Below are 144,179 nucleotides of genomic sequence, written 5' to 3' on the forward strand. Positions count from 1 at the left end.
TCGGTTTCGCGAATTACTATCGCAAATTCATTCGAAATTTCTCTCATGTCATCGCACCCATCACGAGACTTACTCGCCAGTCCTCTCATTTCGCATGGTCACCTGACGCTCAGAAGGCGTTTGACATCTTGAAACGGTATTTTACCACGGCTCCTATTCTCATCCAACCCAACGTTGCTGAACCCTTTTATGTGGAGGTTGACGCTTCGGATGTAGCCGTAGGGGCAATCTTATCTCAGAGACATGGAGAAAAACAGAGTCTACACCCAGTAGCCTATTACTCTCGCAAACTCACCCCTTCAGAAATGAACTACAGTGTGGGGGATAGAGAATTGTTGGCCATCAAGCAGGCACTAGAAGCTTGGCGTCATCTTCTTGAAGGTACCATACACCCCGTGACGGTTTATACCGACCATCGGAACCTCGAGTATCTTCGTTCTGCACGTAGGTTGTGCCCGAGACAGCCCACCTTGCCTCTCTTCTTCACAAGATTTAATTTACATATCACCTACCGCCCTGGATCCCGAAATATTAAAGCAGATGCCTTGTCCCGAATACCAGTTACTTCACATCACCCTAAGAGTCAGTCCGATACCATTCTCCCATCCAATTTGTTTCTCACTCACCAACCACCCCTTATAGACTACATCCGTACTTCATCCCGTGGCGTGCCAATACCAAGAACACATCCTCCTATCCGTTGTACCAGGAACCTTCTCTATTACCGTAACATGATATTTGTACCACGACCGGCCCGTCTAAGGGTATTACAAACCTGTCATGACTCCCTCCTTTCTGGACATGGGGGCATTAAGAAGACCCTAGATCTCGTCCGACGTCATTTTTGGTGGCCTTCACTGGATCGAGACGTTACCTCGTTTGTCCGCTCATGTACCACCTGTGCCCGAACCAAGACCACACGCAAGAAACCAGTAGGCCTCCTCCGCCCATTACCTATCCCATCGGTCCCCTGGTCGAAAATTTCTATGGACTTTATTGTGGATCTACCACCCTCAAAGAAACACGACACAATAATGGTGGTGGTAGACAGATTTACTAAGATGGCACATTTTATTCCCACCATTGGTATTCCCTCAGCAGCGACCACGGCCACCTTGTTCCTGAATACAGTTTTTCGGCTCCATGGACTACCACAGACCATCACTTCTGACCGGGGGGTACAATTCACATCACGCTTCTGGAAGATCTTCTGTCGAAATCTGCACATTCGTCCCACGCTGTCCACGGCCTTTCATCCTCAAACCAACGGTCAAACAGAACGTTTAAACCAAATATTGGAACAATATTTGAGATGTTACACCACTCACCTCCAGAATGATTGGCTCCAGTTCCTCCCCCCGGCGGAATTTACCTACAACAACCAAAAACAACGTTCCATACAAATGTCACCATTTTTCGCAAACTACGGCTACCATCCTACCATGATTCCGGGCCTACCCACCGGACCTACGGTTCCTGGAATTACGGACCGAGTCACCGCTCTCGCCAGACAATTTCGAACCCTGAAAGAGAACCTGATCAAGGCTCGTAAAACATACAAATTATATGCAGATCCTCATAGATCCAGCCCACCAACCTACCGTTGCGGTGACAAAGTCTGGTTGTCCACAAGTAACCTGCGCCTGCAGGTGCCATCGAAAAAATTAGGACCCAAGTTTATGTCATCACCAGGATCATCAATCCAGTAACAGTGCAGCTGAAACTGCCCGCTACATGTCGGATCCATCCCGTGTTCCACGTATCTCTAGTCAAGCCATGGGTAGCTAACCCTTTTCCTGGTCGTGTACCTCTTCCGCCTGCTCCTGTTGTTATCGATGGGGTGGAGGAGTATGTGGTACAAAAAATTGTTGACTCCAGGATCCATCGTGGACACTTGGAATACCTGATACACTGGAAGGGGTATAGCCCAGAAGAAAGAACCTGGGAACCGGCAGATCAGGTGCATGCCCCCGTCTGTGTTCGCAGATTCCACAAGCTGCATCCTCTCAAGCCGGGTTCTCCACGCCCCCAGAGGTCGCGTCTTGCGGGGGGATCCTGTAAGGCACTTACCTGGCAGACGCGGGGAAGTTCCTCTCCGTCCTCCCGGCAGAAACGCCGGCATCATTCCGCGCGGCTACTTCATGAATATTTATGCGGCTGACCGCCGCCTGGATTCCGCTGCGTCGCTATGGCGACGGTGGACGCGGTTACGTCAGGGACGCCGGGGAACGCCTCCCCGGGCTATTTAAACTTCCCAAACCTATCCACCGGTGCTCAGTTGTACTGGTGCTTCCGTACCTATTGAGCCCCTCGTATTTTTACCTGTATCTTGTTCTATTGCTGGTATCCTGACCCTGGTCTGCTCAACGGCTATCGTGAACTTCTGGAATCCTGACCCTGGCTATTCTTACGACTTTGGGTATCTCTGGCATCCTGACCCCGGTCCGCTAAACGGTTATTGTGTATCTCTGGCATCCTGACCTCGGCTTTCCATTTCGGCTCCTGTGTATTTCCGGTATCCTGACCCTGGCTTTCCTAACGACTCTGAGAACCTCCGGTATCCTGACCCTGGTCTGCTTAACGGTGCTGTCCTGATCACCCGTGCTTACAGTAACACCGCCAAGTGCCCTGTTATCCACCTCAGGCCCCTTGTGCGTGTCCTGTACTTAGCAAGCGTGTTCCTTTCCTGCATCCCGGATTCCTTCTGGTAAGACGATCCTTACACACACACACACACACACACACACACACACACACACACACGGTTTCTTACCTTGAGCTGGCTCCAGCTTACGCTGCGCTCCATGTAGATGGACTCTACAAAAAGGAGAGGCTTCTGAATTCTCAGCCAATCGGTAGAGTTTCTCCTGATTGGCTGAGACCTGCTTCACCCCAGGGAGGGCTCCTCCAGCCCCCTTTAATTAGTGGTCCAATGCATGAGTTGTTGTTTTTCATGTTTTGCACACAGCTAATCTGCCTCTTAGAGAGTTGGAAGTTGAAACATCTGTGTCAAAAATATTGATAACTATGTGTTGGCTAACACAGGGAAACATGGAAATAGATACAAATAGTTATATATCATATTAAAGTCCTACTTCATTTGTGTTGTTACATCGTGAACCAAAATGATCCCACAGCATTATGGGAAGGATCTAAAGAGTCATCTTGCAATGCTTCAATTGTAATATATTAAGTGGTGTCGTAACCAACAATGACACCTTGTGTTTATTAATTCCGAAATTCAGTTGCCATTTGTCTACTCGGTTTAACTTTTTTTTTCTTTGAGCATAAAATACAGGGCAGGATACAGTAATGCACATAAGCTAGGAAGAAAACAGTGAGTCAGGCTGGGTAATTAAGACTGAGCCATTCTGTGGTTTCCACCAAGGCAGTATGATAAGACTTTATATGCGTTTGAGGATAACGCATATAAATGAGTAACATGGGCTGCTTGAAAATGAGAAACTAGAGGTTTTTAAAAAAAATGAAAACATTGCAAGGCTTATTTTTCATCTGATAATAAAAAATTGTGGAAGGTCCCCTTTACTATATTTTTGTTATGCTTGTGTATAGCACTCTTAAATAAATAAGCATATATGCTCAGATTGAGCTTCTTAGTTATTCTGGTTTCATTTCTAAAAGTCCTATACTATTTATCTTTTCTGAAAGATCATTATACACCACAGTGATGGCTGATTCCTTAGCGGGAAGCAGAATAGGACCATGGCCTTGCCATGTATTAAGTATATATATTTTTTTTATTTCATTTATCTGGAAATATTTATCTCAACTCCTAGTCATATAACAAGCAAGTTCAGGTACTATTACAGTTGCCGTATTGGCTATTTGTTTCAGGACATAAATACATTTCACTTGTTGCTAACTGGAACATATATGCAGCGTGTGTGATGCATACTCAAAAAAAAAACAACAACAAAAAAAGCCCGTAAAAACCAATATGGTTCCATTTTTGGCAAGTTTGATTAAAGTATTTGAAGACCAATCGGCTTAGCCTCGCCTTTCACTATACCGTATCTCCCAAGTGTCCTTGTTTTTATTGGACAATAAACATTTTTGTGTACTGTTTCTGATCCCCCTGACAGTCCCAATGAGCTGTAAAATCAGTGAAGGTCTGTGCCGTTTTAGCACAGTCCTCCATTGTGCTGGTATAGTCCCTATGTTCCTTTAGTATAGGCAAACAAAACCTTTCATGTCTCCTCTTCCAAAGGTAATGTATTTTAAGCCTTAGTCTGTTCTGTCTAGGTATTTAAGACTCTTTACCAGCACCAAACATCTTATTTATCTGCAGAGCCCCATTGATCATAGCTTGATACAGTTGTACGGTCTTTAATACTCATTCCGTTACAGCAGTGCCAACCCTCATCGGTCCTTAAAGGGTTAAGGCATCTATGAAATAATGTTCAAAACTCTCTTTTTTTCCATTCCCTACAGTGACAGCTTCTTTTTGAACAGAGACAGCAGTAAAGTGGTTTTCAAATCCTGTAATACTTGGCTTTTCTTGTTAACCTAAACAATCGTTTGAAGAGCATATGTGGCTGCTGTCTGGGTAACAGCAGAAGAAACCTTTTTCTCTTATTACTCCCATTTTCCTGCCTTTATATTACTAAGAGCTTAGAACAAAAGAACAGCTAGACTTGTTCTGATCTGATGGGAAGGTTTAATCAAAGTATAGTGCGCTCCAATCTCTTGACATGTAGTGATTTCACAGAATCCATCAGCAACAGTATAGCATTTTGCCTGTAAAAACACATTGCATTTGCATTGACAGCTGCAGAGATTGGAAAATGTGCCTTGGAATTAGAAATAAATTGACGAAAAGGTGCACCACGTTGTAATCTAGCCAACTCATTGGAGTAAAAATGACGCAGTGGCTGGCTTGCAAACACTATGCCACAAAGGGCAATTACCGGTAATGCATAAGCATGATTAGGTATATTAGATATTTGTTGGACATTGTTGGTTATCCAGTAATATAATTATTTGGAAAATGCCCTAAGCCCTACCAGGTTTCTCTTTGTAAACCAGAGGGACTCATCTATGGTGCTCTATTGATGGGTGTAAACATCTAGTTCTATGTCCATCCCAGATCTCAATATTTTGTTCACCCGTGCGGCTATTGTTATCTCCTGAAAATAAAACCCTCGTTTATCCACATCTATTGATACATTATATGTACTGGGACACCTCACCATGACACCAACAGGGACTTTTATGACATCGCATTCTAAATACATAGACAATAATATGTAGTTGCTCCCATCCTTTGTAGCTATAACAGCTTCTACTCTTCTGGGAAGGGTTTCCACAAGAGTTTGGAGTGCCTCTGTGGGAGTTTTTGCCTATTCACCCCGTACAGCATTTGTGAGATCAGACACTGATGTTGGACACGAAGGTCTGGCTCGCAATCTCCGTTCCAGTTAATTCCAAAGGTGTCCGGAAGGGTTGAGGTCAGGGCTTTGTGCAGGCCGGTCAAGTTCTTCCAAACCAAATTCATCCAGCCATGTGTTTATGGACACTGCTTTGTGCACTGGGGTAAAGTTGTCATGGCTGCTAAGTAAGAACCAACTTCATATTAACCCCTTCAGTACCGGGACGTACCTGGTACTTCCTGGTTAACAGTCACCGGTAGACCGGGACGTACCAAGTACGTCTCCTCCAAAAAACGCCCCCACATCACCACAATCGCGGTGATCGTGGGGGCGCTGCTGCTGCTGTCTGCCCAGGAGTCCTGGGCAGACAGCACAGCCTGTCTAAGCCCGCCCCCAAGCCCACGATCACTCCCACGGAGTGATTCTCTAGGCAGAAACTGCGATTGCAGAAAAATCTGCAATCGCGGTTTCAGCTGCCACAGGCAGCTTCAGGGAAGGGTGGGGGGGTATTGAATGGGTCCCCACACAAGTGTGGGGACCTGATCCAACACCCCCCTGCTGCCTGATCGCTCCATGAGAGCGTCAGTGCAGCCTTAACCCCTTCGATCGCGGCATTGAAGGGGTTAATTCCCGTTTTTTAGGGGGTTCTGCTGCTGGTGGTCTGCCTGGAAGCCCAGGCAGACCAGCAACAGCAAAAACGAGCCCCCAGAAGTCCTCTGATCAGTCCTGTAGGACTGATCAGAGAGACTCCTCCCCTACAATCTCCAGTCTATTGGAGATTGTGTCCCAGCTGCCAGAGGCAGCTTCAGGGACAGGGAGACAGGGTTCTTTGGTCTCCACATGAGTGAACCAGGGGGGTGTTGGTGAACAAAATGTGGTGTTTTTTTCCACTGTTGCACATATGCTGTGCAAGAAAAAATTTTTAACATTGAAATGTATTTGTTAAAAACGCAATAAAATAAATTTTCCGTGAACTTTGGCAGACATCAGTGAAGAAAAGGCTAGCTGAAAACTGTCAAAACTACCCTAGTTGAACACCTTGACTTGTCTACTGTTCATAAATATATACTTTTATGGGGTAATTTACAGCAGGGGCTTCCAAAATGTCCCAAATGGGATATGGGCCCAGGAAACCAATTTCTGAAAATTCCAAATGTGAAAACGAAAATGCGCATGTTCCAGTTTTGCCCTCATAGCTTCCTCAAAAAAATGCATGAACCATGCATGTGAGGCCTTGTTGGAACCGGGGGATGTTGGTGAACACAATTTGGTGTTTTGTTCTGCAGTTGCACATATTCTATACAAAATATAATATAAAATCTAAAGCAACATTGCAACATATGCAAAAAAAACCCCAAAAATATAAAAATACCTCAAAATTTGGCAGCAATTGGCGATAAAATCCCTGTTTGAAAAGTGTCAAAATGACCCTAGTTGTACACCTTGACTTATCTACTGTTCATAAACATATAATTTTGGGGGGGGTAATCAGTATCTGTGACAACTATTGCAGTTATTAGACTACCATGCCAAATTTGAAAAAAATTACATTTCAAAAACGTGATGCATGCCTTGCAATATTTGCCCTATACTGGTCAAAATAGATAAAAATCCTGGCCATGTTGGGTGGTTTCCAAATCAGGACAACTTAATGAATATATTTGGGATAATTTTTTCCCATTGGTTTAATGTGTGTACAATTTGTATGTATACAAAACTTTTTCCAGTTTTTTTCAAACAAAACAATGTACTACCCAGCTTACTATGGTTTCAAATGAAAGCCCTACTTGTGCTGAAAAAAACAATATATGATTTGTGTGGGTGCACCAATTGATAAGAGAGAAATTACAGTTGAAGAAAGACATGGCAAAAACACAAAAACGGCTCCGGTCCTTTAGCGACACGTTAGTATCAAAATCCCGGTCCTGAAGGGGTTAATGTCTATGCACTTATAATGCAATGTCATCAAAGTCCCTGTTGGTGTAATGGTCAGCTGTCCCCAATTCTGCTGTGTGCACCTGAGAAATATCTCACAAATGCTTCCTTTCCTCACACAAGACTCTAATAAACTAAAGTTTGGTGTTAGAGGGACATTATAGTGTCCGTGACACCCCTACTATAGTACTCTGTGAAAAAATGCATATTAAAGAATAAATAAAGCACTTAACTGAAAGAGAAGTTGCAGCCATTCTGCAAAGGCTGCCCTCTTTCTCCATGATCTGTCATTTCTTGCCACTGATTAGCTGTTTGATTTAGATTGATGACCCCTTCAATGGGAGGAAATTTACACATGCGAAATGGAGTATGAACAGACTCACTGGAGGCGAGTACGTCACATGCAGGGAGATGTGTTCGGCAGGGCATTTAATTGGGTGCAGAAAGGGGCAAATGCATTTGCAAAACAAACTACACAAATTTAAAGGGATACCACCACTATCATGTGCATTAAGATGCATATGATGGTTCGAGTGCCCTTTTAATTATAGATTAGGGTGAAGGAGCGGCAATGTGCAGCCATAATCCATATGCACCAGGGATTCTGGCCAGTATCTCAAAAAAGAATCTCAGATTTGCAGTCCAAAGGGGGGGAAACATGGCCACTTAAGGACTTAAGCCATGTTTAAAGGGATGTCCTATGCAACCTCATCAATGAAGAATGCATATGAAAGTACCTTGTAAGTTTCTTCAACCTGTATTATATAATATGCATTCTGCAACCTGTAAAAATCTAAGGAGACCACTCAGATATCCTATGTTTCAAAATGTATATGATGGCATTAACGTCCTTTTAATTACGGTAATATAAATTGGTACCTAAATGTGACATTAAATGTTGATACATTTTTATATAGTTGTCATGTTTGTTGCAGAGCAGTGATTTCCGAATTGTATTTATTTAGATTTTATTCTTTCTGCTGACAGCACATGTAAGTGCATCTTGGCGGATGCTGGCTATTAAATCCTGCATACTAACAAGTTAATGCAAATAAAGCAGAAAACTGACATAACAGACGTAACGTTTCTCGTAAGATCTTTCCCAGTGCAAAAGCATTGTTTTCCATTCGGGGCTAAGATAAGTACTTTCATGATCTAACACTCATTACTATGTTCTTTGGCAGTGACATGAAAATTGTGTGTATTTTCACTGTGTTAATATCGCATGTACAAAGAGACAGGGCTTGCTACCAAGGGAATTTTTGCTTTGCAGATGCCTCTTGATGGGGTGATGTGGCTAATCTAACCGCACTTTGGAGAAATAACCTGTGTTTGATTATAATTGTTGTTCATGATAAATTGGCATGGTATTTACATAAAACCAAGGTTATACGTTTTTGAAAATTAAAGGGATGGTTTATTGTCCCTGATGTTCCCTCTACAGAAGACTGCATATTAAAGTACTTTATTTGATTGGCTGTGTGAATCAGCCAATCAGCACCAGGAACGCACACACGAGTGTCAACAGTTCTAGAGATGAAACGAAAGGATATTATATGCAGGGTGATGTGTTTGGCTGGGGGGTGTGAGGAAAGGGGCCAATAGGGGTATTTTACAGAAACCCTTATGTGTTTGCAAAAGGGACAACTCTAAAATTTAAGGGCACTAGAAATTACATGTGATAAGCAGCATCCCCTCATGTTCAATGGCCATACCAGGGAACTCTCCGGTTCTCTGGTTCAACTCCCGAAACTTTCAGGTCATGGTAGCGGGGTCTTGACATGCCCCGCTCCCTGCCCATTTCCCCTTTAAATGGGAGGGTGTTTCCTGTGATGTCAGCGTGAACGCCCACTGGCATCAGTGGGAATGCCCCCAACGTTAGCGGAACCACCCACTGACGTCATTGAGACCACCCACTGAGATCAGTGGGCAGTCCTGGTTGTGTCCCGCAATGGAAGTTCCCATGAAGGGCAATGGCCCTTTTCCCCAGCCACCAGCTTTTTGACATACTGTCAGTTGCCTCCAGTGCTGGCTTGTTGGGCATTTCGGGGGGAGGGGGCGTGCAGCTCTATGCCACAAAGTTGCTCCATTTATCTCAATAGTGGCACTTTCCTGCCAGTGATGAGTGCCGCAAAATGCAGTCTTTGTCTAGGATGTTAAGCTGCCCCTTTTAGATTGGGGCTGTGCAGCTGCTACAAATACTACAGAATTACAAAAATGGTAATACAGAATGCTTTACCGACCTACTCAACTAGTGCAGCCATAGAGAAAATATACAAATCTAAACAAGTTCATTCGTTTGCAGAGTGAAGATCTTGCAAAACATAAGGTCGCTACTTGGAAACCATTTACGATGACCATCCCTATATTTGTGAATGTTTTAAAATAACATCTTTCGGGGAAACAAAGGATAGCCATATGTTTGAGTTTGCCGTATGCCTTTTGCCAATGGTGATTTTTGTGTATTGTTCAGTCCTCTTTGTGGTCCTCAAATTTGTTTAGATAAGGTGTGGTTACAAGGATACACAGATATACGAAGTGGAATGTGTATATGCTTCATCATCCATGTACAATGCTTCACCAATAAGCATTGTACATTGGTGAACCAATTATTGGTCCTTGGTGAACCAATAATAAATAAATTGGGGGCTCAGCTGGTATGTGGACCTACATGGAAAGACTTTATTTACCACAGATTTGTAAAACTAATCTTAATTATTTATTTTCTTTATTTCTAGCTTTGGTCCTGTTTCATTACAATTAAAAAAAATATATTTGGTTGCTAGCAAGCTATTATTTGAGCATGAACAACTTTACTTACAAATCTACCTAAGAAGTTTCAGGAAAATGTTTGTGGGCAAATAGTCAGCCGGGTGTCTCTTAAGTACCGTATTTGCTCGATTTATAAGACAAGGTTTTTTCCAGAGCAAATGTTCTGAAAAATACCCCTCGTCTTATAATCAGGGTCGTCTTATAACTAGACCTCAACTAGGTCTGACTATGAGACTAAGATCCAGATCCCCTGCAGCGATGCAGGGGACCTGGATCCTCCTGTCTCCCCCCACCACCACTTACCGGTACTTCTGAGTCCCCGGTGTAGAACGGAGTTCCCCGTGGTCTCTGACAGCCGGGGAAGGTCTGCGCGATGGACGCAGACAACCCCCGCTGCAAAACGCACCTCCTCCCGGCTGCAGCGGAAGTTGTCTACGCAAATAGCGTAGAGCTCTACACGCTGCCCGGACTACGCACTGGGGACTCAGAAGCTCCGGTAAATTTGGAGGAGGGAGGGGGAGGGAGTGTTAAATGGGAAGCATAAGGCATTTTTGGGGGCAGAGTGCTCTGTGAAATGCCTTTTAACCCCCTTAATGCCACTCTGCCTCCAGAAATGCCTTTTAACCCTCTATACACCACTCTGCCTCCTGAAATGCCTTATACCTCCCTATATGCCACTCTGCCCCATAATATGCCTTTTAACCCCCTAAATGCCAGAGTGGCATATAGGGGTATAAGGCAATTCTGGAGGCAGTGTGGCACATAGGGGGTCAAAAGGCATATCATGGGGCACAGTGGTATTTAGAGGGTTAAAAGGCATATCATGGGGCACAGTGGCATATAGGGGGTATAAGGCATTTCTGGAGCAGATGTGCATAACAAAAAAGGAAATAAAAACAAAATATTTTTCTCAATCATTGCTTTTATTTAAAAAAAATCTTATATTCAGGCTTTTTCTTTTTTTTCATAAATTAATATTCAGATTTGGGGGGGTCGTCTTATAATCGAGCAAATACGGTAAATTTAAATATATTATGTAATGTCTTTTAATAATGTGTTTCTCATTAAAAACTGGTCATGAAGTACCACAACATACCACAATATAATATTTTAACCCTTTGTTTGACATCATTTTTTCATGTCAATTTTTCATTTCAATTTTTTTTATGAAGAAAATGTAATCTGTACCCAGGCAATTTTTGTATTCTATAAATGTATAGATGATTAGGACATTATTACATTTGCTACAATATAATATATATTTTTTATATATTAACATCTGTGAAAGGGGAGGTCAACTAGTATTTTAATTCTGGAGAAAAGACTGTATATTATATTTTAATATACTGTGTGTTTGTAATTCTTGAAAAATGAAAGGAATACTCTAGGTTAATCCTTTTTTATGTCCTACTTTTTATGCCAATAATCTTTAATTAATATAGAATATTGTCCTAAATACCTGGTATCTGTGTATCCTCAAGGACTAGAGCCAGATATGCTAACTAACCAAATGTACAGCTACAAAGCCTATGGATATAATCTAGCAAAGACCTCTGCTGTACTTACTTGCTTTTCTTAAACTCATCCCCTTCCACGCAGTCCTCTCCTATTGTCTCACTCCCCAAAACCACGAACTAGATTGTAAGCTCGTAAGAGCAGGGCCCTCTTCTCCTTTGCACCAGTTTTGTTTTTGAGTGTGTTATTGTATGTGTTTATAAATTACTCTAATGAATGTAACAGCGCTGCAGAATCGGCGGGCGCTTTTTAAATAAATGTAATGTAATCTAAATGTTAATTATGAATGGTCCCACAAACTCCTCTCTTTAAAATAAAGTTTTACTTATAGAAAAAAAAATTAATTTCCTATTTACTGATTTATAAACAATTTAATATAGAGCTTAGGGCTGAAACAACTAATCGATAAAATCGATAATAATCGATAATGAAAATCGTTGTCGATTAATCGAATCGATTTTTATCGATTATAAAAAGGTTTTTTTCAGAGCAAATGCTCTGAAAAACTTCCTCTCCTTATATAATCCGACCTCAAACAGAGATCGGATTATAACACTAGAATCCAGATCCCCGCAACACTGCAGGGGACCTGGATTCCCCTCACTGTCGGCCGGTCTCTCACTTCCGTCTCTCTCCCCCTCCTCCCATACACCCCTCTAACTCCTCCCCCCCCATACACTGCTCTGCCTCTCTCCCGACTCCCTGGTGCTTTGTGAACCAAAACTGCATAGAAGCCTCAGCGTAAGTGAAGGGCAGTAACGGAGGCTGTCTGTGCGATGCAGACCCCCACCGGCTGACAGAGAATCATCAGCAACGTAGCCGGGTAGAGAGGCAGAGCGGTGTATGGGAGGGGGAGGGGGAGGAGTCAGAGGGGTGTATGGGAGCCACCCTCCCATACACCACTCTGGCTCCTCCCCCTCCCATACGCCACTCTGCCTCTCTACCCGGCTCCCTGGTGTCTTGTGAACCTCCGTTGCAGACAGGAGGCAGAGTGGAGTATGGGAGGGGGGAGGAGGTAGAGTGGAGTATGGGAGGGGGGAGGAGGCAAAGTGGTATATGGGAGGGGGAGGAGCCAAAGTGATGTATGGGAGGGGGAGGAGGCAGAGTGATGTATGGGAGGGGGAGGAGGCAGAGTGGAGTATGGGAGTGGGGTGGAGGCAGAGTGGAGTATGGGAGGGGGGAGGTGGCAGAGTGGAGGAGGGGGAGGAAAATTGCATTTTTTTTTATCCGATTAATCGAAAAAATAATCGGCCAACTAATCGATTATTAAAATAATAGTTGCAGCCCTAATAGAGCTATCGTGACACATACCATTTTTATTAATAATATTATGCAGGGCAGGGTTGCCAAGTGCTATCTCATAGATAACTTTATACCATTGGTATAGAACACCCAACCTTCTGTTTTTTAGGTAAAAAAATAGCAGGGGTTTGAGCATCACTGTATTGGCATATTTGCTCTATGTATACTTAAGCAATCAATACAAAAAAGTAATATTTGATGGTTGGCTAAAAGTAGGTGAATGAGAATGTGTTATATCACCAGTATAATATGTACTACTTTTTGAAGAAGCCATATCTAGCAGGAAAGTGACCAACAGCACCAAGGTTGGTATTGGACGTAACAGTCTCATCTCAGTTGTTCAGTTAGCTGCAATAATTGTAGCGTTGTGTAAACTACAAACTATACTTTGGTGATATCACAATTAAGTGTATGATACAGCTGTCAGTAGTTGAACTGGTCCAGGGTTTCCTTGGCAACCAACGAATAGACTCAATGGAGGCCAGCAGGTGACTTGAAAGCAGGCAAGGACTAAAACACTGAAAGCCTAGTGTTCCATATTGATTACCAGGCTCTGGTACGAACAGGGAATGGCCAAACTCTGCTTTATTTACCAAAACCACCTAAACTGGGTTCTGACAACTGGCATTAGTAGGACTAATGTCTACCGGTGGACAGTGTTGTGTGTTCTCGAACAATAGAGATTGCTTTATGCTGAGTGATTACTTTACTGCACTACTTACATAGTTACTAACCAAGTCTCCCTTGGTGCTATTGTTGACCGAGAAAGTGCTGCCAAAAATCTTAAAATGTAACTTTGTTTAGAACTGATTTCCATATACGGAGTTGTATCTTCCTAAAATACCATGGGGATTATGTATAAAGATGTCTAAATTCTGTCCGTACATACCATTCTGTGCGACTTTGGACATTGTGCCTGACGTGCATGTGTGACACCTCTGTGACAACATCCCTCTGCCTCGGTTGACAGTAATTTTTCTCCTTTACTACATTTGTAGAACATTATTCTGCTATGAGACCTTCAACAAGCAAGATAATGTCCACTCATATAAAGGGCGTGTCATGGCAGTCATGCTGGACAGAGCTCAGGGCAAATGTCCACACATACTCTTATCAAGTGGACTTTGATTGAACCTTTGCCTCAAGCCCCTCCCAGCTTATTAATTATTCTCACATTAACATGTCATTTTCATAATTTATGTGTCTAAACAAGTGTAGACCTACATAGCCATATATTTTTTACATGCAGGTCAAAGTAAAGTATTTATAGGAACTGTTCCTCCAAAACTTTTTAAAGGATTGTTTGAGAACTTTTGATTATTATTCTAGGCTACCTCCATATCAATTATTTGTTTTCCCTTTGCTTTTTGTTAATATTTCATGTAGAGAATATTAAGATATTGGATATAGATAACTTAAAAATAGACAAGATGTTTCTTTCAATTTTGTTAATAAATGTCTAGTTCCTTATCTTAAAGACAGTCTGATGATACGTAATAAAGTTTTATTCTATCATGAAAGCTGAAGAGTTCTGATGAGGACAATGTTTTTCAGTTGTATTAATATATTTATGAAAGGCATATTTTTATTCTTTTCTTGGTTACATAGTACCCAACCTTGATTAGCAGCCTTGCTAGATTTTGTGCTGAAAAGTAAAGCAAACCATTAATCTGGGAAACACTAATACATTGTATAGGATATTGATCACAGAATACAAAATGAAGTAGACCTCTAATAAAAAGTTAAACTTTTTTTTATCTGGTACAGAATGGAGTTCTTTTCTTTAGTTGTAGTAGGCAGTAAAATGTCTTAATAACCTGTTATAGAACTGATGTAGACTAAAAAGATGTTGTGGTGCACACATTTAATTGTTTTGCTTTTGCTCCTTTATCAGATGGAAGTAGGCAAGAAGAGGTGGAAGGAGAGGCCAGTGAAGAAGAAAACTGGTTTGGAACAAATTCAGAAACTCCATCTGAAGCTTCTTATGGAGATGTTCAAGATACTTTTAAGTTGTCCCCTGACCACAGAGGGCAAGAATCGCCAACTTCCCCTGACACTTCTCTTGGAAGTGCAACTCCGAGCTTGAACACAGATCTGGGGATTCTTGAGAATGAACTATTCAAGGATTCTCCTCGTTGTAAGGAGCACTTGTCAACGTCTATGTCCTCACTGGATGAGGATGAGCATGTTGGCACAAATAAGCCATTAAGCAGTAATCTTCGACGTCTCTTAGAGGCAGGGACTGCGCAACTGGTAACGGATGCTGCTAAAAATGGTCGGGAAGAGTCTCCACTTAATGCTGCCTCAAGTCTTCAGTTTTCTCCTTCTTCCCATCATGCAAAGCAGTTGAGTGTACTTGCCAAGAAGCTGGCTGAAAAGCAAGAACAGAATGATCAATATGGAGGAATATCAACTAACCGGTTTATTTGGAACCAGGATCAATGGCTGCAGAATTCAGCTAACACCTGTGGCTTGTCACCTGACTCTGCCATCCTCAAACTAAAAGCTGCTGCTAATGCTGTTTTACAAGACCAATCCCAGCTGAGGTCAGAAGAAACATTGAGGTTTGAATCGTTTACTTCACCCTTCAGTTCACAATCAGCCAGTTCAACTTTAGCAGCTCTGTCAAAGAAGGTTAGTGAAAGAGGCATGAGCTCTAGTCAGGAACGTCTTTCCCCAGCTGGACCGTTTCTGTCTCTTGCTTCCATGACCTCCTCTGCTGCCCTCCTTAAGGAAGTGGCAGCTCGAGCCGCAGGCAGTATGCTGGCTGAGAAAAAAAAGCCCCACATTTCGGAGGATCCTTTGCCACCACCTCCCGAAGAGAAGCAAGAAAAGGGAACACCAACACAGTCGTTAGAACTCTTATTACTTCCTTCACCCAAAGGAAGATCTTCAAAAACAGGAATCCAAGGTAGAAGCATTGCCTTGTTTTTATTACTCTATTTTGCTTTGTATAAATGTTTATATACAGGTGGACAGATAATTTGTCAGTGTTTGATTTGCAGCTGTTGAGGGCACTAAAAAGTGACAGTCTTACTCTATTCTTTCCATTTTAAAGTATATATCTAAAAATAAAATAGTATGAAAAGTGTGGAAAAGGAAAGAGCTGAACACCCACAACAATAACGTTCTATACAATTAGGTTCATTAATTGTTTTTAAATGCATCAGTGTGAGCCTCAAAGAAAAGCAACATGGCATTTCTGTATAAATAAATTTTGCCTTAGAGCTGCATTCTACGTTATTATAATTATACCCATCGCATAATGCAGCAAAGTACGGTGTGGGTGTACTTTTGCCGGCTAAAATAGAAATTTAAATTTACATTTGATTGTATATTTTTAACAAATAAACAAAAATGAGAAACGGGGGTGTTGTGCTGCAGCTTCTCCCAAAGATAAGTATTTTTTTTTCCCCGCTACAGATTGAAGAATACATATTAAAGTGACACTCCAGTCATCATATGCACTTTAATGCATACAATAGCTGTGTTGTCCCTTTAAATACCATGCAGTCAGCTTCGGCATTGGCTCTGGAGATTGCTGTATGCAAGGGTCTCCTGAGACCCCAGTGCATATCTGCAAAGTCTTCTCATTGATTTCAAAGGGACCACTTTCCTGCCACTGACGGAAAGCTCTAAGCAGCCAATCAGTGGCAAAAAATGTTAGATCGTGTCCGAAGAAGGTAGTTTTGTAGCATTGCGTGGTAAGTGCTAATTTTTGTTTTGCAAGAATGCATGTTAAAATACTCCAGTATTTTTTTTTTTTTAAAGATTGTGTTCATATTCGTTTGATTCCAATTACAAGCGATTATAGACTTACAAACATATATAACAAATATATAGACAAGTTAAAATTCCCTTATCTCAACGGCTATTATTATGATGGTTGTGATCATATGGTACTCCCAGTACTTTAAAATGCATTCTTCTGTAGTAGTGGTGTCTGAGACATTACACTGTTAAATACTTTAATATTCATTTTTTGTTCAGGCTGGTCCACTAGTTTGTGCCTTCAACATGTACTTTCATTTTAAGAGAAGCTGTAGCTCCAGAGCTGTAGTGCAGAAAATGTATTCAGCCAAACCCATCTCCTGCAAACCTAAAAGCCACTGGGGGGGTGTAGAAATTGGGTGCATTTGCAAGGGAACAAAAGTGTAATCTAAAGCGCACACTCTATCATGATGCATGTACATAAACAGTTTTGGTCTGTGAACTGGGCTCTCATATCAATCTATCACTATTATATATACTAATGTGAGCATGAGGTGTAGGTATTTTCAGAAACATCATCATAAAAAGGGGGGGGACCCTAAACCCTTTGTGTTACTCACATGACAGCCAACAGCAATAAAAGAGATGTTTCATGTTTTTAAGCATTCCAATTCTGATTGTATAAATAGACATAAAATTCAAACTTTAGGTTTTCATATTTCAATCTGTACAACTCTCATCCCTATAGGTTGACACTTATAAACATTAAAATGACTTCTTGCATATGTTGTGGTTAATGAGCTGCAGGTGGCAGCGGAGTCTGGGGGGGGGGGGACTAGCACATGAGGTCAGGCAAGCCAAGGTCATGCACAAAAGGAACTTTACAGAAAAGATAACAAAAGAAAAAACCCCAATATGTAACTTGTATGGGTAGACTAAAAGAGGGGGATGTAAATTATAGCTAAACATGAGCACTGCAAAAATGTTAAAACAGCCTCGGTTATGAAGGGTACACAAAGAGGAAAAAAAAAAAAGCCTGGTCCTTAAGGAGTTAAGAACTAAGGAAACCACATTTTCAAAACTATTGTATTGATGTGACTACATGATGCGGTCTACTCTGAGCTCTTTTTAATGTTAGCAATGCTATATAGGCGAGTTGAGCAGTTGAAATAAGATATGACTTTGATGCTCTTTTGGTAAGCGTGGAATGGCTTTTTGTAAGTGCTCACTACAATGTTATTCTAACTTTCCCAAATAATTTCAGTGTGATTGACTTGAACCATAATTGACATATGTATAAAAGCCTGTCCTGTTGTTATATCCTTAGATGGGAAGCTCTTAAAAAATAATAAATCCATCATTGTATTTCCCGAGTCCTGTATATAAATGAATGTAGAGGTCATCAGCAACAACATATTTTTTATATATTATGACTATAACATTGATGACAAGCTGGTGGCCTAGGAGCATCTTTGTATACCTCTTAGAATGTCGAAATCCTATTGAGCCTATGTTTATGAAAATAATAGGGTTTCTGCTTTAAAAAAGAAAGTACTATTCCATGTCAAAACACATGAAAGATTTAAATGTTATTAAAGGGACAAAAATAGTTTCTTCACATACACCTGAGATCTCCAGACTGTGTCATACAATTAGGACCTTGAAATCTATTCCCCCTATATTCAAACCCCAATATGTTTCCTTTAGAACACTGGCTTTATTGGAGTTTTCCGCTTAAGGTTATTTCTGATATTTTCTCAATAATCTGTTCTTTGTTTTTGAAATTCCTTGCTATATTTTGGTGGTAAACTATGTGGCGTTAGAATGTTGGAGAAGGAAAACTACAGATAAACTATAAAATCATCTGTAAGCTGATTCATAGGTCCCATATACTTAAACTGTTTACTCCTTGTCCTAGCCTTTATTGTGATTCTAGAATTCCGTTCCTTGGGTTCCAGAGATTTGAGTTACAAGTTACAGATAAGGAACACGCTAGATTCCCTGTGGGCAATATTGATGGCTAACAACTGGTGGTTAGTAAGTGCTGTCTTATGACCTTTATAGCCACTTTGGAGCCAGTACAAGTGAGCTATAGAGGTGAAAGTTTACAGCTTTGTGTACAGTAACTGAACTCATTAAATGGCACTGTGGGAAACACCCAATGTAGTGCAGCTGCTTCCATTGGCATTAACGGAGGATCTTCATATGACGGAAACGTGCGCTCCTTTGCTCCATACAATCTGAGCGCTCACACAGTCTTCGGTACCGGTCGCTCTCCAACATACAAGTTCATAGGGCAGCCTGATGCAGCCCTGATTGGTGTCAGACGTCGACTGATATTGCTTTTATGGCAATAACTAGATATGGATTATATCTAGATATGGAGATAACTAGATATTCAGAGAGGGAATATTACACTCTGCATTAAGGGTTTACTTTCACTATTCTACTGTTACTTTTGTTGTTGCTTTTCTTTCGTTAACAAGTCGAGTGGCTTGTGCTCATCTGACTTCTATGTCTCTGCTGAAAAGAGCTATCCGACTGATTGTGTGCAGGCTGGATGTAGTCTAAAAGACATTTCTCTGGTCCCTTAGTCATTGCCCCAGCTCATTTACCATTGAATGACATCACGGCTTTTAATAGGTTACAGCAGTGAACATTTTATTAACAACCCTTATCAGACAACTCCATTGGAGAATCCAAACCTATTGCATGCAGATAAATGTGCTTTCTTGGTAACAAGTCACATAAAGGGAAACGGAAGCCAGGTCTGCATGCCAAGTCAGACACTTCTGCTTTTGGATTCATGTTCCTCTTGTTAGTTCTGTCTTTGCAAAGCTTTACAGTATACTTTTGAGTCATGAGATGATATACGGATTGGGATAGTTTTAAGAGAAACAGCACTGTTTATAGTATAATTAAATCTCTTATGGTGTTCTGAAAGGATCGAGGGAAAGCAGATTGAAGTGCTTTCTCCAATTCACTGCTTTTAACGGTAATGACAATTTGTGGCATCTACATGGGGTTTGTGAGCCATGGATGGGAATAGTAGAATGATCCCGTCAAGACAATGCTGGATAAGGGTCTAGTCCTCCCTTCAAGGGTCAAACAAGTTTAATGCTCCTTAGCAAAGGCTTAACGCACTGATTTACAATATAATTTTGCCACTTTTTATTCCCCATTGTATACATTCCTGGGTGAGGAGCAGTACAATTTCTGCCTTATTCTTCCTCTGTGCCCTCTTGTATCTCCGTCTGCCAGGTGACTACGGTATTTGGGATATGAAGATCATCCTTGGCACTGTTATGTTCTCGTTGATTAGTTATACAGCAAATAGGTATATTCAATACAGTTTAACTGACACCGTTCATAAAAAACAAATGTGTTTAAAAACCATATTTTTAAAAATAGAACAATTTTACATTTTATTTATGACATTGGACATTATATATTTTTACCATGTTCTCCAGGATCCATGGGTATTTTATTTTTTGTGGTTGGCTATTTCACTGCGTGAAGTGCTTATGGAGATTAGATGTGTCAGTAACAAGGGTGTCCTGCTAAATTTGAATGTTGGACACATTGTACGATAAAATATCTCAGTGTTTCGAGAAGCATGTTGCGGTATACAATGTGAGCGGTTTTACTTATATGAAAGATTTAATGAAAAAGAAATGTATATGTAAATGAGAAGTATGCATATTAAAGTACTCTAAAATAAATAAACTTACCCGAATTTGCAACTCTGTTGCTGCAGCTGCCCTCCTCTGATATCTCTTTCCACTGATTGGCAGTTTGAAGCAGACAATGAGAGGGAGTTACATGCCACGCAATATAGTCTGAATAGCCCCCTACCAACAATGTTTCCAAATCCATGAGGAAGGGGGAAAATGCATGAGGAGAGGATTCTTCTAGTTAGTCAGGGAGCTTCGGCCATGAGAAAGGGACAAATGGGTATGTTGGATTCCGTAGAATTCATCCACGTACTTGCAAGGGAGACCACAATATAAGTTAAAGGGACCACTCAGCGATAATATTCATTAAAGTTCATGTAGAAACATAGAAAGTGACGGCAGATAAGAAGCATTCGGCCTATCCAGTCTGCCCAACCTCTGAACTTTCCTTAATCCTTGGCCTTATCTTATATCTATTATATGATGGCTGTTGTGTCCCTTGAACCCTAAGTATATTTTATCATCTGTCACGCGTTTGTTAGGTTTATTCAGATGTGTGGGAGACCATATCTTTTTACCTGTCTTCATGAAGAAATGTTCTTCAAGTATTTAAAAAAATTAAACCCCGATCTGGTAAGGTTAGGAGACACGGAGAGGATTTAGCTTCTTCTAATTTGTTTATTTTTAGCAACCAGGAAGGAATACGTCCCACAGAGATAAAAATACACAGAGGTACGCGGGAGCAGTAAAGTTGTAGAAGTCATATTTAGCCATGTAGTATGAAACTGACCATGACGCTATACCAATGTTTCAACGATTATACGTTATCTTTGTGTGATTTATTACCTTTCATACCGTAAAAGTGAGTTTATTCACCTTTACTGTTTAAAAAGGGAGTAAACTTATTTTTACAGAATTGGTATACAATGGATTGGATGCCGTTCTGCCTTTTATCCATGATTTATTCTGGTCTCCTCTGAATAGTAGCTAAGCTGAGAGTTCTGCGAACGTTTTAATCTTTGCTGACATGTGAGGTTAGATGGGGACGCACTGACCTGTAAGATGGAATATGCAATTAGGTCTCGTTCTGAAATGAGAGATGTATTCCTGTGCATGCGAGTATAGCCTTCATAAACCTCTTGCAGAATTTATGTTTAAATATTAAAATTAGCTGTGTATGCAGAGACAATAACAATATAACCAAATCATAAACTGAAGTTATTTATTCAGTGCATTTTTTACATTAGATTGTAAGCTCGCAAGCAAAGTCCTCTCCACCTAATGTATTTGTCTTAGTCTGTCAATTCTAGTTTCTTCATACCCTTTGTATATGTGGATTGTAAATAGTTTATATAAATAATAATAATTTGTGGCTATATAACGCACATACCATTTTTCCTTAACTGTTGGGGTAACCTTGAGTAGGAAACCTTCTCTGAGCTGAGCAGGCCCTGCGTGATGCATTGTTTAATTGTAAAGATGACCTAAATCTGCTCGCTGTTTTGCGAGGGTCACAAAGCTGGAGAGCCCTTCATAATGCATAATTAAATAGGCAAGCCGAAGAGTGTTAGGTGATAATGAGATCTGAACAGCAACGAAAACAACTTTTTAAAAGTGGCAGGTTTATGATATGGAAATTGATCTAAAACTCTCAATGCAATTTTGGGCCGCATTAAATGAAAAGTGATGATTAAAACGTTCATTATGGCGTCCATTTCACATCACGGACATAAAATATGGGTTTTCTGGCTCTTTTACTTATAACACGTCAATATATCTCAACTGAGTAGAAATTCTTAATCTTAAAGCTGACATCTTAATTAGTGAAATTTATAATGATATTCACAATACCATTTAATTATTAACCTTTTCTGTTTGTGTTCTCTTAAATATACCTTTGTTCTGATTATGTGTTAAATAAGTTCAAAGAAAATATATATATATTTTTTAATTTCTTATCCATCAGCTCCAGAAGAAGAAGGAGGGAAACCTTTTCAGTGTCCCATTTGTGGACTGGTAATAAAAAGGAAGAGCTACTGGAAAAGACACATGGTGATTCACACAGGTTTAAAAAGCCATCAATGTCCGCTATGTCCATTTCGCTGTGCCCGCAAGGACAATCTTAAATCGCACATGAAGGTAAGGTTGCTTTACTATATACGGTTACTTCGAGAGAGCTATTGTAAATAGCCCAGTTAAGCTATCTCTTTAAAAAAAAGCTACCTTCTGCCACTTTGTGTTCTGTATATTTTAACGTGTTAACCAGTTCTTTAACCCCTTAATGACAATTGCCGGTTCTGGCACGGCACGGAAAAACAAGTCGATTATGACAAATGACGTGCCAGAACCGGCACGTCTTTAAACGGGTGCAGAAAGCGATCTACGTTCGCTTTCTGCACCCAAACGGCGTTGCTATAATGCCTCGACCTCGAAACCAAACCTCGACACCAAACACTTACCTTTGGATGGACTGTGACCACTCCGCAGCTGCCGGTGATCTTCGCCATCCGCAAGATGGCGGCGGCCCGGGAAAAAAACCAATAAAGGTGAAAAAGTTCGCTAGACGGTCTCCAGACCCTCTAGAGAACTCTGGCTCCACTTGCAGGTTGAATACAGGTACTGCATTCAACCATGCAAGTCAATGGAGCCCAGATTTCTAATCACAGTGTGATTAGTAAAAATAAATAAAAAAATAAAATAAAATTAATAATAATTAGAAAAAAAATAAAAAAAAAACTGTAAAATGTAAAAATAATTTCAGGGGAACCTTCAAGTTGAAAAAGTTTTACAATTTTTTTTTTAAAAAGGCAAAAAAAATAAAATATATAAAAAATATATTTTTGTGAGCAAGTCCTAAAATTAGCACATTAGCTTAAAACATAAAATTTATGATTTGATGGGGTAAATTGAATTGGCCGGGTTCAACAATGTCCCACGAACACACGCGTACCAAATGTGGCCTTTTAGTTCCCCCCAAAAATGACAAACCCATGCATATGGGGTATCACTGTACTCAGGAGATGTTGCTGAACGCATATTGGGGTGTTGTGTGACAGCGGCATATACCAGGAGCTGTAAATTCATACATAACATAGGTGTGTGGGGGGAAAAAAACCCACAAAAGAATACTACTGCAAACTTTGAAAAAATTCTGGTGGTAAAATGTGTGCATGCAAAGAGTTAAAATACCAGCATTTAAAATACCCTGGTGTGTCTAGTTTTCAAAAATATATGGTTTTGTTGGGCATACTGAAATGGCCCGGCTCAAAGATGTATCAAATAGGGCATGGGCAGTGGATCCCCAAATGCCAAAGTTCAACATTGAAAAATGCGCATGTCCCAAATGTGGCCCTTTTGCCCCCAAACAGCCAGGCAAAATCATTCATGTGAGGTATCGCTGTACTCGGGAGATGTTGCCGAACACATATTGGGGTGTTTTGTGATAGTGACATATACGAGAACCTTTTAATTCATACCTGAAGTAAAATGTGTGTGACAAAACAAATGCAAATAAATGACTACCACAAAGTTTGACAAAGACTGGTGGTAGATATGGTGCATGGAAAGAGTTAAAATACTAGCATTTGAAATACCCTGGGGTGTCTAGTTTTCAAAAATATATGGCTTTATTGGGCATACTGAAATGGCCCGGCTCAAAGATGTACCAAATAGGGCATGGGCAGTGGATCCCCAAAGTTTAACATTGAAAATGCGTATGCCCCAAATGTGGCCCTTTTGCCCCCAAACAGCCAGGCAAAATCATTCATGTGAGGTATCGCTGTACTCAGGAGATGTTGCTAAACACATATTGGGGTGTTTTATGATAGTGACATATACCAGAACCTGTTTATTCATACCTGAAGTAAAATGTGTGTGAAAAAACAAATGCAAAAAAAATTACTACCATAAAGTTTGACAAAGGCTGATGGTAGAATTAGTGCTTGGAAAGGGTTAAAATACTAGCATTTGGAATACCCTGGGCTGTCTAGTTTTCAAAAATATATGACTTGATGGGGTAAATTGCATTGGCCGGCTTCAAAGATACCCGAAATGGCACATGGGGGGAAGAATTACCAGATTTGGAAAAAATGGCTTTGAAATAGCAAAACGCTACCTGTACATATTGCCCCATAATGTGTAGAAAAAAGCAAAAAAACATAAAAACATTGGGTATTTCTAAACTCAGGACAAATAGTAGAATCTATTTAGCAGGTTTTTTCATTACCTTTTATAGATGAGTAAAAGATTTTTCAACTAAAAGTTAGAAACAGTCATTTTTTTCTAAATTTTTCACCATATTTTATACTTTTTTTTTAATAGTAAATAATATGATACAATCAAAACAATGTCATCTAAAGAAAGCCCTTCTTGTCCTGAAAAAAACAATATATAATGTGTGTGCGTTCAGTAAACGGGAAAGAAGAAAATTACAGCTAAACACGAGCAGCGCAGAAATGTTAAAACAGCCATTGTCACGAAGGGTACAAAAAGTAAAATCAGCCTTTGTCACGAAGGGGTTAATATGATTGTTAGATACAATAATATTGTTATATATATTATTATTTTTAATGATTACAATGATCAGCACTATTAAGCTTTTTATTAATTCACTAGGTAATCAGATTAATATTGAGGGTTTGTATGGAAAGTAGTTTATCATTACATTAGTTGGTTAGGGTTACTCAGTAGGGAATTTTAGTGTTAGGGTTACTTTAGCTAGTAAGTGAGTTGTGTTGGTGAGTTGCATATATAAAAATGTATAGTTTTCTTGGGTTAAGTTGAAATATAGGTCCACCATACTGTCTGGGGTTTTTTTTTATGTTTTTGCCTACTTTTTCCCATATTAAATGATAGCGTATATACATGAGTATGGTTTCAGTAGAATGCCCTAGGTGGGTAAATGAGAGTTTGTGTGGGTAAACGAGAGTGGGGGGCATTACCGCTGAATAAAGACATAGCAAAAATGCTGAACCCCTTTGCATCCAAGTATGAACTGTGTAAAAAAAACCTGCGCCCGTAAGGGGTTAAGTACGTTTTTGCAAGCCATTTAACAAGGGGCTTGTTAAATGGCTCCAATTTATTGCATTTAAGTGAGTAGCATAAAAGGACAGATTCTGTGGGTCCTACACGTTGTCTGTATAGAAAACTTATTTCCCCTATTAGTGACAGGATAGCCCATTCCCTTATATGCATTCCATACATCTAGTAGGTTTAAAACTAAACATTACACTACCCCTCCAAAATCTCTACTGTGTCCGGCTGTTACTATTTATACCTTATTGCTTCTGTTTGTGCCCTTGCAGTAGCAAACATCCGAAGGCCAGACTTCTTAACCATATCCTACAAAAAAGAATTTGTCCTTCGATAAAAACCATTCGGCCCATCTAATTTACCCTTTTTTCTAGCTGTTGCGAAACCTCAGACTTTATATGAGCCTTGGCCTTGGCTTAGCCTTCATTAGGCAATCTCCATCCTGGTGATTTCCCCAAAAAAGATACTGGAAATTACTCACATTCTTATTAAACAATAAAATGGGTAGATTTGATGTTTTAATGTATGTAAACACCCAAGTGAAAACAAAAAGGGAATATTACAATGGGTATGGTGGTCAGTTTTTATGGAGACATCCCAAAAGCTGAATTTTATCACGTTCCAATAAATAGGAAAAAGAAAACTACTCTTTACTTTTGACAAATGCTATATAAAGTATGCTTAATTTAATTCTTATGCAATCATAGCATTGTTCTGTAAATAGAGGAGATCTTTGCATCATTTAGTTTTTTTATTACTCTCATTCTTACACTCATTCTAATTGGTCTAGAAAAGAATTAGTAATTCACACGCAAATGTCCACCAACCATCACCCAAATCAATACAAGCAGCAATTCCATTATTGATGAAAACATTCATGTACAACAGCTCATATTCATGCAATTAGTGTTATTGCCTCTTAATGCAGCTTTAACTGGCTGCGCCAGTGTCACAGCTACTTAATTACTACATTGTTAGTTTAGCAATTTTATATTGACCGTATCATGTAACCACACAGAGAGAAAATTAACTTGATAACATAGTAACCTTTCTATATGTCATACTGGTAGCAAAAACCCATCTTATTAAGCTTCAGAGACCCACTCAGCCTTGCCAATAAAGAATGACTATTACTTTGGTAAGTACTTTAACATGGGTTGTTTTTTTTTACTTGTAGGGAAAAACATTATTTACCTTTAGGAGAAGCTGCAGCACAACACCCACTCCGTGATCATATTTACATGCCACTGATCAGTTGCAGGAAAGAAATTCCATTTAAATGGGAATGATTTCTGTGCATGGGGCTCATCTTAGACCCCTAGAGACTCTCACTGGACAACAGGAGATGTATTCAGCAAAAAAAAAAGTTTGCAAAGGGTATAACAATAAAATTTTAATTGAACACTCAGCTGTCATGCATTAAATTGCATGTGATGACCAACGTGTCCATTTACAGATGCAGCACCTCGAGTGTTAGTCTTGGCCTACTTTTTAACATTATTTTTATTATAACTTTTTGCCAAATGCTATGCGTATTACTGTTACGCTGCCTTAAAAAAAATTTTGTATTATTAAGTTACAAAAATTTAACATAACCCAAAGAGTAAGAGGAATCTAATATGCTATGGTAGATTTACCTTAAAATGTAATAGAAGAAAATATGACACAAAATAATAAAACAAGTGCTTACATGTAAACAAAAGGAATAAAAGAAAGAAAGGAAACACAATAATGAAGTTCTCAAGAGAAAAAGTGATCCACCATTAGGGAGTATGTTGCCTGGCAGAAGCCTCCCAAGAGCAGGGGAAACAACTAGCATGACTATTTTTTAATAAGTCATGGTAAAATAAAACATTTAATATATACCAACCATGTCTTGTTTGTTGTGTGCTGATGAAATAAACTTCATTACAACTAGTGCCCAGAATCTAAGAATAGTTGGAAATATGACTTCTAGGGTGGCTGGTAACGGGGACAATAACACATTATATGGTACCATTGAAATTTCTTTTCAAATGTACCATAGTTCTCCTGTGTAGATGGCACCTCGAGGCAATGGCTAGTCCTGTTTTGGATTAATTCTGTGAAGGTGCTGTGCGATTCCATATAAATATATTTTTTAAAAACCTGGAGACTCTAGCTACACCTCCAATAGCATAATCCCAATCCGTAACGGTAAACAAGGTTCCAAATTCTTCCTTCTAACTTTACTTATTCTGCTTAATTGAGAAGAAATATGTGGTGTTACCAGTGTGATATACATTGCCTTTGTAATTGTAATGCCAGAAATTAACAAAATGTCTGTCCATTAAATACAGTACACCCCCCTAACCTTTTTAGCCTCATCAAGGTTGTAAGTATTGAGAGTAGCAAGTTCTGCATGTCCAAATGAATGCCTTAAGGAACATATTTTGACATTTTCTCTAAGTAACTGTTTAATTCTATCCATGGATAACTTTTACATGCCACCTGTGACTACCTTGAGTAAGGATTGTGTTTTGACCGAGCTTCCTATATGTGCGGAATGCAAGCAGTAGCTATGCCTTACTCTGTTATCACAACCTGCAATTTATATGTTTAATTAATCAGATGGGTTTAGGGGTATAACATCATCATGTGCTTCATACTATTGACCCATCCTGTCATTTGCATTGTCTTTAATGGTCCTAAATAGAGTTCTTCTTAACCATATCCCCTGTCATACTTCTCAAACCTCTCCTTAGGTCCACCAGCACCAGGACAGAGGAGAGACCTTTCAGTGTCAACTTTGCCCTTTCACCTCTTCCCGTCATTTTAGCCTGAAACTGCATATGCGCTGCCATCAGCATTTCTTGCGATCAGAGGCCAAGGTGAAGCAGGAACCTAGCGATATGGATGTTAAAGAACCCAGTTTTAATAATTCTTTGGTAAGCCGGGATGAGAAGAACATTTCACCTGCACATGGAACGCTAATTCCAGAGAACTTGAACCAGATTAACTCTGTACCTGTTTGTTCACTACCTATCAAAGAGGAACCTAAGGATGAGGACTGTCCCTCTGTGATCCCGTTTGCTGATAGGCCTAACAGAAACAGCAGCATGAAGCTAAAAGACTCTTTGGATTTTGTTACTTGCCCTTCATCCCTTTTCAGCCAAGATATCTCTGTGAAGATGGCATCCGATTTTCTTATGAAGTTATCAGGTATAGTTCACTTCATTATACTTTTTTCATTTGCGTACTTCCGTGTATTTTACAATTTACAGCTGTATTAATCAATACAGATTAGTCGTTTCTCTCAAAATATTTTACAATTCTATACGCTAATATAAATGTAATTGTAATAGGCCATGCATATGTTATGAACCCGAAATTATATGGGACCAACTTTTTGGGATTGGTGTTCTCTCTTTTCCAGTTAGGAGGACCTTCCTTTGCAAACAGGAGATTGCTAGGGCCCCACATTCCCACCTGTCCTGCTCCCAGGACCCTTGGGAACAGGTACCCTGAATAAGGAGTTTGAAATAGGGAGAGTTGAGGTAGAATGAGGACTGAACTGGGGGGAAAGCTGGGGCAGAATGAGGACTGGGAGAATAAATGGAGATGGAGTGTGTATATATGTATAGTGTTAGAGTATCTGTATGTTTATGGTGATCGTGTATGTCATTAGCATGAGTGTGCCTATGTATGGCATAAGAGTATGTCTGTTGTGTTTGTGTGCATATGTTACTAAATGGTGTTGGCATGAGTGTGTGTCAGTGTATGTTACTAGAATGTGAACCTAGAGTTAGTGAAGCCAGGGGGTGAGAGTGAGGGAAGGAGAGAGAGTGTTTGTATATAAGTGTATGGTGTGAGTGTAAGGTGTTAGAGCAAATAAGGGCACCAGGTTGGTGCCCATTCCAGTTGCACAGGACAATGTAGAGACATGGACACCTGGGGTACTCCTGCAAGCTGCCAATGATACTGGTGGCACTGCTTTGATGTGAAGCAGGAAGCCACAGGTATATAAGAAACTTGAAATGCAGCTTGATTAAGGTATATAAGGCAAACTATTAAAACCATATTTATTAAATATGTAACATGCATATGTAAATGAATATATGACAGAAAAGGTGCAGCTGTTACATGATGTTGTTGCCAATGGGGTGGCCTGGCGGCAAAAGTTAAGTCACCCTGTGCCCTACAACCCACTAGGGAAGGCCCTGCCATTGTTTGTTCTGCCGCAGTGAAGAACAGATCTGAGGGATCAATTTCTCAGGAACATATCTTCAAAACAATTACACTAATTGATAAACAAGAAGGTATGGTAAGAGATCCACATAATAGCATTGGCAAATTATAATAAGCGTTATGTACGTGTGTGTGTATATAATATATATATATATATATATATATATATATATAAAAATAATCATCTTTTTTGTCAAGATCTTTAAACAAATTAATTTGGTTGAAAACCAAGAAGAGAAAGCTATGAGTGGTTATGATACATTGATTTTATACTGCTAAATGTATCTTGGGTCCACTTTAGGGTTAGCATTCAGAGGGTGACATTTTATGCTTCTGTCTTTTTAGCTACTAGGTAACTTAAAGATAGGCAGATGAACAGAATATCTGCGGGTTGTTTGGCTGAACTGTGTAGGTCAAATGTAGAGAAAAGGCGCATAGAATTCTTTTGTGCCCTTCATTAGTATGATGTCATGCTGAATACAGTGCTCTGGTTCTCTGCATTCTGATCTGTTGGAATAACAAAGCCCTGTTCATTGGAAGATTGCTTAACTATGTAAAGCAAAAATTGAAAGGCTAGTATGCTACTTGTTAAATGCTGATGGGACAGGCTAAATTTAAAATTATTTTTGAATGGGGTCCGTCATTGAAAAAATACTTTGTTGTTGACTAATAATAATAATAAAAAAAAGCTTCCGCTATAAAATTTGTTTAAACTATTTGTGACAAAAGAATTCAAACGTATCTGTTGAAAAACATGATTACCTTTTGGATGCTCCTTAAGTCATACCCAATTTTTTTGTGTTTTGTGTAGCGGTTTTACAAAGATTTAAACAGCAATTCAGTGAGCAGCCAGTTAGGAGAAGGTTACCTTCTGGAATACATTATCTTGTCGGACAATGAGGCAGGAAATGTAAGCACAATTGAAAACATTTCTAAGTTAACACTAGTAATAATAAAAAATAAAAAAAAATATGATTGGCGTTCCATTTTAACTAAACATTATTCTGGGCCAACTTACCTGCTCCCGCAACATTAAACTCACCAGGGTTGACCCTTTATTTATCATACTTAAAGCGACAGTTTCATGTCCCAGCAGAGATGTGAACAAGGTCACATAATGCATGTAGCATGCCCCAACAATAGTAATGTGGCAGCTTGCACATAGGGTGCGCTATAGGGAGGGCTTTGCGCTAGGTAAGGGGTTGCGCTTTGTGTTTCAGCATATGGTGTTAGAGTGTACGTGTGTTTCAGCGTGTTGGTGGTTGTTAGTGTACAGTATGGTGCTAGCTTAAGTGTGTCAGCATACTGTGTTAGAGAGTCAAGGATGAGGCAAAGTTTAGTGGCTCCCGGAAGAAGGGGGAGAATGTGTGTGTGTTAGTTTGCTTGTTAGTATATGTGTGTTAGTTGTGGGGGCAAATTCTGCATCCAGATGTTGCTCACCCCTGTGTCCCAGAAAATCCCACCAAAGGCTATTGCATATCAAAGTACTGTATGAATACTTGAAAAAGCATTCGTTAAAAACGAACACATTTACCTTATGGAGAAGCTGAAGCGCCACAGCTGCAGCTTCCCACCTTCTCCGTGGTTCCATGATTTGTCATGAGATAGATTATCATGCAGATGCAGAAAGGAGTTCCTCCCCCTCGTTTGCTGAGCTGACTGGTTGAAAGTATATCATATGGCAGGAGATGTGTTCACCAAAGCACATCTGCTGCATGGCAAATGCCTGAGGGGTGGGGACAGGGGCAAATGCGTGTTGGGGATTCTGCAGAATCCTCCCAATCATTAGTTAGGGGAGACCACATACGTTTATAGGGACCTGTCAGATACGTCATTTAGATAATATGTTAACGCTGGTGATTTTATGAGCATAGCCTTATGTGACTAATACCGTTGTGTTTATTGCCTATGTCAGGAGTAGTTGGCCATATTCAATGAGTAGAGCAACAGGGCAACGATGAAGTCACCTTTGCCGTTTTAAAACCAGACTGTTTTGGTAGTTGTGTAAATTTTAGGATTTTGCTAAACATTTTTTCCTTTCCTGTAAAGACTACAAAATGCCATTAGAAGCCTCAAGAGATTGACAGTGCTCTTAAACGGATGGTAATTGGCTAGTGGAGAATGCATCTTGCGTTTTGCTAAATGTCAGGGCTAAGTGACTTGTAGCAAAAATATATTTCAGTACATTGTTCTCTCACTTGTCCTTTAATGCTTTAACCTGTTTGCTTGGAAGGACTTAGTCCCTTGATCTTTGTTCCTTAGAGAGTATGGTTCTTTTGACCTTTGAATGCAACCTGGAGAGAATTCAGCGGTTATAAAGATCACATTTTAAAAAGAGCAAAAAATGAGAAATCATAGAAAAAGAAGGTAGCTGTCTAGAAGATGAAGTATGATTAGATACTATCCTTAATCGTTTGACATTTTCTGCAGAAGCAGTCCTTTAGTAGGCCTCAGGCATGTAAGTACACTCAATGTAAAATGGTTACCTGAAATTCCACGAAAATCCATGTTATAGTCTGTTTTATGCTGTTATACGTTTTGGGTAAAAGGAAACGCAATAGAAACTGACTTTAAAAGCAGATAAGAACCGTTCAACCCATCTAGTCCCAGTTTATCTGCTATAAAGAAGACCTTAAGCCTTATTTGGTCCTTGGTCTTCAGCCAGTCTTGCTGTACAAAAATAAGTACTTTATCAAGCAAGATGCCTGCCATTAATCCACAGGAAAACCACCCTCGTTGCTCCATGCCGAAAAAGACAAATCCACAAACGACCACCTTCTCCACTCAAATGTCGGTGGCAATTCCCAGTATATAACAGCTATAATGAGTGGAAGTTTGCACAGCAAACTGACACTTTTCTTTTATCTTATTTAAAGAGCATAGACAGAGTCATACGAACTTAGCTGCAGTTCATCAGCATGCGGTAATTACCCAACACGTTTCGTTAGACGTAGGTATTGGGCTTGCACCAGTCACACACCCATAAGTAAACCACCACCTAATTGATGACGGCTGTGATGAATGGATGAATGGATACCTGCCCTCACAACATTATTACCAGAATAATAATTTAAAATACAAAACAGAGGAGTTAAAGTTTAACAAACATATAAATTACCGTAAATTAAATTATTGAAAAAGGTATCCTACATCCCATTCATGGTTAAAGCCCTGGGGGTATCTATTTCCTAAACTGAAACTCCAAAATGCTTCTTGCAAATCTCCTCCTCTACCTAGGAGTATAACCCTCTCAACCACTAAGATGTTCACTTAAACCGCTTTTCAAAGCAGGTCCAGTGCATTCAACATATTGTTTTCTACAAATATGACAGGCGATTAAGTAGATTACATTGCATGTGTTGCAGCTTAAAATGTGAAATTCCTTACCATTAGGCAATTGTCCACAATTTAAGTTTAGTCGGGTTATCTGCATGAATCCAGAATAACTCATCCGTAGAGCAATTTCATATTGTACGGATAAACTTAAATCGGTCTTAATAAAAAGGTCTGAACCCAATACAGACAAAATATCCATTTCTATATAAGAGCTGTCTTGCCAAGGCCATGTGGACATGGTGGTTTTCATGAATCACACCATATGTTATTTGTGTAATACACAATACAAACCATTTTAATACTATTAAATATTAATTCTATATACAGATACATGCTAAACACCCAGAATCCATCTTCATGTTTTTATCTAGGTGCTTGATATCAGTTTCCCTATATATGAAGCTATGGGCAAGGCTAGTCTTCTAGCTCTTATGCTTCTAAGACTCCCATTCCGACTTATGATAGGAAATCACAGATGACGACTTCTGTTGCTTGACATTTGTTTTTATTTAACTCTGTAACTTACGATATAATACCAGTTATTAGAAACACCATAAATAGGGACTTATTATACTTTTCTCATTTGTGAAAGACTATGCAGATACACTCATCAGTTTCCACTCACGTTGTATTTTATTAGTCACCCCGCAAGCAACACACATTCCAATGGTTATTCATCTCGATTAAAAAACCCACCATGTTTGGGAAGAACTAACCTGTGGGAGTTTACTATGGAAAGAAATGGACCAACATGAGTCAACCCCTGCCTCTCAGACCATGATACTCCAGTGGCTTGTACTAAAACTTGGGTACAGTGAGGCCTATGATATTTAGCCCCAGCTGGTTCAAAGAGAAGAATGATTAGATTGCATTGCAAAGCCTTCTTTTTTTTCAACTTGTTTCAAAACCTCTACAGACCGTGGCTGATAAACCTCCGAATGCTAGGCAACACCAAACAAAACTTGGTACTCTGTGGAAGCCAGAAACTCTTTGTTGTTTAACCAGTGACTGCCGGTAGACTCAAGAAAATGTTCCGTTTTGGAATGTTAAGTGTTCGTCTATAGATTCTGAGGAGACTTCAACGTTCATAGACAAGAACACTCCATTACCCATAGTTCCACGCACACTGTTATTTAAAAAATGAATACATTTGGGTTCTGAAACGAATGTGGTTATATTAAGTCATATTCCAATTATACAGGGATTTATACTTGGATATCATTTAAAGCGGATAGTGCTTTACTGTACTGCCTCAAACGTAAGTGTTGTTCATGTATATAAAAAGGAAGTGATCCTGAAAAGACTTGATATGCATGACATTCCATGACTATTTTTGATTAGCAGAATACTGGGATGTGCACAGAACAGCAGCCTTCTCCATGAAGTGAGATTCAGTAATCTACAAGTAAGAAAATCAAATCACGTTGGTCTTCAAAACCTGTACAATGGTGAAATAAAAAGGTCACAGCCAGCTGTCAAAATGAACTCTATATATCAGATTGCAAGAGAAATCTATTGAAATACTGATGTGCCAAGAGACACATGCAAATGTGTTTCATTTATGCAAAAGGCCCAGCCATTTCATGGTGACTTACTAAAGGTCCCAGTACCTGACCTATAAGCTTTGTTGCCTAGCAACATGAATTAAAGTCACAGGGGGTTGTGTGATGTATCCGTAATATTTTCTTTTAAGTGCAGCATTTAGATGTCCATGTAAACTTGTATATCCATCCAGTGTGTGAAATTGTAGATTTATTTATTTTTTTACGTCGGCTTCCATTTAGAATGACTAAGGAACGCAATTGAGAAAGTGCTTACAGGCTGAACGCCAACGTTAAACGTTCAATTGAGGGACCAGGTGTCTTTGTAGTGTTAGATGTTGGACATCAAGCGAGCTGCTGTGTATCTAGTGTAGTAAGGTAGAACCCAGCAGAGTCACCAGATCTCTGTTGATGTCAGATTAGTTTCAGTGTCTTAGAAAGATCATAGTTAATCAGCATTAGGGCCCTTCTGCTTCGATAGGATCCCCATAGGAAATGCACTTGATATACTAATAAAGTGTGCAAGATACGGTCATTAAAGCAGACCTATTATTATTATTTTAGCAGATTAATGTTGCTTCAATCTTAATATGCGTTCTTTCAAAATTAAAAACAAAGCGCTTATCTGACACAAAGGAGCCAGCTGCCCTCCTCCACCATGGTCTAACTATTCTTGTCACTGATTGGCTACATGACGCTGCCAATCAGTGGCAGGAAAGTGTTCCCGTTGAAATCAATGGCAGCACTTCCCACATACGACAATAGGGGTCAGAATAGGCCCCCTCCCGCAGCGTTTTTGAGCCAGTGTTGGAGGTGAGTGTATCCCATGCAGGGAGATGTGTTCGGTCAAACTCATCTCCCGCAAGGCATTTGGCCGGGTGTGGGGTGACGGGCAAAAGCAGAATCCTCCCCCATGCATTTGCAAAAATTACATGAATATTTAAAGGGACCATGCAGCAGTCAAATGCATTACAATGCATATGTTGGCTGTAGTGAGCCATTTTGTTATTGTTTGAGAATGTTACATGCAAATGGAAGAAACATTAGAGATCACCTAGTTGAAAAAGCGCATTACACACAGCCTCACATAAACAAAGATAACCAACTACCCTCTGATCTGATTTAGAAATTTAGCTGGAAGAGTTCAGTGTAATACATCAAAAAACCTTGTGGCAGGTAAAACTAGGCCTTTATATATTTTGTGAATCCTACATTAAGTCTACAGTTCTTGTTACAATAATTAAAGCACTGATCGAACAGTTAAATTTGATTATATCCTGACACAAGTCTAAACGTGATTAGAAGCCATGGGCTCAAATAGTTCAGGAAGACTTTTATTACAATTTAGTGCTGCAACCCCTGGCTTCTGTTGCAAATTGAATATAAACTCTGTGTGACACATTACTTTGGACGGTGCCCAAGGAGATCATCGTAGCCTTCAGATTCCTCCTTATTCATCTGAGTCACATTGACTTTTTCATATCAACTAAATCAACAATTCTTTCAGAATGCTCAAACTCTGCACAGCTACCTTTTTTCTTTTTTTTGCTCCAATGTCTGGTTATTAGCCTCTGTCCACAGAAACATATGTATAGCAGGTATGTTCATACATATAGTAAACACCATACTTTTAAAAGATACCTCGTCAAATTAAGTTTGCTTAATATTTAGGAGTTCAAAGTTATATGAATGGTTTCAAAGTTATGCTGATTTATATTGTGCATTAGAGCCGGCCTTTACATGGGTCCCAGTGGGTCCGTGGAAGTATTGGCTGCCCCAGGGCACCTCTTTCTCCGCAAATCAGTTTGCATCATTCTGGTCTCGGTGTACTTCCGCAAAGGGGAACAGGGGCAGCCTCTCTCAGTGACAGTGGGCCTAAAAGCTGCACCCGTTGCAAGTGCAAGTGCATCGGGAGGGCAGGTTCACGGAGAAGCAGACGAAGAAATAAGGCACGAGGAGAAGTGGACAATGACAGAAGGACAAGAAAAGGCAGGAGAAGAAGTGGAGCTGCTGGAAAGGAAACATCCTTCATCATTAAACAAAATAGATGTGCACAAGGTTTTCGTGGGTGGGCAGCATTTCATCTTTTGATCCAGGCAACACAAGGTCTTGGGCTGGCCCTGTTGTGCATGGCTGAAACCATTAAGTTTTGATAAGAAGCCATGGTCGCTATGCTTTTATGCAGCCATCTAACACTTTTGCTTTATTTTATATTGTATATTTTATTTTCTTATTCTCTTTCATACCTATATCCCTTCCCAGCAGAACTAAAAGCTCATAGAAAAGAGGGTCTTTAAATTGTGTGTGTGGCCCTAAGACACCATGCCCTACAAAATTATCTGCATCTGTTGATTGAAGCTGGACTCGTCATTAGAAAATGACATGGTGACACTTTGTACAGTGTACAATTTTACCTAAACATTGTGTTGTGCCCCATCATTTTTCCAATTGAAGGAATATTAAAGTAAGCCCTGTCAGTTGTGCCATGTTCATGTACCAAAGATGGAAAAGCTTCTCTAGTGAGGAGCTTTACATATCTGTATACTGATAGCTCAAATATGTCTGCCAGCATTGCTGCACACACATTGTGTTCTGACACAAAATTCCGTGACTGTGATTTTCCACACTATATTTCGATCAGAGAGCATTGCGAGTGTGTAACCCGTACAGCAGCCAGGTGTGAGACAGTCTGGTATATATTATTTTACTTGTGCCAATGTGTTGTACTGATATTCCCAGCGCAATGTATGAGTAAAATATATCTTAAACTGTCCATATGACATGTCTGCTTTATATGTAGTGGTGGGATGTTGTAGAAGACCACACTTGTATGTAGAAACATAACAACAGCACCCCACAGTGGATGACGAGAGAGGTGACTAGAATGGGGTATAGCTTCAAACCTAGAAAACATTCAGACTTAATTGCAATACCTAGCTCATCCTGGGGCTGGGAGAGACAATGATCTTAACGAGTCTTTAAAAAAAAAAAAAATTTCATGATCATTGGATGCTATATGAATGTCACCTGTGATTATAAATTCTCTTCCCTTTCCAGCTGCAAACCAGAAGGAGCCTCTGACCCTTTCCGTTAAAGTAAAAGAAGAACCTAATGATGAAGAAGCCACCAGCTACCTGTCCCCACAGTGTGGATACTCTTTTAATCAGGAATCGGAGACAAAAGTCTCCAACACCACCGATGGAGACAGCAAATCAAAGGAAGTTCAGCCAAATCCACTAACACAGGATATTTCAGTCAAGGCAGCATCCGAGCTTCTAATGAAACTTTCAGGTAAATGGCTGTTAGGGAATTTATTAATTTTAGTGAGGAAAACTGCTGGTGAATCTGTTCAGAGAAATGGCTGTATATGTTTTGAAATAGATAAGGATCTGATGTATTTCTTACAGAAATTCCAATATATATTTATATATATAATGATGGGAGGTTGTTCCACTTATCTACCACCTTTTCAGTTCACAGTTTAGATGCATTGTAAGATTTTTTTTTTTTGTTATCAATACGATCGCCATCTGTGTGCATACGTCCATGTGAAGATTTAGCTGGGTCACCCACTGGGTATAGTTGGGTATCTTCTTGGGTAAATGTGGGCCTATTGGTATTGTCTGTGGTGTTCAAGATTTTACAGGTTTATTCAATGCAATTTATGGCCATCTTCGTTTCGTCTTGGATCGGAACCACGCAAAGTCCTTAGACATATGAAAAAAGGAGGGCTGTTGTAAGTTCAGAATATTTCCTTGTATATGTTATACAGTAGGGCAGTGTAATTAAGTCACATGGCCAGTGATTATTCCCCAGCCAAACCAATGTCCTGTCGCGCTAGTGGGAGAAAGCCCCTTATAGCACGCATATTGTGCCTAGTCGGTGCCATGGTATAGAGAATGACATAAAGGAGCAGATAAGAGAATTCTGTACTATAGGATGACCAGATCTTTTGAGCAAAATCCGGGGACATGTTGTTGTATGCTATTTTATATAAGTCATTTAAATATGGTTAAAAATAATTAATATAGTGGTCAGGCGCTAAAGTGTTTTATTATATATTAATCAATGTAACAGAAATTATTGTGAAATATACTTCAAAATTAATGCTGCAAACACTAAAGGTATACCCCCTATAAATAAATATGGTTGCCAACATTCTGTCCTAGTGCATTGTGGACTGCTGTACTTTTGTGTCACGCTCTGTCCACAATGTTTAATTGCTGTTTGGAGCAATCAACACAATGTAATTTATTTTGGGGTGACGTTCGATAAAATTAATTGCCTGATGACAATTGGTTAATGACCTTGCTTATAACACGGCCACACAGTTTGACACGGCCACCAACAAATGATTACTAGGAATTACGCCTCAAACAGGGGACTGTACATCTATTCACCCTGCCGTACTATGGAAGACACCAATAGCCCTTGTACTAGAACACAAGGGAGCGAGCTATGCAACCTTCCTTTGTAGGTTAGAAGCTTACTGGCATTGGGAAGAGTCCCCGGTTCTATACATGCACAACTTATACAACTAACACTTTGGTGAATAAAGCCCGCAAATTATAAACATTTTAATGCAGATTTCATAAACTGTATGCAACAATAGGATAGCAATAATAAACTCAAAAGAAGAAAGAAAATTGTCAATTTTAACCCCTTCACAGGATGTACAATGTTCCTACTATTAAGTATGCAGGATGTAAAAGTACATCCTGCGTTTAAATCTCCTCCTTGGCAGGACTTTTGATACTAGCCGCAGCTTCAGCCAATGCAGAGTCCTTCCGCGCATGTGATCGTTTTTTTACTAATGACATGTACGTAAACCATGCCTCTGTAAGTGTTCTCCGTCTATTTCCATCGTGAAGTGGAGAGAGACCGGAGAACACCTTTTCACACTTTGTTTAGTAAGTACATTTTTTTTTTATATCAGTGATTATATCAGTTGTAGTTATGCCGATGTCCCATAATAATGCCAAACCAATGCATGCATGACATTGCTGAACGTTGGGTGGGGTGTAGATTACATATCCAGTATGAAAAAAAATAAATTGGTGAAATTGCAATGTTTTGTGAAAAATGCGTAGTTTTTTTTTTTTTTTTTACCACCAGCTTTTTGAAAATTTCACGTTAAACATGCCAATGTGCCCCTAGATAAACACCCTGGGTTGCCTAGTTTTCAAAAATATACTGTATTTGCTCGAATATAAGATGAACCCCCCCCCCCAAAAAAAATTTGAATTTGAATTAAGAAAAAAAGAAAAGGCCTGGATATAAGACTAGCCTATAAGAAAAAAGTTTTACTAGTAAATATTCACATTTTTTCATATTTAATAAAAACTGATTGAGAAAAATGCATTTCTTGTTTTTATTTCCTTTTATTTGCCAACTTGCCCCCCAATTATGCACATCTGACTTACAGCTTGCTATTCTGCCCCCCCCAGATATGCCTTATACTCCCCTATATGCCACTCTGCCCCCAGATGTTCCACTCTGCCTCCCTGATATATCTTATTCCCCCTATTTGCCAATCTGCCCCCTGATATGCCCCCCCCCCCGAATTACCGATGCATCCCAAGACTTGTCCCCCCGTGCTCCAGACTCCCTGGTGTCAAGTGGGGGCAGCCAGAGGACATCTGCGTGATGCTCGCAGACAACCTCCGCTGCTTCCTGGGACTTCCGCCGGAGCTTCTATGACTTAGCACTGTAAGGTCACGTCAGGGCGATGCTCCGTTATAGAAGCCCCGGCAGAAGTGTCGGGTACCAGCGGAGGTTATCTGCGTGCATCGCATAGATGTTCACCGGCTGTCAGAGAGGAAGATCCAGGTCCCCTGCAGCGTAGACAACCTCTGCTGATGCTGGCCGGTACTTCCACCCGGGCTTCTATCGCGCAGTCAATTATAAGACAACCTCATCTTATAATCGAGCAAATACGGTATATAATTTTCTGTTAAGTTGAAGTATAGGGCCATAATAATGCCTCAAATGAGACATGGAACCAGTAAATCGATCTGTAAAAATTCATAAAAACTAAAACATGCTATTACAATTTAGACCGCATGACATCAAAACACCATGACCTATCTATGTATGTGAGACATGACTATATCCAGAAGATGTTGCTGAATACGAATTAAGAGTTGTTTTTTTTGTTGCACTTACTATACATTCTGATGAAGAAATCAACTGCAATGTGTTTGTGACACAAGATTGGTAAAGACTAGCTGTACGGTGGCTGCATAAAAATGTCAAAATGCCCCTAGTGAGAAATACTATATGACCAACAATATGTGGACACCTGGCCATCACACCTACATGATCCTGTTGGACGTCCCATTCCAATGCTATGGAATTGCTCCCCATATCCTTTGTAGCTATAACAGCTTCCGCTCTTCTGGGAAGGTTTTCCACAATATTTTGGAGTGTTTCCGAGGGAATTTTTGCCCATTCATCCAGTAGAGCATTTGTGAGGTCAGGCACCATACCCTTGCGTGAAAACCCCTTGTCCTCAAATGTAAACTTGGATGAATGTCTGTGTCCAAATTGTCTTTGTTACATATTTTTACTGTCCCCTTTTGTAACAGCTCTATGGGATCTGCTGGTGCTAGATACATAAATGTAATGTAGCTATTTGGAAAAAAGAAAATGATACATTTCCTAGGCTATGTTATAGGATTAGCAGCCATGCCATTACAATGTTTTAAAAGCCGGCAAACGTTAACAAACACATAAATATTGGGACGTAGCTACATTCACAGGGTGACGAACACATAAAGGAGTTTTAATATGTAAGTCAACACACTTGGGTCCTTTTGTTCTAAGTCAGCAGTTCCTATAGGTCATAACTCCATACACGTTACTACAAATGACTAATATTGATCCATAATTGTGAACTACTGAATGCGGAGAAAGGCTTGTTGGCCTCTTGTGAACTGATGTTGAACTTTTTATTTAAAGTTGCTTCAAGCAAATTCCTCTTGCCAAGCGTCTGGCAGCGAGTCGAGATTTTGCACAGACAACAGCAGTGTTCATCTTTGAAACCGGGCATAATGGCCTCTTTTTTTTTTTTTTTTTCTTTTTCCTAAAGCATTGCATTCTCTTTTTTTTTCCCTCCTTCTTGCACTGTATGATTAACTTTATGTTCTTCTTAAAGGCTTTCACAACATTTGCTTTGCAAAGTTTAAACACTTATGATACTTCAAAGAAAGCAGGAATGTGTTACGCCTCACACCGTGAATCCAAAATTGTGAGTCTAGTTAAGCTGTAGCCGTCTGAAGAGTAACATTGCAGGTATATAAGTCAACAGATTCCTTGGCGTGGGTTATTTAATAAAACTAGCTAAATGCCTGCAATTGCTGTGGAGATATTTGGTTTAAATGTAAAGGACTTGACTATTTTAGTGAAGGTGTTATGTGGCAAATTTAGCATAACATCACTTCTATCTTCTCCTCCAGATTTACAAAGAATCACATAGGGTAGGAATAGTCTAATCTGAAAGAATAAGATTGTGAATTCTACGAACGGAGAGATAAGATCCTACAGTGTATATGTGTGTGTGTTCAGAACAATTCTATAACATTTCTCTTTATCTGTAATCTTCATTGCATGTGCTTATTGTATATAAAATTAAACACCATTACTACAGTACAATTGCAAAAGTGTTGCTCCACCTACATTTAACACATGTAGCTATATGCAGCATTAGAAACATCATTCCTATTACTGCCGATTGCCCAAAACCATCCTACAGACAATTATTCTAGTATAAGTACCTATTCTAGTTTGTGTGGGTGACATAATGCATAATACAACGTTTTGTGTTGGTCTCTAACAGGCCTGGACTGGCCATCTGGCACGCCACGCAAATGCTCGGTGGGACGCTGGCCAATAGCACCCCATACTTCCTGATCTGTCACTCCAGGGGCAGATTGAGTCTTGCAGTGTGCGGCCTCTGCAGACTCTGCATTAGAAATTAGAACATTAGATTTGCTGTGTTATTTTCTGTATATTCTGTATGTGTTGTGACACCCTTAACCATTTGGGGTACTTTACTAATAAACCTTACCTGCTATAATTATGCTACCTTTTTCATTAGCATTCACCATGCTGATGCGAAACATGTTTTACATGACCCCACAGACAAACATTAAAACATTAGAAAACTAGTCAGAATAAATAACATCTTAGCGTTTCTGTCTAGCCTCTGCTAAGGGCGAGAGAAAATGGAGTTGCCATCTTAATTGGATCAAGGGTCCCCTTTCAAGTTATTTCTAGAACAGCTGACAAAGAAGGGAAACACAGTTCTTCTTGGTACAATAGGGCTGACCTTGGTAACCCTGTTTAACATTTTTGTACCAAAACGAGCGTTTCTTTGAGAGGAGCCTTAAAAATCTTTGTCCTTTTAAAGAAATGTAGGTCTATAGATGTTGGTGACTTTGATATAACCTTGAAGCAGGAAATTTGATTATCTTGTTTATATTAGAATATGTTAGTAAATGGATAGGTAGGTCTATTGCGAAAAGGAATTTTAACACAAAACGAATAGAAGGGTACAAAAACAAGTCATGGGGAAAAAAGGACTTAGCACTTTTGCATTTTGTTTTTACTTTCTGGAATAGTATATTGGTTGGAGTTGATGCCAGGTAATATGTATGTTATATGCTGTATATTATATGCGTTCTAACACTGACTACTAAACGTAAAACAGCTCTTAGGCCTTAAGGGGTTCATCATTCCACCTCCGCGGAAAGCACCGATTAGACTACATAGCGGAAACCCACTATGTTTACCTCATGGCTGATGTATAGTGCTCAAGCAGGATGAACTTTGAGAAAAGATGGGCAGACTAGTGTATTCTGACTGTCTACTTTATTAGGGAGGGTCAGCCTCAGTAGACCTTCCCCTGCAAGAAAGGCAGAGCCCATAAAATATAGTCATGTCAGTGAGGTGCTGCTCAAAAACTTCCCCTAACTATGCATTTTTCGGGGCCCATAGTGGTCCTTGCAGGACAAGTCCACGTGGGTTGGTCCTCCAAAGTGCTCAGTCAAAAAAGGGAAGCTAAGATGTCCAACGCCCTGCAGACTTGCCAACTACACAAAAAAAAATACTGACAGCTGTGTCACCTTTTGATTAATTGCCAGATGAATTCATACTATCAAGACTGTTAAAACAGTATACATTATCACAGTAATATACAATGTATTTTATTTATTTAACCGATAAATCAGAGTATTGTATGTCTGAGCTCCGTGAGAATATGAACATATCCAATATTTTTTTTTTGTCTTGGTTGTTTTGTAGACTAGTCTACTTTCTGTATCACAAACCTCTATACACTGAAATCATTATTTTGTGTTACTCTTGTATTGTTTGTGCATATTTGTCGGATTATGTACTCTAAATTGTTGACTTCCATAAGTGAATACCTGACTTATAGGAAGATGAATATGCTGCCATCCTTTTAAAACATGATGTTTTACTGTCACTTTAAGCCTTGCGTCTCTAATTGAAACCTCTTACTGACTTTGGCTGTTTCACAGAAGTACACATTTGTAATTGAATTTCTCTCTGCATCGCCTCCGTAGCTGAAAGTTGTAAGGATGCGCAGACTGTTAAGATTAAAGAAGAACCCATGGAGGTTGACATCCCTGACTCTTCCATCTCCCCCAGACAAAACATTGGTTACAGCACTTTATTAAGGCAAGAAAAAAATGAGCACTTGATGAAGATGCCGGAGTGTCGAGTTATTCCCGAGGGGAACCTGTTCAGCCAAGACATATCTGTCAAGATGGCTTCAGAACTTCTCTTTAAATTATCAGGTAATGTAATGTAGTTTTAGAGCACCGTTTTTTTATGTTTCAGCCCGGAAATCCAGATGTAACAAAAAAAGTAACTGTAGACAACAGGTATAATAGACCAAGTGACAATGAGTGTCTTCTCTGCTACCACTGTGCTGCTGTCTATTGCATAGCGGTTAACGGTCTCTTATGGGGTTAATTATACAGAGTTCTCTCCAGACTTTCAAGAGTAGCTTTTCAAATCCTTTTGAGAAGGGAACTTTGCAAACATAAATGCAAATTAAATAATCCCCCACTGTGGATCAAAAATTGGTGTTAAGAAGGGAGGTTTATCACATCTTGTGTACCGTATTTTGGGCAGATTTGACATTTATCAGGGTAATCCTCCAGTGACTGCAGCATCAAGGGATATATAAAAAAAAAAGATGAGTGTTAAGTCACTTTTTTCCAGAACCTATAGCAGCATATAGCAAATGACAAACAAAAAGAGCTAACTATATGTGTGCATTCTGTAATGCAATTGATTGGAAATTATACATTTCTTTCTAAGTGTAATAATGCCACACTTTTGTAACATTTAAAATCTGTTGTATATTATAATTAAATTTTTGCTAAATACTAAAATATTCCTCTTTTTTTTCTAGAAAAAGTAAGCAAAGAACACAATCACAACAAGTCAAATATCATTCGAACAACTAGGTGTGTTATTTTCATTATTTTCATTTTCTGGGCTTATTCTTACATCAGTTTGCCATACATCATATAGGTGGTACTACCATATGAGTGATAGTATGGAGATATCTACATATGTTTTTGTTTAGATTTATCACAGTTTTTAATCACTAAGTATAGGTTAAAAAAAATCACAAAGAGCCAAATACGTATGTCCATATAATTTGTGTGTAATGCTTAATTTGTTATAACTAGGCCCCTAAGTATATTGCTTAGACCCTATAAAACCTAGACCTACCCCTAGCATGCCTCTACACCCAATTCATATGTTAATGCTATGTTTCTTTGCAATTATGGAACAAGTGAAACATGTCATATGAGGCTATGTTTGAATTTATTATTTCAGAATCTGAATGTTCTCCATTTCCTATTGCGAAAGAGGAAATTACATATACCGTATTTGCTCGATTATAAGACGACCCTGATTCTAAGACGACCCCCCAAATCTGAATATTAATGTAGGAAAAAAAGAAAGAGCCTGAATATAAGACGACCCTATAGGAAAAAAGTTTTACCAGTAAATGTTAATTCATCTAAACTATTTTTTTTTAATAAAAGCTATGATTGAGAAAAATATTTTGGTTTTATTTCCTTCTATTTTCCAACCTGCCCCCCAGTTATCCACATCTGCCCCAGAAATGCCTTATACTCCCTATATGCCACTGTGCCCCATGATATGCCTTTTAACCCTATATGCCACTGTGCCCCATGATATGCCTTTTAACCCTATATGCCACTGTGCCCCATGATATGCCTTTTGACCCCCTATGTGCCACTCTACCTCCAGAAATGCCTTATACCCCTATATGCCACTCTGGCATTTAGAGGGTTAAAAGGCATATTATGGGGAAGAGTGGCATATAGGGAGGTTTAAGGCATTCAGGAGGCAGAGTGGCGTATAGAGGGTTAAAAAGGCATTTCTGGAGGCAGAGTGGCATTAAGGGGGTTAAAAGGCATTTCACAGAGCACTCTGCCTCCAGAAATGCCTTATGCCCCCCATTTAACACCCCCCCTCCCCTCAAAACTTACCGGTGCTTCTGAATTCCCCGTCATGTAGCTGGGGCAGCGTGTAGATCCCACGCGCTTCCGCTGCAGCCGGAAGGAGGTGTGGCTAGCAGCGGGGGTTGTCTGCGTCCATCGCGCAGACCTTCCCCGGCTGCCAGAGATCAGAGTTCCCCGCACCGGTGCGGGGAACTCTGATCTCTGGCAGCCGGGGAAGGTCTGCGCGATGGACGCAGACAACCCCCGCTGCTAGCCACGCCTCCTTCCGGCTGCAGCGGAAGTTGTCTACGCGAATCGCGTAGACATCTACACGCTGCCCCAGCTACACACCGGGGACTCAGAAGTACCGGTAAGTGGGGCGGGGGGGGTGGGGGGGAGACAGGAGGATCCAGGTCCCCTGCAGCTGCGGGGCATCTGGATCTTAGTCGTCTCATAGTCAGACCTATTTGGAGGTCTGATTATAAGACGACCCCGATTATAAGACGAGGGGTATTTTTCAGAGCGTTTGCTCTGAAAAAAACCTTGTCTTATAATCGAGCAAATACGGTAATTTATCTTGGCGTGTTCGTAACATTCGAGAATACATTTTCCTGCGTACATCGATTTCCTCCCACTGCAGAGAGCTAAGAAATGGCAGTGATCTGCGTGTTTATAGCAACGGAAAAATTATAATACTCAAGGTCTGGCAAATCCCAGACTGCGCGTTTTCCTTGCGCTTACAAAAAAACCAAAAACATTGGTCTGGCTCTTAAATCCTAATTACTATTGTCTCCAAATTAGTACTACCTAGTATTCAGTACTTCAGACACTTGGATATTGTACTGTTCCAGTTTCTGCTTAAAGCTATAATTTTTCTGTAATGGAGGTCTCTAAGCTAGGTTCTTTTTTTTTTTTTTTTTTTTTTCCCATCCATCACAATCCAGGTGCTTTTTGGCCACTAGGTTTCAGGGTTTCTGTTTATCGTTCCAATGCAGTCTCTGGCGCTCTGCGTGGCTCTGCATCACGTATCGTCTTACAGACTTATCTTCCAGCGGTATGCAGTTCATTAATGTCGCACAACTTTATTTAGTAGTCATTGGAATTCTATGGTGTTTCCTTTAGACCTTCTAAATCATACTGCATAGAAACCGACGCACCTAATACTTACTGCTTACTTACTACGCACTGCTTTCAACGTTTGGCAGATGCTCGTGGCATTTCTTGTAGGCAAAAAGAACCTCAGGAGACATCTATTTTTTTTTATTTTTTTTTTCTTCTGAGAACTTGGAAGAAAAGTTATTCATTGAGATAAAATAGCACATAAAGTTTGGCACCGTAGGAAAACTTTAGGGGCTGTGGCTACCAAGCATATAGGATTTGTCAAATATTTTTATCAAAAGCAGAAAAGGGCTGGATATTTCATGGGAAGGCTAATTAAAATATAGAAGGCCACAATGTACCAGATTTAATGATAAAAAGAGAGATCCATTCATTAAAGCTGAGGACTAATTGCTTGCATTGCATCATTGCATTCTGTTTATGTCTGAAACCCATGCAGACGTTGCATTCTCCCTGACAAAGTGTAAAATTGATCTTCACTGAACACCGACCAGTAACTGACCCTCTAATTAATTCTCCACTGAATTCTGGTAAGAAGAAGTATTCGTTCTGGGGTTTACCAAACTACTGGAATCAAATAATATTTTATATAGATCCCAAATGGAGCGGAATGGACGAGGAAACTGGTTAAGCATTGTGCAAGAAACCGAAACTGAGATTTTTACCTGATATATACAGAACATCTATATTTGGTATTTGGCCAGTCACCCTTAAATAATATAAAATACACCTCTTTATGGTACAATTACCCAACACAGCACATAAACGGTCCATCAAAGTCCCAACCGGAGATGTCATGCTTCAGACCATGCTTCTGTGCACACCACATTACAGTATGTTGCTTGAAAGGATTTAATCTGGAATCTGCCGTTTGTACCTCTTGCCCCATGATGGATTGGATGGATGCAATTCTTTCTTAACTAATTATGGGTATGCTTAATCTATATATTAAATTATTGTTTTTAACGACTTCACTATGTTGGCATCACTACTAGCTCTGTGTTGCTGGTGTTGAAGTGAGTAATGCATTCCTATGTAAAGTGCCCATCCAGTGACTGGCTAAATTTACTCATTCATATATTTTTTGTGGTTTTTTAAATAGTATACACGTTAATATGTCAAGTACCGTATTGGCTCGGATATAGGCCGCCCCCGTATATAGGCCGCACCCTAAAAGTTTGGTGCTTTTTTAAAGAAAAAGTTTTTTTCTTTAAAAAAGCACCAAAAAAACATGCTGCCACTCTGTCTCCCCCCCCCCCGAGATAAGCTGCCACTGTCCTCCCTCCCCGAGATATGCTACCACTGTCCTCCTCCCCCCCCCAGAGATATGCTGCCACTGTCCTCCTCCCCCCCGAGATATGCTACCACTGTCCTCCTCCCCCCCGAGATATGCTACCACTGTCCTCCCCCCGAGATATGCTGCCACTGTCCTCCCCCCCCGAGATATGCTACCACTGTCCTCCTCCCCCCCCAGAGATATGCTGCCACTGTCCTCCTCCCCCCCGAGATATGCTACCACTGTCCTCCTCCCCCCCGAGATATGCTACCACTGTCCTCCCCCCGAGATATGCTGCCACTGTCCTCCCTCCCCGAGATATGCTGCCACTGTCCCCCCCCCCCCCCCCGGAATATGCTGCCACTGTCCTCCTCTGCCCCCCCCCCGACTTACCGGAGCAGACTCCCGGGTGTCTTGCGGGGCCGGCGGGGGACATCTACGCAATACGCGTATATAACTTCCGGTGCCGGCACTCAGCGGATGTGCCGGCACCGGAAGTTGTATACGCGTATTGCGTATATGTCCCCCGCCGGCCCCGCAAGACACTCGGGAGTCTGCTCCGGTAAGTCGCGGACGGTCCGCACGATGCGCTCAGACAACCTCCCGTGCCGGCACCCCCCCCCCGTGGGAAGTGCTGGCAGGGGAGGCTGTCTGAGCGTATCGGGGAGTAGGATGCAGGTCCCCTGCACCGCTGCGGGGGATCTGTATCCTAACCCCGTTGCCTGCCTGGCGCCCGGGACTGCATGTCCCGGGCGTCGGGCGCTAGACCCCGAATATAGGCCGCACCCCCACTTTAAAGACTTAAAGTGGGGGGAAAAAGTGCGGCCTATATTCAAGCCAATACGGTATTTTTCCGCCCTTAGTCTAGGGACAAAAGCAATTGAAGTAGGTCTGAACCTTTTCACAATGATGATCTTCAAATGTTCTTCTTTTCTCCTTGAAACGAACTTAAGTGAATATTTTTTTTTTCGTGGGAGTACAATCCTGTCGTATTATTTTTCATATGAGCCTTCTATAGAATAGACATAGTAATAATAAAGGGTGTATCTGCATTTGTACCCTTAGTAAGTGTTTGGCATTGCCGTTTTTATGTAAAGAAGGGCATTACATTACATTACTTGTATGACCAATACTGAAGATTTTTCAATAGCAGTAAAGTGTCATATTTTCATAATGTTACTCTTTTAACATAAAGTCCTTCTTTTAGAAACTTATTACTTGTTAGTATCATATCATCTGAATTGTATTTTTATTTTTTGTAGCCCCTTTTTTTCAGAAGAAAAATTTAGACAATCACCGTTCACCTCTAACTCGAAAGACCTCCCAAAAGTGGAAGCTGCTTCTCAAGGAAGGACCATGCTGCAAGGTATAGTTTTTTCTTTGGTCTGCAAAGGTCGAGTTTATTGAATTACAAGAAATATGCAGACAGGAGTAGGAAGCTGTTCGTACCTGTGTTAGCATTTGAACACTTTTTTTTAGATGAAATCATATGGTCTTAGTCTGCTCTCCAATTCACCTTAAATATCAATGTTGTGATTAATCTGTATTGGATGAAATGTTCCTCCATGGATACAGTATGTCCTAAATTTTCTTCCCCTTTGTATCTTTGATCTTTGAGCCATTATACCATTTCTTTGAACCGCATGTCTCTTATTTATTTTTACATTAAAGGTCATTTGGAAGTAGGGTTGCCAGATTTAAAAAAAGGAGAAGGACTAGTTTCAATATAATAGTAACCGTGCCCTGTATCGCAGCCATGGTGCCAAGCTGCTACTCGTTGGTTCGGCATATTGTTACATTATGCCATCGCACATGATACAAGGATTTGCACTTCAGTACCGAAAAGGCTAACTGCACACACATAGTAATTTTGCACTCCAGCACTGAAGAAATTAACTGCATGCATATAAAAGTTGCACTTTATCATTGAAGAGTTTAACTATATGGAAGTTTCAGCATCAGAGGTTAATTAAACCCAGGGAAAGACTGAAAATGCAGAGAGGGTTACGGTCCATCATGTACATTGTATCCAGTCGGTACAGGTGACTGACTGATCCTTGATACACTGTGTCACACTGTGCCCAACTGTAAATATCCATCTTTGCTGCTTCGTCAACCACCAACTGGTTTGACCTTCTAAAAATTGGTCAAATACTGGCCACCTCGATACCCATTTTTGAAATAGGTTGGTGTTTTGTTTGTTTTTTTTCTCATCCTCTCGGTTGACAAATAATGGTCCTTTTCCAGTTGCCTACTGCACCTTGTATGAAGGTAATTTATGTTTAGGCTGAGCACCACAGGGTATCCTCTTCCTGCCTCTGGAAACCCTGCCCCCAATGCCGGTGTCCCAATCTGGACACCTGAAATGTTGGGTGGTAGGTGTTACTGCTTCCTCATGTAAAGTGCCATGGTGTAACCTACAGGTGGAGAGAGTGACCTGATCTGATCTTCAGGACCTGCATCACACACAGGGAAACAAAGCATTAACAGATATGATATGATGGAGATCGAGGAACAGATCTCATCTTACTCCAACAAAATACTCTAAATTTCGGTGCTGTCGATTGACTACTGTTATCACAAAACCAAAGGTACACAGTTTCCATGCTATAGAAAGAAATCTGTTAAAGAGTATGCAATTAAATAGGGTTGACCTTTAAATTAGGTTATACACAGACCCCAGATATCCAAGTAAAATCCAGGCTTTATAAGTGATGAGGTCAAGATGCAGTGTCAATCTAATTTGACTTGTTTATGTTTTATGAATACTAAAGCATCAACTGGCGGTTTTAGAGGATGATCTCCGATATTTAGTATCTTGTATCGAAACCCAAAAGCCATGCTACTGGAATTGTGTTTTGCACCTGGAATAAGATTTATTTTTGTTGCATTAGAACACATGTCCAATACATAAAAAGTATCAAACAAATGAAATAAATGTTGCAGCTGTAGAAGAGACGTTGGTTTCTATGTGAGACTATAGAGAACTTTTTCTCAAAAAACATATCACTTTCAACTCCAGCAATCGGCAATTACCATAAATTGATGAAACTGTGGGTTTGGGTTTCCCAAAGTGCTTATTATCCTACAGGAAACTAGAAAGCTCCTTAAGTTGAAGAAACCCCACTACCTGGTATACTGTCTTCTGTTGTCTATTTAATCAGGGCACAGCCTACAACCTTTCAGTTTACAGTACAGTGTAACAAGTACTGTATACATTCTCCTTCTAGAAATGATGATAATATAAAAACTCATTTTTCCTTTTGTTATGTTTCAATGTATAATTGAATGTAAAGCCGTTTGGTACATAAAACATAATTGTTGGTTATTGTTAAACGTCATCAATTTGTTCCAATTCAATTGCTTGGATGAGTTTATAATTAAGAGCAGTGCGATGCTGTTTAGTGCCCCATTTTTTTGTGTTGCGTATGCCTGGCAGGACTGTCCCACTTGCAGTAATTCATCACGAATAATGATAGTGTGAGGTTTGCGTAGCAGAAGTGCAGGTTTTTGTACAAGTATCTTGGTGGGACTTTCATCTTAGACATAGTTCCCTGTGGTAGTTTCATGGACTAGGAAGACACCCGTCTGCGCAATCATTAATCATAGACAGCAAGAAGATCTGTAGCAGCCCAAAATATGAGTACGCTCCATAGCAGCTGCTTCTTATGTACAAAAAAAAGAAAGAAAAGGTAAGAGAGATACTGTGTACAAGAGGACAACATCAAACATAAATGGCTTTGTGTTTAAGATGGAGTCAGAACTCCATAAACGAGTATTCACGAAAGGGATAGCATTTAGGATTAAGAGAATATGAGATGAGGTTCGATTTGTGCTTACCTAGCGTAAGAAAGCTTGTCAAGCCTAACCTGTCTACCTGGAGCAGGGCATTATTTGGCAGAATGTTGTTGTTGTGGGGTAGTCATCCCTAAAAAAGGGCAAAAAAATTAGTATGAAAGTCCATGGAACAAGACTGGTAGTCCTGTAGTCTTGAAGCAAGAGAGGATTCTTGTAGGCTGTATTGGGGGGGGGGGTTTAATGAGTACGGGACTTGGGTATAGGGAGGAACGTGGCTCGGTATAAGGCTGACATACAAAATATAAAACAACCTTTAATAATGAAGTGTGTAGTAAAGTTGGCATTCTTTCTCGTTGGATACCCATATGGTACCAGTGATTGATAGGCTAATCCTGAAACCATGCTAAATAAAATAACCAGTATATAATCAGGCAACCATAATATATAAGGGCAGTCACAAGCTTGACTTGGCAAAATTTGGGATGTTGCACTTTTACTTCTAGCACAGAGAATATGTGGGTTTATAGTTTGTGAAAAGGGATGTGTTTTAAGAGAGGGAAGAATTAGATATAATGTATAAGCATCTGCCTTGTCAAAGTGTCATGAATGTGGAATGATAGCGGCTCCAAACATGGGTATAGTTGGGTATAGAGGAGATTAGCATTTGGTTTAAATAGGTTAAGGTACATGACTTAAGACGAGAGGATGAGGGTGATAATTGTATCAGTATAGGAGCTGCATTTATAAAGACATGTCTTGAAGACTGAATTCTAAATACGTGGACATATTGCCTGAACAATAATTTAACATTCATCAATAGCTCAAATGATGCGACACTTCAATATTTTTAAGAATGAGTTGGCACTCACTAGTCTATTGTGCAAGTATATACAGGTATACTTCCTGATTGGCACTCTTTTTTTAAGTTTGTGATGTTTTGTAATTTGGACGGGAAGCTTAAAAATTTGTCCTAAATGCCTGTAATAGAATAGATACTATGGCAGGAACCATGAAAATATATATATATAAAGCATACATAATAAAAGCGGTGGGCTGAAGTGTTAAGTCAGTTACCATTGGTACCTGAAACATAATGTTTATTAACATGCTACTGTCTTGTCTTATGGGATTCCGCATGTCTCTTGTGTGTGTTTACAGAAATTTAAATGCAAAAAAAGATATAAAGTGTTAACTCTGTATATAGCAGCTTTCTTAATATTCTACTTATTAACATGAGTTGTTTTTGGTAATAAGTATTTTTGTGACACGTTTATTCTTCACCCATGATGAAAACCTTACTTTTCTCATTATTTACAACAACAAATGTGTGTGTAATAGAAATGGATTGTCACTGGTAATATACCGGTATTAATGCTGGTTAATATATTAGTTGTAATGCTTACATACAAATTGGGGTTTATGTGATAGTAATATGTATGCTTATACGGATACATATGTGTGTGTGTATATGTATATGTGCAGGGCCGGCCGAAGACTTAACGCCGCCTGGGGCGAAGTTTAAAATGCCCCCCCCCCCACACCGGTACTTACCCTTAAACAGTCCTGCGGCGAGTCTCCCTGTGATGCCACGGTGCCGGCTTGTAATGCTGAGCGCCGTAAATTCACGTCACTTCCGGCACTCTGCATTACAAGCCGGCACCGAGACCGAACAGGGAAACTCGCCGCAGAGGAGAGAGAGAGGGGCGCCGAGCGGGTAAGCGAAAACCACTCGGCGCCCCTCTCTCTCTCCTCCGCTTCAAAAAAAACCAAAAAAACAAAAAAAAAACCGCTTGGGGCGGCAAAGTGCCGCCCCTTCTGAAGTGCCGCCTGGGGCAATTGCCCCAGTCGGCTCCATTGTAGGGCCGGCCCTGTATATGTGTGTGTGTGTGTGTGTATATATATATATATGTATATGTATATATATATATATATATATATATATATATATATATATATATATATATATAATATGCATTTGACTAGGCAGTAGTAGAAGAGTCCAGCTCATTCATTATGCATGCATGCATAATAAGGAACTGGTTTTGCATATAACCGCCTACACAGAGACATGACCAAATATGGACATAAATAAAGGCCAGGAAATCAATAATAATTTCAATTATATGGCACAGCCCTTCTCCACATAAATGTTCTGGCTCTTGGTTGGGTCTCGCGTACGTCACGGCCATTGTCTTGGTCTTTGTTCAAAGGTTTTCATGTGTTAATGTGAGTTTTTTTTCAAATACCACAAGATGGCATTTGTGAGAAACGTAACAATAGCATATCCTGAAGGCTGATTTACACACAGAACAAATAACCATAAGTAGCCTGAGCAGTAATTTACAGTCATCTCCACGCAAACCCCCTCTTTTATTGTGTGAAGGTGACCTCCCGGAGAATGAATAGAAAATCCCTCTGAGATAAGAGGCCAGCGGTACACTAGCACACTGATTAACATGAGCAGTATGCATGTTTAGTATTGAGACTGAGAAAGAAAGATTTCTGCCACATCTAATCAGTTCATTGTGTTTTAATATATTATGACGTCCAATAACTTCACTGTGTTTTAAAACTAACTTGGAAGTTTATTTAGGAAATAGATAATATTAAACCGAACCACAACAACTTATAATAAGTAAAAATAATGGTATTAAAAGGTTTCCATGGTCAGTGTGATTGTATGTATGTATGTGTATATATATGTATGTATGTAAATATATATATAATATATATATATTTGTATGTGTGTAATATATATTAATACATACACTACTGTTCAAAAGTTTCAAAAGCAGTTTTTCCCAGAAATTCCAGAAATACAGTGAGGACATTATCATTTTAAATGACTATTGATGCCGACTTTAAATGGAATATCTTCATAGACGTACAGAAGTCCTTTATCAGCAGCCATTTGTTCCGATGGCAGGTTGTGTTTGCTGGTTTTAGTTTCAGAGGCTAATTGAATAGAAAGCCCTTTTGCGATTGTTACGCAGCTAGAAACGTCCTTATTTTCCACTAAGAATGCTAAGTGACCCCAAGCTTTTGAACGGTAGTGTGTGTGTGTGTGTGTGTGTGTGTAAATATACACACCCTGTCCCAATGAGCTCCTAGCAGTAATCGTAATTGGTTGACTGAAGCCACAAAGTGATCGGTCAACTTCTGTTTTAAGGTTACAGGTGACCCTCGTCCGGAAAATTCCCTTTTCCACGTGGACAGGATGCCCTTTCTTCGCAAAATGAGTTTTTACTAATTGTATTTGGTAGATCCAGAGTAGAGCATCTACAGACACCCTGAGGATTGTGCACTTGTACAGAGATGTGTCCATTACACACCCTCCACACGAGCCTTGCTAACGCACTGTAAATATAGTGTGACTGTTCTGAGAGATCTCTTCAGGCCTCGAGGAGAATGGTGCTGCTGAAGCGACTGCATGTTCCTTGGTTTCTATAACGTTTCCCCAGTGAGACATTTGCTCACATGAAACACTTGGTGTACCCCTTGTCTGGCCAAGAACATCTGTTTTACAACCACAAAGCGTTTACTTTGATGCCTGTCCAGGTGGCATGTTTTCTAGACGTGAGGTTTGTGCACGTGTTGGCCAGATTGCATGGATCATCCTGTGATTCATGTGTCCTGTGACAGTCGGGGCCCCTGTAAAAATAGAGCATTTGGCACACGTGCTTACAGATGCATCCTCGGAAAGGGTTGGATAGTTACTAAAAGTTCTAAAAAGCTTCAACTGCAGGATAGTGTGCATTTAGGTAGCTGTTGATTTGATGGTTCACCAATGATGCTATTGTAATTTTGGATATTTGGTTTACGAAAAGAAAATTGCCGGTTAAACATGTTAACCACGGATCTGTATTAATTTTGTGATGCTCATAAGTAATCAAATCTCCATTTTACATCAAGCCTCTTCTCACCGGGACAGCTGGGGAGATGAGAGTTCTCCCTTGTAACTGGGCCATTTACACTACAGATGCCTCTGCATTATCTACGTGTCCTCCTGAGGCACAATGCTAGTACATGATCACGTCCCAGCTCTCATTACAGAGGACGTGTGGTCCAAAGATGAGAGACTGCTTGAAGTAGGCACTCAGGGACGGACTACCGTTTGCCAGGCCTAGGGCAGCACTTCCCATAAATACACAACTGATCTGATTGTGGCTTAGTTTGATTTAAATCTTGGTTTTCAGATGTTGTTTTAGTTGTCGTAGTTCTAAATCCGCAAGGAACATTCTAGAATATTAGGGGCGAACTACCAACGGTATTTATTTATACAGCATATTTATATTGTCAATAGGATACCTAAGTAGGGTTTTACTACTTGATGCTGAAAAATAGCAAAACTTACATGAAGTTGTGCAAGGGTGTCCTTAGTTCCTGTGGGATTTACAGGCAGTACATCCAGTGTTCGCTACAGTTGTGTGTCTCCTTTCCTAACCGGGCACTAACGAGTGGTACTACCCTGAGCTACAGGTAGGTGAGTACCCTAGTGAAGCATAGAACTAAATTATAGTATTACTATTTGAGTGCTCCAATTAAAATAACACAACGGTTGCAGCGCTATAGAATATTCCTGTTTGGAAACAAAAATCTTTAATTACCATTTGGTTGGTGCTTTCCTAGAATCTGCAGAGATACCTTTGAGGTCCTACATTAGTCACATACTAAATGTTCTTGTTAGATACATTGTCCTGTGAGGTTTAATAAATGCTATGAGTCTACCTGATGCTTGCGTTCATTCATGGCTTGATCATGGCAGTGTTTTTTCTTGCAGATTCTGAAGCTCTTGGACTGGATGCGAGTGCCGGGCTAGCAGCTTGGAAACTGAACGAGCAGCTCTTTCCTTGCGATGTTTGTGGGAAAGTGTTCGGTCGTCAGCAGACCTTATCTCGGCATCTCTTGCTGCACACAGGTATGGAGTTTTGCTATGCTTTTATGCCTTGCTTTTTGGCACTTAAATAGTAACCGTTGTCTATTAAAAAAATAAAATGGCTATCTGTGGTGCAATCAGGTTATAAGGCATATATTTTATCATGTATGGCATAGGTATACAGCTATACACAACAAAGTACAGGGCCAAGGACTGAATAAGGTTTGGGCAGGTTATATTGGCCGTATAGATCTTATCATTATATTCTGTTTCTGTGCATATGAATGAAAATATATATATATATATATATATATATATATATATATATATATATATAGACTAATGTGACCCTATATATAGTCTCTAGGCTAATATATAGTGATCCGATTCTGTGTTTTGGGTTTTTTTATTTATTAATTTCATTTTATCCAGAAGAAAGAAAATACAAATGCCACTTGTGCCCCTATGCTGCAAAGTGCCGTGCTAACTTGAATCAACACCTAACAGTCCATGCGGTGAAACTGGTCAGTACGGACACCGAAGATATTGTCAGTGCGGTTATTGCAGATACCAGCGACAAAAAGAAGAGCCTCTATTATTACAGGTGAGAACTAGCCCTAAATGAAGGCTAACAACATTTATTTTTCCATCACTCCCCCAAAGTCTCACCGAGATCAAAGGAAAGCCCGGCAAACTGGAAGCCGCCAGATAAAGATTCATATAGATCATTGTATGTCGAGGAATATGAATCCTTATTTGGCCCCGGCTTCCGGCTTCCTGTTTGCTGGGCTTTACCCACATTTTACATCCACTCAACCGCACTGCACACACATTGCATCATGACAGATACTAGACTATATTACAATATTATTATTAATTTTATTATAATGGTTTATTATTATGGTTTTGTCCAATTCCATCGCAAAAAACTTTTGATGGACATTAAATATCCAATTTGCGATGTCCTATGTAAAGCAGTGCACCTTAGATAACTGTATATGAAACTGTTCATTCGAATACACATTTTGTGCTGTTAATACGCTTGATTAATCATTGTAAGCCTGCCCATTCCTATAGCAAAACTTAGTTTGTGGTTTTATTTAGCATTTACTCTTGTTTTTTTGTTTAATAATAAATTCCTGGTTGTTTGACTTGAAGTTTGCTTTGATAATGAGCATTGCTAGGGTATTTTGGTGCCTCCAACCACTTACCACTTTCCCGATCTCCCCAACCAGCCCATGGAGCAGTGGCACACAGGGGCAATCTGTCCCTGATTATGTGGCATAGGGGCTACCGGCACCTGAAACTGCCCGAAGCCGGGATACGTCACTACATAGCCGACATGTACCTGGGGGAAACGTCTATGCTAAATCTTCCTGTAATTGAAGCTAAAGGGTCCACCACAAAATCCATTGAAAAAAAAGTTTTAAATAAATAAATCAAAACATTTTTAATTGAGGTTAACATTCTTGAGGTGACCCAAGCACTGATAATCCACTCTTATGGTTCGGCATGTAATGTCCAAATTGTTCCAATTTTAGATGCCAAATCGGGTACATCGATATGTGACTTGGTTAGCAGACCCGTTTTACTGTTTATTATGTATAAAACATGAATCATTTCAAGTGTTTAGCATAGACCTTTGTCCCAAGTGTACTTGGTTTCCTTTCTGTATTTCTTCCACTTCCCTTTGCCTTCTTCTCCAATTATCCACAGTTCTCTCTGCAAAGTTCTTCTTCCTAATATCCCCCTGGAGTTTTCCAGCTTCAGAGAACAACCTCCACTTTTATTATTCCTGTTTTTCTAAACTATACGTCCCGTCCTGAACTGCTCCTCCCGAGCCTCAAAGCCTTTGGTATTTATATTGCAATACTTCTCTCTTCCTTCAGCTGCAAGCACCTGCCATAGCAAATATTATATTGATTTAATGACATGGCTTCTATATACACATTTATTCCTTCGCAGCAGTGCAGTGGCAAAGGCATCAGATCTCCCTAAACGTCCTTGTACACCCTCTGAAGGCTTTATTTACTGTTGAGAACGCAGATCTTGCTCATCGCACAGTGCTAGCTCTGTTCACTAGATAACAGCCGGTGGCAGCATTGTGTTCATAATCCGCTGCTGACTGGAACATGTAGTTCCTGGAAGCTGGTGAAATAGTGCAGTCTAACCTGGGAAGCGTTCCAGAGTGTTTTGAATTGGTTTCTGAGGTGCAATCTGCGCTTCACTTATCAACAAACCGGTCTTTACAGCTGTATTTGGCAGCAGTACATTGCTTCTATGTTGCCCAGAGGAATATGCTAGGTGATGGGCAGCATCTGGAACATGTAGTTCCCAATTAACATCATGATTCTACTCTGCGGTGTAATTTCACGTGGTATGTCATCCAGAATATTTCAACGTGGGAGGTGCTGCAGGATAGTGTGTTGTTCAGGGAAGCACTGTAAAAATATCAGCGATAAAGTGACAGGATTGAAATAACAACCTCTAACCTAGAAAGAAACAATACTAGCTAGCTTGTTTTTATTGCTATGTGGTGGATACTAGGACTTAGTTTTTGTTTGGTTAAGTTCTTTACTGATCATACCTAGAAGACTTCTCCAAGATTTCTTCTAATGTCCCCTGATGATCTATTGAGATCACCAGATCTGCTGAGTGTAATGTAAATATTAGTTCAGAATTAACATAGCCTCCTTCTAGCTGCTTCATTCACAAATATTATATAAAATAAGCTCTGGGCCACAGTTTGTGGGTTAAACTCCTGAGCTTAAGGAACCAGCCTTAGGAACTTATCAACTTGGGGAAATATGTTAGCAACTCGGGAACATAGAGGTTTCCCTGGCCTTGAGCGCTGAAGACAAGAGATCGCAACGGATAGAAATCCTTTAAATTCATAAAGGGATTTAACAAAGTACAAAAAAAGGAAAGGTTATATCAGTCTGAAACTAGAAGGTCAGAGGCTTCCAATGTAAAAAAAAAAAAAAGTTTTACTTTACTGAGAAGGTGGTAGATAAGTGGAATAGCCTCACAGCAGAAGTGATAGAGACTAATTCAATAGAGGGATTTATGTGCATGAGATAGGTATAAAGCTATCCTGAATCTAAGACAAGACCGAGGACTGATTTAAGATTTGAGCTGGAAAAAACAGGCAGACTGGATGGGTTCTTACACGTGTTCACATTCTGTGTTTCCAAGTCAATTTCGGGGTTGTAAAATGTCTTTATTTTATATTTTTGTGATTTGAAGCATACCAGATTGCAGGTTTTGGGGCTCTCTGGAGCATGAACTTTTCTCCACTGTTCAGGTGGGGTATTTCTCATCATTCATGTAGATGCAGTGATTTATCGTTCTGTTCTTTGTAGCTGCCATGTCTGCGGATTTGAGACTGAGCTGAATGTCCACTTTGTGAGTCACATGTCCCTCCATGTGGACAAGGAACAATGGATGTATTCCATCTGCTGCAGTGCCTGCGACTTTGTCACCATGGAGGAATCTGACATGAGAACTCACCTCAACACCAAGCACTCAGGTAAGAGAAAACACACGGACCCTGAAGCCTACAACTAGCTGGGAATAAGGTAGTTTAAAATATATCAATTGTTTTTTGGGGTGAGGGGGTAAATTAGTTGCGATTTTTTAAAAAAAATTATTATTATTATTACTTGATTTATATAGTGCAGTAATATTTGATGACAATATAGGTTTTTTTTTCTTCCTAGTGAAAGAACACTAACATTTTTATTGGATAGTTGTGAATCTGTCTGGTTTCCTGTCTGTGTTTTCAATGTCTTCACTTGTTGAATTAGCATTTATTTTTTACCATGCGATTCCACACCGACTGCACAACACATTGGCAGTACATGTCCTTCTTGATAAATAACAATTTCTAGCCTAAACAGACACTGTTGATACCGTAATTTTGTGTTAGTAAGATTGTGTTTGTTAATCCTTCTTGATTTCCTTAGGAGATGACCGGAAGACCCCCAGTGAATCGATAAGCCCCTCTTCTTCCTCATTATCCGCACTTAGTGACTCCACCAACAGCAAAGAAGATTCAGACACCCCTCTGAGAAACCAGACTTCAAACAATTTGTTGGTCATTTCTTTAGTGCCTGGAGCCCAGTCCTTTGTCAGCACTGAAGAGAAGCCTGAGAAAGGTAAATGCAACCATGGAAGAAGGAAGAACGCAGAAACGTGTTGACTGTTAAAATCTGGGTTGCCCAAGAAATAAGTGGTCCTTGCTGCGTTAAAGTAAAGAATATAAGAATGATTTTATGGGATTCTTCCACAGGACCAATTCACTAAAAAGACCCCCTTCATACATCAATATAGTTTAGTCCTCCAAAGCCACACACTAAAGAGGCCATGACATTTGTCGTAAGAAGTGTGTTTTTGGTGTTAAACCTTGTAATCTAATATATGTATTGTAAAAGTTATAGGAAGCACTAGACGCCGCACACTATGGAAGTCTCTTTTCTGATATGAATGTTTCATTCCTAGGTTTTGAGTGTGTTTTCTGCAATTTTGTCTGCAAAACAAAAACAATGTTTGAAAGACACTTGCAGATCCACCTAATCACACGGATGTACGAGTGTGATGTGTGCCATAAGTTCATGAAGACACCGGAGCAGCTGGTAGAACATAAGAAATGCCACACAGTCCCTACCGGTGGGCTCAAGTAAGGAAAGCAAGTACAAAACCCTTTCCTGTGTTTAGCACATGTTCTCATGTCATGTCCTGTTGTATATAACATGTCGTTTTGTCTGTAACACTAAGACCTGGCTGCAGAGCTCCACAGGCCAAAGTTTTCCTTTTTTTCTTTTGCCGAGTAGACTTTAACGGTGGGGTCTCTTCTTTTGTAGAACTTGGTCTGAACGTAGTATTTCCAACTCCTTTTCTAATCATTTCACCGCTCGTCACTCCCCTCGGTGCAAATTAATTCCTCGCTATATCGCTTTGTGAATGTTTAATTAACAATGATGTGTTGCTGTTAGCCCATAGATGCAGGGATGATTTTTTTTGTTTATTATTTCATCTTACCCGTGTCATACACATAATGTATTTTTTTTTTTCCAAATGAGGTATAGTGTATATGCCCAGGGCACCTGGGGTTTATATCACCAGGCTTTTATCTTGGATTTTGGTCTTTCCCCACCTAAAAATACTTTTGTGATGTAATTTGATGTTTCTAAATACACAAACAGAATAAGGGCCAATCACATGGGATGGTGTTTGCATTTGCTTTATTAAATTAAATGTCGAACTGATAAATATTTGAGAGTACAATGAAGAAGGGCTTTTCTGCTTGATAAGTGATTGGAGCGCAATAAGCCCTCTTTGCTTCCCTTTCACTTGGGATCATAGTAACATTGGACCATAAACTGTAACCAGCGCATGGTTAAATAAATAAGTCATCCAGGGATCTGAGATGTGAAAATAGATTGTGTGTGGACATTTCATGTAGAGTGCATTTGAAAATTTACGGTGTGCTATTTTGTTGCTAGTTAAGTTTTTGGGATACAGAAACATAAGGCAGATACATTTATATATTCCAAAATGCTGTTTGGTGTGCTCTGTGGATGTCAATATATCAGTGTGTTGGCCAAAGTTTGTCGGGTGGATGTCTAGTACCTGCATATTAATGGTTGAATGAATGCCCAGTCCATGTCCACATTTGTATGCGCATTTTAATGTTTTTTTTTTCCTTTTTTATGTGTTCTGCTGGTAGGTGCCCGTTCTGCATTTACTCCACAAACCGTCCTGCAGCCATGGAGTGTCACTTGAAGACGCACTACAAGATGGAGTACAAGTGTCGAATCTGCAAGGTGGTAAAGGCGAACCAGCTGGAGCTGGAAGTACACATCCGCGAGCATCGGCTCGGGAACCATTACAAATGCGACCAGTGCGGCTACCTCTCAAAGACGGCTAACAAGCTGATTGAGCATGTGCGTGTCCACACAGGAGAGCGCCCTTTTCACTGTGACCAGTGCAGCTATAGCTGCAAGCGCAAAGACAATCTGAATTTGCACAAGAAACTCAAGCACTCGCCACGCCAGACCTTCAGCTGCGAAGAGTGTCTGTTTAAGACCACACACCCCTTTGTGTTCAGCCGTCATGTCAAGAAGCACCAAAATGGTGAATTCTTGGAAGAGGAGAAGAAAGCCCAGGCTTCAAACCTGAAGGAGATTACCCCATTACTCACCGTTAATGACTCTAGGAGCCTGTTGTCCCCACTCTCGGTCATGTCTGCCTCGCAGGCTCTACAAACGGTGGCCATGTCTGCTGCTCAAAGCAGTGGAGTGGAGACACATTTAGCACTTAAAGCCTTTACAGTAAACGGTATCTCACCATGCTTTGATAGATACCAGAACTCCGAGTTTGCTCATCTCATTCCCTTAACAATGCTTTTCCCTCAGAATCATTGTGACGTCACATTCCATCCACCCAGACCTCAGACGGCACCCCCCGGTGTCAGTACACCGAAGCACTCCTTCCTTGCTTACCTTGGACTAATAGAAAGGGCAGAGACTGTTTGAGGACACCCTTTACCTTATCCCAGAAACCCAGCAGGTATACGTTGCTGCAAAATATAGGTTTGAAAGGTATGAAATGTGTACTGTATATCATTAGCAAGATTAGTTAATGGGCTGTGTGTGTATACCTAAAACATTTACATAAAAAGCTGCTTAATTAAGTCTTGAGAGAGAGGTAACCTACTGCATACTTCTACATATCGCGAGCCTGTTCCCTATGCCTCAACCTAAATCCAATGCTTCTGATGGAAGTCCACCACTGTCTGCACCTATAAAATTGAATGTTCTCTTCCCCGTATGTATATGTGTGTGTGTGTGTGTATATATAATATATATATATATATATATATGTATATATAAATATACACCTAATGGAGAGCAAAGTTCTATCTAAATGGATGGAAACTAGGTATTGTATCTTTTTGTTGATTTCACAAGAACAGGATACTGAACTATTTACATCAGTTGTGGAAATGACCAATCTGATTTCCCATGGAAATATATCAATGGTTGTGCCATGCTTACTAGCATATACAATATATTTTCACGCTCTTCTTAATAAGCGCTCCAACTTGGGAAACAAATATTTATATATCAAAGTAGCTCCCTACTTTGTACCAGCTTTCCTTCTTTTCGGGAACTTACACCTTTTTTTTATATTTTCCCAATAATGTATTTAAAAAAACACAGAACCAAGCCATAGGGGTCATGTGTAAGTGTGTCTGTCTTAGGTACTGTTAGTATATATATATATATATATATATATATATATATAAAAATCTGAAAAAGCATTACACCTATTGCTCCAGAATGGAAGTGGTGAAATTTCTACCACCGGCAAATTTGCCACAGCTAAATATCAGAATTAGGATTTTAGCTTCACGCTGCCTGGTCAGACAATACATACATGTATGTATAATTACCTGTGGTTTTGTTTTCTTATTTTTATTAACTCGTGATCACTCCGTCTGAGAGACTCTAACCCCTGGAGTGTCTGTTCTCTCAGGAAAACTCAATGTTCACATTCTTAACTCAATATTGTTATGTATTTTTATGACGTTGGAGCATGTGATGCTTTCTGTCAACAGGGAGAAATGCAGCTTATTTTACTTGGTTAGTCTAACTCCCTCGCTATTAAACATCATCGTTAGTGGGATATAACGTTATTTAACCCTTCTGCTACCTTGTCAAATAAGGGTTTGTTTCTGTTCTAGAATAATGCACCATCGGTGATTTGGCTTCCAGCAGCACAAAGCTGCTTTGTCATACAACTTTTTTTCCCCCAGACTGGTTCTGGAGTGAAAATTTCCAGTTAGTGACTTTTATTTGGAGATCTTGCCACTGAAACATAGGCTAAAGCTATGGTTACTTTGGCAACCAAAATGTCAACCACTGGGGACCATAAACTCTCCATAAAACTGCTGGAAGTTAATCAATTTCAGCCGTTTTACGTGACACGCCTATCCAAGTCTGTCTGTGGCTCACGAGGCTTGTAGTTTGACACCCGTGACCTAAAATCTGACTAATGGTATCTACGCAAATGGTTAGCGCCTGTTGACATTATTTTCTCATGTTTGACAGGTTCGACGGTGCCCCTTTGAGTGCTTAGACTAGCATTATGTGTTAAATGTAGTAAATATGCAGTGGGTACCTTTCTTTATTAAAACCAATTGAAACATATATATATTGGAAAATTCACTAATGGGTATTAAAAGTGTTCTAAAGAAACTCTGGGTTGAAGTCCCCAGACTAAAAAGCCGCTTTGCACAGTGCTGTTTGTTGCACTATTATCTGTTACTCATCTACATGAAAAGTACTATAACTCTGAGATTATATCGTTTCCTTCTATAAGACTGTCAGCTTGGGCACTCTTTAAAATGGATGGATGACGTGTGAATATGTATGTATGTATGTGTGTGTATGTATTATATATATTATATATGTATAATATATATATATATAGTGCAGATTGTGATAATTTTTGTTACTTTAAATGCCATGGTGAATAAATGTATCGTATTATAGGATTTTCACTCATATATATTACGCTAGCCAATTGGCTAGGATATGTGTAGGTGAAAATGTAGTTGAATGTTTTCAGGTCTTTATGCTGTCGGGTAGCAACTGCATAGGTGGACAACATACAAGGATGGACACCAACTGGGCTGATCTTGCTGTCATCAAATGCTATGCACGGATCCTGTCCTACGGCACGACAAAGAGTACTGGGGACCTGCGCAGCCCACTCTGCACCCATTGCAGCTCACTGTAGGTAAGTATACGTTTTTATATGAGCAGTTGCTAGCGGTTTCACTAGCACAGTGTTTATATAAAATGTCGCAGATCCCTGAAGTAGACTGTGTCATCCACATGTTATCGGATTGTAGGTCCACTTTAAAGATACATATTTCAATCCAAAAGAATGCGAATGAACAGGTGAATAACACTTTGTGTCTTACTATCCTGTATTCTGGTAGGGGAAAGGTAAAAAGATGTGCATGTACTAACAACAAAGGTAATACAAAGCAGTCTGAGAAGTCTAAAAATATTATTTAAAGTGTATTTTATAACCAGAAACGGTTTATACCCCGTTAATGCCATTTAGTTTTTTTTTACATTGCTTGCTGACTTGCTCAGTGAAAGAAGTTTGGAAACAGTTCAATGTAACAGATTAAATTAAAGAAAAATAAGCGTTTGAAAACTAACTTGTGGTCTTTTTGTTACTAAGAATGCCTGTTTTCCTTTATAGGAAGACACAGCTGTATTTTTATTTATTTTTTATTTATTTTTTTGGACCATTGACCTGAGTGCTCCTTTTGGCTTTGAGTCGCCAAGGCGTTAGGGAAAGCAGCAGAAAACTAGGCCAGCTAAGAGGTGTCTGGGGGAAGAGATAAAATGTATAATTATTATTTAAAAATGGATTTATTTTTCATATTAATAATATACCTTTGAGAATATATTTGCTATTTAAAAATATTTATTTGTTAGAACTCCCAAATAATTAATATATCACGCTGCTAACACTTTGAATTAATGAGACAAGGAAAAATCTACAGCAAAAGAAAAAAAATAATGGAGCCACTGCCTTTAACGTTACCATGCAGCACCTTATGCATACAAAATGTTCTCCATTGTGGTGGTTAACTTCTGTATAGTACGCTTCCTAGTCCTATGGTGGGGTTTTTGATGCCAGAACAGGATTTTTAAGGCTTTAATTGTAACAGACTAGTCCTTTGTACTGTTCAGTATCTCACCACGCTTCAAGCCTCAGTTGGCTGCTGGCGTTGCTTCCTAAAGGAAACACAATTTAAACAATACGGAATATTACGATATGCTGTTACAAGTAATAACCAGCAAACAAGCCCCTTCACCCTTTGGTAATATGCTTGAGCTTAAGTTAGTGGCAAAAGTCTATTGAGTATACGCTGTTCTTCATGTGAAGAAAGGAAAAAAAAACATTAACTTGAAATTGAGCTGAAATAAAATATTCATTTGCGGGCAGCTATCATTGAAATGACACAAACTCCAACCGTCAGTGATTTGTAAACAACATGGCTTTAAAGCGCACAACGGTTAGTTGTCTTCACTGAATGCTCGGCTGATTGCAGGATTTCATCAAAGGCTACTACATGAAAACAACCTCGGTGTCCTAACTAATGTCTCTTGGCCTACCTACAAATTCACCATCTCTTCATAAATTGCCCTTACAGGGACAGTTTAATGTTGCACGCAGCCTCACCTACTAAGAATGTGTATTAAACTTTTTTGTTCTTTCAAAACATAAGTCAGGCGATTTCCATTGAAATGAGCAGCAGATACAAGGAAAATATACGTAGATATTTGCAGCTTGTGTAGAAAGAGCTACATCCCTGTTGGAAACGGGTGTTAAGATAAAAATTGTTCTTCACATACAGGTGCCCCTTCATTAAACCCGGAGTTTATCTCATGCAGAGGTAGATTAGGGAAAAACTCTCCAGTGCTTGTCAAATTCAACTATGGCTTCCTTAAGTTTTTTGCAAATCGAGGTCACCCTGAAACATTCAGCAACTCCTTGAGAAAGCGATCTTATCCCATATTATATAGAATTTAGGATATATCTGTCCAGGATATGGGCTCATCATATTTGTCCTTTTTTTGCAGATATTTAAATGTTCATAGTCTCTATTGCTTCTATGAAAAAATAGCCGGATAATTTTCTGGTATTTTATTTTTTAATTTCGCCTGTCATATCCCATTCTTTTGGTTATTGAAGGTATCTTTTGGCTGCAGTAAATAGACACACCGACTGCTACAAAACCTGCCAATGTTTTATCTTGCGTGAGCTTCCCGTGATAGACCTCTGGCTGGTGGTGGAATTGGTTGCTTTACCTAATCTTACCTGACCATGTTTTAGAAATAAACATGTGGAATCTTCTGGAAAATGCAGCTATCGAAACCAGTGGTTCTCAAACTTTTTGCGTTCTGCAATCACTTTAAAAAGGTAATGGTCTACAAAGACCTCTCCTGTTATTTGTTCCACTTGCAACCTACATACCTACATAAAATGGATACGTGACATTGTTGTATCCTAATTTAACACAAAGGCTAACGTTCTAGCGGCTAGCCAATATATTATTATTTTTGCTCATGGTTGTGACCAACATTTTCTAAAGACACATACCCTCTCAATGTTATTTTTGTATCGCTCTGGGACCACTGGTGTTTTGCAGACCAGAGAGTTGAGAGACGCTGGTAGAGATCACTGTTTTTCTTAGTGACCTGATGGTAAAGCTAACTGCTCGGTCTGTGCCCCATCACATCTGTGCCAGGCTCAGTCTGCCTTTAATATTGTTCATTTTATGTTAACCTTTAAGGGAGGGCATAGCGTGTGTGTGTGTGTGTGTGTGTGTGTGTGTGTAATTTCTGTTTCTAGGTGTACTTTGGATATATTTCCAGCCCAGACAACCCGATGAGGTCCTTGCATTTGACCTCCGCATGGCATACTATATGTCCCATATGTGACAGGTCCCAGGAAACTGTTGCATAAAAACAAAGCTCTTATCCCACAGTAAGCGTTACTGATATGCTCATTGATACAGTTGTATCACAAAAGCACCTTGATACATTACTAAAAGGGAGGCAATTGATATTACCTTTGTAACAGAGAATATTCTGCTTATTGTTCAACATTTCTCAATCCTTTGCATTTTCACCAAGCTACTCAACCTACCTTCAATCCATGACGAACGCATGGTTAGAAACTTAAATATGGCAACTTACCTTGCACTTTATCGCTATACTGAGCAGAAACGGTTGCATAATGTTTGTTAATATGGAAAAGTAACCTTAAAAATTTGTTAAATAAAAATTGGTAATGTGGGGTTTTTGTTTTTTAACAGAACATGAGAACGTGTTTTCTGTATAACCAGAAAGACTAAAAATACCTTGATATTATGTATGTTGATCAAAAGTGCATTGTAATGTAAAATGATCTTCAACTTTTCTCTCTTCTGATAGCATTAACTCTTTGGTGTACATGAATGCTTTCCTATATGATATTATTGATATTCAATCACTGTGTCCTCATTTCTTTTTTTTCTTTCTACATTGGGTTGGCATATGACAAACTGTCCCCCCTCGGCATGGTTGTGTTCCCTGTGACCCTCATTGATCAGGTATTGATTAGCTAAAATTGATTAAAACTGTAATTCAATGTTACCTGGAGGGTCGGTCGTTGCAGCTCGTTGCTCAGACTATAGGTATATATGGGGGGGGGGTGTTATTTATTCAGGGGACTGGCAAACCCACCTGAGTGTAAGAAGCAGCCAAGATGTTTACAATTAAAGCTTTCAGTTTTCTGTACACAATCTCTGAAACAAATCTGCTTATTTCACTAGTATCCACTATCACCTCTAATAATTATAAATAATGTATTTACACACAGTATTGCAGTTTTCCTAAGGCTCGTGTAGCGGACTCATCTTGAGTAGTCCTCTCTCTGTATCATCGGTGGTAAGTGATCTCCTTGTAACCTCGCCACAGCAACAGATGTCAAGAAAACGTGAGGAGATTTTGTAATGTACGGTGTTTCTACAGTAGGGTTGTGAGACAAGTATCAAAGAAACTACATCAGACTATTCAGAACCAGAATCAATAATAAAGTATGATAGTTGTGTTACTTTTGTGGCACTTACTAACGCGTGAAGCTGAGAGGTGGTTCAGACTGCAACATTTAAGGATGAAGCCCTCCATCAGAATTTTAAAAACATGTTTAAAACTGGTCGCAATGTACCAATATTCTCAGATGGATTCATTCCTAGGCCAAAAGGAAGGCCGGTACCCTGTTAGCCAGATGTCAGGGCACTTTAGTAATTAATCACAGACTGGGCAATGGTGTACTCTACGTGTGCAGGCCTTTTATGAAATGCAGGACTGGGAAGAGAGAGTGCGGCTACTCGGCAAAAGAAAGTCTTCTGACCTTTTGGAACTTGGAAGCAAGGAAAGGTTGCCCTGCACTTCTCATTTCTACAGTGGATTCAACTTTTATTATATTCAAGACAGAAAGCAGGGATTAAACATACGCTGCTACATGACGACTGCCCCTGTGAGTTGGCCAAGGGCAATACTGAATCATTTGATTGAACGCCCCCTGTAACACAAGCACTTTTACACTGTAATTGTACTGCTGCTGACAGAATTACAGATAATATAATTTAAATGCAGTAGCTTTTCATAATTGCTTTTCAGGTGAACCACGTTTCTGCTTTTATAAATCATTATTTACTGTTACAGCTTCCTCTTGGTGCAATACCACTTCTGGCTAGCAGATGGCATTTCTGCAATTGGACAATTGGCCACGGAGTAAGCAATTATTGGGCAAATATCTGAATGAGGAGTAGCTTATAGCCAATGTTTGTCTTGATTGTGTAAATATGACCTGCTAAAGTGCATCGAAAGAAGAGCAAAGAAGCATACTTGTTTATATATCTATATATATATATATAATGTGTGTTTAATTGCGGCGTGTTTGTTGTATGCATGCATGTTTGCGTCTATAATATATGAAGAATGTAAGATGCGTGTACTTAAACTACCAAGGCTGAAGAGTGAACGTAAGCATGAATGGGTGTATTGTAGGTGCACAGCCTCTTCAATCTGCCTAAAGGGTAAAACGTTAAATTCAACTTTGCTTACTGTGTTTTGGGATATTGTTTCCTTTTCTTGCTTTACTATACACCACCATATAACCATCTGGGAGGAACATCCAGAAGGAATACATGGAGGTAGTGTGTAAGAAGGAGATATTTCCCTTTAAAGGAAGACACACTATAAAGGTCTTAACTTTTAAAGCTGGGCTCAAGGCCATAAATCTCTGTTTCAATGGCACATCCTCTTAAACTGCAATCTATTTTGGATCTGTTTTTCCTGTATATTATTTGGACATTCCAAAAAACCTACAGAAACTTTGTAACAGTAAGTTCCATGACCCATGATTTCCTGACTGTCCATACTGAGTTTTGAAAAATACCGTATTTGCTCGATTATAAGACAAGGTTTTTTTCAGAGCAAATGCTCTGAAAAATACCCCTCGTCTTATAATCGGGGTCGTCTTATAATCAGACCTCAAATAGGTCTGACTATAAGACGACTAAGATCCAGATCCCCCGCAGCTGCAGGGGACCTGGATCCTCCTGTCTCCCCCCCCCCCCACACACTTACCGGTACTTCTGAGTCCCCGGTGTGTAGCTGGGGTAGCGTGTAGATGTCTAAACGATTCGCGTAGACAACTTCCGCTGCAGCAGGAAGGAGGCGTGGCTAGCAGCGGGGGTTGTCTGCGTCCATCGGTGCGGGGAACTCTGATCTCTGACAGTCGGGGAAGGTCTGCGCGATGGACGCAGAAAACCCCCGCTGCTAGCCATGCCTCCTTCCGGGTGCAGCGTAAGTGCGTGGGATCTACACGCTGCCCCAGCTACATGACAGGGAAGTCAGAAGCACCGGTAAGTTTTTGAGGGGGGTGGGGGGAGTGTTAAATGGGGGGCATAGGGCATTTCTGGAGGCAGAGTGTTCTATGAAATGCCTTTTAACCCCCTTAATGCCACTCTGCCTCCAGAAATGCCTTTTTAACCCTCTATACGCCACTCTGCCTCCTGAATGCCTTAAACCTCCCTATATGCCACTCTTCCCCATAATATGCCTTTTAACCCTCTAAATGCCAGAGTGGCATATAGGGTTAAAAGGCATATCATGGGGCACAGTGGCATTTAGAGGGTTAAAAGGCATATCATGGGGCACAGTGGCATATAGGGGGTATAAGGCATTTCTGGGGCAGGTGTGCATAACTGGGGGGCAGGTTGGAAAATAGAAGGAAATAAAACCAAAATATTTTTCTCAATCATAACTTTTATTTAAAAAAAATAGTTTAGATGAATTAACATTTACTGGTAAAACTTTTTTCCTATAGGGTCATCTTATATTCAGGCTTTTTCTTTTTTTCCTAAATTAATATTCAGATTTGGGGGGTCGTCTTATAATCGAGCAAATTCGGTATTAACTGAGCGAGAGTTTGGTTACTCACGTTCCCTCAAGATACGCGTTAATAAGCATTGTCCTACACAAAGCAACACATCACTTTTTTTCTAGGGAAAATCAAACTTACGTGGTACCTCGCACTGGGCCAATTTAGAAAGAGATGTAGAATCTCATAAGCTTTCGTTACTTTGGAGTCCTCTTCTTATTTTTATGATTAAAGACGCCATCATAATAACCAGTCTAAAAACGTATTCAATAAAATGAGACTTTTTTTTGGGTGCTGTGTGTAGTAGAATGAATAATTGGACAGGACCGTTTATCAAGTAATATGTCACATGAAGAGATATTCAAATAAGGAGTTAATAAATCACTTAAAGGTGCTGTTCCATCTAAACAATCATCTCTAGTACTGATGAATGCCCAAACCATTGCTAAAAAGAATTCTTTAATCAAGTAAAATGTTGCTTTATTTATTTAGAATTTCTCAGGAGACACACTTGAAAAAAAGCTTCCTAAAAGTTTTTGGGTTATTTTTATTTGATTAAACCTTCACAGGAAAGAATAAAATGACAGATCTACTAAAGTTTATTTTTCTTAGCATACTTGAGTGCTATTAACGCAAATTACGCAAATCACACTGTATGATTATATAGCAACAGTGTAAAGAAAAATAAAAAAAAAATAGCAGGATTCCGGTGCGCCTGCATTTCCCAACAATAGACTGACAATTTGGGGACTTACTCACATTTAGTGTAATCATACTGGCACCGTGAAGTTATGTTACCAGGACCATTAGCCTGTTTTGTGGGTAGAAGGTACAGTTATTACATTGATAATTGTTCGTGTGCATTCACTCCGGGTGACTCATCTAAATACACGTAGGTGGCAACTCGCAGGATACATTGCAGGCAGAGATTTCAATCCGATTCCGGTGAATAGATTGTTGGGGAAACTCGGTGTGAATCCGATCTGACGCTGCAAATTCTATGTGCTCTGACTTCTAACCTTTAAATGGATAGTTTATCCCCGACAGCCCTATGGAAGAAGAGTGCAAGCAGATGTACGGCCGAACGCATCTCATGTACCAAAAAATAGCCGGGGGTGGGCAGAATCCCCTCATGCTTTGGTGAGGGACATAAGAATTTAAAGACACCACAAAGCTGGAGTGTAAATGAGAAATGGAGCATTATAGGAGTTTTTATATTTGATTATTTTTTTTAAGTTGCACTCCAAATTTCCATTAACCTTTGTACCCCACCAACAGGTGGAAAAACTTGATTGAAAAGGAACCATCTTCGTCGCAGCTTTTAGCACAAATACATTAGGATATTATAATGAGGAGGAAAAAAACATGCAATTGCTATTGTGACAAACCTCCTTTGTTATGTCAGGATCCCGAGGATCTCTTCGTAACCACTGTCTTTTAAGGTGAATGAAGCCCAGGACACATCCTGTTCGGTTTCAATTTTTATTTGGTGAAAACCAGCAGTGGATGTAAGCCAAATAAAAGTTCTTGCTCTTGCTTGAGCACTTGCTAGACACAGCAACATCTATCTTCAACGGTGGCTTTCCTACTTTCGGATAATTCACAGTTCAACCACAAACCACTCTTCAGTTCACCTGCTCTCCAGGTTGGCATTACAATGGCTTCTCTCTGCTGCATCGGACCGATTCACTCTATTTACACACTGCCTGTTAATTGATCAGCCACATGAGAGCTCCAATTAGCCCACACCCGTGGAGCGCTTGTCTAGAATACAGGTTCTGGACTGAATTTTAAACAGCAGGTAAGGCTGTTGGAGCACTGGCCCACCGTTCTCTCCAGATGCTCTCCAGATGCTCCACCCTAGGGACCCTTACATGGTTTGTAAACCCAACAGCATTCCCTGGGGCATTATTTTAATTGACAAAAAACAGGTTACTATTGATCAAAAGCAGGTCTAATATATCTTCCATTGATGACTGTAGCACACTTTCTGTCATACGATGAAAGAAATGTAAGCTGGCTGCTCATATGTTATACGCGTAGGGTGTCTTCTTAATGAATATTTATTGCTTATTTGATCTGTAAACATCATTACGTAGGTTTGTTTAGTGTATAGAACTGTAAAAATTTAGGATTTGGGGAAACAGACAAATGTGCTGTAAACGGGTGTATAAAACAGGAGGAACTGTAACTCAGGTGTGGAATAGAGCAAGAAGTCTAAGGCTGTATTCTCCATTCGGGGTGTATGACGTATTCTGATCTGCGTGCTCTGAACGCACGTGGATGTCCAGTTTCTGATTTTGGTGTTGCCGTTTGTGGATCTGTTGACAAAGTCCACAGCAATCTCAAAATAGCAGCTGTTTCTGCAATAAACACATTAGTTAATGTAAATATAGAGATATGTATATATATATATATTGCCTTGGTACCAATATTTACTAAATTCAATCTTGCTGAACGGGGTCGGTGATGGGTTTTTTTTATGTCAGGAGAGTCATATTAACAACATGTTTAGATTTACATTGAGATACAGCAGTTGCTGCAATGCATGATATATTACCATCTATTCCAGCCTTCATTATCCAGTGATATGCTGGGACGGTAAAGTCAGGTTTCACACATTGGCATAGCATCTGTTTTTGAAAGAAAGAAAAAGATCTGCTCAATAAATCTATATGGAATGCATATGTTTTTATGTAAAATCTACAAATTTCAGTGCTGTGAAAAAGCATTTGCCCCTTCCCGGTTAATATTTGTTACACCCAAAAGTTTCAAATCATCAAAACTAATTTTAGTTTTAGATAAAGATAACCATAGTAAACATTAGACTTGGGCACCAGGGGGCTCTTCGTGTTCGTCTTCGTGCTCGTCTTCGGGGAAAAAAAAATCTTCGTATTCCGCGAATATTCGCCCGGTCCTGTCTTCTCTTCGGGCGAATATTCGCGGACATTCTTCGTGCTCGTTTAATCTTCGTTTTCCTCCTGGTTGCCTAGCAGGGGTTAATACGGGGTTAATAACACATCACAGCAGCAGCAGCTGCCGTGAAGGTACGTGTGTGCAGCTCTATTGGTCGTTTCGGCAGGGGGCTGGTCTGGCATCAACGAGTGAATTGCAGAACTGCAGAATGCACTTCATTCGTTGATGGCAGGCGAGCCCCCTGCCGAAACGACCAATAGAGTTGCACACACATACCGAGGTGTACTGTCCATAGATGTTTAATAAAAGAATAGGGAATATTTTACATTTTTAAATTGATTTTGGACCACTTTACATGCCTAACATTTGCTACCTATTTACAATGGCATACTTTGCAACAACCCAACTTACTTATTGGACAGGACTGGAAAATAGCAGGACTGTCCACCAAAATCTTGGGTGTGTTGGCAGGTATGCTGATGGAAAAATGTTGGACAAGAACTAAAAAATAGCTTAGGGTTAATGTACAGTTATGTTTAAGATTAGTAGCAGTGCACTGGTTTGGTTAAAGATGGATTATGTCTAAATAATAATAATTTAATTTTAATGTTTTTTTTTAAAAAAAAATAGGGGTTTATTTAAATGTATTTTAAAGTTAGATTTATTATTTAGTACTTGATTATATTTATTAAATGTTTATAGTAGCGTTACCTACCGAGCTATAACTACCTATGTGTATTTGCATTTTGCATACCTAGTTTAGCTAAATTAGATGGGACAGGACTGGAAAAAAGCAGGACTGTCCCTGAAAAAGTTGGGTCTGTTGGCAGGTATGTGGATGGAAAAATGTTATAGGGTGAAGTGTGAGTTATAGTGTTAATGTAATGCTATTAGTGAGTGAAGGCCAGGGCAAATAACAAGGAAAAGGTCCTTGTGTTTTGTGCATTGTAAGTGTGTGTGTATGTGTGTTATGTGTGATGTCACTGTGTGTTATATGTGTTATATGTGTTATTGTGTGTGTTATGTTTGGTTGGTTGTGTATCAGAAGGAAAATAATGAAATGGAAAAGGAAATGGGAAAGGCAAATGAGTGGGCAATTGGCGACCCGCTCACCTGTTTCACCCCAGGGCAAAGCACCCAAACACTGTCAGTCTTAGACGTTTGGCAGCAGACTTCCAGAGCTCAGACACAAGGCCCTAGCGTAAGCTGGCCACTCCGGCGGAGGTAGCAGGCGTTGCCACACCGCAAACAGAGGCAGCCAGGGGGGAGAAACTGCCCTTACCATTAGGGACATTTTGGGCATGACTCTAGCCAGGAAGCGAACTGGCAGAGAAGAGATGCTGGCACCACCACCAGCAGCATCATTGAAAAGGCGAATGAGTGGGCAATTGGCGACCCACTCACCTGTTTCACCCCAGGGCAAAGCACCCAAACACTGTCAGTCTTAGACGTTTGGCAGCAGACTTCCAGAGCTCAGACACAAGGCCCTAGCGTAAGCTGGCCACTCCGGCGGAGGTAGCAGGCGTTGCCACACCGCAGACAGAGGCAGCCAGGGGGGAGAAACTGCCCTTACAATTAGGGACATTTTGGGCATGACTCTAGCCAGGAAGCGAACTGGCAGAGAAGAGATGCTGGCACCACCACCACCACCACCACCACCAGCAGCATTGAAAAATTGGAAAGGCGAATGAGAGGGCAATTGGCGACCCGCTCACCTGTTTCACCCCAGGGCAAAGCACCCAAACACTGTCAGTCTTAGACGTTTGGCAGCAGACTTCCAGAGCTCAGACACAAGGCCCTAGCGTAAGCTGGCCACTCCGGCGGAGGTAGCAGGCGTTGCCACACCGCAGACAGAGGCAGCCAGGGGGGAGAAACTGCCCTTACAATTAGGGACATTTGAGGCATGACACTAGCCAGGAAGCGAACTGGCAGAGAAGAGATGCTGGCACCACCACCAGCAGCAGCATTGAAAAGGCGAATGAGTGGGCAATTGGCGACCCACTCACCTGTTTCACCCCAGGGCAAAGCACCCAAACACTGTCAGTCTTAGACGTTTGGCAGCAGACTTCCAGAGCTCAGACACAAGGCCCTAGCGTTAGCTGGCCACTCCGGCGGAGGTAGCAGGCGTTGCCACACCGCAAACAGAGGCAGCCAGGGGGGAGAAACTGCCCTTACCATTAGGGACATTTTGGGCATGACTCTAGCCAGGAAGCGAACTGGCAGAGAAGAGATGCTGGCACCACCACCAGCAGCAGCATTGAAAAGGCGAATGAGTGGGCAATTGGCGACCCACTCACCTGTTTCACCCCAGGGCAAAGCACCCAAACACTGTCAGTCTTAGACGTTTGGCAGCAGACTTCCAGAGCTCAGACACAAGGCCCTAGCGTAAGCTGGCCACTCCGGCGGAGGTAGCAGGCGTTGCCACACCGCAGACAGAGGCAGCCAGGGGGGAGAAACTGCCCTTACAATTAGGGACATTTTGGGCATGACTCTAGCCAGGAAGCGAACTGGCAGAGAAGAGATGCTGGCACCACCACCACCACCACCACCACCACCAGCAGCATTGAAAAATTGGAAAGGCGAATGAGAGGGCAATTGGCGACCCGCTCACCTGTTTCACCCCAGGGCAAAGCACCCAAACACTGTCAGTCTTAGACGTTTGGCAGCAGACTTCCAGAGCTCAGACACAAGGCCCTAGCGTAAGCTGGCCACTCCGGCGGAGGTAGCAGGCGTTGCCACACCGCAGACAGAGGCAGCCAGGGAGGAGAAACTGCCCTTACAATTAGGGACATTTTGGGCATGACTCTAGCCAGGAAGCGAACTGGCAGAGAAGAGATGCTGGCACCACCACCACCACCACCACCACCACCACCAGCAGCATTGAAAAATTGGAAAGGCGAATGAGAGGGCAATTGGCGACCCGCTCACCTGTTTCACCCCAGGGCAAAGCACCCAAACACTGTCAGTCTTAGACGTTTGGCAGCAGACTTCCAGAGCTCAGACACAAGGCCCTAGCGTAAGCTGGCCACTCCGGCGGAGGTAGCAGGCGTTGCCACACCGCAAACAGACGCAGCCAGAGGGGAGAAACTGCCCTTACCACTAGGGACATTTTGGGCATGACTCTAGCCAGGAAGCGAACTGGCAGAGAAGAGATGCTGGCACCACCACCACCACCAGCAGCAGCATTGAAAAATGGGAAAGGCGAATGAGTGGGCAATTGGCGACCCACTCACCTGTTTCACCCCAGGGCAAAGCACCCAAACACTGTCAGTCTTAAACGTTTGGCAGCAGACTTCCAGAGCTCAGACACAAGGCCCTAGCGTAAGCTGGCCACTCCGGCGGAGGTAGCAGGCGTTGCCACACCGCAGACAGAGGCAGCCAGGGGGGAGAAACTGCCCTTACCATTAGGGACATTTGATTCATGACACTAGCCAGGAAGCGAACTGGCATCGAAGAGACACTGGCACCACCACCAGCAGCAGCAGCAGCAGAATTGGGAAAGGCGAATGAGTGGGCAATTGGCGACCCACTCACCTGTTTCACCCCAGAGCAAAGCATCCAAACACTGTCAGTCCTTGGCGTTTGGGAGCGGACTTCCAGAGCTCAGACACAAGGCCCTAGCGTAAGCTGGCTACATTGACGGAGGTAGCAGGCGTTGCCACACCGCAGCAAGTGCAACCAGGGGGGAGAAACTGCCCTTACCATAAGGGACATTTGAGGCATGACACTAGCCAGGAAGCGAACTGGCAGAGAAGAGACACTGGCACCACCACCAGCAGCAGCAGCAGCAGCATTGGAAAAGGCGAATGAGTGGGCAATTGACGACCCGCTCACCTGTTTCACCCCAGGGCAAAGCATCCAAAAACTGTCAGTCCTTGGCGTTTGGGAGCGGACTTCCAGAACTCAGACACAAGGCCCTAGCGTAAGCTGGCTACACCGGCGGAGGTAGCAGGCGTTGCCACACCGCAACAAGTGCAACCAGGGGGGAGAAACTACCCTTACCATCAGGGACATTCGAGGCATGACACTAGCCAGGAAGCGAACTGGCATTGAAGAGAGACACTGGCACCACCACCAGCAGCAGCAGAATTGGGAAAGGCGAATGAGTGGGCAATTGACGACCCGCTCACCTGTTTCACCCCAGGGCAAAGCATCCAAGCACTGTCAGTCCTTGGCGTTTGGGAGCAGACCTACAGAACTCAGACACAAGGCCCTAGCATAAGCTAGCTACACCGGCGGAGGTAGCAGGCGTTGCCACACCGCAGCAAGTGCAACCAGGGGGGAGAAACTACCCTTTCCATTAGGGACATCTGAGGCATGATTTCAGCCAGGAAGCGAACTGGCAAAAGATACTGGCACCACCACCAGCAGCAGCGTTGGAAACGGAAAAAAGGTGAATGAGTGGGCAATTGACGACCCACTCACCTGTTTCACCCCAGGGCAAAGCATCCAAAGACTGTCAGTCCTAGGCGTTTGGGAGCGGACTTACAGAGCTCAGACACTAGGCCCTAGCGTAAATTGGCTACACCAGCGGAGGTAGCAGGCATTGCCACACCGCAGCAAGTGCAACCAGGGGGAGAAACTACCTTAAACATTAGAGAGAAAAAATTTAACTTTCCAAGCTAAGAGCTGGGTAACCCAATTTGGGCAGATTGAATTTAAGAAAGGCAATCTGCTCCATCAGATGAGGTGCCATGCGTGAGCGCTGTGGACTCAGTATGTTTCCAGTCATAGAAAACACGCGCTCACTTTGAACAGTGGTTGGCGGACATGATAGAAGCTGCTGCGCAACCCATGAGAGTGCAGGCCACACACTCTTCTTTTCATCCCAGTAGCTAAGAGGATCAACATTAGGAGCAGAAGGAACTTCACAGAGGTAAAGTTTGACCATTTCAGCAGCACTACTCTCCTTTCTGCTGCTAGCTCTGTCAGATGGTCCAACTATACTGCCAAGTGCCTCTTCCCAAAACGCAGCTGCTCCACTCAGCTGTGTTGTGCTGCTTGTGGCACTGCTGCTGATGCTGCTGCTAGGGGTAGCAGACCACATCATCTCTTCCTCCTCCTGCACCTCACCCTCCTCGGACAGCATTCCCATTTTACGCTGCCAGTCACGCACCTTGTTGACCAATTGCTCCCGGTAGCTACTGAGAACATTGAATTTCAAAGCTAGCTTTCCCTTAATTCTTGGATCACAAAGGCACGCTAGCATCATTTCGGGACTCTCTTCCATTCGCTTGCGAAGGTGTACTTTTAGCAGATCCTTCAGCTTCCTGACTATGGCTGCTACGTCAGGATGTAGAGTGCCACCTTGAACAGCCTCACGGTTTCCAAGGAACACATCCATCTTGCTGCCTAGATGGGAGAACACTGGGATTACCTGGGCCAGACTGGCAGTGTTTGAGCTTAAATTTTCTGTGGCATCCCTGAATGGTTTAAGGACTGCCACTAGCTGGGCGATCACTGTCCAATCCTCCCTATTCAATGGAGAGGTAATCCCAATATTGTGCTCTGAGGCAAGATTATGGATTGCCCTCTGCTGCTCCAAAATCCTCTCTAGCATGTCTAACGTGGAGTTCCACCGTGTACTGACATCCTGACGTAGGCAGTGTACGGGAAGACCTGACCTCTCTTGCTCTTCCCTCAAAAGTTGGCTAGCCTTAACACTATGGTGAAAGTGCCCAGCGATCTTTCTGCAGCGGGACAGAACTACTGCTGCCACATTAGTTCCTTCTGACATTGCTGCCTTCACTACAAGATGGATGATGTGGGCTGCACAGCGCACACCAACAATATGACCATCTCGCAGCGCTTTCACCATATTGGCACCTCCGTCAGTTACCACAAAACCAACTTCAACATTGGTGCCCGCCTCTGCTCCCACCCAAAGGCTAAACATTTTCCTAATCGCATGCAGAATATTTTGGGAAGTGTGCTTTTCATCCATCACTTCTGCATGGAGAAGGAATGATCGGTAGCCTGCTGCAGCAACTTCCTTAGACACACCGGGCTGCCACCAGTGTGCTGTCAAAGAAAGAAAGGCATGCTGGGCGCTAGGTGCACTCCACAAATCTGTAGTGAAATGAACACACTGACCAGCAGCCTTGGAAAGCTCCTCTTTCACTGCTGCAACACAGGACCGATACAGCGAGGGGACAATGTTCCTGCTGAAAGTGGAACGTGACGGAACTGTGTATTGTGGAGCCACAGCCGCCATCAATTGTTTGAAAGGCTCCCCTTCAATCATGGAGAAGGATGCCCCTCCAACAGCAATGAACTGACCAATAAGTCGCGTTACTTTATTGGCCTGCTGTTTGGGCATCGTTCTCTTGGAGTGGAATGCCCCAAATTCTTCCAGGGTGGGCTGGGCATGCAGTGCTCCAACCTGCCTTGGTCTCTGGCTGCCAGCACTAGTTGCTGCTGCTGCTGCTGCTGCTATTGGCTCAGAAGAAGAAGCTGTTGGGGTTTTTCCACGGCCACCAGCTATGCTGCCTGCACTAAGTTTTACCTCTGCATCTTTCCCCAATAGCACAGCGTTGTGTTGAGTGCTGAGGTGATGCTTCATGCTAGCACTGGTAAAATGGCCAGACACTTTCCCTCTGCTTATTAGCTTCCCACAATGTTTGCACTTTCCATAGCGCCCTTCTTCAACATTTTCAAAGTGCTCCCAAATTGGGGCGCGCATAGCCTTGGAGTGTGCCTTGGGTGCTGCTCTTACTGCTCGGGGTGGATGAACAGAGGCAGAACTAGTGGTGGTGGGACTGGTGGTAACAGTACTGGCCATAGTGGGACTGCTAATTGCTTTAGATTTGCTAGGTTTTGCTGCTGCTGCTGGTGGTGGTGATGGTGATGATCGTAGCGGAGAAGGTGGAGGCTCAGGGGAAAATTGTGCACTAGTCATTTGGACACTGCTCCCTGAGGAATCTGATTCCTGACCACTCATCTCCTCTACTTCCTCTGGCTCATAGTCTAGCTCTTCATTAGCCAGATCGAATGGAATTCCTGCTAGGCTGGAGCTAAGACTGATATCGTCGTGAGACTCGTGACTAGTAGTAGTGCGAGCAGGAAGAATAGACTCTGCACTTGGCCTCTCAGTCTCAGGCTCCTCTGCTACCTCGCTAGGTGGAGTTCCACTATGTGTAGCCCTCTCTCTAACTGTCTTTACAAAAATTTTGTAAGGACTTGGTGGCTTGCTAGAGGTACTAGGAGGACATGGCGTGGCGGTACCAGTGGGAACAGTAGGCGCAGCACTAGTGGTGGTAGAGGCGGGGGTGGTGGTGGTGGTGGTTTTCCCTACAAAGGAATGAGATCGCTTTGGTTTGGGACCCCTCTGAGTCTTGCTGCTAATTTGGCTCTGCTTGGTACCTTGCATGCTGCTGGTGGATGGGGAAGATGCTGCTTGGGGCAAAAGGCACTTCTTTTTAGTCACTGGGCTGGTACTACTTGTGCTACCCTTTAACTTTGAACGTGCTTCTGGTGCTTTAGGCTTTCCGTAAAAAACCATAGAGCTTGTGGGCCTAGCCGCACTACTACTGCCTGCTTTTGGTGCCTTTCCTTTACTTGATGATCCTTCAAGCAATGCTTCCCCAAATGATAAGCGAGAGCTTGGCCTACTTGGCCGACTAGACTGACGCAAAGGCTGCATCTTAGAGCTGGTGGTGGTGCTGGTGGTGGTGCTGGTGGTGGTGGTGGTGGTGGTAGATGGAGCTTGTCCCTCCTTAGTCCCAAAAGGAGGATCCATTTCAAATTTTGTGTTGTGTGTGTAGTGTAGTGTAGTGTAGTGTAGTGTAGTGTTTAAAAAACTATAAAAAAAAAAATAAAAAAATAAAAATAAAAAAAAGGAAAAACGAATTAAAGACAAAAAAATTAGAGGAAGTTCTCTTCAGTGCTACTGCTTAAAAAGTAAAACTATGCACTACTGCACTGTGCTGTGTGCAATCTGCCAAAATCCTAAAGTTATTGAAATTATTAACTCAAGATTAACTATTTAATAACTAGCAGTATTTTATTTTTAATTTGAATTTACACGGGCCTAAGAGCTTAGCCTACCACTATGCTAGCCTAAAGCTATATTTCCTTACTATAAGTCTACCTCTAGGCAGACGCTCTCAAACCCACTAAGCTAAAGTGAGGTTAAATCAGATTCAGTATATGATTTATTAATTAATATTAAGTTATATAATATTAATAGATTAGAACTAATTTACTTATATATTATGTATTATAGATAGAAGAATATAGATTATGAATTAGAATTTAGAATTAGAATTACTTATATTATAGATTATGAATTAGAATATTATTATTTATAATATATTATAGATTAAGATTAAAGAAGATTAGAATTATTTTAGTACTACAGCTAGTAGCTTGAAGCTTTGCTTAGTACAGCTCGTCACAGTCAATTTTTCTTGAAAAGAATTAGAAATAAAATAAAATGTCACAGCAAAACAGTTATCTTCACTGCTTGCTGCACTCACTAGCCCAACAAGTTCACTTCACTGATGGACTGAGGTGAGCAAAACACTAAGGGTACTTTTAATAAAATTGAAATAAAATGTAAAATAAATGAGAAAATCTTTGCAAAACAGTTAACGTCACTGCTTGCTGATCAAAAAAAAACACAGCACTTATGCGGCTGCACTCACTAGCCCAACAAGTTCACTTCACTGATGGACTGAGGTGAGCAAAACAAATGAAATAAAATGAAAGATTAATTAAGAAAAATTGACTTGGTCTCTTACTGTTGCTAAAACAAAGCACAAACTATAGAGCTGCAGCACCAGTACTAATAAGATTAGCTGAACTATACGCTAGTAGTAATTAATTAATATTATTACTTTTATTTATAGCTAATTTAATTAACTATTAAGATAAGAAAGAATTAGAGAATTATTGATATTACTGATTTTAGATTAGACACTAGTAGATGTTCTGAATGTCTACAGTACACTCTACACTAGTATACTATTACTAACTATAACTGACAAATATATATATAATTTTATAATGAATTCAATTATTAATTATATTAATTAATATTACTGATTTTAAATTAGACACTAGTAGATGAATGTCTACAGTACACTCTACACTAGTATACTATAGTATATATATATATGACTGACAAATATATATATATATATAATATTATAATGAACTATTAAATTATAGATTCTATTAAATTGTAATTTATAAATTCTATTTAATTTATTTAAGCAGGACAGGCAATAGGCACTAGTGCCAGCCCAGGGCAAGGGCACCCCAGTGCCACTGAGGCACTGGGTGCACTGTCAACTCAACAGCACTTACACTAAAGTTGATGACAAATTAATTTTAAAAAAATTAAATTAATCAAATTATTATTATTAAATATATTAATTAAGTAGCACTGAAGTGAGGATGAAGTACACAGTGAGAAATGGCAGGCTAAGGCTTACCAGTCTCACACAGAACAGAACAATCTCTCTCTGTAACGCTCGGATGCAGCACAGCAGTGTTGCCAAAGCAGTCACAGCGAAAAATGAATGGATCTCTCAGGCAAGCTCTGGTCTTATAAAGGCGCCTTCAGAATTCAAAAAACAGCAGCACAGGCATTGGACGAGACCCTTAGCGTTACGTCACAAGAGTGAGCTGATTGGACAGACGAGGATCAGCTCACTCCTGTTTGAAATTTTGGCGGTTGCGCGGCAAAAACGAAGACGATCACGAAGAATCTTCGAATCTTCGTGATTGTGAGTCTTCGTCTTCGCCTACGGTTTGCCGGCACTGTATTCTGTTCTACGTTCCTTCGGAACGAACAAAAAAACGGCCTCTTCGTGCTCGTTTTCATGTTCGCCCGAAGACGAATGCACAAGTCTAGTAAACATAAAATGCAGTTTTTAAATGATGATTTCATGTATAGATGGAAAAAAGCTACCCAGTCCTACCTGACCCTATACAGAAAAAAAGTACCGTATTTGCTCGATTATAAGACGAGGTTTTTTTCAGAGCAAATGCTCTGAAAAATACCCCTCGTCTTATAATCGGGGTCGTCTTATAATCAGACCTCAAATAGGTCTGACTATGAGACGACTAAGATCCAGATCCCCCGCAGCTGCAAAGGGAACTGGATCCTCCTGTTTCCCCCCCGCACCACTTACCGGTACTTCTGAGTCCCCGGTGTGTAGCTGGGGCAGCGTGTAGATGTCTACGCGATTCGCGTAGACAACTTCCGCTGCAGCAGGAAAGAGGTGTGGCTAGCAGCGGGGGTTGTCTGCGTCTAATAGCGCAGACCTTCCCCGGCTGTCAGAGATCAGAGTTCCCCGCACCGGTCGGGGAAGGTCTGCGCGATGGACGCAGACAACCCCCGCTGCTAGCCACGCCTCCTTCCGGCTGCAGTGTAAGTGCGTGGGATCTACACGCTGCCCCGGCTACATGACAGGGAAGTCAGAAGCACCGGTAAGTTTGGGGGGGGGAGCGGGGGAGTGTTAAACGGGGGGCATAAGGCATTTCTGGAGGCAGAGTGCTCTGTGAAATGCCTTTTAACCCCCTTAATGCCACTCTGCCTCCAGAAATGCCTTTTTAACCCTCTATACGCCACTCTGCCTCCTGAATGCCTTAAACCTCCCTATATGCCACTCTTCCCCATAATATGCCTTTTAACCCTCTAAATGCCAGAGTGGCATATAGGGGTATAAGGCATTTCTGGAGGTAGAGTGGCACATAGGGGGTCAAAAGGCATATCATGGGGCACAGTGGCATATAGGGTTAAAAGGCATATCATGGGGCACAGTGGCATATAGGGTTAAAAGGCATATCATGGGGCACAGTGGCATATAGGGAGTATAAGGCATTTCTGGGGCAGATGTGGATAACTGGGGGGCAGGTTGGAAAATAGAAGGAAATAAAACCAAAATATTTTTCTCAATCATAGCTTTTATTTAAAAAAAATAGTTTAGATGAATTAACATTTACTGGTAAAACTTTTTTCCTATCGGGTCGTCTTATATTCAGGCCTTTTCTTTTTTTCCTAAATTACTATTCAGATCTGGGGGGTCGTCTTATAATCAGGGTCGTCTTATAATCGAGCAAATACGGTAATTGTCAGTTTATGACCTAAAGCTCGAGGGCAGTTGGGTTATGCTGCAGGACAAGGATACAAAGCACAGAAGCAAGTCCATCTCTGAATGGCTCAAAAGAAACAAAATGAGAGTGCTGGAATGGCCAAGTCAAAGTCCTGACTTGAATCCAATTGAGATGCTGTGGCATAACCTTAAAAATTCATGTGGCTAAATTAAAACAGTTATGCCAAGAAGATTGGGCCAAACTTCCTCCAAAGCGATGTAAAAGACTTATTGCCGGTTACAAATGTTTGATTGCAGTTGTTGCTGCCAACCAGTTATTAGGTTAAGGGGGCAATTACCTTTTCACATTGGTGATATAAGGTTTTGATTAACTTTTTACCTTCAATAAGTAAAATGATCATTTAAAAGCTGCATTTTGTGATTACTCGCATTCATAGCACCTTACATCTGGCTCTCTGCAAAAGATATACCGTAGTATGTTAAAAATTGCTAAACCAAGTGCTTTTTTCTGCTGTATGCGATGGTGGCACTTAAATATATATATATATTATTTGTTTCATTTGTTGAAACATGATTTAAGAACCTAATTTTCTAGATAGTTGTGAATAGTAATTGTCTAGAGTGCATCAACTTCATATATTACAAATGTTGCTCAAAATACCATTTGCAAGACACAAACTGGTTACAATTTGAGCTTCTCAGGGCTACTAGTCTGTTTAGCAATAACCCAAGCAGTGGTGTTTTTAAGTGGGATGCTATCCTACCCTACCCTAGCCTACCCTTAGGATCTACCATCTTCCTTTGCACTGCATGTCTCCTATTCTAACTACTGGAAGATTACATAATATTCAAGTGCTCAATTTCAGAAAGAAGGCATGGCCCTGGGTACAAGGAGCTAGAGAGGCTGTGCCATCCTGGGTCAGTCAACCCTCATATGGCACCGTTAGTGTTGGATTCTGTCTGAGGATTATCAACCTTTGGAATGCCTATTTTAGCGATGTACAACAATACAGAGTATACCCAACATATTTCTTTTCAGACATGATTCTTTTCAGACCCTATTCACCTGGAATACATGGCTTTTCTTGACATTCACATGCACACTCTTGCTGCGGTTCTCTGCTATAAACGCCATCATTTTCTCAACAGCCTCACAGTCTGTATTTAAAAAGAAACAAGATGTAACAAGCACAGGCCCACAAAAATGCTAACTGGTCTTTGTCACCCTTGTTAACTTTGAGGTGGTGTGTAACCTAGCCTTTCGGAGACATGTACACTTAACTGTACAGTACATCAAATAAGGAGAGTAAACACCAAAATGTGAAGCAATTATGAGTTCACTTCCATCATATTCACTTTAAATGAATCTTTGCATTTTATGTACTGGTGTACTGGTGCATCACATTAGGATGATGACCTCATGTCTTCTCTTACCTTTTCCATTAGCAAGCTTCATCCAGGCTTCAGCTGCCAGGCTAATGCTTGAATTTCGGAATATCTGGACCTATGACAAAGAAAAACATTTTTGTTTATTAGAATTCACCAGATATTACAAAGTCACTTGAAAAGAGTTACGCCCTGTCCCAAGCCAAGCCAATAACTACATCATCAAAAACAAAAGTGCCCCTCTTTGGCAATCTGAAATGTTGGAAAATGTGTACTGGTTGTTAAAAATATAACTGGACGGTTAAGTGTAAGAAAGAGTTAATCAGTGGGCACCGGAGCAGCGTTTAGTGGGAAGATGGGGCAAAACTCATCCAGCCATAGCTTAGAACGAGATTGGGAAAGTAACTCCCAACTCTGGCCTCTACACAGTATATAAATCCCATTAACATTTGGAGAGCCGCCGCTTTCCTAAACCAGGCCAGAATTTTTATAAAAGAAATAACACATGTAACATTTTCCTCCTTTTGTTTATAGGACATTTGGGATTCTGCACAGATACGTGGAGTGACCAGACCCCAGATGTCTCAGAGATGAGATGTTTATTTCTGCATTTCTTGTATTTACCGTATTTTTGTTTCCTCCCAACACACCCTTAGACTGCCGAGCTGAAGAACAGTTTCCTTTACCTGCAAAACATTAGTAATTTTATAGCAAGACAGGAGGCTTCGTATTTTGCATTAACCTTCTTTACTGTTAACCTCCAGCAGCAAAACAGTTAACAGAAAACATTAAAACAACCAATAGGAACACAGGGAACAGTCTATATAAGTCTGTACAACTGGAAACTCCTCCTCTTTCTTTGCTGCTTAACCTCCAGGTGAGAACATTCCATTTTATATGCTATTATATTGTCTCTAGGTACTTTTATTTTATTTACTTACAAACATTTTGATTTGTATTTCCTTGTACCTTTTTCTTCTGTTGGTGGGTTTCTCCCCTTGCTGCTTTTCCCCGTGTCCCGGGGTCTAATCCTTTTCCCTCGGGCTGTTGCCTGTCTGCTCTCGTGGGCCTGGTCCCTCTATTCCCAGGGCGGCGGTTTTTCCCTCCGCCTTAGTGTATCCTCTGGCTCCACCGCCTGCGCGGTTTATTTCTTTCCCGCGCGGCGGTGTAGTGTTTCTCCTCTCGCGGCTGCTTCTGCCGCGTTTCCTGTTGGCGGCCGGCCGCGTGGTCGTGCGGCGGCCCGCCGCGTCTTTTACTTCGCTGCCGCTTTGGTTGGCGGCGGCCTGCGTTCCCCGTGCGGGGGTTTTGTCTTACCTCTGCGGCGGCTGCTCGCCTTTCCCGCGCGCCGTCCGTCCGTTCCCGCGCGGCGTCTGTGTCCGCACTGCGGCCTCTTATTACCACGTCGCGGCCTATTATATTACCGCGCTGCGGTCTCTGCGTTGCCTCGCTCGGCGGGGTTTCTATTTTTCGTCCTCGCCCGCGGCGTGGTGGTGGCCCCGGTCTTCCCGCTGGCCTTCACCACGCTGCGCGCCGTCCCTTGGTGGTTGGGCCTTATCGGCTGCATGGCATGTTTTCTTTTAAGGTTATTCATTCATTTTTAGGTGTTTTGCTATTTCTACATCATTTCACTTATGGATGTCTGTATACCAACTTCCACTAATCCCCATGGGTGAACCCCCACTGCTTCTCACTGTTGCTGGCTTTGCCTCTGAGCACTTTGGGTGAACCCCCTGCAGCCCTGTTTCTCTGGGGTGACCCCCTTTCCATGATTTGCTCCTAGGGTGACCCCTTCCAATCACTGCTCGGGTAGCCCCCCTGCAGCCATCAGGTGTGGTGAACCCCACTCCTCTGGGCACGTTCTTGGGGATACTGCACCTAATGTAGGTTGCACTTTGCTGTACGGGCGAACCCCGTTTATTTGGCCTGTGTCTGGATTACCCCTACTCACTCCTTGTTGTTTTGTGTTCCCATTAGACACACTTGGAGTATAATGGCCGAAGATTTACAAAACCAGCTCCCGGCGGCCGTTCAGGCTTGGCTACGATCCGCTCTGGCTGCATCGCTCCCTGCCGCCCTTGAGGAGCTACAGTCTGCGCGCCCAGCTGCTCCCGTCATTTCCCCTGCCGAGGTTGAGGAGTCAGACGCGGGCGGTTCATCTTCCCCCGCGGGCACGGCAGCTTCACAGAAACGTGCTTGGAGCGAATTGCCTTCCACATCGGCTAAAGGAAAGGCTCCATTAAAGCGGGTCCGCAGCTCAGTCCTCCCCATGGTGCCCCCAACTGAGGACCTCACGGATTACGAGGTATTGGATGAATACTGCGCTGGCTCTTCGGGTTTAGCCTCCCCTGTCCGGGAGCAGGACTTTATTCCCGATCCTCCCAAAATTCCACTTAACCCATCCAGCGCTCCCGACCAACCGTTTGAGGTTACGGATGACCTCGGCACCCCGTTGTTTGACCCCAGGGCCCTTCGCCACCCTCGCTCTTCGGAGTGGACTCCTTCGGCTCATATTGCCGAGTTTTTGCGGTTTTGGATCCGCCGTCCTCTGGACAAGGAAGTACGTCAAAGGCTCCGCTCGGAGTGCCCTCGACCGACCGTCAAGGATAAGGTCCTCAATACTCCCGAGTTCGACCAGACTTTTGTAACTTTCCTGACAAAGAACGGTAAAGACCCTCGTAAGGGCATTGAGCTGGGGTTGCGCTCCGCACAAGACAAGCTGTTGGACGTCGCGGGCCCTTTGACCCAGGTTTTCCAGATGGCGGACGAGGCCATAACGGATGGTTCGTCTTTGGATCCCCAGTTGGTGCGCGATTGGACTCAGCGAGCCTTATGTCTTCTGGGCAACGCCAATTGCGCTATCTCCTCCGAACGGCGCAAGGCGGCATTATTCAAGCTGGACGCCAAGTTGGCCGAGTTGGCCTCTAAGGAACTGGGCGCTGAAGCCAAGGGTCTTCTCTTTGGCGAAAAATTTATCAAGGACCTGAGCCAACATGTGAACTTGTTCACCTCCCTCACCAAGGCCCAGACTAACATGAGGCGTGTTTTCCAGTCAGGGAGTCGTTTTTCCTCCAGAGCTGGCCGGCAGCGGGGTCGTGCCGCCAGCAGAACGGCCTCGTTTGGCTCTAGACCCCGGTTTCCGGATGCCTCCACCGCCTACCGCTCCCATTACCGGCTTCCATTCGCCAGGGGTGGCTCCAGGGGCAGAGGACTCTCGTCCACCAGAGGAAGATCGGCGTCAGGTAAGACTGTTTCCTATTCTTCCTCATATTCCTGTCGGGGGTCGGCTCGCCCGTTTTTTCCATGTCTGGTCCCGCCTTACGTCCGATCCCTGGGTCCTTCAGACCGTGGAGGGTTTCCGTCTGGAGTTTCTCTCTGTACCTCGGCAAGCCTCTCTCCCTCCTCTCCCCAGGCTGTCTCGAGACGCCGCATCCCTGGTACACTCCGAACTCTCCTCCCTCCTAGAGAAGGGTGCCATAGAGAGGGCGGACTCCCCTGGCGGCTTTATCAGCAACATTTTCTTGGTGCGCAAGAAGTCGGGGGAGTTCCGTCCCGTGATCAACCTCCGGGCCCTCAACAGGCACGTCGTGTACCGTCACTTCAAAATGGAGGGTATTCACCTCCTCCGCGACCTTCTCAGGGAGAACGATTGGTTCTCTCGCCTCGACCTCAAGGACGCTTACCTCACCGTCCCAGTCCATCGCGACGATCGGAGGTTTCTGCGGTTTCATTGGCGCGGCCTCCGCTGGCAGTTTACCTGCCTTCCTTTCGGCCTCAGCTCCGCTCCGTGGTGCTTCACCAAACTGTTGAAGCCGGTCATGGAGTTCCTTCGGGCTCGCGGGGTTCGCTCCATCATCTATTTGGACGATATCCTCCTTATGGCCCAGGATGTCGAGTCTCTGCGTCGCGATACTTACCTCGCGGTCCGCCTGCTTCAGGACCTGCGGTTTGTCATCAACGAGGCCAAGTCGGTCTTAGTTCCGACGCAGACCGTTCAGTTCCTCGGGTTCTCGGTGGACTCGGTGGCGTCAGTCCTCAGGCTTCCCCGCGACAAGGTCTTGGTCATCAAAAAGGAGATTCGCAGGCTCCTGCGCGGTGGCTTGGTTTCACTCCGGAACCTCGCCAGAGTTATTGGCCTGCTGTCTGCGTCCATTCAGGCAATCTTCCCGGCCCCTCTCCACTACAGGGCCCTGCAGCGTCTGAAGACGAGGCATCTTCGCAAAACGGCCTCCTACGACACGATCGTCTCCCTGTCGGACGAGGCCCGGTTGGAACTCCATTGGTGGTTGGTCCACATGGACGCGTGGAACGGCCGTGCCATTTTCGGGTCAAGCCCGGATTTTGTCTTAGACTCCGACGCAAGCCTGTCTGGCTGGGGAGCAGTCTGCGGAGACGTGGCTACCGGGGGTCCTTGGACGGCGGAGGAGCGCGATCTCCATATCAATTGCCTGGAGCTCATCGCTGGATCGTTCGCGGTTCGCAGCTTCATGAAGGGCGTCACACATTGTTCCCTGGTGCTGCGCATGGACAACGTTTCCGCCGTCCGTTACATCAACAGGCTAGGGGGCTCGAGATCCAGGCTTCTCACGGAGCTCACCAGGGAGCTTTACCAGTTCTGCCTGGACAATCATTTGTCCATACGAGCAGAGTATCTGCCAGGCCAGGAAAATCTTGTGGCAGACTGGTTCTCCCGTCATTGGAGGGACGTGAGCGACTGGCGTCTTCTTCCGAGCGTTTTCCACTCTCTCCACCTTTGTCGGGGTCCTCTCCATCTGGACCTGTTTGCGTCCAGGTCAAATCGTCAGACCGAGGCGTTCTTCAGCTGGCTCCCGGACCCGCTGTCCTCGGCGGTGGATGCCTTCCTCCAGTCATGGCCTCTCCAGGGAGCGTATGCCTTTCCCCCATTCAACATGATCCTCCGGACTCTCCATTCCGTCAGTCGTCAGGGTGTCTCGATCCTCTTGATAGCACCCCTTTGGAGGACTCAGCCGTGGTTCCCGTTGCTTCTGGAACTGTCGTGTGCGGATCCCCTGGTCCTTCCCTCGACCTGGGATCTGCTTCGGGATCCGGAGGGGAACCCTCATCCGCTTATCCTCCAGGATCGGCTGACGTTGGTGGCTTGGTCGGTTTCCGGGGATCCTGGCATGTGCCGGGTTTATCGGAGGCAGCTAGAGACCTGCTCTGGGGCTCTTGGGCCCCGGGCACCAGGAGATCTTATCTCCAGGCTTGGAATGCCTGGAGTCGCTGGTGTCTGGTTCGACACCTTGATCCCCTTACGGCACCTGTGACGTCGGTCCTTAATTTTCTGGCTCATCTTTTTTCCATCGGCAAGTCCTATCGCACTATTAATGTGTTCCGCTCGGCCATTTCGGCGGCTCACGTTCCGGTGCAGGGCTTGGGGGTCGGTAAGGATCCGGCGGTCTGTCGTCTCCTACGGGGTATTCGGCTCTCTAGGCCCCCGAAGGCTCGTTATGAGTCCTTTTGGGACGTCTCCCGGGTGCTCCGTTTTGTGGAGAATTGGCCGGACAACGATGGGTTGTCTTTTCGCCAGCTTTCCGCCAAGGCGGCTCTTCTTCTGTGTCTGCTTTCTTTTCGGCGGGTGTCTGATATTTGTGCGTTTGACGTGTCCTCTTTTTCCTTTTCCCCCGAGGGTGTCTCGGTGTCCGTGTTTAGGAGGACTAAGTCCAATTCCTCTGCGGTGTCTTACCCTTATTTTCCCGAGCGGCCTCGCCTCTGCGTGGCCCGTTGTGTCCATTCTTATCTCGCCAGGTCGGCCCCTCTCCGCTCGTCTCCCTCGGGTCCTTTCTTTATCTCCTACGTGCGTCCCTTTCGCCCTGTCTCTGTCCCCACGCTTTCCAGGTGGATTCGTTGGCTTCTCCTTTTGGCTGGCGTTGAGGGCTCCTTTGGAGCGCACTCGGTTCGTGGCGCGGCCGCCTCCGCGGCGTTGTCGGCTGGCTGTTCTCTCTCGGACCTTTTGTCGGCGGCAGATTGGTCCAGAGAATCTACATTCCGGACTTTTTATTTTCGGGCCCCGGTTCACGCTGCCTTGGCGTTGATTTAGGGGCGTTAAAATTGCAAAATACGAAGCCTCCTGTCTTGCTATAAAATTAGGGATTAATCTAGCCTTGGTGCAGTATTAATCTAAATTTTATTAAAGACAGGAGGCGAGTATTTTCCCCCCCTTCTCTTTGTTCTGCCCCTCCCTTATTTGGTTTTTCATATGGTTTTGCATGTTTGGGAGGCTGTCGGGGGGTTGTCTGTTATTGCGCTGGTGACTGTTGTTTTGTGTCATGCTTCGCATGTCTCTGCATGGTCCTGTCACGTTCTCTGTTTTTTCAGGTCGTCCTCCGGTGGTGTGACGTGTTGGTGCTGTGGTGGTCCTTTGTTCTGATCTGTTCCTGATGGGATGTTGCTGTCGTTTTCAGCTTCGCAAAGAAAGAGGAGGAGTTTCCAGTTGTACAGACTTATATAGACTGTTCCCTGTGTTCCTATTGGTTGTTTTAATGTTTTCTGTTAACTGTTTTGCTGCTGGAGGTTAACAGTAAAGAAGGTTAATGCAAAATACTCGCCTCCTGTCTTTAATAAAATTTAGATTAATACTGCACCAAGGCTAGATTAATCCCTAATTACTTTTTAAGTATCATTGTCAGGTGAACTCAGAAGTCTTATATCCAGGTTATGTTAAGTCCTGAATCAGTTTGAAACAATGCATAAAATGAGGATATTCATTGGCATTGCCGCATTAACTATTGCAGTGCCAGGGGACAGGGGTATACATTGTACAGCTCAAGTGTATAGTGGCATGGCAGAGGCTCCATGGTAGGCAAGTGGATATATTCTAGTTATATGTTCTAAAGACAAGCTCTAGTAGATGCAACTGTGACCATTTCCCCATCAAGTAACAAAGCCAAGGTCTATTGTTTCCTGGCTAAAGCCTCTTCAGCTGTACAAGAGCCACACATTAAGCGGATATTAATTTACAGTTACCCATTAACGACAGTGAGAAGAGACATGTGCCTCAAAGTAACGTGTATCACAGATACGAGACCAAAGAATACCCCCCATCACAGACCTTCCTCCTGGAGTGTTGGACCTTTATAACAAATAGCAAAGTGAGGGAGATGCAACCAAAACTCTTCTTCCAACTCTTCCCTTAGTGAATACACCCCTTCACAGACTGCTGGTGTCCCAATACTTTAAAAATGTTTAAAAAAAAGCCTTTGTGTAGGGCGTTGAAGGAACTGTAGGAACATGATGGAAAACAGGTGGAAGGTATATACAGTTTATGGTGCATAAAGTACGGATGGAGCATTTTCTGGAATAGACAGGACTATCTTTACGTCATATCTCCTTTACCAGGCTGATGGAGAAGCTGACCCCTTATGTAAAATCCAAATTACTTACCTTTTTCTGAAGAAGTTCCCTTTTCACAATTGTAATATCCTGGTATATTATGAAGAGTGGTAACCAAAAATACCCTGGAAAATATAACACAATAGTGACCTTACAAAAGCACAGACCCACGTGGATTTCCAATACCCAGGTAATATTTCCGGCGAGGGATAATTGCATATGGATAATATATATGGAATAGTGACTATATATGCTGGAATTATTTTGGGAAACTTGGGGCCTTTAAGTCTAAATGGTTTTACAGCCCCTTTATGCATATTAAACACAACTCGTTGCATGTTTCAGCTCTTTCCCTTCTGAAACAGTTGTTACAAACCAAATGTTAACATTGGAACATTTTAATTTCTGAATCCTCGTCCAATTTGAGCTCTTTTACTGTCTCCAATTATTGCATCACCCAGACGCTGGATCTGGTGTTCATATGCGCTTTCACGGTCATTCTACTTATATAAAGGGACTGCTCAGCTAACATATGCAGTAAAGTACATACGATGGCTAGAATTTCCTATTAAAGGCATTGTCATTGTTTTCCATTATCAGGATGTTGTATTGTATTATTATTATTGTTAATTTTATTATTATATCTGGGACAGTTATGGTTACATTGTATCTATAGAGAACAATTATATATATATATATATATATATATATATATATATATATATATATAGGATCAGAAGAAGCTTTTACTTAAAACAAAACTTAATTTTCTATTTTCTACTGCTAAAGCAAATCAACTTATATGTCAAATGCCTTATTTTAATGAGGAATTTACATTGCATGCCTAGGATTTTTCTTTTAAAATAAAAACTACTTATGCAGTGTTGTGTAGTAATATATAGGAAAACAAGAAAGTTATCTGCCAGTTTTCATAATAAAAGGCTGAGTCTGGTCAAGAATTCTGGGCAGACGATGATTGGAAAAATATTGATTTCTTTTCTCGAAATCGTGAATGCTGCAGACAATTGGGATCTTTGGAGGGGGTGCAAGCAAAAGATAAAAACTCTTTTCATGCAGGTAATCATGTGACGTTTCAAGAAACCTTACTCAGGTGGGTGAGGTTTGTTCATCCTTGTGGGTGATGTTGGTCTCATCTTGGGCTTGGATGTGTGGTCCATGTGTTTAGGTCCATATTCACTAGAATACACGGTTGCGCTCATGGATTTCCTATGATCTCCATAGTTCCTGTTTAGTTGGACCTCGCTTTTGATGTGATCATACCTGCTCTTCGGTTCAGGAAATAGATAACCTTGCCTAACAAATGACTGAAAATTGGCATTATGGTAGCGGGAATAACTTGCCATTTTGACACCAAGCTTGAGTCCTACAAGGGAATGGCAGAATTGTTCACTCTCGCTCTCTGGCTCCAACAATTCCAGATCTCTGCCCTCTTGTTGTAGTCACCTGTTGCTAGGCAACAATGTAACACAATGGTACTTGACCTATGTTATTCGAGAAGCGGCTGAGGCTACCACATCAAACAAGAAGAAAAAAACAGAACAAACATTACATCTAAATGAGATGCTTGAATGTAAAGTGGACTATTACTAAAAAACAATTTGAGCCTTTTAAGAAGGTTAATAAAAAAAAAATACTAATCTAGGTCAATATTTAAAATTTAGAGGTGAGACAAATGCTCACAGCTAGTAATTTTGGTCTTTAGAGTGAATGTAACTTTCACTGCACTGATGCCATATGAGTGCGGTACACCTGTGTAAAAGCAGGCTGGTGTTCATAATATACACTCCTTCATAGCAGATGTAACATGAAAAAATAAATTACCAACAAATAAAAGTTTTATACTTTTGTTATATAGTATATATGTGTGTGTGTGTATATATATATATATATATATATATATATATATATATATATATATATATATATATACAGTACTATCTGTAGGTATGCATGTATACTGTATATATATATATAATGTATATCATGGGAGTAGTAGTTTAAGTAAGAGCTGTGAAATTAGTCTAAAGGGAGTGGAAGGTGAAAGTATTGTATTAGCAGTTGAAAACAAATTTGAGAAGTTCTTCTGGATTTAACTGCAGGATTAACCTTCCATGAATAAAAGGACAACCAAGGCCTAGGAAAGTAGCAAATTAGATGATATAGAAATATCATTTTAAAGAGGAACGCTCTCCATATTTTTTTGTATCCTTCAGTTGTTGTCCTGTGGTTATAAGGGATATGTGATAGCTGTCACAAAAATAAATAGATATATAGGAAGGTTATCATTTATTGTTATAACAATGTACACAGTGCTTCTACCAATACAATTATTCCAGGGAGTAACAACACTAGAATAGACAGACAATACATTAGGTGAAGAGGACCCTGATCACATGCTTACTTCTACGTACTCATGATCCTCTGCTATTTGTAAAGCTACTTCTCACGGCATGTGATTGATTGCGTCATATTTCACTTGAATATTTATTAGACAAATAGCGTCAAAAGGCATTACGTATACCATGTATTATTTAGACAATATTTTAGCTTCATCTATGATGCTGCTCTCTGGCTAATACCACCACTAAGTGCCCAAAGTTTTATAATGTTTTCCGGCAGCTGCTTATTAGCTATTTGTACATGTTCTAGATCTGTAACATTAGCCCAAACACCCTCAAGTCCCATCATCATACTGCTCGTGGTAAACAATAGAATAGCTCGTTGTTAGTCACCCAGCCAGACACTCTGACTAATTGAAGTCTGTGGAGGAGAGACTTCATTACACAAGCAGGACTTCATTAGCATTGCCGTAAATGATCAGCTAATGATCAGGGAAAATTACCCAAAATATCACATGACCGACAATGACAGCCTCTACTTTCACAGGAACAAAATGAAAACTGGTTTGCATTGACAAAAACCTAACTTTCTGTATACCATATTTATGCTCAAATAATTTATTTTTTGCTTTACTGGAGGACTTTCATGTCAATAGTCTTTAAAAATGTTGGTTTTTTTTCTGTTTTCTTATTTATTATTAAGTAATAATGTGCAGCGTTGCTTTATTTTCATGTTTCATTTTTGTTACTTAGTAACCATTATGTAGACATATCGATTGTATTTATTTTCAAAGCAACTGATCTAGTGCAAGCCTGCTTGGATGTGAATATAAAACATATTTAACCCGATCACTGTCTATTTTGGATTACCCCTCTGTACTCTCTCTTTATTTCTTTCTAAAAATGCATTTCTTGTGTTTATATTCGGTAGAGCACCCTGCATAATATATACAGTATATTACACACTATGGACTTAAGTATTGGGACACCTGACCATTACACAAATTGGGACTTTTCACATTCTAAATACATAGATATAAATATATAGTTGATGCCCCCTTTGTATCTATAACAGTATCTTCCACTCTTCTGGAAAGGCTTTCAATAAGATTTTGGAGTGTTTCTGTGGGAAGAGCTTGGGAAAGGCCATTTTCTATTCCAGCATGACTGTGCCCTAATGCACAAATTAAGGTCCATAATGATTGGATGAGTTTGGGGTGGAAGAAGTTGACTGATCGCACAGAGCCCTGACCTCAACCCCATTGAATACCTTTGGGATGAACTGGATTAGAGATTGTGAGCCAGACCTTCTCATCCAACATCGGTGCCTGACCTCACAAATGGTCTACTGGATGAATGGCCAACAATTCCCACAGAAATTCCACAGAAATACTTCAAAATCTTGTGGAAAGCCTTCCCAGCAGAATGAAGACCGTGCTTAAGACTCCATAACTGACATTTATGGCCCTCATGCTACAGTAAACCCTGTAGCATGAGGGCCATAAATGTCACAGTTATGGAGTCTTAAGCACGGTCCTCTAGGGCAATCAGGCTCAGGAACACCAACTTGTAGCATAACACTGCATTATTTTTAACTGCTCAAATGACACACCCCAAAACAAAATCCTAAAAAGAAACAACCTAGCTCCCAATTGGAGCCCTCTCTAACTATACTTTGCTGGCCCAGACTGGCCAGCCTAAACACCCACTAACTAGACCTCCCCCAGACAGGACACGAAGGTCCAGGCAGGTATTGCCTTACTTGGTTCAGGGATGGACTCCTTTAGGGCCTCTCCTTGCCCTGGGAGCTCAGGGAAACTTCCTCTTCTCCCTGATTCTCAGGCACCTGGACCTGATGCAGGTCCCATAGGAATCCTGGACCAAATCCTGCAGACCTCTAACCTCTTGGAAAAGCTGGCATGGATTTTCCATAGAATGGGGGAACGGAGCATTGTCCCACCCTGCTCTCTAATTGCTCCACCCCAGGGACCCATATGTATTATCTGCATAGCACCTGCTTATATACATATATATATATATATATATATATATATATATATATATATATATATATAAAAGCACTTTCAAAAGATGGTCAGCACTCCAGGTCTTTAAATTAACAATTTCTCTTTATTCAAAGTCAAGTCGACGTTTCAGTCATTGCTGACTTTCCTCAGGAATCTATATATAATCTGAATATTCTCTAATGATAAAATAACATGCCCTGAAATCTAGTATAACCAGCACTGACATTTATTTTGTCTCCGCTTGCAAAGAACAAATCATTACTGTTGGCCGCAAAATAACACTGCAAGTGATCTGACTGGCATGTTTATTGTGGTGTGATTCTCTCACGGGAAGTATTGTATTGATTAGCTGGGTGTGAATATACTTTGTGTATTTAACTATGAAAAGCCGCTGGTGACACTTGTATGTTCGTGTGTGCATTCAGGCATGTCCGTTTTCCGCTCGCAATAATTTTGAATTGAATGCCGTTCACCTGTGTTTACCGACTACAAGTCTGTTACTTGTAGAAGTTCTGCCAATAAAGCACGTCATTGCTCTAAGTTAACCTACACTTTGTCATATGATAAGGGCCCTGGATTTAACTTTTAAAGCACATTTGCTTTTGTCGTTGGTCACATTCTTTGGTTGGATATATGCTGTATTATGGGGAGATGCAAAATTACGTTTTGATGAACTGTAATTACAGACTAGATGCAATATTCACATCTGCTTTAAAAAAGTTCTTGAGTTGCTTTAGAATTGTGAAGCAAATGAATCTGGGGGCCTTTAGGAGAAAATTATTTAAATATTAAAAGAATATTATTTGTACTTTTCTAATATTTTCCTTGTAGAGTTAATGTGGTCCTTCATCGGCATTATTTGCTTAGAGTAATAAATGGATCAAAGCCTAGTTTGTAGGGATTTTCATTTTTGTTTGGGCTGGTTGATTGTAAAATATTGCACAATAATAGAGGGTATGATTGCAGCACCTGGCATCCACACTACTTTTTGTGTTTGTGGATTAAATTTGAGGGTTTATGGTATCCCAGCAATGCTAAGATAAGGCACAAAAATGGCCTAAGAGGCATTTCCCCCATCAAATTTGGAGATGGTAATGATTTCAAACTCAGGTGGACACCCTGATAGGTAACATTGTATACACAATACAGCATATGCTCCATGCCTCATAAAAAATAATAAAATGACACAGAAGAGGCTGTCCTGCTGCAGCAGCTGCCCTCCTCCTGCTCCATGGTCTGACTATTCTTTCATTGATTCGCTGCTTGAAGCTGCCAATCAGTGTCACAAAAGTGCTCCCATTGACTTTCCACACATGCACGTGGGGTCTGAGTATATTATATGCACAATGATGCGTTCAACTAAACTGGGAGGTGAAGAAAGGGGCAAATGGACCACTCAGCTAACAAAGGAATAAAAGTGCATATAGTGCTTGGAGTGTCCCATTAATGTGCGCTAATATTAGTGTCAGTTTTGTATAGTATCAGTTGTAATGTTATTGCCAATTTTCACTCTCCCTATTGAAATGCTACAGAATCTGCGGGCGTTGTATCAATAAAACGTAATGTAACAATAAGGCTTTTGTATGAAAAAAACACAAAATTTCTCTGGGCTCTGTTGCTATAATTACAAAATAAATAAGCAAAACACAACTGTTTTGTCTCGCCTGCAGCTTTTCTCCATAATTCCTGAAGTGAAAACACAATCACTCTGTCAGCTGGCAAAAGGCTGAGTGATGTCATTTAAACTGCACATAAATCTAAGTGCAGATGACTTAACAATGAGCTAAAGGAACTCAGATTTGTAGAATGTGGCTCTTCCGCTCTTACAAACAGTTTTAATTTATCTTTATTTAACCAGGTGTGTTTCTGATCACTCAAAGAGTAGACGGGGGACAAAGGTGGGTAACTATATCATCATAGACATTGTGTATGCAACACACAAGAAAACAACTGTACATCATCATAGTCAATTATCCTACATTTCATGTTTTTGTGGCAGGAGAATGGAGATTTTATCTCACTGACATACATACATTATAAAGGGTAAATCCCAGCGAGCTTCTGTTGCAAGAATAGCCCTCTATAAAGTATGGTTAAATCAGTGAGTTTACACTATTCATTGTACAGGGCCAGCGTAATGCTTCCTACAGATACATTTGCCAGGGATGATACTTCATAATGCAGTTTAATCTACACATTCATGATACACAGACCTGCCGCTCTATACATGACACTGATGCTTCAAGCACATAACACACTATAACAACAGTAAGTTAAAGTCTTCACTGTAAATAAATCCAATCCATACTGTTCATAAGAGGCTGAAATCTTTATATCTCTATATACTGTATGTCTTCTTACAAGTTTCACAATAACAAAACCTTCTGAATTGAAATTTGAAATTGATTATAATTGACTCTCTGACTGGTAAAAATTTGGAGTGACCTATGAAACAGGTTATGGTCATACGATACACCAAATTATTTCGCAATATCTTAGAAGTTTGAGAGCATATACATCCCCTTTTTACAGTTCAGCACACTAAAACCCAAGTAACTGTTTGCAGGTTAAACTAAGCAATTTGCATGTGTTACAAAAAAACGTACATTCCGGATAAAGCTACTGTACATTTTTATTGGCGTTACAATAATAAATACATGTATATGTACATTTTAAAAATGTATTTTTTAAGCATTAAATATACAGTACTGTATACAGTGATGTAATGTAGCATTTCAAAAAAAATAAAATCTTATTGTTCCAGTAAACCTCCTTTATTTGCCGACGCGGCCACCATTGTTTCCAATATTAAGGTGACTTTCCTTACTCCAACACCACACAGAGCAGTTAAAGGCAATGCTATTATAGTTTCATTTCCCATAGATATTCATCACATGTCACTTTGGGTGATTAAGATTGACGGCAAGTCTATTATTTACCAACAAACAGGCAATATTGAGCTAAAGACTCAATATCAAATATACCGTCCTCAAATATTGTGAAAATTATTACTGATTTGAATGGAAAAAAAATATTTTAAAAAAGTATTTTTTTCTTCACATAATAATAATAAAAAAGTTGTAATAATAATAAAATAAAAAAAAAGATGGTGGGAGTTACATCACTTAAACCTGACACCCATAGGCATAGTTACATGCAGATTAAATGCATAGTGCAAGTTCTTAGCTGCCACCTGAGAAAGCCCTCAGCAACATGTCTGCTGCAAGTCCTGGGGACAAAACCCCATTATGGACTTTCTCTTCCAGAAGCGGGATCTGATTTTTAACCGCATGGTGGTTCCTGAAATGCAGGAGTACGTTTTCTTGGATCAGGTTCCACATCCACACTCTCTGCTGACTCATCCGCCTGCTAATCAGCTCCCCGCTGGTCAGCATGGTGCTCTGGAAATCGCTCATCTTTCCCCAAAGCTCTGGTATACCCTCTCCGCTTTTAGCCGAGATGCGGACAACCTGGTAAGGAGAATAAAACAAAGCAAGCTCTTCAAATAAAAACAGTATTTCTCATGGGGTGGGTGGGCATTTCTACTACTTCAAATGTGTGTGCCATGTATGTGCCGACTAGACTGTAAGCTCGCAAGAGCAGGGCCCTCTTCTCCTTTGCACCAGTTTGTTAATGTATGTGTTATTGTATGTGTTTATAAATTGTTCTAATGAATGTGACAGCGCTGCGGAATCGGTCGGCACTTTATAAATTAATGTAATGTATATTTATTAGTTTAATAATTATTCCAATTTCCTACTTTACAACCTCCCCTTCTTCTGTGATTATGAGTCTGCAGAAAAGGGCCTCTACAACATCTGCACCAGTATGATTTATGGGTTTTTTATGCTAATATTAAATATTGCCTTACTGTAACAGACCTTATTAAAATAATATAATAATACATCATTGCTTCATTGTTAGGGATAATTTATTATAAAAAGTTATAAAAAAAAAAGTCCAGAATTGTGTTTTGAGATGTTAGGCATAACTTATTCTTCAACACAAAGGAATGTAACATTTTAAACAAGTATTAACTCAGCTATTTTAAATGATTTGTGTAATAATTATCTAATATTAAATGACCAATGTATAGTATTTTTTTTCCCAGAATACTAAAAAGACTGCCGTGTAAGAGGGTGATCAGTCTGTAAAGACAATTCTTACTATTATAGATCATATCACTCTCACCTGTGGCTTCCAGCTTTTGGAACGTTTTCGGAGTAACTTTAATGCACTAACATATTCTGTTTGAATCTTTCGGGCAGGAATAAGCAAATCTCCATCAGCCTTGGTTACAGCAACAAGGTCAGCCATCTCAACTATACCCCGCTTGATACCCTGAAAGAAAAGAGTTATGAGCAAAAATGCTAAAGTATTACGGTATGTCAGAAACCTTAGGGAGCATGATAACATATTTATATTAAACATGCTTCATCACAGTATTAAACCCTCCAATTTCTTATCAAAGAAGCATTTTCTTGTTATTATTTCAGCTACGTGGATTTAAATAATTTACCCCTAGACAAAGGTGTGTCGGCACCTGGAAAACCCTGATTTTCTCAAAACAGATAACCATTTCCGACACCCATCCAAAATGTTATGCTGATTTGCTGAAGGATAGACGTGCACCCCTTCGAGTTCAAAATCAACTTAATTCTTTTTGAAAATACACCTTTAACTAGCACGGCTAGTTAGGAAATAAAATATTACAATTTAAAAAAATGCATTAAAAAAAGTTCAGAATTGTGTTTTGCGACCGCTCCACAAGAAACTTTTTGTATCCAGCTAGGGAGGAAAAAATGTGTTGCAATTACTATTTGAAATCTAGACTACACTAGAAGAGATATGTATCTTTTAAATACACATTCTCCCCTTGTTACACAGAGCGTTCATAAACACAGCAACACCTGGTTTCAATCTTAGATATACATCTGAGCGCTTCCATGATTATAACAGGAAGGGAGAGGAGAAGGCCACTTATTTGATGATTCAGGATAAATCAGATGAAGGTCTAAAGCAAAAGGTTGATTTGCATACTCGTTCATATGGTGTCTGCAACTTAAAGTGATTTAAACCATCGGTTACAGAGTAATGACACATAAAACTTCCTGCACTCTACAGGAAGCAGACAGAGGTGAATAGTAATGTAAATTACAAGCCATCAAATCTAATTCACATGGAACATAAATGATTGCTCCCATATGGTAACTTATCTCGAGCAAAAAAGCTGTAGATTTACAGGCTCTGGATAACGGGCTGGAAAAATATTTTACAAAGTCTCTAAACAGACAGAGGATTCGTCAGACTCCAGAAAAAATACACAGCGGCCGGGGAGCTGAAAAACACCTGAGGCACATCTACAAAAGCAAATCAAAGGGAAAAGCGAGAATCATATCCAGTGCCCGTCATAAGAGCAAATCAACCGAGAAAGCTGATCGGACAACCATCTCCAGTACTTTCTTTTAAATGTTTAGCACAAAGAGCTGTAGAAACACCAAAGACAAAAAGATGACAATTAAATATTGCCCGCCTATATGGAAGGTACGTGGCCTTTGTGGCAGCCTTGTTGTATTAAGTGACTGGAAGATAAACAAAACTATTATACATGGCAGGGGTAGGCTGTGATAGATGCCCGATATGCCCCGAACACGTCCACAAGCTTTGGATACTTTGCCTATACACTCCTATACTTGCATTGCTTCACATATGTTCGTTCTACACAGACACATGTTTCTTTTAAGTGGTCCACATGTGGACCAGTTCAGTCAAGGCCTACGCTTGCCTCCTTGGCGGTGTAGTCTACTTAGAGGTAACAGCTTCTCATTTAAATGAAGAAGTACAATTTTTTTTTCTCTTTCTTAACACTGAAAGCAAGAGGCTTCCTGGTGGTCATGTTGGTAGGTTTACATGGTTTTACATACAGTATCGTTTGGATTTATTGTTGGTTTTTTTTAGTTGTTTTTATTTTCGCCGTAGTGTATCACGTTTCTATGAACCAGAAGTAGTAACTGGTGTTTATTATGTTTCCATGGTTGCCATATCTTAAAAGGAAGTACCCTGCGCTGTGATCTTCTTCCCCACAGTTTCCTATGTATATCTTATTCATATTATTCTAGCTTCACTATTGTCGGGATGTACAAAACAAGGTCTAGCCCAAAATATCACAGCTGGATTGATAGTTATGGCATCAGTTGTGTCTCTCTTTTTAATTAATATCAAGTGTTGCAGCTGCAAACATTTCCTGTTCCAGATTTTAAACAGTAAAATCCCCCAAACAGTTTATTTCCCTGAATAAACTTACACCGTTTGCAGGCTCAACCAGAAGCCATTTGTATTCCAACCGAAAATGGGGTTTTTTTTCTTACCTTTCAAATGCATGAACGTGAAAAAGGAGAAAAACATAATAAATAGTCATTAGAAAATAACTAGAAAACCACATTTTTCTAGAAAACACATCCTGCAAAAATACTTATCCTTAGGTAGTATTGAGAAAAGGTTAATTCAGCCTTCAAATGTATTTGTATTACTTTAAAGAGTGGCTTATATCTTGTTAGGCTAATACACCAGTGCAGGAGAAACAGTACAGAGGGCACTTTATTATTAGAAAATAAAATATATCTATCTATATATATATATCTATATATATATATAATTAGATTGTTGACGGATTAAATAGTTTCACGTCAAGGGTTTTGGAAGTGATGGTCCGCTCTAATGGATGGAATTCAAATTGAATTTTCTTTCTATATATTACTTCGATATATTTAACGTACCTGTAGCTCATCTCCACCTGCAGGTGGCAGCAACAAAACAAACATATCAACCATGTCGGCCACAGCAAATTCCGACTGCCCCACACCTGCAAAATGAAGCCCTGCGTGAATATAATGCAGACGAACAAACTGCGAAAAATGAAATTCACCACACGGAGGAACAGAAAAATAATGAGACTGAAAACTCATTGAGAAAACGACATAGTTATATGCATCACAGGAAAACGACAGAACAGTAGTTCCACAACTAACCCCTAAACATTAGCTGTAATACATGCTTTTTAAAATGTAACAATAAATACAAAACTGCAATGAAACCTTTCAGAAAAGAAATCCAGGGGCTCCTCTGGCCCATAGGGATGATATTCTCTTAGATTCATAGGTAGCTAACAAACATCTTGAAACAATGAGGGCTCTCCAAAGAATATAAATCACCCCTTTTTGTTTTCTAACAAGTATTGTGTGTGAACTGATATTTTTGCAGTAAAGTAAACAAATATTGCTAAAGTGCAAAAACCCAGTAACAGACAAACAGAAAATGGGGTTTAGGTGGCCTCCTCGCCATAGCCCCTATCACAAGCTGCGATAAAGTGTACATATTGACCTACCTACAGTTTCCACAAGAACAATATTGTATCCACCAGCTTCACAGAGCAAAATGGCTTCGTTGGTGGTTCGGGTGACACCACCTAATGTCCCTCGAGTAGGAGAAGGTCTAATATAAGCATTCATGTCTCTCGAAAGTTCTGTCATTCGAGTTTTATCTCCCAGAAGAGACCCTAAAACATTAGTAAAGCTTTAAGTTACTTATGTTATTTAAAAAATAATGATATACTCAAATCACATATGCTTGCTTAGATGGAATAATTGGTAAAGGCCTCAACCTAACAGTCAACAAAAGATAAAGAATGAAAAATAACACCAAATATTTGACCTTAATAGAACATCATGAAAAATGTCCTTACAGCAACTTAAATGCAATTAAAATAAGAACATCTGATATCAGAAGTCTTGATGTCTTGCTGGCCGGCAATTCATAAGGAGTGCTGAACATCTATTAGATGCAGCTGTTGAACTAGCGTTACCATGATATCCAGATGTTCATAAAGCTGAAAAGACACAAGTTGACTGGGTTTCGGATGGTTTCAGCTTAACCTCCATCTTACAAGCCCATACTGACCTGACCAGCTTTATATTAGACTGATGTTGTGTGCCCCGTTTAAAATCATACCGGAATTAAAACGTATTAATAACATGTGACAACTGCAGATACTATTTTAAAAGCCACACCAGACCCAGTAGTCTGGATCAATGATATTTGAAAAGCATCTTACCACCACTGCTACTGGAGGATGGGTCAACAGCTAACACCGCCACTTTGTGACCCTGCTCTGTAAGCATTTTTCCAAAATATTCAATAAACGTAGACTTTCCAGCACCAGGAGGGCCTGACAGACCTGTATCATTCATAAAACAATAATTAACAAAATATGTTATCAATGTAAGTGCTTCACTGCTCTTGTAAGAATGGGTTTGGACTTTACACGCCCAGAAAAAGATAACACTTTTAGAAATATAGATCTTTATACATACCAACATCTAACTATATATATATTTATATATAAGATTAAAGAAACACCATAGTATTGCAGTATGCAATGATACCTTTTTTATTGGACTAACATGAAACTCTCGAAAGCTTGTCTTTTAAATATCATGTTAGTCCAATATATATAGTTACATTATATATATATATATATATATATATATACACATATACACACATATTACATACACAATTTTATTTAAACACTCTTTCTAATACAGACCTGCATTTACTATCTATGAGGAGAAGCACGCTATAGACAAAGAACACAGATATCTAACATTTTTCATATAATAACTTGTTTAACGTACATTATTTTATACGGTATACAAAACAACGACCAATACTGAAACATATACGGAATCCCGAGTCAAGCAAAAGTTACAAGCACGAAATAGAACTGACCCACTCTAAATGCTAGAGGTTTTCCATTATTTAAGCGCTCCTTTTCTCGGTGGTGAGATAGTACCTTCTGAAGCAGCACCTGAGCGAGCTCTCTCTTCCTGTGGTGTGTAGACTCTATCAGTGTGATGGCTTCTGCCAGACAAGCTCTGTGCCCACATATTAGGCCATTGTAAATCTTCCCCAGTATCCTCTGTTCCTTTTCTGTTAGAGCTTCTGAGTCTATCTGTGCCAACGCCCCACTACACAGATTCCTCCTGGATAAAATGCTGCAAAAGGGTGTTTTGGGTGCGCGGTTTCCATTTACGGCAGTAGGCCTCGGGGCTGACACCACCATTGCTCTACTAGGAAACCCATTAAAGCCCAGCGGTGACAACGTCCTAAGAGAAAGTCGAGCAAATCCCTGCATTTTTGTTGTGCAGCTGTGCACTCACACCACAAGAAGAGAAACACCTGCAAAAACAATACAAACATGATTACAATTGAGGTTTTGTACATCGCTCTATTGCTGACATCATACATATAACATGTTTATCTGTTCACTTGTCCTTAAATTGTCCTGAGCCAATTAACATCAATTAAACAGTAGATGAGAGAAAACTTAACAGAGAGGAATAATCATACTAAATTAAAGTACCGTAACTTTCTCCCCCGATATACGCAAAAGGTAGACTTTAAATAATGATACACTGTTTAGTGTATCGTGTAAAATGTCTTATTGATGTTTATTCGGTGCATATAGCACTAAAAGGCAGTGTTTAGGAAAAGCGACAGATGTGTTTTAACGTATACAAATAGATCATCACCGTATGGATTCCCCAGCCCTTTTTTTTTAGAATGGTTGGCAGGATTAAGAAAGAAAGACTAAAGGATCTCAATGTGTCGCAATGGGAGAAGGGATGTGATTTAAAGGGGTTTAACAAAGAACAGGAAAAATGTTTATTTCAAAAGAAGGAAAAAACATAAGAAATGTAAATGTAAAAGACCAGTTGGAGGCTTAGGTGTAAACTAAGGATGTTTTACTTTACTGAGCAGGTGTTAGGTAAGTGGAACAGCCTTCCAGTAAATGTGGTAGAGGCTAATATAGTGAGCATAGTTGCCAACTGGAGGAGTAATGAGAAAGGAGAGAGAGTGTATGTTAGTGTTATGTTGTGAGTAAATGTATCTAAAGCATACCAAGGATGTATGGCAGTATTGGTGGGAACTCTGTGATATAATCTGCGCCATAACTGGGCGGAGCTAAATTATGCTAATTATGTGGTATGGGCAGAGATTTGGGGCAGTGGGCATGGTAAATTTTCGAGTAAGTAATTGATAGCCATGCTGTAAAGCGTCCCTCAATATTTTCTTTCAAACGTTGGCAACTATAAGCGAGGAGGTATGTTAAACATAGGCTATACTTAATCTAAGATAAAGCCGACGACCAATTAAGGTTTATCCTTCATATCAGGGTCAACAGGCCAGATGGGGCAAACGGTTCTAATCTGCCTTCAAATTCTATATTAAAGGGTCCACGCGCTCAAACGTGGGAACCATTGCTCTAGGATAGATATTAATTAAATGGATAAAGCTCTATCAGTCCTAGAGAAGATGGGGCTTTTTAGACCTCGGGAGCTGACATCTTTTCTTCAACTGGCCCAAGAGAAGGCATCATCCTCACAAAAAGACACAGTAGACTATGGTGGACGGGAAATCCAGACTCCCTAATGGAATTCGCAAAGGTTTGCGTCAGCCTGAGGACATTGTCATTTGTCCGTTTCTATGGAAATGTTTGCAGGACCCACACAGCCCTTTTCGCAGCGGGAATGTATGAGATCTTCTGAGCCCGGCGGACGCCATATAACACAACACTTAAATATCACTTTGCTTTCTCACATTCACATTCATTTTGGGTCGCATCTATATAACACACAGCAGGCAACTTATATTATAAGAAGAGTGACTTAGGCCTACGTTATGGTTCATAAAAATCTCATTTATTATGATATATGTATTATGCAGGCAGCGGGAATATTTTAGGAGAAACGCTTTATGAAACAATAAAGTGCGGGAAAATAAAGTCCCCATTTTTATAACATTGCTTCAGACTACAAAACTTCGACAAATATACGACAAGGAAGTCACAAATTCTGCACAATCAGCATGAGACACGTCACAAGGGCCCGCCCTGCGTGTGACGTCACAAGCATCTACTCCTGCAGAGGTTATTGGGTACGCTAATGGTGTAAGGGCAGCCATCTTTGATACGGGAACATGTAACATAAAATTCCTAAACATCCGTGATGACAGTACCTGCGACGCAACGGAAATGGTTACGGAGCCGCTTCTTCCGCTATCGGACGTGGCCGTCAGCGCTATTGTAGTGAAGCGACTTTGATTTACCGTGAGGTGGAAGATAAACGGGTTTCGCGCCTGAAGGACTTCACCACACACGTTCCGGGTTGGGGGAGAAGAGTGGAGACACAAGCGAGGAAGTGACGTCAAGGCTGTAATTACCTTGCATTCCCAGTTGTATCTACTTTCAGTTGTGGAGCTGGAATTTGGTGTCGTGGTAGTGACAGTGCCAGCCATTATTTTGGTTTCCTAATGGGGCAAAGCGCTGCCCTGCAGTATGTGAGATGTATAACAGCTGATTCCCTTCTGTGAGTTTATACATCCCACGTAGCACAGGGCAACACTACCAGTGAAATGTATATGTACCCTGGAAGAAATGGCTGACGTTATAAAAAGATTTATGAACAGATATAAAAAGGATTGCCTTTCGCTTCTGTGAAGTGGTTAACTATAAGGGTAATTTTAAGGGCCTGCCTTTAGCCTGCAGTGCTATCCTAACATACATGTTGAGGAAATGTATGTTTCGCAGGCTTAAAACAGGTGAGCGTCCCTCTGCTGAGTGACCCTGGAGCAATGCTGATCATAACAAAATGGGTCACTTAAAGACGTGACAGCAATTTCGCTCTACGGCATTTAAAGTGATTGAGACCTTGTTAGCTTCCCTTTCAGATGATGTTGGGGGACCGCGGTCTCCACCCTGCGCGCCATTAGTGTTGTAATTTACACCAGGGGCACTTCCCGCTCTCGGGCAAGAGGTGATTTGCTATCTGAATACTTTAACTGCATTTGTCAGACAATCTCAATAAAGATGGCATTAACTTCATTTAACTCTATATGGCCAGATATTGCTTAGCCCGTCACTACATATAAAAAAAAACCCCCAGTTTGGTGAGTCCTGCCTAATTTTTTGTTGCATTCTTGCAGCAAGCCAGGAATCTATTTTTTTTATGCCTTTTTTGCTTTTTAGATTGTCCCCTTGCTCCTCTAGTTTGTATATTTTGTGCTATGTCCAAATCTCAATCAGATTATGCCTCAGATAGGTGTTGCGCTGCATTCTCGCTTTGTTTTGAGGAGAGGTGCCGCACACATTTGTATTTTTCATGTTTGTTGATATCGCTATTTTTTTCCCGCTGCATTAGGATTTATTCCTACCAAGGCAACTGCAGAATGTTAAGCAACACTCCCACTTGCTTTCCTGTTCTCCTTGGCAGTTTGTAAGAATAGATCATCGCTCTAGACTTCATCCCCCATCTTGCGGTGTACCACAAAGATCTAATTTTATCCGCAGCCTGCACGGCTAGGGTTCAGTTATCGGAAGAATGACCTTGACGATCAATATAATGTAACTGCTGATCAATCTTCCTTTTTTGCTATCGCAAAAAAAAGCGTCTCCTCTGAGTTCGGCAAGGTGGGTATTTTTATTGCATTAACTGGATTACATAGGCTAAACACAGTAGAGTTTCAATTGGTAAAGAACCAGATTTAGCCCTGAACCTTTTGGGAATCTGCGCTAGTACCACATCATGGATTACAGATTGAGTGCCAGCCTCCTCCCTACAGACTATGGGCCCTGGTAAGGAGTGCCACATTATCTCAATCATAAGAGACCTCTATGACCAGTATTTGCACCTGGATCTGATATCTGTTTAAATACCCCTGTGTTTCCAAATAAACTGAGTCCCTGTTTTACCTCACTACGAGTCCTGTCTCGTTATTGAGGTAAGCCTCGGCGCTGCCCTTATCAAGGCGGTAGAGCGCTGTATTGCTATACTTCTGTATAGTACAGTGCTGCCGAGGTTCCCGAAGAGCTGTGTTCTCTGCCATGATCACGTATTGTCCTTTTCAGGACAATAGCCATCCTGTGTAGCTCAGCTTCGGCAGGAGGCAGCAACGATTGGCGGGAGTACCCAGTCGGAGTACAGGTTAGAGGACTGCATTTGGAGGCGGGACCCGCCAAAAAACTTGCGGGTGCTGGCTGGTGTTGCAGGAGCGGGCGGTCAGGCACTGTACCTGCGGGTCCTAGTATTCCCGCAAGGCTGCCTTCGTGCTGCTCCCTCACAGTGTCTCTTCTCTTGCTCCGCCCAGGAACAAAGCAGAGTCACGTGATATTATGTCACTTCCCATGACTCCACTGTGTTCCTGGGAGGAGCAAGAGAAGAGACGCTGTAAGGCAGTTTTTTCTGCAGCGGGCCACTTCATCAGAACTGTATACGTGCGAGGGCCGCACTCATTTTTCACTGTGAGAAAATATGGCCTTTAATAAAATATGCAGATTAAAATAAAGTAAATGACACAAAACGTTTACCTTTCCTCTCGCTGATTTCTGGGCCTAGACAGTTTTGTGACTACAAATTCAGAATAATTAAAAATGAAATAGTTCAATTTATTCTAGGGATGCACCGAAATGAAAATTCTGGACCAAAGCATTCACGGTTCACTTAGCCAAAACCGAAAATGACCCCCCACCTTTAAAAATAATAAAAGGTAACACACCAAAATTGGACAAAAGAAATTAGCAATAAGACTTGGCATTATAGGAGTATGATTGCTAACAGCAATCACACTCCTATCATACCCAGGCAACCAGTAAATGCTGGTACCTAGGCATGATGGGACTGTGCTTGCTGTTAGCAATCACACTCCTATCATGCCAGGTCAGCCAGTACATGCTGGTACAGGGTGGCTGTAAGTGATGTGCAGACCCCATATTGCTGGCAGCATCAATACACAAGGGGGACAGCTAGCTAGGTTTCAGCATGTACTGGCTGACTTGGCATGATAGGAGTGTGATTGCTAACAGCACTCACAGTCCCATCATGCCTAGGTTTCAGCACTTATACATCCATGCTATCACACACACACTCATTCATTCATATACTCATTCATTCACAGATTAATTCCCTCAATCACCCTTCCAACCCCCTTACCTGAACTGCAGCTCCTCGATGCCGCTCACAGACTTCAGCAGAGGGCGCAGCCTTCCTCTGCGTTCTCTGGTATTGTACAGAGGAAGCAGGACTGGAGCAGAGTCATGTGATGTCACGTGAACTCTGCTGATTTCCGCTTCCTCTGTGCAGTACAGAAGACCCTCCCACAGGTAAGTAGCAGGGCTCGAGGTGCGGCCCGCGTAAGATCGGTTGCCCTGGCTGCCGATCTTACGCGGGCCGCACTTCGAGGTCTCGCGGGCCGCATGTTGGATGCCCCTGCTGTAAGGGATCAACTCGAGGGCAGCCTTGCAGGACTGCGCAGGAAATCTGCAGTTCAGGTAAGGAGGTGGGCGGGATTGACCACAAGTGTGATGGAAGTGGGCGGGATTTACCACAAATGTGATGGGAGCGGGTGGGATTGTGCACACATGTTGCGGGAGCAGAACACCCACATTGCGGGAGCGGACGGGATTGGACAAAAAAAATTAGCGGGAGCGGAATTAAAAAAAGCAGTCCCGCTAGTATAGGTCGGTCCCGTCACGCAGGACATCTGTTGACGTGCATAATGATGAATAAACTGCATGTGTACACTGCAGACCCAACACCACAGATGAGGTTCCAAGCAGGGCCAAGAACAAAAAGCACAAGTTGCCGTTATTACAGGATATTTCAATATCACAGAAGATTGCCGGATATTTAAAACAATACAAACACCTGCAGACAATCCCTTCCATAGAAATATCCTGCTGTGTGTATATATTATGTACACAGTACGGAAAAATATGTTGATAGTGTGAAATTTCTGCATTAACCACTCACCGATGTTTATACTTTTGGGCAATTTAGACTTGGGAGAGTATAAAAACGAAAGCCAGGTTATTGTGAGTTTTGTGTTTAATAGCCACTGTATAACATCATACACAAAATTGTCAACATCCACTCACAAAAATGTAGGCAACAGCAAAAACGCAAAGCAAGGAGTATGTAGCTATTCCGCCCCCCCCTCCGCAATGTACAGATGTTTAACTCTAGATTGTAAGCTCCTTTAAGCAGGCCCCCCCTTACCTTGTTTCTGTAAGTAAAAGTATGTTAGATACGACATGCTATGTCCCTTTTACTCATTGTACAATGGAGTATGATGGCGCTATATAAAACTGCTTTACGTATATTGGCATTAGTGTGCTGTGCCCATGGGCTACCCCCGTAGCCGTCGTATTTTTCATAGTGAACAGTGTAATAAAGTGTGGTTCTTGTACCACTTAATGATGTTACCACACAGCAAGCTTAACTTGTTATTCGCTTTCCCATCCTCGCTAGCGTAGCGTATGTAGTACAGGCGATTGTGTGATAATTCACTTTTCGCTATAAACAGAAAACTGAAGGCATGACCCTTGTTTTTATCAAGACATCTGGCAGCCACAGCTGAAGACAAAATATCTCTGCAGAAACAGAACATTTTTGTGTTCTTCCCATGACCCCAGGGTGTTTCTTTATATTGATTATATTTAAGTATTTACATAGATTACACATTGATTGTCATCATCTGGAGCTCAATCTCCCAAAGTGTTACCATTTAAAGGAACGCCCTGCTGTAATGTGTATGATAGTCGAACATTTCCTCCGTTCCGAACCACACATACGCTATACTCGCTGCCGGCCAGATCCAGCGTTGGCCCACATGAGAGTTCCTGCGGGGTCTTAGGCACGCATGCACAGAAAGCCCTTCCATTAAAGGGGGCCACTTTCCTGGCACTGATTGGCTGCTAAAGGAAGTATTTTTTCATATAGGTTGAACACAAAGAATACACATTTAGCTTTGCTGGGGCTGTATCGCCCCTTTAATGTGTCCACTCCGCTGCAATTTACTTGAAAAGTTGATCAACTGGATTATTATGTATTATCTTACATTAGCACATTAACACAACTTCACAAAAAGGCATAGTTTTCAGGAGAGTTGACCATTTCAGCTGCCTGGTAGTGTGTTATCCCAGTGAGGTTCGTCTGTAAGAAGAGCCGGCGTAGCCCTATCACGCAGCAAGCGACAATCATTTAGCGTTCGCCATTTATAATGTTTCGCTACATGATGGAAGTGAAATTCCCAGCCGACACTAAAGCTTGCTTTTTTTAGTTACTATACCCCTAGGTGTGTATTAGCATTCAGAAACTTACCGATCAGTGTGGTGACCTACAGCACCCTGTATAGGAGTTCTGATCCATTCCCACTTCTCTCACGATTACTGAAACGCAAACCATACTTTAACATTTCTCTGATGTTTTATTTTAAAACACCGGTACTCTAACTCAATTATTGTAATTGAATGAGCAGCTTCTTCTTTCTCGTTCTCCTGTGCTTTCTTGGTCATAAAAGGGACACTCCAGCCCTCATATACATTTGCTGTATTTTTCCCTTCCAGGAGATGGAAGGGAAAACATAATTGAAATCTTACATTGTGCTATAGCTTCTCCTAGAGGTAAGTGAGGTTTGTTTCCTTCTACAAGTAAAGAATGTGTATTAAAATATCTAAATATGCATTTATTGATTTTTCCATAAAAAAACCCAAACGGAACTAGCCAGTTATTACAATATTTTTTTTCTTTTCCGGTTTCAAGATAAATTATACAGAACCAAATTTGAATGCACTACTTTCAATTCAGTAATGCGACAGAACATGTTAGAAGTCTGAAAACCTTTGCAAAGCACTGCATTTAGGTTTAACTGCATTAGAAGAAGGTATAGTAGGCACATGTGTATAACATATATATAATATAGGTACTCACACAAACATATACACGCTCACATATACCCTCACCAGCTTGCCTACCATTGAAGGCTCAGGAAGAGACTCTCCTCGTGTTCCAGCAGCTGGTGACAGCTCCGCTCTCCTGCCCCCCCGCAGTCTTCGCACACAGAGTCTGAGCGCCCCCATATGACATTTCCCAGCGATCAGACTCGCCGTGCTTTGACCGAGTGAATGTTGAAATGTTCTGCCCCCTCCAGCTTCCTATTGTGCTACAGAATCTACTGACCCTATACTGTATAAATTAATCCGACGTGAACTATACCCTTCTGGTTCTCTTCCAGTCTGGGATAGAAGTTAAGGAGGGCACCGGAGATGTACGACATACCTCTACTGGAGCAGCCTCCAACAGCATATTCAAAAGTAACAAAGTAAAGCATCTTACACATTACCCTAAGTCTATTGAAAGTGTGATCTGTTGGGTTACTTTAAGTTGGCAGCCTTTGCTTTATCCTTTACATTGGTATAGCCCTGGGCAGGTGAAGGTAGAGGCATAAGCTACTGTGTAAGTCATACATAGGTCCTTCAAAAGCATATTTAGGAATTTAGTTTACAGCTGTTGGTGCCACTCACTGTATTGTGTTTTACAGGGAACTTGTGCCTTTACCATGTGGCTGTCTTCCATGCTTTTATAACACGGCATCAATATCCTGAATGGGGAAAAACTAAAAATGACTATACATTAAAAAACAGGATCCTCCTGAATCACCTTCCTTACACAGAGCATTTTGAACTTTAAAACAGGTTATTGATTTACGGAACAATCAAATTGCAATTTACGGGAACAGAGTATGAGCTGTTCCCTCGCCCCTCTAGAAAATATTTAAAGGAATCACTGACAAAGCAGTGTGTGTACACAAAAATAAACTTATAGAAACGGAGGAAAAAATGTGTTTAATACAGCAATTACACAAAGACTGGATTCCCCCCCCCCCATTAGATTGCCATAATTTACATATAAAATTTACCTTCCCCACATGTGATTCCCCCCTGCAAATTTTTATGTACACCAACAGCCAGCATAAGTACTTTCAGCTGTCAGCTCTTTGGGATAGGGACCTCCTTCCCAGTGTATGTATTCCATTTGTACCCAGTTACTGTGACCACTACTTCTAGAGCACACTTTCCGCACCTCTATTATATTGTAAAGTGCCAAAGTACATTTGTGTATATTTTTATTTAGTGCCAACACAAGGCTTGAGTAACGGGTCTCCTCAAACTACTTAAAATAAAAGTGCATTTTTACTCAGCAATTTTATAGAGAAGACCATAGGGGTAAACAAAAATTCACTAACCCGTGGTGTCTTCCAGAAAAGTTGAATACTGTATTGGCACGACCCCCCCTTTAAGGGGTGTGGCCTATATTCGGTGTTCTGCGCAGTCCGTGTCACCCAACGCCTGGGACATTCAGTTCCGGGCATGTGTTTTCATTTATCCCTGCTACGGGTAAGCCACAGGGTTAGGATCCAGATCCCCCGCGGCGCTGGAGGGGACCTCTGCTGCCGGAACTTCCGCCTACGGTAGAGCACCAGTGTGACATAACCTTCCGCTGCTCCACCATAAAAGTGCCGGCAGCGGAGGTTGCCATTTCTAGGGGGCATAAGCATGGGGGGGGGGCGCAGAGTGTCATATCTAAGTATGGTGCATTATGAATTAAGGGGGGGCCCTTAAAATGGCTATTGGTTTTTTGTCTGTATATAACATATGCTGACAAACTGTATAATACATACCAAAAATATTAAAACACATTTATTCCTGTTCGTTCATTAGACAAAATACTGTTTTACCATTCCACTAATGTGTATTTTTTCTTTAAAATAGCACCAAGCTTTAAGGGTACGGCCTATATTCGAGCCAACACGGTATTTCATATCACTGACTTCAAATCAGTTGTTGGATAGTTGTAGTGGTTTGGGAGACTTTCCCTTCATGTTCAATGCATTTAGTAAACACATTTCAACGTAAAGCGTATCCGCCAGCTTATCAGACAAAGCTTCCATAGTGACTTGATGTTAAATGAAAGCTCACTAAAAGAATGAAGTCGAGCCAAAGAGCGCTGATGTTTTTCTTATAGAGCAGAGTCTTATCACCAATACGGGTGTTAATGCCAGCAATATGTTTTGGTGTGTGTCTGAATCTAGTTCAAGGACTGATTTCGCCAGCTAGTCCTCCTCACTTACATCTTACGGCGGTAAATTTCTTCTACAAAATCCTGCCCAATGACATATTGTCGACAAAAGGATATGTAAAGCAACACCCAAGGGAGATACTACCAGCATGCTGCGCCTTTATACCTCTCCGGACTCTGCCACAGAGGACAAATACCCCTTTACTAGTACAGACCAGACTAAAAACATTAAGTTTCCACCGGGGTTGCGCGTTAATCCAGAGGGAATTCAAGTTAACGCTGCACACTCTTTGTAAATTAACAGGAGACGGTGACAGTCCAGAGCTTTGATAAATAAGGATGATATCCCGGTACTGGCAATTGAAACCCTTGGTTTAGGCACAGAAAAGTGACAAAATGTCATCTTAACAGAGCAAATTTGGTAGACCAAATTTCTATCTTTGGCGGGTTCATTCTTTCAGCAAACTTTGCCTCTATGCGGTCATCATGAAAAAGGGGAAAGCCGACAGGAACAAACTGCAGCTGGCTCCGATCGCATCAGTCGCTGCTATTTAATTAAATATGGAAGTCACTCCTGGCCTCCGCATACCCAGCTGTCTGTACGAGACGCTGTACAGCTTCTCAGCCCCGTCATGTAATTGCACATTCGCTTACTCAGCAGGGTGGTGTGCCAAGGGTATGGATATTAAACGAGTAGCATTTCTAAGGAAATCTCAGCTAATTTAAAACAGACTGCCCCTATAATGAAGGCAAAGGGTCAAACAAACAAATGGGGGGGGGGCTGTTTGATAATTATGCAGCATCTAGCATTATTCTGCAGATTTGGCAAGACAACCTTCGATACAGGATCGCTAACACATTAAAAGTTTTAAAATCGGTGCCACTAGGTTTACCTGATCACAAAACGGCAGTACTATGGAACTTTAAAACAAATTTCAATTGCCATTTGCGCAACTTTAAAAAGTAGCCTGGGAATGGAGATCTGTTGCCATGGCAACAGAACATGTACATCAACCGTGAACCTTATTAATGAAGTATTAACGCAATCTCATGCTGGTAAGCAAATGACAGTTTATTTAAATTTCTAGCAGACACAATCCACTAGATTTCGGAATAAAAGTACTTTATACAAGTACTACAGCTTAACTGTGAATATAAAAGACTAAGAGAAAACAAATAGTACAAAAAGTAACAATATAAAAAAAAAAATTAAAAAAAATTAAAATTGAGCGAATCGGAGTTATCAAACCAATCCAAATTTGTAAGCTTGGAAGAAAATTTATTCAGGGGTTGTTTGCAATCCAGTCTTCCTGCAAGCCCTTAAAAAGGTTAAGCTCTTAAGCAGAGAGTTGGGCTTGATCCATAGCAGAATACTCCAGCAATAAAATGTACTAAAGGCATTTTCTTACATGTCCGCTATAAGGGAGTACCCACCCAATCCAAGCACCTCCGACAAAAAAGGCGAACAGTGAAGCATATTAAAAATAGTTAAAAACTGCAGAGAGAGGGGAAAACAAAGACAAAATGGTGTTTAAATGTTACCCATACTGGCAACTGCAAGAAGGTACCAACAGACTGGATAAACTAGGACATGAAATGGATTGCACAGCAGATATGAAATGGCCTTACTGGAACGGCTTCACTCCCCCTCCCCCCAAAAAATGCTTCATTGTAAAGAAAGGGGAAAGATGTACAAATAAGCCATATACCCCAACAGTTCGGCATGTAAGGGGAAAAAAAAAAAAAAAAGAAAAGTTAGTCTTCCGTGTACAACAACTACTGAAACTACTTGTTTTAATGTAGCCGAGACATCCAGAAAACTTCAAATGGATATTCAGGTTTTATTCTAATGCTGCCCCCCCCCCCAAATATAGTTTGTGAGAATGCTGGTCACTGCTGAAAGCCTCAAAATACACATTGTATCGCTTTAGTTTGTGCGCACAGTCTAACCTAACAAAGCATTGTTAGATGACAATGCTATACTGTGGACAAGAAATCCAAAAGCAAGCATTTGCTGCGACTCAGGGGGATCACATTTCATTAGGGTAGCAACTGTGCTATGGACTTGAAGATCATTTTCAAACAGTTCCTGTTTAGAGTTGGTCACAAGCATCAAGTATTTGAGGCTCTCGGATTTAAACGAGGAGAGAAAAAAAAAAAAAAAAGGAAGTCCTCTTTGCCTGTATGTGTCTGAATCCTACATCCTTCAAGTACATGCACGGCTCTGCTGCACATCAAGAGGCAGAAATGTCCTACTCCATTAGGAGACCGAGGAGATAGGGTTATGGGGTGAGCCCATCTGAGTAAGTACTTTATCCAGCCACTGAAGAGGGCCATGAAGGTGAATCTCAATCCAGCAGGGGGTACTTGTTACATCCTGGCGATGGTACTCTGCACCCCAACCCTGCAAGGAGAAAGGGGGGAAAAAAAAAACCAAAAACAAAAAACAAAAAAAACAACTTAATTCTTCACAAAGATTACTTACAAAAGGATATATTTTCAAACACAAGCAAAAATGATTGCTACAAGATAGTTTCCTGGCCTTCAAGCCAGCGCCCCGTGCTCCAAAAGCTTATTTCCTGGTCTTTAGCATCCAAGCAAACGATGACGGTTAACACACCGAGGGCTTGGTATTCACTCTGGTGTCTTGCGCAGGGAGTGTTGTGTGCTATTTAGAGCATAAAATGACTTGTCCTATTGCCAACAGCCCTTGCTTCACAGATAAACAACTAGTCGCTATTTAGATACAGCGAACACCAGCTCACTCCATACAGGTTTATTCACCAAGGGGAGTTGTGGTTTACAATCCTCGACTTCATTATATAAAATATGAAGAGCCAACCTCAGTCAGTATCTACTGTAGGAAGAGCTTGGCTGTCCCAATGTTATTCAACTATTACAGGACCAGCTCGGCCTTTATTAGCGAGCAAGCTTGCTGGCTGAAATGGTTCTCCCAAAACATCTTTAGTGAATAACCCAAAAAACAAAAAAAAAAAAAAAAAAAAAACATGGAACATGCTCTGCCATTTAAAAGATGGTTATCTGAAAAGATGTACTCTCTCCTTTTAGGAATGTACTACAAAACAAAAACTATATAAATATTTCATATGCCAGCTCAAATAAAAAACAATGGCCAGCAGTAAATGAGTCAAAGTATGTTTGCATTTCACATGTATTTACACACCCTTACCTTGACAAAACTCATACGGATAGTGCACATCTTCGTCAGCTCATAGACCGTCTCAAAGCCATGATTTACAGACTGGGCCAAGAGTTGAGCAAACTCCTGGTTGTTGAAAATCTTCAGGCTGCAGCCACTGGGTATTTTACAGACGGTGGTAGGGTGGAATCCATGGTGATAGTTACAATTTCGACTCTGAACAAAAATGCTACTATCACTCAAGCACTCGGCGTATACTTCTCCACCAACATAATACAAGTGAACACCTAAAATAAAAAACAAACATATTTTAAGACGTACACAGGTAATCAGATGTGTTTTAGTAAGCCATAATTCATGTTCTATTGCATCTGACAGTGAGACACAGTCTGGTTTACTAAAACAAAGACCCCTTCAACCAACAATCCGAAACAGAACACTACGACTAACTTTTCTTCATCAAGCGTTCTGCTTATTACAGCATTATATTGTGTTGTAAGCCAATTTAGCAAACTTTACCTTTTCCAATATGCCGCCTGGTGTTCTCAATAGTGGAGTTGCGGTTAACGTTGGACAGGAGCCCAAGGCAAAATCTGTTCCTGTTGTTTGAAGGATCAGTAAAGCCATCCACCAACACACTTGTGGAGGAGGCATGGAACGCTTCTCCTACACGATTGTTGAGCTCATAGTAGACAATAGAACACCAGTGTTTTGGCTCCTCATACGCAACAGCTTGAACATCTGCAAGAAAGATATTTCTCTTATCACATGGTATGGAAATTAATCAGTACTCTACTTGCTATCTGGATGTGCATCCCGATTCAGCAACGACATTCAAATGCTTTAGTGATGGCGATACATTCTTGACAACAGCAGTCATCACACCTGCCAAGTTTGTCTGAGCCGTTTCACCATCTAGTCTTTATACCAGATACTTTCTGCAGATCTTTAATGTTATTGCTATTAAAGTGAAACCTGGACAGCTTCGAGTCTCACACTAAAACGCAACAGTGACGTGGTTTTTTTGTTGTTTTTTTTTTTTCTTCTGGATTACAAGTTTACGGCACACTTGACATTTATACCCAACAGACATAGGCACAAGTACTTTGGGAGTGATAATGGCTGATTTTTGGGTGCATATTATATCACAGCACAAACACACACTTTCATGTTGGTAAGGATGCTAGAAAAATAAAAAAAAGCAGTAATTCCTTTTTTTTGAGCATTGGCCAGATAGAGGATTTGTGAATTTGCATGCGTCTCCCAAGTCGTATTTCGTTGTATACAAGGATGACGGAAAAGGGGTTTTGTCAGTCTGTTAATAACTGAAGTGTTCCAAAGAGAAACAAATTCTTTAGAGTTCACCAACCAGCCCATTTTGACAACACACACACTATATTATATTATATATATATATATATATATATATATATAATAAAGATAAGCAAGGTAGGAAGCATGCTGGTCTGAAACTGTTAGATACTAGGTTGACGGTCTCTTTAAAACATACATTTATGTAAATACACCCTCCCCATTTCAGAACCGCTTCTCCTTTAAACAGAGAATTACTCCAACACACACACCCCCTCAGCAAGTTCTGCTGACCTCCCTTAAACCCCACAAGCACTCAGGAGATGGTAGCAGGGGCTGGAAAGATTTCAGCATTGCATTTAAGGCAGACAAACTAGGAGCTCCACGATCTCTTCTGGAGCTCTCCTTGGCCAATTAAAATATGCATCGTTAAAATGAAAGGGTTACTTAACTTTCACACATCAAGATACAACTAACCATCAAGGCTGCATCTTTCTCAGACTTTGAGAGAAACCCTGCCAGCTGGCAATTCTTACAGAGTGAATCATCCCTCTCTCACACATTTTTCACACAACTTCCTTACGTTTGCTATAAGTCATGCAGAGCAGGTGCGTTCTGTCCGGGTTCCCAGCAGAGACCAACAATGGAAATCACCCAACTCTACAGACAGGACGCAGCTTGTTAAATAGAATCTCTCAGGACCAACAAATCTCCCACGGAATAGGCTGATGAACAGTTGGAACGATATTTTGGACAACCTAACTGTATTGAGATAATTCTTGAAAGATAGGCAGCATATTAGAGGAAGAATTATAGAATAGTTAACCGATATTGATGCCAGGCCTAACGTGTGGAGAAGACCTGCGCAAAAAGTGGGTGCAAGCTGTGGTAAGAGGCCAAGACCTTTATTACAAGAGATCCTTGTAAAAACGCCACAAAAACGAGGGTTTACCCGATTTTTAAAGAAGTTTGGGGACACATAGGAACGACTGTTTTCCTTGAAAACATCTAGCTGTGTAACAATTGCAAACGGGATTTTCTAAATGATCAATTTTTAAACCTGAAGTTGGATTAGCAAACAATGTGCCATTGGAACACAGCGATGGTTGCTGATAAAGGGCCTCTGTAGGTCTATATTCCATAAAGATATTATACATATATATACACAGTTTCCCAGTACAATAGGGACTAAGTTTATTTAGAAGCAGACAAATTCAAATGAAGTCTCTTAAGTGAAGGAATTAAAAGGCAGAACGGAAGTATAAATCACCTACTGTGGATTTACATTATTGAGCATATAGGGTACAGCCGTTCAGTGCATGCACTCAGCAGGTTCCTCTGGGGCCACACCACGGCTGCGGCTTTGGAACATAACATACTAGAGCTAAAAGAGGCAACTGGCAACACAGACAGACAACAAAGAGGAGCCAACTGCTTACAGAACAGCCACTAATGAGGGTTAAGATAGAGGAGAAAGGTTTCTGGGATAAAGAGCTTGTTTAGCTATGCAAGGGATAGTAGGAGTCAGAGCTAGGAAGGCTTGCTCCTGGCATTGTCGCCATCCATGAGGATCCGACGCTAGGAAGGCTAGCCAGGCGCGGGGTGTAGGGGATTCAATGATAAGGAAGGTAGATAGGGTACTCTTGTCTCCCGGTGGGCATGTTGTGGACTGGGTAGAACAATTGCTGGGAGGCGCTGGGGTTGATCCAGCGGTCTTTGTACCTGTTGGTACTGATGACGACAGATACCAGCGGCAGGCAGAGGGCCGATAACGATTTCAGGGAGCTAGGGCACAAACTTAAGAAAAGGTAAAATTCTCTGAAATGTTACCCATACCCCACGCTACTTCAAGGAGACAGCGGGGGGGGGGGGGGAAATAAGTGCACAGCTGAGAAGGTGATGTGGGAGGATTGGTTTTGATTTTTGGAGCACTGGACAGACTTTGCCGTTGGCTACAGACGCCACAACAGATGGACTGCACCTCAATAACGAGGAGTAAAAGTATTGGGGGACAGGAGGGTTAGAGGCGTTTGTAAACCAAGTGCTAGGGGGAGGGCAAACACAGGACTGGAGAAGGAGTCAAAAGTAGATTGAAGCTCTAGTAGACATGCTATAAGCCACCAAACATTAGCATTGACGGGCAGAATGGATTTTATTGCCAATCTAGGTTAAGTTTTAATTATGGGAGATTTTAATTACCCAGATATCGATTGGAATTGTGGAACAGCTAGCTTCGCTAAACGCAGAAAGTTTCTGAACCTGCTAAATGACAAATGTCACAATTAGTAGAGACCCCAAGCGGAATGGATGCCGTCTGGATCCGGTAACAACAATGAGGACCTTATCTCTGACATTTAGGAGAACAATTAATAAGTGACTATAATATGGCTTCACTTCAGATTACTTCAAAGCAAATTGATAAACTTCTCCTAAAAAAAAATTTTTAAGCATATCAATGAGAAAAAAAAAAAAAAAAAAAAATAAAATGTTTGTCATTTGTTATGCAAAATGGATAATTTGTTTTTCTTCAAAGAAAGGGCTCAGCCATTGGTCCTTTCTGGTTGCACTTAAAACACAGCTAAGGTAGCCAGGGTCAGATGGTATACATCCAAGGCTACCAATTCTAGCATGAGCACTATTTTTTGATCTTTGTTTTCAGGTCAGGTATAGCGCAAGGCAGATGTGGTGCTTATTGGAAGGGTTGCTAAAGGCTGATCTTAAATCAGAACATAATTGGTAGAAGTCGGGATTCTTTTGTGAAAGACAAGTCTCGTCAAACCAACTTAGTAGCATTCTATGACCTCGGATCACTGCCACTAGATCTATATTTTTAGTATTTGGGCTTTGAGAAGGCATTTCTTATGGCTCATACAGGGCAGACTGCCGTTTGGAATCAAGAATGATTTTTTTTAAGTGGCAATGTAAGTTATAAGTAACTTATAAACAAAAAACATATTACTAGGACCTCAAACTTTTGAATGATTGTCTTTTTTTTTTGTCATGAAACCTGTCAGAAGCCAGCTTTCACCCCAGCCCAGCAATCAGCAGAGACTCCTTTGTATTCACACTTCTTTTGTAGTAAGTGCCGAGCTACAATCTAACGGCGAGTCTGCTCGGGTACAGCACAGACCGACCGCCAGTTACATGTCCAGGAAACTCTGCCGGGGAATCAATACTGCGGCATTCCTGAAAACAGGAAGAACCCAAAGCGCGATGCCACATCCCGCACATGAATGCAGTACAAAGAGTTAAAATATCTATCGTTTGCTCAAGGACCAGAAGCAAAAAATAAATAAGTTACATTTGTACACAACTACACAAAAAAAAGGAAGCACGGAAAAAAAAAAGTGAAAACGCTGAGACCGACACAAAACGGTTCCCACGGGAACAACACACAAGTTCCTAAAACAGAAGAGCAAAACAAGTGTATCCGCGCATGAATGGGACCTTACAGTTAATGCAACTTAAAGCCGCTAATTAAATGTTTTAGGAAAGGGGTGGGGGAATGAAACCGAAGCAAAACCGAATGTCAAGTGCCTTTCTGTACAACTGCCAGTCATGCTAGTTACGAGGAGGAAAAAAAAAATGTAACTACACAAAACAAAAGCATAGAACCATTTTATGGATTCCAAGCAAGTTTTAGAAATGGGGGGAGAGAAAGAGGGCAAAGGGGGCAATGTGAAATAAAATGATGCCTTAACTTTAATTTTTTGTCATCTCCCTGAAATGTGCATGACTGAAGAGAAGCAGGACCGCATTCAACCCCAGAAAATGGCTCTTTATCTTATGGAAGCCGTAAGCTGTACACTGGATGATGCATTGCGTGGTAGCCACAGAGGGACAATACGGCCCCTCCAAGTATGAAGTAGTGGAACCGAATTATTCTTTTGGAGATATAAATTGGCAATTTGTTACTAGTAAAGCGAGAAACACTGGAGGCCAAAATACGGAGCGTGCGGGCAATATTTAGCAGCCCCTGATGAGCAGAAATCTCCTTCTGCTATAGAAAGAACTTTACAACAAAACATGATGAACAGATTTGGGGAATACTATACATTTAAGAGGTTGAATTAGTGATTAACCCTTAAGTGCCAAACATATGCAAGATTTTACACACACACACACACACACACTTATGCCATATAACCCCCATTGTGTGTCTAACCTTTATGCGGTTATGTACTCCAGCCTAAGCATAACTAAGCAAAACTATGAGACATAGGCAGGCTTCCCAGGGGACGGGGGCAGCGTGACCACAAAACAAGCACGCACTACGTACCTGCTCGGTTTACTTCTTGAGGGATGGTAGGCACCAACATGTTTGTGTCCATCGGCTGAGAGTTATCCTGGGTCATCTGATCATCAGGAGGCATGTAAGCGGGGGGAGGGGTGTCTGCTACACAAATGTATATATATTAAAACTATGTCAAACTGTGCAAGAACATTATTCAGAAAATGCTTGGAAAGGAGAGACTTTCCAGAAATAACCAAAAGGAGGGCATTTTAAAAATAAATGAGTACATTTTCTTTGTCTCCCGACAATAGGATGCACTTGTTTTGCAAAATTATGGAGAACTCCCGTAAATACATTTCCTTGTTTTATAAAAGGTCATCATATGCCCTTTTAAATCTTTCCTTACACCACTATAGCCTGCGCCTCCTGGTTCTCCAAGCAAAGGTCCTACGTATTTTTTTTGATTCTTGTTACTGCACTACTGCATTTTTTTTTTTTTCCCCCACATGTGACTTGCACCCCAATAACAAGAGGATTTGAGGATTAAAAGCAGAACTGCACATCACTGCTGGCCACAAAAAGGGATCATTTCCCACAGGCAACCAGATTAACTGAACACACTTTGTAACAATCCTTATGTTTACACCCTTTCTGTGGGGGCCTTAAGTTGGACAGCCTTACTCCGTGTTAATGACTGCCTGCAAAGAGAACGATTCCCGGAATCCTTTCTTGTGAACAGATGTAACCCAGGGTTGCAAAGAAACATGTTTGCATAATGCCATCAAGCAACACAGAAAGAACTTATCCAAAGAACTTTGTGACAACCTTTGAGGGGGCTGGTGCTCAAAGAACATTTTTCAAAAACTCTGGTATTGAAACAAAAAAAATTGCAAACAATTCTTTTGTATCAAATTAAAGTATTCTAGTAGTCTACACTAGAATTTACAAGAATTTAGAAGTTCTGCAGCACATCGCACCAAGTCTGCAAATCTCCTCCAAACAGATGGTTCCTTCAGAGAGCTGGACGGCAGCAGGGGGTCTCCCACCGACAATTGATGAGTGCTGAGATCTAACTATTCCCTCGTTAGGAATGCTGTATATAATAACTTCATAATCCATAAATAGTGATTGTATACACATTAAAACAATCTGCACAGCTGCGAGCTCTTATCTACAGTAATATCTCACTGCTCACAAATGTTTTAAAACCGATTGTTTTGCCCTGTGTTTTCTCTTGGAATGTTTAAAGTTACAAGCCGAGGATGTCGCAAAAGTTTAAAATAAAGCTTGAACCTTTCATATCAGGTAAAGAAAAAAAAAAAGAAAAAAAAAATCTAGATGACTGGGATGCTGTTTGACAATCTTATAATAAAATTAGTCATACGTTGAATACATGTTATTTTGTTGCAACAACGGCATCGTACCTGGAATCTGGAAAGGGCTTCCCGGATCAGAGCTGGCTGGCGAGTGAGGGTAAGTACTACTACTTCCGGGAGAGTTGGGGTAGCTGCTGTTAGGCGAGTGAGGGAACGGGTGGCTGTTTGGCTGCTGGAAAGAGTCTGGAAAAGTGGCGTTGTGTGGCATATGTGGCTCGCTTGGTTCCATGGTGCGGAACTGGGCCAGAAGACTGTGCTGTGGGTTGTATTCACTGTGCCTTGGAACAAGGACTGGCGGAAGAACTGAAAGACAGAAAGTAACGTTATTAGATAAAGATCAACTTTTCACGCACTGTTTTTAGATTCTAACTTAATATTGGCAAAAGTAATCTTGTCTGGAGAAAATGGGACACGCGCAGATTGAACAGGGAAACGGCTAGAAGGAGAATAAAAAGGGAGACTGTAAAAGAGGAAAAAAGTGAAGGAAAACTGAAGAGGTAAACCTTTTATCTTTCATAAGGTGTACTACCGTAAAATTAAATGTTGCGCATGTTATATATACGCGCACGAAAACCAAAGCTTAGCCAGCCACACAAATACCCGTGTGTTTGGTTACAGGCCATATCTTCAACTTTCCAGGAAGCAGATAGACTTCCTGCCACGCACCCCGCGCAGACTTCCTGTACAGCGTTTTATCGCGATCATCTCACCTTGACACCTAGTTTTCCAAATCACTTCCAAGAGAGCTCTACTGGCAGCACATTTAGACAAAATAAGGTAGGGGCATGAAGAGCAAGAACAGGTTTGGAGATAAAAAGGTATGAGATACAAATATAAATAAGATCCTGCTATTTTAGGTCTCTAACATGTAAGGAGGAATATGAATTGCGTGTGTGGGGGGGGGGGTGAGAAATCAAATATAGGCGAGGGGTTAGAGGCCGTCTTCTGTTAAGCAAGGCCATCACCAATACACATATATTGCAGTTCACCTAGTGGTCAGGATCACGGCCCATCTAACACACGCTCTTCTGGTAGGCTAAACAGCTTGAAAAGAAAAACGAACCCGTTTATTTTTTTATGTATATAGGGTCAGGTATATACACTGATTAATTTTGGCTTACTTGGAATATAACAGAAAATGGCTAAATTACTATAAAATGTTTCTGCACGTTTAAAGCTAGTTCTGGATAAAGAAAGCACAACAACAAAAGTGTTAGGGATATGAGGGGGGGGGGAAATCTATTACTTCACCTACACAAGACTCCAAAATACATAGTTTGTGTATATAGTTATAGATAATCACATTTGTCATATTTTTTTTTCTGTTCTCAGGAGGACATCACATGATTCCCCGCACAGAAAACCGGAATAAATCTCACAAGACACTGTGGTCTGGCTCGACGCCGGCAGATTAAGAAATTATTATATATAAATAAAAGATTTTTGATGTCAGTTACGGGGCAGAAGAAAGCCACTAAATAAACGTGGTAGGAGCATCGGAAGGCTAGAATGAAAGTGCCGGCATTGCCCCCCTGCCCGAGAGCCGGGTGTGCGCACCGTATCCCACCCGTGTGCAGGCAGCGCTTTCCCTACAACATCTCGAGGGCCTCCCAGCAGACGCGCTGTACGCACATTTCATTGTGTGTTGGGTTTCTCGCAAATGTTTATATTATGTCTAGTTGTATGAATTGGAGAAAATCCCAGAATGACCAAAACGCTCAACAGTCTGCAGCTTTGCATATGTCACGGCTACGTTCCTCCGCTTACACATTTCTTCCTTCCTAAGAGATAACACTCCATATTAAATAGATTAATAGGAAAGAACTATTTTTACTGCGTGGAGTTACACACATTAGTATAGGCTAGACAAATTTATTAAGTTTATGCATTTAAACTTACTTTTACCATCTTATTCCAACAGGCACAGTAGTGGCCCCTGAACGTCACCCTCAATTCAGTCAACATGGAGGAATGATTTGGGATAGAATTTTAAATGGTTTTTAAGCTTAAATGACAGTTTCCATTGTAAATACATAGGTCCTCCCCAATACCCCAGACTATACGATACAGTTTTATTTGCTGTGCCAGATTGGGCCTACAACTCAATTCACTAAGGAAGCAGGGTCATCATCCACTAATCTACAAAGAAACAAATCGCTGAGAATACGTAGAGTCACACCACAAGACATTAACAGAACAAAATGTTTATCACCTGCGGTCCCCAAGAACGTAAAGGAAATTCAAGGGAACCCTGCATAGAAATAAAGAGATAAAAGCCATCCTTTCTATCGCAGAAGAAAGAGATAATACAAGCGGCCCTGTATTTTAAATGACAGCCAAGAATACAGGATTATTTTTTTTATCTTACATCAAGAGAAAGAAACCTCTAGGAATTTAAACGCATGGACAGGTTTGTCTCCCAAAACCTAGGTTTGGGCATCATGCCCCCACGAGACACTATTTTATATGTATTTTTGACATTCACCGACTCTCCCTTGGTCTTCTTGTCTTGATGCAGATTTTCGCTTATGTCATTTTGCCACGCTGACGTTTCCCCCCATATGTGTGCTAGGTTTCATTCAGACTCCGCTGGTGTTTTATTACAAAAGTATAAGCAGCAATGGGTTAGACGCATATCTAGAGATTCTCCCAGAGCCTCGGCTTGCAGAAGAGTTTACCCGCTTATCTCACGCTTACCAGAGCCCATGTAGACTAACAAGCACGTGGATTGATTTCAACCCGAGGGGTTCGCTGCAGCGTTTTAGTAACATTTCCTTTTATTAAACACAAAAAAAATCTGCAAATTCAGTGAATGGCTGAAAAGTTCCGGCCAGCATCAAAAAGTGACCAGCCCACCTTACAGAGGGCCTTCTGTCTAGTCCAATTTTACCGTGTTTTTTTTACGTGCGTCAAGTCGCTCCACGTTTCTGTGACTAACAAAGTCACTCAGGGCTGACCGTAGACTTTGCTGCAGCCTCCTCAATGAGACAAGTTCACCCAGCTGGCTTCTATGAATACAGTCACGCATCGCTTACCAAAAAGGTGTAACTCATAGCAGGTGAGAATACAGATGCACGTAGCCCAGACTGGGGTATAAACATCCCACGCACGTCCACAAATCATTATATACACACAGGCTGCCAGTGTCCCACATACAATATCCATATAGTGAGTGCGATTAATCCCCCTGCCCTTCGCACCACAAACATTTCTTACAATTTTAACCTGGTGGGCATATCCAGTTTTCTTTATTTATTTTATAGGGACATAAAACAGTATTTTCAGGTTTGTTCCCCCAGCCATAGCGTGTTATTAGCGTGGCTTGCCAGGATGTTCGGGAGACGTATAATAACCGGTCTACAATAGTTATGCATTCTGTTACAGACCAAGTAGCTCACTGGGACTGACCCTTTAAAATGAATAGTGAAATCACTGGGATAAATTAAATCAACTGACCAGCAAACCCCCGGTTTAGTAAATATACCTTTGTGGCACAAATCCCTTCAGCTTTATATGTTAAATGACTGCCTTACAGAGAGGAAAGGATTTACTATGGGGCAAGTTATCACAACCATCACTACTAGAATGCTGTCTAAAGCAAACTACAGTACATAGCCTGTATTAACACAATACTACCCCCTCTTTACTTATCTTGAATAATCTTTGCTGGGTTTATCTCAATAGTAGATGCAAAAACCAAGCCCATTGAGCAGTAGTGTAGAAACAAAACAAATGCCCCTTCGAAATTGCTATGCATTTCAAAAAGCGATAGTCATCTACAGACACAGCAGATCCGCAGTTTGATGAAGATGTGAGCCAGCTATCTATCTACATGGAGAAATCCCGCTACTTTTGAAGATGTAAATGCATAACCAAGAAAGGGGGAAGTATTTAAGCGCACAGAGTTGACATAATGTGTGGCGAGGAGAAACCAAGTTACATTCTGTGGCTGAGGATGTCCAGAAACGGATTCATGTTTAGCCGGGTGGTCACCAACTTCAGAATGCATTTAACATTTGTACTGCATTGAAGGCCTAAAATATATTTGGCAAAGCCCATGCAGTACCCCCTACTCCAAAAGGATGGGCAAAATACTACCCCCCCCCCCCCCATTAACCTAGAATACTTTATGAAAACCATACTAAAATTAAGACCAAGGTTGCCATGGATTATACGTTTTGGAAGAATACCCAAGTCACATAGAAAGCCTCAACAACAACTAGAATACAGCAGTGAGTGACAGCGCCATCATTAACGGCATAAACAGGCTGAACATACAAGTCATACGTTGTCAGCAATTACCTGGACTTTCCACTCTCTTGTAATGGTAAGGATTGATGCAAACCTCCTTCTGTTTAGAGCCAAATGGATATTCGCAACACTCCAGGGGTTTCAGTTCGTGGTGACTCTGGAGGTCAGGCCAGCGCCAGACACGACAGTAAATCACATGCGGGAGGCCCTTGCGATGTGAGACTTGTAGACGGCCATCCAGAGAGCGGGGAATAGTGACACAGTTACTGGGCTGTCCGGGACAGCTGAGGGCTTTCTCTAGCTCTTCCATGGCTCCTTTCTTCTTTTTCAGTTTCTTCACCAAGGCATCCACAGCTTTCTCTGCCCATTTCTCCTCCTCATCTCCCTGTTTCCACCCAAGCAGTCTCTTGACTGCCGGACTAGTAAAGGAGAATAAGCTGGTCACGTTCATCGTGACTAGTCCCTACAAACCACTGACTTCTCTGAAGAGTCCGAGACCGTCCTCGAGGGTCTTATGTTTCTGCTTCACCGCTACAAATTATAGTTGTCCAGACCACTAATCACAGTAAAGAGTTCCCAAACAGATCCTGGGGAGAAGAAAAAAAGAAATTTTTTTTTTTTAAAAAGTTGGGGGACTGGGATGTTTCAAATATGATATTTGATTAGCGTGCATAATTTTCGAACTTACTGATTAAAGTATAAAAAAACAACAAAACAAAAAAAAAAAAACACCACATTTCCACAATAAAACAAAAACACCCCCTGTAAGTGCAGCAACTGACCCCAGATTAGAGGTCAGCACGTTGCCCTTTCTGCAGTATGTTTAGACCTGGTTGTTCCGTGGATAGGCAACGTGTATTCAATTGCACAATGCTGCATCTCATAGCACTAGGGCCACATTAGTTGATAACACAATGGATACGCATCAGCTTTTCACTTAAAAGAAGAGGTTAACAAATCACATTGACAAGCTGCCTTAAGTACTTTTCAAATGACTGTCGTGTACTATATCAAAAACCAAAGCACAGGGAGTTTTTGTGCACAAAAATAAGCTATATATATATATATATGAGAACAGCCTACAAGGCGGACTATTGTAAAGGGGTCTAGCAGGATGTTACATAACCAACCACAATTTTGTGTGAAAGTAGCCGGATGGCTCTCAAATCGCCCAGGTGTTTTATCCCACTCAGAGGCCAGAAACATAATTCTTTTAACAATGAAGTCTTTCTGAACAAAAGCAGGAACACAGCTGGGATTTAGTACACTGTCAATGACGGTTTACACAATGATGACACAAGAGGAAGAGCTTTTCATAGCTGTTAGAAGGGCAGAGGTTGCTCACCAAGTCTTTGCAATAAAATAAATAAGATGACATTAACCAGGACCGGCATCAACAACTCGGTCACTAGGTGCCGAACACGGGTTGTTTTGCAGGAGTAAGTCTGATATCGCAATACCTGTGCCGTACCAACGGCTTTTGTTCAACTGGTATTACAAGCTGTCCGTTATATTTAAAGGCGCAGTCACCGTCTCAATTGTTGCAGAATAATCCTTCAGACTGTCTGTTTCAGAGACTTGACAGACAAACCTGTCATTATGCGACTACTTTGTATATAGATATCTGTAGGAAACGCGCAAAAATTGACTAATGCCAAAAAACACCTGCCATTTGGAGCTTGGTTGAAATCCAAAGTTTTATAACTTTAGAACTGGTATCAGAAAATCGCTACCTTACTTCAATGTTCAAGGGAAATGGAGATTTACATGTTTTTTTAATTTAACTATTTTTATTTTATCTATCTATAGGCCATTGTCTCCAGACTATGCTAGTCTTCCTATTTAAATACAGAAATCCGAAGGCTAGCAACAGCAGCCAAGCGTCCGCGTTAGAATAAGTTAAATGGACTAGTTAACTAAAGGGAAGAGAGTCAGCGGGATGAACCTGGCCCTCGTCCAGCTCACCTGTGAAGCAACGCTCCAGAACCCAAGCTAAGTACGGGAGGAAGCGCTTGTTTAAGCGAGACAAAAGAACGAAATTCCTTATCTTTCCCAGCGGAGGGATTCAACAATTGGGTGTGTGGTGTAGGGCTGTGTGTTGCTCTGAAAAAGGATACAGCTTGGAAAGATGTTTCCTTTGATGCCTGTGAGGAGTATGGATGCCTTTCCGTTGCAGAGGGCCTTGATTAAATTATGCAATTAGAGCTGAATGGACACATCTATATATAGCAGCTATCCTGCTTTTGTGCTTCTCCACACCCACGCAGATGTACATTTTGGTAAAAAAAAAAACACCACCTGTTTTCCATGGATGGTTCAAAAAGTCAGGGAATGAAGAAGAGGCGGGAGGGAGGCTGGACAGGAAAGTTAAGGGCGGCAGGCCTGCGATTTTATCGCGTTAGGGGCCGTTCAACGCTGGACACTTCCTGGTCTATGTAGAATCGGCACGTGCAGGCAGATTACAAGAGATATAGGTATATATATATATATATCTCAATGAATGTTACGTAAACGTTTGTCTGCACGTGTATAGATAGGCTTGGATTACACAGGGCTGTTCCAATATGGCAAGAGAATAAAAAAAACAAAAAACAACAACACAATCTATAGCAAACAATTCCAAGAACAATGTCACCACAGCAGACGACCAGCTTCCCACTATGCGAGTGTTGATTAAATAGGACAGAACTATCAGCAGATGCACTAACATCCTTTCAGCTCTTCCTTCTCACAAGGAAACAGACACTTGAGAGGCTTTAAAGGACACACACCTAAGATTTATTGACCGCACTTTGCTATCCCAGGCCCGTAGATGGGACGCCAGAGGGAAATCGTTCACAGAACCAATGAGAAATTATGTTTGAATATCATGCACATATAAAAAGTATCAAGAGGCATAATTACACCAGGGTGCAGAAAAGTAAAGAGAGCCATCACAAATTATTAAACACGGAAGATGCGTTCCGCCAACATCACACGGACATCACATGTGATTCAATGTGACCGCATATTCCCGCTTCAGGTATAGAGACATGGCACCATGAATGAAGCATCATTAGCCTACATATCACACGCAACATTACTTTCTGCATCACAGCGACGCGGTCCTGTGAACGTTCAGAGCGGGAAAGGACTCGAGCGCCTGGGATCAACGAGGAGCAGCCATGCCGTTAAAGCCTATGGAGCAGGTCTTGTTTCCAAAGCTGGGAAATGCATTTGCCCCGGCCGATCCAGCAGCAGAGTATCAACGTCAACGGGAAGAGGCTTTCTTAGAAACACTTAACAGGAGAATTTCCAGCTTATAATATGAAGATATTGCTGGGATTGTTCCATGAAATAAACGGGAAGGGGCATTGTTAATTTGTTCTGGTAACAATAGGCAGAAGAATGACAAATTTGCATGTTATGAACCCAAATCTTGCTGTCGGGAACATTACGGAACAATCTAGTCCAAGGAAACAGATATTGGTGGCACGATCGCCATAAACCGCTTTAAGAGCCATTTGAAAAAATAGGCTTCCTGACAACACAAGAAGCAATGGGTTTTTTTTGTTATTACATTATCAGCAGACTCCATAGCACTGTTTAAAGAGGGGACTGAAAATATTAAACTATATTGAACTTTAAATTGACAATAAGATTAACACACGTTAATACATATTGGCAGATTCTATTATCCAACATAAAACCCATCTGTCATGGCGACTCTGGCAAAAGGCATCACCACGTTCCGTGCTACATCAATGAACGTTACACTAGTAGAACTTACATTTTAAGAACAGTTTTAGAACTGCATGAACGCACACACAAAATAAATAGAATTTATGCATTAGCGGGTACTGTTTCACTAAGTGCTTAGTCCTTATAAACACTGCAAAGTGGAGTCATTTTGGCAAATGGGAGGAGTGGGGTAAGGTGAACTTAATTCATTACTATATAGCATAAATCCAACACTTGCCCTGATGTTGGTGCCCAAGCCCATTACAGGCATACCCCGCTTTAAGGGCAACCATTGCCCCGTTCACCCACATCTTTTGTGGTGGAAAGGGCGCAACAACCGCAGTGCAATACATGCTTTGATAAGCGACAAAAAGCAGTGATTCGCTTTAAGTACATTTTTGTTTTACTTACATGCTCTGGACCCCACTGCGTACATTATATTGTTTGTCAATATAGGTGCCACATCTTACGAACTGTAACAGGATATCTGCAGTCAAGAGCCTTTCTTTCAATGTAGGAAGCATAAATAATTGTCAAAAAACCATGTGTAATCAGCAACAGGTCAGCCAATGATTGACTGGCCTCTGCAGAAGAGAACCACAATAAAGTCACATGACTAATAAACACCACCACATCTTCTGTTTTGCAAGAGGATGGGGGTACTGCAGAACTCCCCACATGCATCTGCCCCTTTCCACACTCCATAGCTAAACATCATGCAGAAGATAGTGTATGGGGTTGTGTTCGGTCATGCACAACAACTCACCGCCACCGTTCCGCGCATGCGTGGAAAGAGCTGCCGCTGGTTTCAATGGGAGCACTCGAGGAAGCCAATCTTTGGTCAGAAATGTCAAGCCCTGGAGGAGGAGGGCAGCTTCAGCAACCTTTGTCATGTAAGCGACTTATTTGTTTTGAAAGAATAACTATTAAAGTAGTCGCACAGGACCTTAATAAGCATTCTTCTGTAGTGGGCATCAGGGACACTAAACCGTCCCATCACAGTAGCTACAAAATGTTACGGCAAGAGAGGGGGCCACTATACTGACAGAATATCATGTTATATCAATGTGTCCATTATAGATAATACTTCATATAATCCAACATTAGGGTGAGAATCTTAATTTAAACGTAAGCCTCGAGCGTTACAAGGTCTAACACTCCTCTAAACAAAACCATGAGCAGCCCACTGGCTACAAATTAAGTTTCATATATACTCGACAGAAACGAGATCTGTTTGTGAGCCTTTAGAAGCAGTCGCTTGCACCACAGAGTTGTCAGTACATAATGCATTACGCCGCAGTTCACTGTTCAGCTGCCTTTTTAATAAGGTCTAATTATGATTACTGAGCCGATAGGCTCACATCATACACTTTTGCTGGATGACCCCACGTCGCCCCGATGTATCATTTTGCACCAGATCAGTGCAGTAAATCAATCGGAGATCTGAAGTAGCTCGAGAAGCCTGGTAATGATGCTTTCCCCGATTCCCTCGGGGCTCTCCATTAGACATTGCTTACATTATTTATAAGGGCTGGATGAGCCCTCCATTAGCTAAATAAATCTACACAGATGGGTATCCTTTTATGTACAACTTGAACTTGTAGCATTAACGCTATTAAACGCATGGCAACCACTGTAGCATGCTATAAAGCAGCCCAGAATTTAATGGAGAAATTTGTACAGTTACAAACCATCTATATTATTAAATTAGAACTTTAACAGAAGGTATACGTAAACCCCCAACACAAAAGAAAACTTATGAGACCACCATAGTATGCTCAACCGCTAACAATATAATGTTAGAATAGCTCGAGGACATATAAACTGGGAGGAAGAAAAAAACAAAAAAAAGTTGGGGACATTATCTCAAGAATTTAGATTTTTTACAAGGGTGTCAAACGAAACATTACTTAGAAGACCTATGAAATGTTTATTATTGCAATATAATATAGATTATACATACTGAAGTTACAGCGAGGGTTTGCCCCCTCCTGTCCCCGAACAACGACTCAAAGATGGGTCCATGAACAGGATAGACCCAATGCTATTAACAATTACAAATTAAATCACGAGGTTAAGAAGTTACATTTGCATGATTCGGGGTGAGACAACAGGCCACCAGAATGGACATTACTGGTTAAATAGACTTACAAAGATATAAACGAGAAGCATGGGTGTGATATACGGTCTACTCTATTAAATCAACATACTCAGCACACGTGGAAGGACACCAAAACTAAGCCTACAAAGAGGCCACAGTGTAACGCGGGACACTAGCCTATTGTATAGGTAGCCTACACTAATTAGAGCGTGCAGGATGGTCACCTAACCCCAGGGCGGACTGCAGAAATAACCAAGCTGTAGGCAGCTTCAACAGACATAAAAAAAAAAACCAAAAAACAAAAAAAAACCATACCTAGCGGCCAGAGGTCAAAAACCAAAACACAAGGACAGCCCAGTGCCCTCAGGGGTAACCTGATCCGGTCCTGGAGCGTTCCTCTCCCGAGACTCTGAAAGGGTCAGAATTACCAGACAAGGACAGGGCTTGGATCTCGCAAAGCTAGCTAAGGGCTCGAAAGATTTCCACAGTAACCAGCGCCCGTGGAGCTCCGAAACATATTCCCCGAGGAGGACCTCAAACAGCTTCCTGACTGATGCAACTCACCGACTACAGCCTTCGCACACGGAACAGGAAAACTCTCTCTCGCATTGTTCTTCACCCCAAGAACCAGCTCGTTACTTTGTCACATTCAACCGCCGAAGGGACAAAGGGAAGGAAACAGCCCTTCTGCTGATCCAGCTTGGATACAAAAAAAAACATTAATAAAAATGATCCAGACCCCTTAATATCCGAGCGATCAGAAGCGGTTACACAACTACATTATCAGACATGAAGTCATCCGGGGCTGGGATTGAGCTACAAATTGCAGCCATATGCTGATTAAAAAGGACTGCTGGCCCAAGATGAGAATACACAAAAGTTCTAGAGCAGAACAATGCACTTTTTGTCAAGTGGACACAACTTCTAGCGGAATACGGTAGCAGAAAGCCTGGTTTTATTGCCCTTTAAAGTTTTTTTAAGGGTTTCTTAGAGAGGAGGGGAAAAGTAAAGGTTTTTTTTTTCTTCACACATTCAGAAGAGGTGATCCCGCCTGGATCGCAGGACTAGGGTGTCGAGATGTGGGAAGCCTTTCACACAGGCACTAGTGTGCAGCACTGCAGGCGCCATCATACCTCTCCTTCCCCTCCCATTCCAGGATCCAGAGGGAGGGGGGAGAGACTTTCCCATCGTCCCGGGGCTGCCCATCACATGCCAACTACCCAGGCCCATTAAATCACTGCTAGGAAAGTTCCCACACCCCGGCTTTGTCCCACAGACACGAGGCGGGCACCCACACCCACACTGTGCCAGTAGCACTCCTATACCCCTCGAGGGCCCCCATGTTGGAACCGGGGACTCTCTTAGCTGTGGAGATCCCAGCCACCCAGGCTAAAAAGTTGCCAAAGCTGAGGTAGATGCCGAGAAATACCCCAAACTGCCCGCCAAACCCACCTGCACTAACTTTAATGAGTCCCACTGGCCATGGCGACAAAAAGGGCTGAACCGGGAGCCGTGCCCGGCGAGCGGTAGTAAGTCAGAGCATTTACCTGGCGGCGCGGGAACGCTCACTGGGGTACGGCTTGTCGGCGGGGCACAATGTAGGCAGAGGCTCGCATGCCTCCCAGCAGCAGCAGCCCGGGATGTGAGCCGCCTCCTCCTCTCTCCCCGGCTGCCTGGATTGATCTGGTCTCACTGGCGTCAGGGAGTCGGAGCCGCCCCGCTGCCAATACACAACACATACACCCCAGCCAGGGAGCGTCTGCAAAGCGCCACCCCGAGCACACGGCGCACTGCAGGACAGGGGCTCGTCTTAAAAGAGTCCGAGAGGGGGAGGGGAGGCAGAGGCACACAGTTACACATACATGTTACGCGCACATGTCTTCTCCCTAATGCTCCCACTGCTCTCACTTCCTTTACTGCCATCGTTTGGGGATGTGGTTATCGATCGAGATACGGGGCGGGGGGACGACATACATAGATATGCGCTAACTCATGATTGTTAATTACATAAATCCAAAAAAATATATACCCAGATTTTTTTTCCGTTAAAAAGTTAAATATAAATAAAACTGTTATTCTATTAATGCGTTTTTCAATATAACATATTCTTGCTGAAAATATGTAGTATTTATAATATCAAGAAACAAGTAATACCAAGTTATTTTTTTTTTACAATTTTTTGGATTGGCAATGGTGTATAAGCCATTGTGTTACTAGTGAACGTGGTGCATAAGGTGCCTATGGAATACAATTATTATTACATGGTGATTTTTATAATAAGCCCCCAAAATGACTGCGACACAAAATATCCATACAATACCAAACGATTGATGGTAAAAACACATACTGCCCTTGCCGTGTCTTCCTAGACACTACATGCTATGCATGAGGATAGATTGCAAGCTCTTTGCCCTCTTCAATGTGTTTTTTTTCTGCATGATTGCCGTCCCCCTATACCGCTCTCCATTTTTCACATTAATTTTACCATTGTAATAATGCAAAATAATGAAATTATTTAGCACACTTTTTTTTTTTTTTTTTAAATCTTTAATACCTAATATTAAAATATACAAAATATTAGAAATAAAACATTTATTTGGGTAAATGACCATTTAAACCATACCAAGACCTATTACATTAACTGGTTCATTTCCTATAGAGAAATACACCCCAACACCCAAAGCAGCTGGTATCAGATTATTATAACAGATACTGTTTTGTTCCTCTGGGATTTTAGTCCCACTTCTGCTTCTCTTATAATGTAACAGACCCAACCGTCAGGATGGCAAATTTAGCTGATATCTGGCGGATTTGGTTTAAATCAAATTATTGGCTGTGCCTGGTTACATTTATTTCTCTTAAATTAAATGAGACATGACATAAGAGAAAAATATGACCCCTGCATGTGGGATATTCTGATTGTCAGAACATTACAGTCTTTTACATTACAGATTATTTTAATCTTGCTGCTGACATATAGTTTTACAATTTCCTTAATTAGCAACGTTGCACATCAGCAAACACAGGTTTTTTTAATGCAGGACATTTAAGATAAAATAAAATAAACACTATAGGGTGGCCAAAATATCTATAACCTTCAGCGTACAGCATTCATGGGAAATAGGCCTTGCTAGTGACTACAGTATACTGGAATTTAAAAGGAGGTCTCTTGAGACCTCGTCCCTCAACAGTAAGTTAAAGAAATAACAAAAATATAAAAAAAAATAGGAAATATTAGTAATGTGATGATTGGAATTGTGTGAACTATGTAGATGGTACATTTTGGGGGTTTTATTAACATAGCAACCAGTCCTAGACTTTGGGGTAAATTCCTAACTGAAAGGTGGCTTTTACTAGATGGCACAAGCTAAATCCTCCCGAATTTCAACTTAACTCAAGAGCATCTACCTTTACCTGAGTTTTCTAAAAAAAAAAAAAAAAATATTAGTTCACTGAACCAGTTTAATTATTTTTGATTGTAATTTAGGATTATTTGCTTAAAAAAAAGCTGCTTTAGCTCTTCGGACCTTTTAGTCAACTCTCCAAATTGGCTCGTAGGAGGTAGACCCTCCGAACAAAGGCAAAACATATGTAAGAAATGCACATTTCACCCAGCAACGTATTCTGGACACAAAACCAGGGGCAGATAGTGTGCTGTTGTTCCATAGGCCAGTTGGCCAACCAGCCCATTTACACTATGGAGGACTGTGCCTCCGTAGACTGCGCTTTAAGACACAGAGTGCCACGTTTTGAGGCCATACCCTGGCGCTGTGCAATGAACATGGTGGCCACGGGTGGAGCGGGTGAGGGTACTGCCTTGAGTCAGTACTAGGGTAGTGCCAGGGTAATGATTGAAGGTGTAATCATTCTAGTCTTGGATTCATATTCAACTTACTTTCGCAGGCAATGGGCATCATCAGCAGTTTGGGGAGATCCTCTGATGTCTATTGGGAGCTGTGATTGAGGTCCATACTGCAAGTGTATTTTGCAGCTTGGTGGGCTCAACAGGGAAAATCAGTAGTGTCCTACTTAAAACAAGACACTTGGAAGGTTTAAAATCCTAAGAACAAGAGGTTAAATAGCTGCTCCTGTAAATGCTGTGAGCTTCTGATACAACCAGGTTGCTCATTTCAATCTGTAAATAACATTACATATGTTTGTTTAGTGTACAGAAAAGTACACTAATGACAGATTTGCTCCAAGGCATATTGATGTAACAGAGAAGCCACCCAAGGCAGGGGCATAGCACAGGCTGTGCAGGGCCCCCCAAGGCTTCTTAGTGTGGAATTGGGCCCTTTGAAACTGGCTCTCGTTTGCTGTTAAAAACGTCTGTAATATTTCCTTTATAAGCATATACAAAGTGTTCGGTAAAATACCACTGACCAATATTTTTGGGAAACTTGCACTTATTTGCTCGATAGTAAGTACACCAACTTCACAGATTCTCAGACACAGTCATTTAGATCCAAAAAGAAACATCAATCGGGAGGGGCCCCTCCACATGTTATGAAAGGGGCACCTAGATTTTGTGTTACTCTAGGATCTTAGAGTTACTCTAAGAATGTACTTCTGGGACAAAAGTAATATACAGGTTAAATAAAATAGTGCTACGCCGTCTCAGATTCACCTATTGTGAAGTCGTCATAAGCTTGAACATTAAAAATATAACAGTTAGTTTCCTGTCAAACATAGCAGATTTAAGTGAAAACAATATGCAAGAGAAAGGTGGAGAGGGTGTATACAAAAACACATGAAAAAGGCACAGTTTAAGACTGAAAACTTAGAGGAACGGTCGCGAGCGTGGCAACTTCAGTCTTATGTTGATAAATGTAAAATAATGCACTTGGGACATAAAAAGATAGCATTGGAGACACTGTTCTGTCAGTGACAACATAAGAGAGTGTCTTAGGGGTAATTATTTCTGAGGACGTAATGGTAGGCAGCAGAGTGCTGGGTTGTATAGCGAGAGGCATTAGTAGCAGGAAGAGAGGTGGTTCTGCCACTTTACAGACCTTCCATAGAGTATCGTGTACAGTTCGGAAGACCCCATCTTCAGGAGGCTATTTGGGAGGCACTTCAGAGCAGGAACGGAACTGAAGCTTGAAGGATACATTTCTATACTTAAATGGATTTAAACAAGTACAACATGGATGTTTATTTCAAAGGAGGAGGAGTGTTAAAAGAAGAGGTCAAAATCTAAAACTAGAGGATCAGAAGTTTAAGTGCAATGAAAGGAAGTTTTACTTTACCAGCAGATAAATGGAACAGCATCCCATCAGAGGTAGTAGAGGCTTATACAATGAAGGAATTTAAACATGCATGGAATTGGCTTAAAGTTATCCTGAATCTAAACTCAAGGACTGATTAAGGTCTGAACCTTTACATCAGGAAAAATGGGCAGACTAGATAATCTTAATAGTTCTGATCTGCCATCAAAGTCTATGAATTACTAGAGATGATGATTAGGATTAGGAAATAATTAAATACACCTATGTGGAGTAGGCGGAGCCAATTCTTGGTATTTAAGTAAATGGTACAGCATTGCCAGCAGGGCCGGCCCAAGGCAAAATGCCGCCTGGGGCGAATTTTAAAATGCCCCCTTGTACTTACCTTTCAGCAGTCCTGCGGTGAGTCTCCCTGTTCGGTCTCGGTGGCGGCTTGTAATGCTGAGCGCCGGAAATGAGGTAATCTTCCGGCACTCAGCATTACAAGCCAGCACCGAGACCGAACAGGGAGACTCGCCGCAGAGGAGAGAGAGAGGGGCGCCGAGCGGGTACTGACAGCTTGGTAAGCGAAAACCACTCGGCACCCCTTTCTCTCTCTTTCGCTTTAAAAAAAAAGGGCTTGGGGCGGCAAAGTGCCGCCCCTTCAAAAGTGCCGCCTGGAGCGGTTGCCCCACTCGGCTCCATTGTCGGGCCGGCCCTGATTGCC

General features: G+C 41.4%; 3 protein-coding genes across 3 annotated transcripts; 1 reads left to right on the plus strand and 2 right to left on the minus strand.

The window, feature by feature from the left end:
* The first annotated feature begins 1,734 nt into the window (after nucleotides 1-1,734).
* Nucleotides 1,735-63,531, plus strand: LOC149287409 (zinc finger protein 827-like). Its single transcript, XM_089492907.1, has 15 exons — nucleotides 1,735-1,780; nucleotides 14,809-15,825; nucleotides 22,266-22,438; nucleotides 28,054-28,510; nucleotides 37,471-37,704; nucleotides 44,001-44,234; nucleotides 44,858-44,912; nucleotides 45,771-45,773; nucleotides 49,584-49,687; nucleotides 56,900-57,037; nucleotides 57,428-57,599; nucleotides 60,358-60,524; nucleotides 60,961-61,152; nucleotides 61,496-61,673; nucleotides 62,724-63,531. The coding sequence occupies exons 1-15, from the start codon at nucleotides 1,735-1,737 to the stop codon at nucleotides 63,529-63,531; spliced, it is 3,978 nt and encodes a 1,325-aa protein (XP_089349033.1).
* Nucleotides 63,532-102,306: 38,775 nt separating this feature from the next.
* LOC149287410 (methylmalonic aciduria type A protein, mitochondrial-like) lies at nucleotides 102,307-108,245 on the minus strand. Its single transcript, XM_089492908.1, has 6 exons — nucleotides 107,912-108,245; nucleotides 107,235-107,357; nucleotides 106,509-106,679; nucleotides 105,901-105,986; nucleotides 103,316-103,465; nucleotides 102,307-102,594 (listed from the first exon to the last, which is right to left on the minus strand). The coding sequence occupies exons 1-6, from the start codon at nucleotides 108,243-108,245 to the stop codon at nucleotides 102,307-102,309; spliced, it is 1,152 nt and encodes a 383-aa protein (XP_089349034.1).
* A 12,110-nt stretch (nucleotides 108,246-120,355) lies between these two features.
* LOC149287411 (SMAD family member 1-like) lies at nucleotides 120,356-132,878 on the minus strand. The gene is made up of 6 exons (XM_089492865.1): nucleotides 132,479-132,878; nucleotides 128,225-128,479; nucleotides 126,846-126,962; nucleotides 121,775-121,996; nucleotides 121,286-121,542; nucleotides 120,356-120,499 (listed from the first exon to the last, which is right to left on the minus strand). The coding sequence occupies exons 1-6, from the start codon at nucleotides 132,876-132,878 to the stop codon at nucleotides 120,356-120,358; spliced, it is 1,395 nt and encodes a 464-aa protein (XP_089348991.1).
* Nucleotides 132,879-144,179: the final 11,301 nt, after the last annotated feature.

This window comes from Sceloporus occidentalis, unplaced genomic scaffold (assembly GCF_023333645.1).
Source record: "Sceloporus occidentalis isolate IW3139 unplaced genomic scaffold, rSceOcc1.0.p SCAF_61, whole genome shotgun sequence".
NCBI lineage: Eukaryota > Metazoa > Chordata > Lepidosauria > Squamata > Phrynosomatidae > Sceloporus > Sceloporus occidentalis.

Coding starts and splice junctions, on each gene's coding strand:
- LOC149287409 (XM_089492907.1), top strand. CDS start 1,735: ATGTCGGATCCATCCCGTGTTCCACGTATCTCTAGTCAAGCCATGG. Junction 49,688..56,899: donor AGGAAGGACCATGCTGCAAG/GTATAGTTTTTT, acceptor TTTTTCTTGCAG/ATTCTGAAGCTCTTGGACTG. Junction 61,153..61,495: donor TGAAGAGAAGCCTGAGAAAG/GTAAATGCAACC, acceptor TTTCATTCCTAG/GTTTTGAGTGTGTTTTCTGC.
- LOC149287410 (XM_089492908.1), bottom strand. CDS start 108,245: ATGGTGGTGTCAGCCCCGAGGCCTACTGCCGTAAATGGAAACCGCGCA. Junction 107,358..107,911: donor ACCTCTAGCATTTAGAGTGG/GTCAGTTCTATT, acceptor TGAATGATACAG/GTCTGTCAGGCCCTCCTGGT. Junction 102,595..103,315: donor CCAAAAGCTGGAAGCCACAG/GTGAGAGTGATA, acceptor TCTCCTTACCAG/GTTGTCCGCATCTCGGCTAA.
- LOC149287411 (XM_089492865.1), bottom strand. CDS start 132,878: ATGAACGTGACCAGCTTATTCTCCTTTACTAGTCCGGCAGTCAAGAGA. Junction 126,963..128,224: donor AAGCCCTTTCCAGATTCCAG/GTACGATGCCGT, acceptor ACATTTGTGTAG/CAGACACCCCTCCCCCCGCT. Junction 121,997..126,845: donor TCAAGAAGTAAACCGAGCAG/GTACGTAGTGCG, acceptor TCTTTCTTGCAG/ATGTTCAAGCTGTTGCGTAT.